Here is a 144,179-nt window from a genome sequence, read left to right as displayed (position 1 = left end):
CTATTCTACAGGGTCTCATGCAAAAAATATGTCACACAAAAAGGAGAAAATCAGTTTGGTTTCATGCTTCCCTACAGCAATATTGAATGCAAGTAGCAAGTAAAGCAATATGCTTGAGTTTAATAGAGAAAACAATCAAGAGTTAACTTCCTGGAAAATTATTTTGACATAAAAGCAAAAAAATTTTTTAAAAAAAGCAATTCCAGAACTTGAAGAACAGCATCCATGCATCAACCCTTCCCAAAGAAATGACTTCTAACTAAAAGTAGAGAGTTCCATTACAAAAGAAAATACAGTAAGACAAGACAAAATAAATGAAACACAATAACAACAGCATCAACTAAAGATAACAGGAGCAGACCCACAGGGAATCCAGACATTAGAGTTATTAAATACAGACTTTAAAACAAGTTTGCTTCATATGCTAAAGAAAATAAGAGAACAGAGTGAAACTGTTAGCCAAAAATCAGAAGCTATAAAAATGATCAAATGCTAATTTTACAACTGGAAAATAAAGTGCTTTTAAGTAAAATTAAAAAATCAGTGAATGAGTTTAAAAACAAGTGAGTCACTAAAGTGAGTTAGTGAATTGTGAATTAAAAGATAATTTGAAGAAAATATTTAGATTGAAGAACAGAGAGAAAAAATTAAGAATAGAAAAAATTCTTAAGAGGCCTAGGGCAGTATGTATAATTACAGTCTGAAAAGGGGAGAAACAAAAAATAAGGTCAAGGTAATATTTAAAGGAACAATTGCTGAAAACTTTGCAGAACTGGTCCAAGAAGCACAAACTCTGAGAACAAAGAAAACCACATCTAGGCAGATCATAGTAAAACTTAGACAAAATCTTTAAAGTATGCAGAGAAATAAAGATATCTTTTAATCTGACTTCTCAACAGAAGCAATGGAGATCAGAACACAGTGCAACAATATCTTCAAGGTGCTGAAAGAAAATAGCTTTCAACCTAGAATTCTATGCCCAGTGAAAATATCACTCAAAAATGAATGTGAACTAAAGATACCCTTAGAAACATCCAAACACACAAATAAGAGAATTAATCAAGTGAAGACCTAGAATAAAATAAATATTAAAAGGAAGAGGAAAATAATCCCTGGTCAAAGTTTAGAAATTTGGTAAGAAAAGAAGACAAGAATAGGTAAATCTATGCAAATTTAAATCAATGTCGACAGTTTAAGAATGTCTTGTGGGGTTTAAAATATATAGTGAATATATGGCAAAGGGAATTAAAGTCCAACTTCTTATCATTTTCTGGGAAGAAGTAAAAGTAATACAAATAGGAGACTTTGGCAATGACTGTGTTGTAATCTTCATGGTAATCATTAAGCAAACAGAGGAAAAGAATGTGTAAGTATCAAACCAATAAAAATGGAAAAGTGGAATAATAAAAATAATTCACAAAAGTCAAGAAACAAACATAAAATGATAGGAAATACAGAAACTAGAAATATGGTAGGTTAAACCCAACTGTATCAATTATTTCACTAATTGAATTAAATGAATAAAATTCTCCAATAAAAAAAAAGAGTTTTAGGTTGAATATAAATAATAAAATGCATACTGCTTACAAGAGACCCACCTTAAGTACAGAGAAATAAACAGTTTAAAAGCAAAAGGATAGAAAGTTATAAAAAGTGTAACCAGAAGGAATGGTACATAGTTATATTAATATCAGACAATGTATACCTTAAGGCATGAAACATTTGTCAAAGAGAAATATTTAATAACAATAAAGGACTTACTAATAAAGGATATGTAATAACTCTAAATATATATATGCTCCTGTTAGAGTAACTTCAAAATATATGGCAAAATAGAATTAAAAAGAAAAATACACAAATGCACAGTATGGTGGGAGACTTTCATGTGCTTCTCTTGATTACCTATAGAATAAGTAGATAGAAGTTCAGTAGGGTTATGAAAGCTATGAACAACAAGATTAAGAAACTTGACCTGATTAATATATAAAAACATTGAACTAACATCTGCAGGGTATACTTGATATTCAAATGAACAGAGCCTATACAAATAATTTGTACGCTGGAGCATAAAGCATGTCTCTATAAATTTCATGGGACTGTGATCATTCAGGGTATGTTCTGTGACAACAGTCAAATAAAGATAGAGAACAATAATAAAATGATAATTAAAAAATTCCCACATATTTGGAAATCAATCAATATACTTCTAAAATAGCCCATCGGAACAAGAAGAAATCATAATAGAAATTAGAGAATATTTTTAAATTAATAATTTTAAATTTACAACATATTAAAACTTGTTGCTTGAAGCTAAAAGTCCACCTAAAGGGGAACTTACAGCCCTAAGTGCATGTATTAGGAAAGAAGAAAGGCTGAAATTCAAAAGCATACATTTCAAGAAACTATTAAAAAATAGGAAATTAAACCTCGAATAAGTGAAAGGCTCAAATATAATTAATATGTTAACAACTAATAAAATAGAAACCATAATATAATAGAAACAATCAACAAAATAAAAGGTTGCTTTAAAAAAAAATTACTAAAGTTGATAAAAACCTGGGTAATATCAAGAAGAAAAGAAAGACAGCCCAAGTAGCCAATATCAGAAATGGAAAAAAAGGAAACTATGGGTTTTAGAAACTTTATGTGCTGAAAACAAAGAGGATCCTTATTTTAAGTATTCATGTAGCATCTACAAAAATTGTCCATATGCTAGACTAGACAAAAAAAGCACTATACCAAATTTTTTGAGTTTTTAAAATCAAACACCACATTCTCCAACCATGATATAATAAAACCAATTTTGAATACTGTCTAGGAAATAGTAAAAATTATATCATGTAGCTGAAGCTGTGCTCAGATAAAAATGTTTAGCTGTTAACACATATTCTTGCTCATAAGCATAGAAAAATAAAGCAAGCGTTCAATTTTGGCAAAGAGAAAAAGATAGCAAAGTTAGCCTTAGAAAAGACAAGACAAGAAATTAAATACAACAAAAGCAAAAGTTGGTGAATTTGATGTCAGAAAATGAGAAATAGAAAATAACCTCAAGAGCTGATATGAAGATATGCATATGCATTCACTCGTAAACTCACATGTGCACACATTACGTGTGTGTACATATGCACATCACAGACACACAATAAAATCAACAGCATAAAAAATGACAACTCAAAATGAGAAAGTGGAAGAAACCATGAATACAGAAAAAAGCCAAAGAATTTCAAATTCAAATTCAAAAGAATGCTTTGCTTAACTTTGTGAAAATACATTTGAAAACTCATATGGACTAGATGACTTTCTGGGAATACATAAACCAATAACATCGATTCCAGAGGATCCAGGAAACCTAAACAGATCAATAACCATGTCAGAAGTTTCAAAATTGTTCAGATTCTCCCAAAGAAGCACCACAGGTGATAGAAAGGCTGTTAACTGGAAGAGGCTGATGTGTGTTACTATAGAAGGAACACCCAGGTGCCTTGTTAAGCTGGAAGGGGCAGGGCACAGAGGTGCATGTCCACATAAAGGGTCTGCTACCACTGGTATAAAACGGTGCATATGCACACAAATACGTGCATCGTTGTATATGTGCACATGTTTTCTGGGCACCTGGGAAACTGTACTAACTCTCCCGGGAATGCTGAGGACTGGCACTCAGGCAGGTGTGGTGGGAAGAAACTAATTTTTTGTCACTCATCCTTTTGATCCATCTGCATCATTTTTACCATACTCTTGTCATTTTTAATGAAAATCATATGGACAAAAAGAGTGTTACGGAAAATACCAAAGTGATCTTCCCATGCCCATTTCTCATAAAACTAGGCGCAAGCTGCGGGAGCGACTTTGCAACGTGAGCCTGCCATGCTGGAGTGCTGCTGGAGGTGCCGTAGCTGCCTGGGCTCCCACTGTGGCCTCAGAGGGAGCAAACGAGCATCCTTTGGATGGAGCTCTCAACCCCTTTTTCACCTTATTGGTAATAATAATAACACTAGCTTTGTGGCCCCATTCTCTTTTTGCCTGCAGCAATTCTAGCCCATTCCTTCACCAAGAAATAATAAAATCAGTCTGGGAGAATGGTTTCTGAAATGAGAACAGTGATTAATACCCACAGCTGTCAGTCTTCAGCAGAAATTTGTCATGTTATTCAAAGAATTAAATTCCTCCTTCATTAAAATCTATGACTAAAAGAATTAATTAATTTTCAGTGTAATAACGTAAGCAAGTCTTGCATAACAATGAGAGTTTCTGAACTTTTAATGAACTGCTTTCTTTAAAATGTTCTAATGAATCCGAATTCAGAAAGCAGATCTCTGATAATAATTGCTAAGATCCAAGACTCCTCCAGTGAGCTACTGGGTGAAATAATTTCCAAAGGAAACTAATCTTCAGATAAGGTCAAAGGAACAAGCACTAGTGTGGAACTGGAGGTAGGATGCTGGGGTAGACTGCTGTACCTGTGGCTCCAATGTACCACACCCCACTGTGTCCTCGCCATTGTGTTGGCCCCTTCCCCACTGACCCTGGGCTTGGCCATGTGACTTGCTCAGGATGGGATATTAGCAAGTGTGAAACAAGCAGCAGAGTCTTCATAAATGTTTGCACATTGGGGTTTGTCTTTTTAGAATGCTCCCTCATGGAAGCCAGCTACCATATAAGAGGCCCAGCCAGCCTTTGGCCACCATGCTGTAGGGAAGTCCAAGCTAGCCAGGTGGTAAGGTCGCAGGGAGAGTGAAGTCACGTGTCTGGTCAGCTCCCAGCTGCTCTAGCTCTCTAGGGAAGCACTGCATATGTCAATATTGAGTGCTCCAACCCTAGCACACACTACCTGGAGCTGAAGAACTGTCCAACTGAGACCCAGCTCAAATTCATTATTGTTGTTTTAGCTGCTAAGTTTTTAAGTATTTTGTTATTCAGCAATAGGTGAATGAAACCAGGTGCTAGGCATCCTAGCTGAGACACACCTTGAAGAACAGGTAGCAGGCACCAGAAAGAAATAGATAAGTAGAGGTAATCATTTCATTTGCAATGGTGTCAGAGCTCTTACTACATGTTATGCAGGATTCCATGGGTAAGGTGTAGCATCAGTCTTCACTACTCAATGTGTGGTTCCTGGACCAGCAGCATGACCATCCCCTGGGGGCACAATAACTTCTAAAGTCTCAGGCTCTTTTCCAGACCCACTGAATCAGATATGCCTTTCCATAAGGTTTCCAGGTGTTTCATATGCACGTTGAAGTTTGAGAAGCACTGGTCTGGGTGAAAGAGCAGATATCTGGGCCTGGGGATTCTGTGTTTGTAAGCCCCCAGGGATGCTTGCACTGCTGGTCCAGGGGCCATGCTTTGAGCAGCAGGAATGGGAGGGTCATGACCCTCTACACACACCACTCTACCTGGAGACGTCTGTGACCTCCTTGAGACCTTTGAAAGGGAGTGATCCATTCATCAAAGGTCTCACTGCCACTTACACATGTATGTATGTGCCTTTTATGTTTCAAGTCTAAAATGGTAAGTTACCACCAGGCCAATGGACCATCCTTAGAAAAAGCCAGTAAACAGAACTCTTTGTTAACTGTCAAAGCAGTGACACATTATTGACTGAGAAAGGCAGGTGAAAACAAAAGTGCCTCTACCTGAGAGGCGACTTGACGAGAGGGGAGGGAAGGGCAGTGGTCAAGGCTTCAGAGGTCTCTGGGCCCCTGGACTCCAGGTACCCAAGAGGCTGGACCAGTGGTTCATTAATACTAATGTGCATAAAACTGGCTGCCTCTCCTAGTCAAAACGCAGGTAGATGCCAGCTTTACCCTTGGAAATTCTACTCCAGGAGGTCTGGGGTGGGACTCTAGAATCCGTATATAATGTCATGCATTTCATGTTCAGTTTTTTAGATATTTGCTTTTTTGCTATTATTGACAATTGACGACTCTAAGGCAATCCAGAGAAAAAGCCTCAGTTACATTTGTATTAAGAGACATGAAATAACAAGGATGAACAGAGCGATCTAAGAGCTATAAGCTGCTGCCTCCTCTCATGTTATAATTGACCATAATCACATCCTAGTTCATTGCCCAGGGCTTCCCACAGGCTACAAGTCCAAGCAAAGATGTCCTTGGAGAAATACAAATTGTTTTAGTTACTATAGCTGCATATCAAACCACCCTAAACCTTAGCAGCTTTAGACAATACTAAACTGCATGTGTGTATCTGTAGGTCAGGCATATGGACCGAGCACAGTGTGACGGCTTTGCTCTGCGATGTCTGGGGCTCCACCTAGAAGGGTTGACCAGTGGCCTTGTGGGCGTCCAGAGCAACATGGTCTCCAGCTTGGCAGTGTCGGGGTGGCCAGACTCCCATGAGGTGGCCCCCGGCCCCAAGAGGCACTGTACTTAGGAGAGAAGCGGCTTTGCCTCAGAGGCCACAGAGTGTCACTCCCACCAGATTTATTGGCTGGAGCAGTTACAAAAGTCCACTAAGGTCAGAAGCCATAGACACCACTCTAACAGAGTCTGGTTGGCATCCCATCACGAGAAGAACACGGGGTTGAACACAGCTTGATGCAGCCGCCTTTAGAGATTCATTGTCCAGACCATCATTTTATGAAGGTGACCTCAGGGGTAGTACAAGCTGTACGACACACAGAGACATACGTACCTGGGCCAGGAGAGTCAGCTGGGATTGAACAGGCCGAGACAGGGGATGGACCCAGGGAACAAAGTTCCCTAAGAAGCTGGCCAGCCCACCATTGCATGGACTTTGTGGAGGGTCCATGGCCCACCTGTGTGCTGTTGGGTAAGGTGGGAGAGCAGGAGGTTCCAGGTAGCAGAGGAAGTAGATGTTGGCAACACATAGCACCATGTTGCTGCAGTCCATCATGTCATTCAGACCAGGAGCCCAGCCAATGGCAGGGGACAAAGAAATATGGGAGGGTCGGGCAACGCCACCAGAATCTTCACCCAGGGTCTGGTTGTCAGGTGTGGTCATGCAGTTGGGCCGGGGCAGGGGCTGAGGTGGCCCTTAGGGAACCTCTTTTGTAGCAAGGGCTTCAGGCGTCCAGCAGTGAGCTGGTTCCAGGTCTCACCCACTGTGGGGATGGGTCCTTGTTGGCCTTTCTGCTCTGGAAAGGGCAGGTCAGGGGCTCTTGGGGAGTAGGTCTCATGAAGGCCGAGACCCATATGTTCTTTCAGTGTCTCTGAGAAGCTGATTATCCATTGGTCTCAACAGATGAAACACAAGGAGCTGAGCCATGAGGACATGTGACTGCCAGCCCCGTACAGCTGGGATAGGGCCTGGGCTCCCCCATGGTGCTGCCGTGGCCTCCTTGACTGGCTGTAAAATGTGGGCAGCAGTCTAGGCCATGCCCAGCAGAACACCGCCACTGCTCTGACCCCATGCCTTCAGGTTCCCCCTCCATTGCCCTTCCTTCTGGAAGGCCTCAGTGACTTTCTACAAAGGGCTCCAGGTCTATTGTCCCCAAGGCGAGTGTGAGAATGGGGCTGGCAGAGGACCCGGCTGGCCCACTTGGCTAAGTTCTGCCAGCACACTCGAGGCACTCCTGTCCACGCCACAGGAGCTTTGACCACCGTGGCCAGCCACCTAGGAGGAAGGCACAGGGCTGTGGCTCTGATCTGAGACTGGGCTGTGAAGGGGGCTGCTTCCCATCCCTAGTCCCCTAGGAAAGTGGCGAGCAGGAGTTTGGGGCAATGAACGGGAAACAGCCCGTCTGAGCAGTTGGCACTTGGCCCTGCTGGCTTGGGGTGGGCTCTCCTGCATCCTCTGGACTCATGGAAATGGGGCTGGCAGGTCGGCAAGGTCTTCAGGAAACGGAAGCACAAGAGTTAGAGCAAGTCACAGTAGGACAAGGCGGGTGCATGGCAGGTGTGGCTCAGGCTCAGAGCAGGATGAACCTCTGTGGGAGAAGCCACGGGGGTGCTGCAGGAAGAGGGGCACAGAGCCCGTTCCTGTTGTGGGGAGCGAGTCCCCCCTGGACAGGGTGCTCCTCCCAGGGGGCTGCTACTCTCAGGGGGCTTGTCTGCTGGGGTCCTGCCCTCCACATCCATTGTCTCCACCAAGAACTGCTCTGCCAGAACCTAGGGGACAGCTTTCCAGGCGAGACCCCACTAAAGAGCCAGAGGTGTTTGCAGGAGAGCCCGACTCGAGCTGGAGAGATCCCCTCCTTCCCGAGTGCCACTTCTGGTCCCCAGTCCCCAGGCTCTGCCTTGGTCCCTGCACGCCCAAGCTCACTGCATTCTCTGGGGGATGCCTCTGGGGCTTGGCTTTTGTTTCAGCCTCCAGGATTCACATGTCCTCCTGTGAGTCAGAGGGACTCTGCCTCTTTGCACATTAGACAATGTTGGTTTGAACAAATTAGTGACTGTTGCTCACAATGACATAAGAGAGGGAAGGTGGCAACTTTGTATGTAAAGCAGACAGGTGGTGTGGACACCGGGTACTGCTGGCTCACGCAGAGGGCTGGGGGCGACATTAATGCAGGTTCGGGAGATTTAGCAGCAGTGCTGGAACCCCGCGCCTGCAGGACCAGCCTCCCAGCTCCCAGCAGCCTTGCCTAAAGCTGAGACAAGGGTGTTGAGAGGTTGGAGAGAGGCGTGTGGAGGCCACGTCCCTGCCTGGACAGAGGAGACGTTTGGACTCTTAATTCATTTAAATGTTCCTTAATCATCCTCCGATGGGACTCATGATGAGGGTTGCCATGGCCACTGGGCTCTGGTGAGCGAGAACGCTGGTTCTCTCATATCAGTTACCCACACCCACGTCTAATTCGCAGCTTGTGCTCTGAGCGCTGGGCGCCCGTAGTAGCCACCGCAAGTTGCATGGCATTCCTTCCTCCTGTAAATCTCGACAGTCACCAGGGGTCTCCATGATTAGGAATTGGTGATGGCGGACCATCTGGCAGCAAATGGTTTGGTAGCCGGCTTCGGTATTTCCTACGTGCCTCACAGCAGCATGAGCAGGGATGGGCAGGGCAGAGGCTACTCCACCACTATGCAGCAGAGAAAATGGGTTCACAGACGACCGATGACTCACACAAGCTCGTTATGACTTGTCCAGGACTGACGACTGGTGAGGACACTGATGACACCAGGCAGTGCTGGGCGGCAGTGTGCATTTTCTCACCCAGTGTCCCAGCAACCTGTGAAGGAGGCATAGCTGAGCTGGGAATGCAGGGCTGCCAGAGCCATGCTCAGGAGCAGAGGCAGGGCCCAGGGTTTGCCTGCTTTTCCTGACGCTGGCCCCATATTCAGAAGTAGCCATAGCAGGGGTATGTGCCCCCCACCCCTCTGCCCACAGTGTTGCAGAGGGCTGTGACACTGGAGCAGGAAGGCAGGGAGAGGAGGTCGCACTGCACTGCAGGCCCGGGTGCAGGCGGGAGCAGGTTTCAGCAAGTCAGAGCACACCCATCAAATATGTCCCCCTTCACAGGGAGCAGGGGGAGGTGTGCAGTAGAGCACCATTCTGGCTTGTGTCGCCACAGAAGGACTTCACAGGAGCCAGCCAGATGTGTGACACTTCCCGTCCTCCACACCAGCTGTGCCTGTGGTGAGGGTGTGCAGGGAGCAGTAAGTGCCTGGTGCTTTCAGGAGGGCACGGACAGCTGGGCCCAGGTCTCCATAATGACTGTTGCTTGTTCTGCCATTCCTGTCGTCTGTGTTTCCCTGCACTTTTTTCAGATATTTTTCCTACAAGGCTAAGTAGGGCTCTTAGCCCTAATCACATTAGACGATTACACTTACACATGGTCATTTATTTTGGGAAGTTTGGTCTTCAGAGCATGGGACCGTTGCTTCGCTGCAATGCCTTTGGGTTCTGGGCTGAACCTGTGCATCTTAAGGAAGAGCCATGAGCCCTGGACTAAGAGCTAGATGCTTGGGGCTTCTTTCCTTGTCTAAGGCTTTTAGTTGGACTCGACCAGCTCTTGGGAACACAGCCCTTTCTTCTTCCCTGAATCCCCTTGCTTTGTTCAGACAGATCTCTCTGATGACACTTGCCTTGTAAGAAGTTCTGCAGATGACTTGCATCTGTCTCTATTGGGGTAATGCTGGCTGCTATAGCAAGGGGACCCAAAAATGTCCAAAGTCTCAAATACAGAAGTTTATTGCTTATTCATTGAAGGGTCTGAATTGTGAGTTCCTGGATGGCAGGTGGCTCCCCCACTCCCTAGAGCCTCATTGTCCATACCTGGATCCAGCCTGCAGAAAGGGAAAGAGCATGAAGGACACACAGACACTTCTTAAAAGCCTGGACTAGGAAATGGCTTGGCCCCCTCCCTCCCATCCTGTTGGCTAGAATTCGCTGGGCTGCACCTACCCGCCAGGGAGGCAGCCATGCGGTATGCTGGGTGCTCAGGAAGAGGTGAGGCTGATGGTGACAAGCTTGATCTCAGCTCTCTGACTTGCTTCTCCTCCTTTCTTCATAAACTGGAAGGTAGGGACTCATATGCCACATATCCGTGGGAGACTGTGAATCTCAGGCAGCTGCCCAAGTAGCAGAGTGGGATTTGAGTAGAGACCTGGATGTAAACTGTCCTCTTTCCAGAACATAGCAGCCTGCAATAGCCAAACCACTTGTCCACTTATTCAACCTAAGACCAAAAGTCTGAATCACCCAAAGTTAATAAAAATCCAGTTTGTTACCTCCTAGTGCCTAAAGAATTCAAAATAAGCAAACCAGGATCCCTCCTGGTGGCCCATCTGGAATCAGTGGGAAGGACCATGAACAGGACATGGAATGTGGGCTCAAGGGCTGGCTCTTCCAGCGCTGGGAACCACGTGGACATGGCTTCTTGCCCGAACCCTTCAGATGCCTCCGCAGAATGTCTTAGTGGAGCCACGAGGCTGTTTGGCAAAGGCCACGTCCATTAACACCTCGTCTTCCTCGTTCAGATTCCGAGCCCTGTCTCAGCTCGTGTGGAGCATGTGTCTGCTCCATGTCGTGTCCCCACCCTCCAGCTGTCCGCACCAGACCATGAATCTCTGGCTCCTGAATACTGTGCCCACTTCGCCATTCCCCGCCCATTAAACGCAGGGCCCCTCGCCTTCCTGGGGTCAAGCACAGAGTCCTTACTTTGCACTCCAGGCCTTCAAAGTCCAGCTACGATTCCTCATCCTACGCTGCTTTATCTCCCATTTCTGGCTGGGTGATTCCATAGTTCTTTCTCCCTGGCATGTGCCCCACCTGGTTCACCCCCCACCCCTCTCCACCAGCTGCTTCCAAACCATCCCTCTCCCCTCCATGAAGCCTGCACCTCCTTCCCTCTTGGAAGTGTTTCCTGGTCCCTTCTAGTACTCTAGAACATCATCCGCTCTCTCTTGGGGCCACTGTCACTTTCCCTGTGCTGACAGTGATCCAGGACTGTCTTCTCCCCAGTGGCATTTGGCTGAATGGACGCCCTGGGCCCATGGCAAGGCCCCAACCCCAACCTGCTCAGCAAATGCAGGAGGCCCAAGACGCAGATTGCAGAATTGAGTTTATGAAGTTTTCATCAAACCTCATCCCAGAGGCTAGGTTCCAGCTACAGGATGTTCAGGAGAGGATGAGGGGTTTGTGGTTAAGGCTGAGCTAGGAGGGCTAGTGTTCTTAGGGCTGGATGCTGTCTCCAGCCTCTGGCCTCTGACCACCCTCTTCTTCCCCTCCTGCTTTGGGCACCTGCGGAGACTTCCTGTCTTTGTGTTGGGGGCTGGTCAGAGCCCTCCTGAAATGCTTTACCATGCAGCGTTCACTGCACAGCTCTTAGGGAAACTACCTGTTCATACCTAGACAGTCATTCGAGTTTGTTTCATCATATATGTTATATAATTCACGTATAACTATGCTGTGCACACATGTTCACACTCACACACACACTCACACACACAACACTTTCCTAGCACAGTGTCTGGGGTGTGGCAGCTGCTCAGTAACATTTGTTGAGTGAATGAATGAGTGAATGCACTTGCCAAGAACTGGTGTGTTTTTAGCTCTGTTTTATTATCCAGTGGAGACTCAGCAATCACAGACATATTTAACTGTTGCATGCTACAGATGATATCAGCATTCCTGTGCTTGGCTTCAGTAGAGTCAAGGGGAAAAATAATGACATCGGCCATCGAGTTGTCATCTGCGCTGAGTTACGCCACAGCCGTCAGGGCACCATTTCTGACAGCATCAGTATCGGCTCTGCAGCCCCAGGAGGTCCCCATGCCAGTTGCTGAGCTGTATCAAGCTGGTTGTTTTTATGGAAACTGGAAGGAGTAGAACAGAGGGAAAGAGAAGTAAGAAAGGCAGTGAGGAGGGAGAAAGTCCTTGAGCAGGGCTCGAACTAACAAAGTCCACTTGCTGTGGCGCTGCCAAGGAAGGGAAAGCTAGTGACTCAGGAGGTGGGAGGGGGCGGGGTGGGGGGACCCAGGGTGACTCAGGAAGCAGCTGCCTGTTGGTGAGCTGGGGAGGCCACAGCCAGTGGTGGTGGCAGAAGGGGAGGGAAGACACTGCTCAGGGCCGGCGTGGATTTACAGCCATCTCTAAGGGAAGCCTGGCTGGGAATCAAAAAGAAAATTATCTTCCGAAATGCTTCATTTCTTTCCATTTATGGCAGCAGTCACTCTGTGGGCTATAACCTTCCTTGCCCGCAGGCTCAGCAGGGGGAGGAGAGGCGTGAAGACTTCTGAGATGCGCCTTGGATGGGGGCAGGACAGTCACTTCTCTCAGGACAACCAGGGCCTGTGCATCTGGCTGGAGTCAGAATCCCAGAGCCTTGGGACTTGTCTTTTCTTCTGGCAATTTCCAAACCCGAATGCTCATCAGAATCACCTTGAGGCTTTAACAGCACAGACTCCTGGGCTCTAGCCCTGGAAATGCTGATTGGTAAGTCCAAGGTGGTACTGGGCATCTGCATTTTGTGACACATTCTGTTGGCCCAACCATCGCAGCCCCAAGGCTCAGGACCACTTGTTCTGCCTCGGGTGATGGAGCAGCTCACACCGGCAAGTGGAGGCTCTGCAAAGTCACAGGGAAGGGGCTGGCATAGTCCAACCTCCGTGCTGTGCTGGTGACTTGAATTCTGACAGCACCCCGACTCCTGGCATGATGCGGGCCACCTCAGCTCTGGGTCCCCCTTCATTAACCAAATATTTGCTAATATAGGCCAAGTGCCCTTTTTGGTGGGTGGGGAGGAGGGTGATGGGATCACCAGGAGCCCTGGCATCAGGAAGCCTGTAGTCCATACTGGTCTCACATGCCAGTTTTTCGAGGACCATGTGGCTGCGTCTACACTGGGGATCTGCTCATGCCACAGGGGAGCCTCCAGGCTTCTGGGTCCAGCAGCTAAGCCTCCCTGGAACACACTGCAGAACAAACTAAGGTCCCATCCAGCAGCTTTTCTCACCATTCTTGGGACTCAGAGCCACTTCGTTGGACAGACGGGACAGCCATCACCTCCTCATGTACCTTCTGCAGCCCCCATGATAAAACAAAGCCCACCGAGCTCCAAATCTCAGAGGAAAGTTTAATCCGACCCCGATGTAATAACAGTTACCATTTTTTAGAGCACATTTCATGCAGTCATGCCAATGCTCAATCTCATTCAGCCCCCTCCCCCTCTACCCTATGAGGAATGTTTTGTCATCATCCCCATTTTATAGCTGGGGACACCAAGGCTTCGGGAGATGGAGTAACTCACCCATGGTCACAAGACGAGGCTGAACCCAGACAGTCTGCCAGGAACCACAGCCCTGACTCCTTGTACCACCCCCCCCGCCGTCAGCTGCCACATCCTGCTGACTGACTCCTGGTAAGAGTCTCAGCAATGTCCCCTCTGCCTGGATTTCAGCCCAGGCTTCACTGCCTGTCCCTTGCAGTAGGCTGCTAAACGGGGGTCTCCTCGCAGGCTCTCTGGGTCTTTATGCTACGCTGCTGCAATCCCGGAGCACAGCTCTTGTCATTCTGTGTTCCTGGGACCTCCCAGACCCCAAGAGAAGACCCGGTCCTTCCACGCTTCCCAATGCCCTTTGCCCCCAGCCCAGGCTGCCTTGTCTTGCTCCTCCTGTCCTGCATGTGCTCTGGTCACACCTGCTCCCCGTGGGTCCCCTGCATACCTGCTTGCACATGGTGAACAGGGGGCTGTTTGATGTCTATACCCGAATGTCCCCCATCACCCCTTGGTACAAATCCATTGGTTCTTTCTGCACCACGAAGCTGGAGGTGCTCCCATGATGTCTCTGCTCTCGCTGGCCACACGTAATTCCCTTATTCAGCCGAGGTCTTCCTCAGCACAGAAAGGGGTTGATTTCTGACCGTTTTGCTGTTTCCATCCAAGGACTGATCTTCCACCCATTCCTCAGCTCTGGCTTCAAGTCCAAAGCCTCTGCTGCGTGCTCCTTGCGTGTTTTTTAAGGAGAGAAGCCTGCGGATTCCTGGGGCTGGGGACTCCTGGGTCCTCCACTCCACACAGGTGTGCACTACAGGTGCCTGGAGCGGGGAGGGGGACGAGTCCCCAGCTGTGCCTCCTCCCACCCTTGAGCCCCTTGTCAGTACCTGAGCTTCTCATCCCCCTCAGCCCTTCTAGACCCAAGGTCCCGCCCGACTCTCAGTCACAGGCTCCACTGGAGCTCACGGTCCGCCCTCCTGATGCATCCCACTGCCTTGGCTGGGAATCTGTCTCAGAGACCTGGGTGCCGGGAGGGGCCTCAGCTAGGATCATTGTAACAAAAGGTCAGAACTTTCCAGGTCCGTCGTCTGCGGACCACCCCCATCGAACCCCCTGGGGAGCTTGTTAAAATACTCATTCCTGGCCCACACCCCAAACCTACTGATTTCAAAATGTCTGGGGTGGGGGTTCAAGAACTGGATTTTAAAAATATAAACATTTTATTTTAAAATAATTTTTGATTTTCAAAAAAGCTGCAAGGATAACACAGAATATTCCCACACGTCCCTCACCCAGTTTGCCCCTCTGTTATCATCTTACATAATGGAGGTGCATTTGTCAAAACCAGAAACCAGCACTGGTGCCCTACAGTTATTAACTTCAGACTTTATTCAGATTTCACCAGCTTTTTTCATTAATATTCTTTTTCTGTTTCAGGTTTCAGTCCAGGATACCAGGAACTAAACTTTCTTCTTTTTAAGGGTTAGAAAGCACCAGCGGGTCTCAAATCCCATAGTAGGGGCACTGGATTTTGAACAAGCACTCCGGGTCAGTCTTGGGTTCACTGGAGTTTGCTCCAAGGCCAGAGAAGGCCAGGGATGTACCCAGGGTGCCCCATGGGAGATGGTGCTGGGGGAGATTTTGGGGTTTCCTCCTTCTCATCACATCAGCTGTCTGTAATCCAATACGGGGTCCCCTGTCTGGCTCCACATTATACACCTTCCTTTCACTCTGGCTCTGAGTCCACCATGGGGATCCACCATGGGGACAGGGACACAGAGTCTATCAATTTTACTTGGCTCTTCTGCCAAGCCTCAGGCAGAGCATGGTCTTGGAGCACCGGCCCATGCACCTGGGGTGACAGGGCAGCTGGCTGGGCTTCTGTGCTGTAACTACAACTAACAGGACAGCATGGAAAGTTTCTGTCATTGAGAAACACCCTCCTTCCTCATTTGTCTGAGCTTGAACTTGTGATTTGAATCTGTACTCAGGAAGCAGTTGGGCTCTGCCCTCTTGTCATAGAGCTCTCCATAAGTGAGCTGTTTCATTGGGAAGTGCTACTTAGAGGGGGAGGCCCACCTGGCTCTAGCTGGCTCGGGTCTGGCCTCCTTGGCCCAGGCCTGGCCCTGTGGGCCACACCCTCCTTCCCAACTTGCACCCGTTCTCCTGCCCTCCAAGTGCCCACCTATCTAGGGCTTTAAAATAGCCCAGCTGGTGTGCAGAGGATGGAGAGAGGCTCCTCTTGACCCTGGGCTTGTCCACGCTGATGAGTGGCTTTCTTACCTGTACAAGCTGCTCCCCCTCGCCGAGATGCCTTTGCCCACACTCCTGTCCACATCTGCACTGTCCCATATTTTACCCACAGCAGCATCTGGCTATTAAAATGAAACATTCCGTTCCTCAGGTGCACTAGCGACACTTTAAATGGTCAATAGCCCCGTGTGGCTGGTGGCTGCTGTGCTGGACTGTGCAGGAGTGGAACATCCAATTATGGCAGAAGCCCTCTTGGAGCATACACTCTAGGCTGAGGTCGTATGCCTGCACATATGAATGAGGCTACAGGGAGGGAGGGTGGGAATGGGCTTCAGGGGCAGCCTTGGGAGGCACGTCTGCTATATTCACACCAGCTAAGCTCTGGGGTCCACTGTGACAACTGGCTCAGCTGATGCAGAAACAACTCCCAGAGGGTCACGTCTCAGCACAAGCCAGAGAACCTGGAGCAGTCCACTCTGTACCCAGGGGACTTGGGTGTCTGTTGAAGTTTCCTAGAGGGCTAGTGACAGGAAGGGAATAGTGGGAGAGGGCCAGATCCAAGCCAAGGCATAAGGTGTTTGTGGTGTGCCACCTGAGGGGTGGTTACTTGGACACCGTGGGAAAATGGATGACAGTGATGACCTGGAGGTGGTAAAACTCTGCACCTGCTGGAAAAGGTCAGTCTGTAAAAATGGGTTTTCCATAAATACAGAAATTGGCAATTTCTGCTGAGGATTATATTTGAGGAAAATAATCTATCTGAATAATGCTGGGAAATAAAAGATACTTGTGTTCCTGCCTGTACCCCTTCCCCCCCCCTTTTTAATGGAATAAGCCAATTTTAGAAAGTGGAGAGGGACAAGATGCAGGTGTCATGAGAGCCTTGATCCCTCTGCCGTGATAGAGAAGGTCTGTATGTTACTATTTTAAAATGCAAAATATCTCTGCATAGAAAACATCTGGGCACGCCTGTGCCCAGATGTTAATGGGATTTATCTTTGAGAGTGAGATTGTGAGGAATCTTCAGATTCTCTAAATTACTAAACTTTTTAAGAGCAAGCATGCATTGTCAAATAAACAAGATTTTTTTTTTTTTAAAAAAGGCATTGCAACTGAGGGATGGGCCAGTCCTTCTCTATTACTTGTCCAGATTCAGTGAGAATTTCTCTGTGCAATGACTGGCCTAGTGCAGACAGCCAGCAGCTGCTAGGGCTCCACAATTCTTCCTCCCGGGAAATCATGAGTCTGGGCTTTGTGTAGGATTTATCTGCTCCTGAGCCCCAGCCACGGCACAGCCTCCTGGCATTCCGTCTTCCCAGGTTCCCACCTTACACAGATGGCCACATGTTGTCTTAGGTGGGGGTCCCTCAAAAGCAGCCCTGAGACAAGGACTTGGGGTGGGGGGTGTCCCAGGAAGCACAAGGGAGGAACTGGGGAAATGGGACAGGGGAAGGACAGAAGTCAGTTAAAAGGGTCTTAATAATCCCACTCCTGGATATTTATCTCAATGAAGTGGAAACTTTGGTTCCCGCAAAAACCCATACATACTTGCTCAGAGCAGCTTTATACATAATCGCCCCAAGCTGGAAACCACCCAACAGTCCTTCAGCTGCTGAGTGGATAACAGACTGTGTGGCAGGCTTTGGGCTTCTGCACTGTTCCTTTGTAAGAACAGGAGCCACCTAGTCTGCTGAGCGGAACCTCCATGTGGCCTCTCTGAGCCTTAGTTTCCCTGCTTGTAAGTTAAAGAAAGTGCCCCATCTGCCTACTTCACACGGGCATTTCTTGAGAGGATCAAATTTAATCAGATTTAATCAGATTCAAATATATATACGTGAGTAACACTTAACTCTGGTTCCAAATATCTAATGCTGAGGGAAAGAAACAAATTCATAAAATAAGATGTCTGAAAAAATTCTAAATACATAAAGTCAGATGTCTCAAAAAATCCTTGAAATACAGGGGGGATTACTGTCGTGTCAACACACTAGACACAGGGCTGTGTTACTGATGGTGATGACAATGGCGACCGTCAACACCATCCCTGGGAACTCTAGCTGAGTCACCACCTGTGACGCCACACTCAGTCCTCAGAGCAGCTCTGTGCCAGGCAACCAGCCCACACTTAGAGATGAGGAAAAGGGGCTCGGAGAGATGTTCAACACCACGCTAGCAAGCGCGGCAGGATTTCCACCCGTGTCCACCAGCCCGGAGCCTGTGACTGAAGCAGCTTCATTACAGCGGAATTAAAGACGTGGAGCCAGCACGTGCTTGAGCACAGGGTCAGGGCTTCTGAATCTTTCTGTTCTTCAAACCCAGCACAGTGTGTGGCACACACTGAATCTACGGCTTTCTTTTTATCCGTGAGCTGAGTCATCATACAAACCATGTGGACAATGTGTCCATCTGCACAGTCTAAGAACCGTAGAAAGCACCGTGCGCTCACCCGTCTGTGACGTGGATGTCGCTGGTGCCCTGTGCACCCCTCCTCCTGCTGCCACTCTTCTTCCTTTTCCTTCCTGGGGAAGAGCCTCTGTCTCGAATCGTGTCTACACGCCCCCGATCTTCATTATCTCTCTTTTTTCTTTTTTTGGCAGCTGGCTTGTATGGGGATCCAAACCCTTGACCTTGGTGTCACCGGCACCAGGCTCTCCTGAATGAGTCACCAGCCAGCCCTCGTTGTCTCTTTGCCACCTGTGTGTGCTTCGTTATAGTTTTTCCTCCTTTGAAACAGATCTAAATGGATCACAGCATGTATCTTCTGTGCCTTGTGCTTTTTGCTCTTGGTCGTGTTTCTGAGATTCGCTCAGTTGAGGCTCCCTTGTTTTCAGTGCTCCAGAGCCCCTCTGGGCAGGGTGGATGGTGGCACTGCAGTAAACGCTGCTGTTACAGCAAACGGATGAAGACCTCGCAGGCCGGGCACTGAGGCAGGACGGAGGAGTTCTGAGCTTGGGGGTAGCCTGGAGGATGACAAGGCTTCAGGAGGGGTCTGCGTGTACCTGGGCCATGGGGGGTGCACACTTCTTATGTATCTGTAGGGAGCATCTGGGGAATGGGGCAGAACAGGGCAGAACACAGCACGCCACAGCTGGGGATCAGCAAGACCAAGGGTGAGGAGGGCGGAGGTGTGGTGAGAGGGGTCTCCTGGGGAGCCGAAGTTAGGGAGCAATGCCACGTGCAGACACTGCCCTAACCCTGCCCTCAAGGAGGCTCCCAGACGCGCACTCCCTCCACAGGGAGCAAGCACAGGTCCTGAGAAACCCCTGAAGCCACACGTTCCCTGCCCGGTGCAGGAGGCCAAGGTGAGCAACTGGCCTCTCCTGGGCCTTGTGCTCCACACACCATGTAAGCCCACAGATGAGCTCTGTGTCTCCAAACCCCAGTGTTTCTGCATGTGCCCCTCAATGTGGTAGTTCACAAAGGATAGTGAGGCACTCCACAGTTGGCCTCCTGCTGTGCACTGACCTCCTCAGCCTGTGCCCGTCCATGCCCATCCCCAGGACATGTCCAACAGACACAGATGGACAGAAGCATGGCATAATGCAGCAAGCCAGGACCTCTTGTCAGCACTAGAGCTTAGAGCCTCTGGAACACAGCCCCCTGGGCCTCTGGGGTGTCTTTGTTTCTCCTGTGGGATGCCTACTGCTTCAGGCCCTGCAAAGAGCTGGAAAACTCAAGAGCCAGTGTGGTGTTTCTGAAGTTAGGGTATATCCCAGAGAAGGCAAGCCATGGGGTAGGCATAGGGGTCAAGGGCATGGGCCTGCCCCTGAGGCTCAGGAGATGAGCTCTGCCCTGCAGGACCTGTGGGAGGCTGTTAAGCAGAACAGTGATAGATAGCCACGTGTGTAATTCTGTTATCAAGTGTGTGTGTGTGTGTGTATGTGTGTGTGTGTGTGTATTTGTGTGTGTGTGTGTGTGCATGCGTGCACTTGAGAGAGAGAAACAGAGAGGATGCCAGTTTGCTTCTAGGCCCTGGGGAAACATCCACTTTTGAGGCATTTATTGATAACATAGAGTTAAAACCCCAAACCAAAGTTAAGGAACAAGCTGGTGGCTCAGTGAGCCGGTTGTAAGTCTGATTGACTCAAGAGCAGGGGAAGAGGTGAGAGCCACTCCCCTGGTCCTCGTGTTCAGGCTTAGCACACACTTGGAGACAGCCAGGCACCCCAGCCCCTGGAGAGCACGAGAGCAGTGGGAAGATGCACTGTGCACTGAGGGGGCACTCCAGGGCTAAGCCTCATCATCACTGGTCTGCCTTCATGTGCACATGCACGAGGTATGACCTGAGACCACCACAGCGGGAAATTCATCTCATCTCATGATGGCCATGTTTCACCCACACTCCTCCACAGTTATATTAAATGCACCGTCCCACCCATGTGTGCACATCAGAAAGAGAGAAGTGCGAGGTGCCCACCTGCAGGGATCCTCACACCGGGCCAGCTTTGGCCAGAGAGCCACCCAGATTGCTGGAGAAGCTGCCCTATGGAGCTGAAATCCCTTCCACACAGTCTTAAAACTTGGAATACATTCATTTTATTTATAACCAGGGGGCTTGGAAGGATCTGAGTCCAAGCTCCGAGAAACCAGGGCTGAAGGCAGGAGCATAAAGTGACCCCAGAATATGGGGCTCCCATCCACACCCAGCATCCTGAATGCAGTAGGCTGGCCTGGGCAGCCCCCTGTCGTCACAGGGAAGGTGGCGAGGGTCACTGAGACATCAGTCTCCGTGATTGATAATCAATGACATTTCACTCGACCCTTCATTCCCCAGCCCCCAGCTCTTACTTACTCCAGATGGGCCTCTCATTTTGGTTTGGACAGGCTTGGCTCATCACTTACCTGGGGAGGACTTTATTTGCATAAAATTGCAAATTCAATTTAATTAAATTCAACATTTAATGAAGGTCTTTCCTCCACATCATTCTAGGCATTACGGCAGAGTTCCATCATGAGGTTATTTAATTGACCTGAGCTCTAGAGGCAGGGCTAGGAGTAGGGACACTATTTAAATAGGTGCCTCAATCCACGAGCATTGATCTAGGGGCAACAAATGCAGTCAAGCCTGAAATAGATAGATGCATTTTAAGCAAACTCATGGAAAGAACGCACAAGTAATTTTGAGTTTTCCTGCCATTGACTGGGGAGATAAAGGGGTTGCTGAGTGGGATGGGCAGCCCCTGTCTGGTGACAGTGATTTCAATATTCTCAAGGAAGAATCAAAGAAGTAACTGGTGGCCCTGCAGAAAGACTGGCTAAGGGACAGTGGGAGACCTGGCGCCCTGTCTCCAGAAGATGAAAGTAATAATGATCAGTAGAAAAAGCCAGCAAGCTGTGACCTTCATGAACTTGCTGCAGGGAGCCTGCTGGGAAACACTGTGAGAACTCCCTTACGGAACGGGGTCTGCTGTGCAATGGTGTAAACCATGCTGTTACTGTGCACAATACTGGAGTGTGTTACCGTGCAGGGTTGTGAACCCCAAATCATGCATACTGGTATTTGATATCAGTTAAAAGAATGCTATTCTTTTACATTACATTCTTCTTTTAAATAGCATTTTTACATTTTACATTACAAAATTTCAAAGCTAATTTTGACCAAATGAGTTTTTTAATTTATGCTCTTTAGAAATTATTTCCTGGTTGAGATGAGACTCCCGGGCATCACCTGAGATCCCATAATGCCCCCTATCACCCTCCTCCTCATCTGCCTCATCACGTACACTGCCAGAGCTGGCGTTCGTCACCCCTCTGCAGTGCCCACATGAATTCGGCCACCGTCCTGGTCATCCTAAGTCCTGATAGCTCGTCTCCATGGCCTCCCACAGCCTCTGCTGATGGATGCAGGAAGAGGGCCGTGAGTTCTGTCTGTGAATGTGTTAGGTGTCAGGGGTGGGCACCCGCCTGGGGCAGAGGCTGTGAGTGCAGCAGAGCTGGCCTCAAGCACACTTGCGTGCTTCCCACCACTGACGGAGGCCGCATGCGCGAGTCGCCACATTCCAGGTCATTTGAGTCAGTGGCACCCGACTTGGCTTCGGGGCATCTGAAGGTCCTCAGATTAACCTTACCTGATCATCTTTGCTTGTCCCCAAGCCCAGCCACGCCCACCCCATCACCACCTTTGCTTCTTCATACCTCCCTTTCTGCGAGGTTACCGTGGGGTTCTCGGCTTATGTGATCCTTGTCTGTCCCAACAAAGCTGTGCCTTGCTCTTGTTGAGCACTGTCACCCCTGAGCATGGAGCAGCATCGAGCACTGAGTAGTTCTGCAACAAACGTGAGTCGGGCGCATAGGGGAGGCGCTATCCCTGCACGCCAGTGTGCCGGGAGTGAGTGACAGGAGGCGCCTAAGTTTACGTGCTCTGGAGTTCAGGCCGGCCATGGTCCCTGTGGGCTGGAGAAGTGGTCAAGGGCTTTCTGGAGAAGGTGGCCTTGGCTATCCTTGAAAAATGGGCAGGGTGTGATAGTGGGCAGCAGATAGTCTGGGAAGGGCTCCAGCAGCATTAAAGGTCAGTGTGCTTGGACCACCACCCACCTCCCAGCTGCCCACCTCCTGTGGGTGCTGTTGGGAGGACTCTGAGTTGACCTTTGACATCACAGGGCAGTGGTGCCCAGGCAGCTCTCCAGGAGTGAAAACCTGTCTAATCAAATATGAGCAGGAGTACAAGATCTCTACTGGAAGTTTGAGTTTGGATGGCTGGGATGGGTACAAAGGAGCTGGCTACAGAGAAAGCCTCAACTCATGGGTTTCAGAGGCGAGGGGAAGGTCACTGTGGCTTTCTGCACCTTGGATGTCTAGACCAGGAGCCAGAAATGCTCTTGGGCTGCTGGAGAGGCGGGAAGCTGCCCCAGAGCCAGGCACCCACTTGCTCAAGCCTTCTCTGCCACGTCTCCAGGAGCTGTGAGGGGAGATTTGACCTGTTCATCTTCCAACAAGTCAGATTTGCTTTCCTAACTTTTTCCTAACTTACAAATGTGTTTATTTTTTGTTTAGGTGCGTAACTCAGAAGCAGCGAGAGTCTTCCCAACTGTGCCACTGTGATACAGCTCTGCTCCTGGAAAACTGAGCCACGTTCTGGCCCAGAAGGAGACTTATTTCACACGAGAGGCAAGTGAAAATGGAGAAAGTTTAATTGTACAGGGAACCGTGGAATGAAACATAGTGTAAACTGCCTTGGCGCTATTCAAATCGTGGCTCTGCAAACATTTATGCTAAACACAAGCTATGCCCTTCCACGGCAGTTCTGCTAATAGGGGCCCTGTGCAAACAAACAAAAGCCTACTCACTTTTGTAGGAGAGAGATGAAAGTTTGCACCGTGCTGGGGGTTCTGAGTAAATTTGCTAAGCCTGTCAAACTTGTCTCCATCAAAATGAGTCAGTGTGGGCAGAAAACAGAAATTGCAGCTGCCAGATAGCAGTGCGCTCAGCTGTCCTTGCCAGTCTCTACAGACACCTTGCAGAGCAGGAGCCTCTTGTATTGTGATATGAGGCAGATAGTGGGTGGGTGATGTAGGAGACAAGTGTCCAGAGGCACAGCCCAGGGCAGGCAAGGGCACCCACGGTGGAGTCCTAGAGCTGGGCACTGGTCTGGAATTCCTGTGGGATCAAAGTGAGGCATGGGATGCATAGCACAAATTGTGAGATGGATTGTTAGTTTTGACAGTGGGAATGTCACATGGGGTTAGTCTGTAGCTGCTCATGAATTCTGGGCATATCTTTTCACCTCTTTGAGCTTCAATTTCCTGAAATACATGTCCTCATTTTCCTAGACTTCACCAATGAAGACTTTTGCGGGCTGGGCTCTCCAGGGAGCGATACTGAGATGGAGAGTGCAAGGCTTTACTGGGGAGTAGACCCTGTGGACGACACATGGAGGAGCCACCAGAACCTGGGAAAACTGGCAGCCTCTTGGGCACTCCCAAGAAAAGGCTGCCAGTGGAGGGGACTTGTGAGGGGCGGGGATGGCCAGGCCCTGTGCCACCGCCTTGCTCAGCCGCTGGCTCCGCAGCCCTGGGAAGAGTGTGGCTGTAGCTCTGATGCTAAAGGCCAAGGGACGGCCGCACCCCACACAATGGGCAGCCAGGCTAAGCAGAGCTGCTGCATGTTGGACACAGGGCCATGGGAACAGCCGCTGAACAGATCTGTTAGCTCATGCCCTCAGGTGAGACTTCATCAGTCTGAAAGTTTCATCTCCCAAGTATTTGTGGCAATTCCTCAAGCACCCCATGTGCTTATGAGCAGATCATTCGGCCAGCACCATCCTTTCCAGTTCTCTTCTCTCTCCCACCTGAGGGCTCTTTGCGTCTGGCCAGGCAGCTTCCATTTGGTCTGAGGTCTGTGTCCTGGTGGGTCCCACCAATCCCACCCAACCCAAAGCTCAGCCACGAGGAGGGGCCTGAGTCCCCCTTTACCACAGACTGCTCATGCCAACCTGGACAAGTACCCCCACATGGAGCTTTGTTGCAACATGTATGAGGGGGCCTCAGAGGATTTCTGGGAGTCCGTGATTGAGAGGACTGGGCAGTTTTCTTCACAAACCCCAAGTCATATCCAGAGTGAGGGGTATGATCATCCTATTGTTCTGGTTCTACTAGAGCTGACACTTGTGTGGGGAAAGGCAGGGCCAGTAGGGGGCTGGGGCTGCTGAAGTGGCATGTGACCCCCCATGAGCTTCTCCCAGGATGTGAAAGAGGTGGTGCCCTCTTCCCCACCCCTGCCTTTTCCTTTCTCTCTTCAGCTCAGCTATGATAGGGCTTTTCAGTGGAGCCCTGTACCTGGTCTGCGGGCAGATTCAAGCTTACCTGGCTGGTTGGCTTTCCACCTGGGTGGGGCCTCATTCAGAACCACTTTTTAAACTGTGAATTTCTGTGCTGCAACTAAGCAAGACAGACAGCAGCGTGTGGGTTTCTCAGCACTGCTGACACTGGGGCTGGCTAGCCTTAACCCATGAGATAGATAGTTGTGACAAGCTCATTGTCTGGGTCTCAGCGAGGCTCAACTAGGGCAGACTACACTGTCTCCTGGGGAGGGCACTGGCCTCGGTGCTCTGTCAATTCCTCACTGGGTGACGTTGAGGAAAACAGCCTCCCCAAGCTCAGTTTCCTCCTCTGAAACTGAGGATAATGACAGGGTGGCACAGGACTGCCGCAAATATGAAATTTGCCCGGTTTGCCATGCAGTCTTCAAATTTAAGGTACATGTTATTTTAAAAAGACCTATTGCTTGAGAATCCATAAAATGCCAGATGGAGAGTTGGTTTGGGACATTCCAACAGCTGGATTTTTCTTTGGGTATAATAATGACGGGAGTTTTGTTTGTGAAGCTTTCACATTTAATTTCTCCTGATTTTTCCATTGTGGACTGAGAGGAAGGGTGGGGAATACCGAAGTGAGTATGATCTCTGTTCAAAGTTAAGACCGTCGCTGGACAGCGAAAGGACCTCTTGAGAGAATGAATGGAAGCCTTGCCTCACTGCTAAGCGGGAGAGATTTTACAGCTCTTTATCAGCCCTTTCACTAATTGAGCCCTTATCAGGTGCATCGCCAGTCTTAGCAGATTCCTTCTACCGAGGAATGTTTCATCAGCCAATTTAAATAGGAAAATAGATTTTGTTTAAAATGTGCTGGGACCACATCCCAGGAATAAAGACTGTCATCAATGGGTGCTGTCATCTGGCCTTCCAAAGTTTTCTCCAAGAGATCTGTCCTACCCCATGGGCTTTCAAAAACAAAACAAAACAAACCCAAACAACAGTAGCAGCAACCACAAAACCCAAAGGAACTAACCCTTGACCTCCCTCCTGGCGCAGAGGCTGGCTTGTCACCATGTTCAGCTCAAGTAAATACAGTTTCCCTCTGAGGCCTGGAGTGGCTGCTCTCACCACTGTCTGGGTTTGCAAAGCCCCGAGCAGCCCAGCCGCTGGGAGCATCTCCGGCCAGTGCTTCTCCCTAGAGACACCCACACTCCGACCCATCACCGCCAGCCACCCTTCCTGCTCTCGCCCTGCTTCTTTTCCACCTGGTGGATGTGGGCACATCTTCAGAGCCCCCAAGGTCTTCCCCTGCCCTGTGAGTCACTCCACCTCCTGGACCCACAGGGGCGCTCTCCCACGTGTCCATACTTGCTGTGTGCCGGCAGCTGCTCTGCCCATTGTCCCTGGAGCCTGTGCCCAAGCCACAGCTGGCTGAGCTCCATCCCTTACTCCTGTTGTGAAGTGCGGCCACCTGCCCTGTGATCCTGAGTCCTGCTGTGCCTTAAGTACGGGACAGCAGTCCTCACCTGCTGAGAGCTTTGACCTCCTCCTGTGGTGCTCAGCAGGCTGAAGAGCTCATTACTCGATTTACATGCTCGTTTGGCAGGGAGCCCGCAGTCTGCAGGCTCCATGTGTCTGTGGGCTTAGCATCCACTATTTGCAAGGATGAGCAGAATCTCCAGATGACAATCTCAGGGGACAACGTGGGGCTCTGCCCCTGGAGCAGCTGAGCTCATCTAAAAACCAAGGAGGAGCCTTTAAGTGGTCATGGGGGTGGGGACATCACAGTCACAGCCCCATACCAGTCTCATCTACAGCATCCGTGGCCAAGGAAAGGCACAGAGTGATCTCTAGACAGGACATGCGACAGCTGCGTGTTCTGAGTGGTCAGCCTTAGCTCGGGTTCTGAACGGATACCTGTTGGTTTATCGGCAAATTGGGTCAACCGATGTCAATACCCATGGCAACTAATGTAGGTGGACTTTGAGCGGGGAAAGTGGGAAACACAAAAATGTCCTCATAGGGGTGGCATTTTAGCCAGACCACTATGGGCCTCTAAGAGACTCTGTCAAACCTCGGGGAGAGGCCTTGCAGCCAGGCCAGGGGCTATGAAAAGGCAGGTGACCGCTTTGCATTATATCCAGGGAGCGGGAGCAGGCATTGGCATAAGGAAAGATTGCTCACCGATCCTTTTACACCAGAGGATGCTGAGTGTGAGGTGGCCTCCAGCATCTGCAGAGGGCCAGGGCAACTGGTCCCAGCTTAGGACAGGCTGGTCCTGCTGTCAGTGGGGCCTTGTCCCTAGGAAGCTATGTGCCTGTATGAGGCATCTCAGGCAGCCACCAACAGTACAGTGACCGATGGATGTGGCCTCCCCCCAGGTTCTCCTCTAGACCCACCGTAGCTCTCTGGGGATAGCTGGGGCACCTGGACAAGTGGAGACACCCGGCCAAGTAAGTTGGGAGACCTGCTGAAATTGGGAGCACCTGGTAAGGTGGGGGACACCTGAGGAAATGAGAATACCGGGTGAAGTCTAGAGACCTGATGGAGTGGGGATACCTGCTGGGATGGGGACACATAGTGTGGTGGGGAAATGTATTGAGGTGAGGACACCTGGTGTGGTGAGGATACCTGGGGAAATAAGAGTACCTGGTGAAGTCTAGAGACCTGACGCAGTGGGGACACCTGCTGGGATGGGGACACCTGGTGTCGTGAGGAAATGTATTAGGGTGGGGACATCTGGTAAGGTGGGACACCTGGTATGGTGGGGACACCTGGTGGCGTGGGAATATGTATTGAGGTGGGACACCTGGTGTTGTGGGGACACCTGGTATGGTGGGGATATGTGTTGATGTGGGGAAACCTGGAATGGTGGGACACCTGGTGAGGGGGGGACATCTGCTGTGGTGGGACACCTGGTGAGGTGGGGACATGTGGTGAGGTGGGGATACCTACTGTGGTGGGGACACCTGGTGAGGCGGGGACACTGAAGGAGGGACAGGAAGAAGACTTGAAGGAGGTGGAGACAGGTACACCACGGACATCTCTAAGGATTCAGGAGGGCGACCCTTCGTACAGGAGTGAGATGCACCTGAAGCTCCTTTGCCAAGATGTCATCTTCCGTGGATGTTACCTCAGGCCTCTTCACCCTTCTCCCCAAATTGCTCCCCCCACCTGCTGCCAAAGACAGGGTGCAAAATATAAACCAAAGTTCCTTTCAAGTCCCTAAGAAACCTGAACCACCAACAATGTGATCTGGGCCAAAATTTATTTTTTCTTGCTTCATAAAGAAACAGCTGAGGTGACAGTGTAATGGGAAGTCGAGGTGGTTAGGATCTCAACTTCACCATTGCCTGGGTGCAGGACTCGGGGAAGACTCCTGTGTGCTCTGCTCTCGGTCTGTGTGTCAATAACATGGTGGTAGGAAGGGGTTTTGTAAGGGTTAAAAGAGCTAGTGCAGAAGAGGAGCAAGGACGTAGGCCCCACTAGTGGCACCGTGATACCTGATGAGGGGGTAGGCAGGGTCCCCACAGACATGGCTTCTGCCACCGCCTGCATCTGGCTGCTTGCGTGGTGCTCGGCGAATTGCTTTCTCTGAACTTCATTTTTCTCTACTCCCTGCTGGGGTTCTGGGAGGGTTACTTGAGAGGCTGCGTGCCAAGCACCGGTGCAGGGCCTGTGCATGGCAGTACCTGGTCAACAGTGGGTCTAGCATCACTTGCAGTGCAGGTCTGGGAGGTGCATGTCACCCTGACACCCTTAGAGGATTGCCCTGCTGCACAGCAGTCACAACAGAGCCACTAAAGATGGCATTCAGCCATCAGCCACCCCCCTGCCCCCCCGTCACCAGCCAGGCCAGTCACAAGCTGGTCATGCACTGTGTCTGTCTATATCACGTGAGCTGCTAGGCCAAATGGCTTCATCCAGCCAGCCCTGACGCTTTGCACCTGGGACCATTCACACCAACATGGCGCCCTGTGTGGTCTTGGTGCCTGATCCTAGAAAAAGACTCAGCAGAGCTTGAGAAATTACCAGGAGGGCTGAACCCCTATAGACTGGGGCTCTTCCATCTGGAAAGGGAGAAGCTGGAATAAGGGGGGCAGTTGGTCCTAGCAGGAGATAAAGACAGAGCCCCTGGCCGAGGGCAACTGTGATGGTGCTGATGGAGATAGTGGGCGAAGAGTTACAGACTGATTCAGCTTCTTCACCAAACCCAAAGACATGCAGCTTTGGTCACCCTGCGCACTTAGGATGGACAACTCAGGACAGAGAAAAGAAGCCTGTTTTACACGATGGCTCATGATACATAAAGTCTCAGAGATGAAAGGGCTGAAAGATGAAAAGATACACCTTGAGAGAGACGTGACCTTGGGTTGGCCTGACAAGGACACCAATGGTAACCACGACCACCCCATCTGTGCTGTGCCTCGTGCATTCCCCAGCAATCCTACAGAGTGGGCCTGCTGATTATCCTCTCCTAGAGACAAGGCTCAGAGAGGTGTAGATATTTTCCCAAGATCACACAGCTAGAAAGTAGCACAACTGGATTAAATCCAGGTTGGTTTGACCCAAACCCCATGCTTTCTATAGCCAGGTGATTGACTCTCACAGGGATGAGAGGGGCATGTCTCATGCACTGGTGGTTTCTTCCATATTTCTCCTTAGAGTTAAGGGCTTAGAGTATGTTTTCGGACAAATGCTAGATGGATCTTCGATTTGGCCCAAGAAGATAGTGTTAATAACTTTCAGAATACTAAATATTCAAGGTCAAGGGGGAGAGTGGCGGGGTGGTGGTGGGGGAGAGATCAAACCCGTGGATCTTATTCTAGGACAGCAGTTCTCAACCTTGGCTGCACATTGGAATCTCCAAGCTGCCTCCCCCACCAATCAAGTTGGGGCACTTCTGGGGATGGGACCTAGGCATCAGGAATCTTTCAAGCACTATGGTCGAAACACTGTCCTAGAGAGAGGGGCTCTGTGTCCACTGAGGGGATGAGATGATGACGTTTGTTAACGGTGTGCAAGGTGGAAATTTAGGCAGCCAGGGATGTGATTCTCGTCTTAGGAGGCCTCCTACTGTGTGAGCATCTCAGTCCTAGGTGGCTCTGCAGTTATTTAAACAAGTAAAAAGTATAAATGAAACCCAATGATGGCTACTAATCAGAAAGAAAAGTCTTAAGCATAAAAGCTAAAAGATAAATTTTAAGTAATGAACACTCGTAAAACAGCAATGAAATGGTATTAAAATGTCTGTGATCACTTATTTCTCAGCATTCGTCTGATAATTTAAGCAGCATGAAGCAAGGGTTGCACTTTAAAAAAATGACAAGAAAATAGCTATTCATTTAGTCGACAGAGTAAGGCCCATCTCGTTTCTGGGATCACTAGCATCATTGTTATGACCAGGTTGGGCATCTGTGGGGGCAGGTATTTGAGAAGCACCCCCCTGTGACTTCATGGCTCCATTGCCTCAGTTCCTGGAGAAATGTTGGGCTCATTCTTGAGGAGTCTCGGGAGGGGCTGGGGCCTGCCTGCCCATCCTAATCAAAGAGGTCTCGGATTACGTATTGTTGCAGGGTAGCTACTGAGTTTGGACACATTCTGAGAAGCGTGAAGGAATGAAGCGTGGCTTGGGGACAGACCCCCCACTCTTCTGGCTCTGCTTCTCAGGGCTGGACCCATCTGCAACCAGGGACAGCTGGGGGGTCCCTCCAGCAGTTGTTCTCTCTGCCTTCTCAGCCCACTCTCTTCTTGCAGGGAAGGTGTATAGATTGGGAGATACAAGGAGCCAAGCAGGGCCACAGAGAGAGTGACGTGTCCCTTGCCTCTGCCGATTGCATCGTATTCCATAAAAAATAAACACTTTGTACTGTTTGTATATTGCTAATGCAGTGGCATTCTGCACAGAGAGCTGCATCGTCATTAATCCACCAGAATCCATGCAGAGACAGCTTCGTGGGTCTGGATCTTTGGGGCTCCCCTTTGGAAGGATTAGCCATGCCCATCTGTCCGGTGCTCTACACAGTGCTGTGAAAATGAAATTAAAGGGTAAAAACAAAAGAAATCCATGGGTAGAAAATTCCAGGGCTTCATGGAGTGGCTTGGCGGTCGTTTGTACTGTACAGCGTCATGCAGCCGTGCCTGCCCCGGCCAGCCCTCCTGCTCCACGCCTCCACGGACGGACGAGACCTGGCCCCGGGCTCCTCCCTGCCGCCACCAGGAGCTCATAGGTGGTTGTTCTTGGAGAGGTAGGCGATGAGGGCAACGGCCACGCCCACGTAGATGCCGGTTCCGATGGTGATGGACAGCACAGCCAGGAACAGGGCCCGCCGGGAGCTGGTGCTGGCCTGGTGGAAGTCCCCCTTGGCCACCGCTTTGTTCGTCTGCAGAGTTGGAGAAGAAAAAGGAAGTCAAGGTGAGCAAATCGGATCAACAGCAAATGAAGGGCTAGTCTATGGCTCCTGACTCCACCGAGAGGACCGGCCCACATGGGACACCGGCCTGCCCCCCCTCTGGGACCTGGACGTTCCCTAGCTGGCAAGGGAAGAGGGCGAGGCTGGTGCTGATTGCTGCTCCCCCGCACTGCAAGGCAGGCCAAGCCTTGCTTCTGTTTGGCCCCAATGGAATAAGCAAGGCTGGGAGCAGCTGATACCATCAAGGTGGGTCCCCAGCACCAGTACTCAGGGGATGGGTCAGATATTACACCTTCATTGCCACTCTTTCTACCAAGAATGGCATTCTTTTTCTTTTTTTTTTTTTAATTTGAATAACACCTAATTTTCTAAAACATGTCCACACTTACTTTGTTAAATCTCTGTGACCCAGTGAGAATTATAGTTCTCAATTCCCACAGAGGAAACTGGCATAAGATGATTAAATCAATTGTGGGATCCTTGAGACTTTACTCTTCAGCTGGCTGGCCATCAGAGGGCCACTGGATCATTCATTTCCTGACTGTCTCCAGTTCTGCCATAGCTGGAGTTGGTAAATTCATCCATCAATAAAATAATTTGTTATAAGACCAATCCCTTTATTTCTGAGTGCTTGATGACATGATGAGGTGTTGCTTTAATGAGGCTCATGTGTCTTGGAGTCATGAAGTGGATAGGAACGTGGAATTTTGGATGTTGGATCCAGTTTGGTGTTTTGAGACAGTCTCCACATACCCATCCCCAACCCCTTCCTCCATTGTCTGTCTCCACAACTGAGGTTAGAAATGTTGCATCTTCCCACCTCCCCTGTAGCTGGGCACAGCACGAGGCATGGGGAGATCTCAGTGGACATCTCCTGGGGGATTCTGTGAAGGCTTTTGTTCTCCTGATAAGACCCGGGATGCCTAGGTATGGCACAGCCCTGCTCCTCTGTCTTGCCTGGGGCCCTGGGGAAGCTGATAGAAGAGCTTGGAAGCCGGTGCTAATCCTGCAGAACCTCTGACCCTACAACAGAGTCTTCCCATCCTAGGTTTGCTGTGTGAGGAATATAAGCGCTTATCCGTCAGGCCACAGGCTGTTGAGTGGGTGGCTCCTTGCTGTCACATACATCCTTCATGCTGGGAGTGGGGACTGCTGTGCGATCCAGCCATAACCATCATAGGGGGATGCCTGAATAAAATGGCTCAATTGAGGTGGGTTGGGATGCAGCAAGTGCGTGATGCTGAGACAGCAAATTCCAGGCCAGCCGGGGGCTCCCTGTGGTCAGGGCAGAGCCTGCTTCTTCTGCAGAATGTCCTAACTTGCTCTCACAGGCCACCTTCAGGACACCAGAATGTCCTAACCTGAGTCTCACATGAGCCTATGTCCACATGTCATCAGTTATATTTCTATGTTTTAGAGGCAGCTATGGGAGTCAGCATGGGATTCACTCAAACTGAAAACCACCAGCTCCAAGACAGCTCCTGGAATGAACATTCCTTTCCCACAGCCTCCCAGCCCTGGTTTAATGAGATCTGGAGACCCGCGATGTGTCGAGAAGGACTGCGGTCTGCTGCTCAGCCTCCTTTCACCACTGTCTCTGGATCTGGAAGGCTAATTTTTATTTTTTCATCCTTCAAGTTTCCGTCTTGGAACTGAGCTTGGGAGTGCATCAGAGACAGTTTTTGATAAAGCAGAGCTAAGGGAATGCAAAATGAGGCGCCTCCTAGGATAGCAGTAGTTAATTGTCATAATTAGCTGAGCTTCATTTCATCCAGCAGCACCCTCAGCCTTACGTCCTATAACATAATTTACTGTAATTGCCCCTCTTAGTGTCAACTCCAATAGCCATCGTCCATTAGAATCGTGGCTCTGCTGCTGTCACTGCCACCAGCACCATCCTCAGTGCCATCTGCATGTGCTGCGTGGGAGGAGCAGAGGGAAGCGGGGAGGAAGGCGGAGGCCACTGTGGTTGGCCTGATCAACAGTTGCTGTCTCTGCTCTGTTGTGAGTTCCACGGGGCAGAGCACACATCTTCCTTGTCCACTGTGGCCTCCCTGCAGCCTGGGCTCGCACCCTGAGGGGATGGCAGAAACTCACTCACTATTTAACGAATGGCCTAGCGAGTCAGCTCTGCAAGATCACCTCCCTTCCATGCCCCCAGCGATGCCAGCCCTCAATGCTGGTTTCTTGATGGCATTTGGGAGTGGCACCAGGCTGGTCTGTGGCCTGTGCTTTGGCCCAGCTCTGCAGGTTCTGAGCACACACAGTGCCAGAACTCTCATGCTCAAAGCCCAAGTGTCTACTTGAGAATCACAGTGGCTCCTTTATTCTCACCCACGCTGTGGGAGCTCAGTCTGCATTGTTATGTTTGGTTCTAGGACAACTGTTCCAGGGAGAGACCCAGGGAACGTTTTATGGTAGGGGCACTATCAGCTGAGATATGTCAAAAACGGAAAGCAGATAAAGCCTTCTCAAGCCGGCTGCTTTTCAGCAGTGCTACTCGGCAACTGCATCTCATAGAAGCAGGGAGTTCCCGGGGTTCGGGCTCCATGAGGCAGAGATGCCCCTGACAATATACAACATAGATGCCGTGATTTAACGAAGGTGACTCTCTGACATGAGCCGTTGCTTCCAGAAAACGCACAGCCGTGGCTGCATATAACAGTGTGCTCTTCCCTTTGAGAGGTGCCGACTGGAAAAAGGGTTCCATCCTGACAACTTCCAGACTGAAGCTTCAGGCTCTGTGACAAGGCTTTTCGCTATGCATGAGGGCAGGGGGGTTCTGGACATGGGTACACGGGTCTCTGAACCCCTTAACCTGAGGGCCAGCCTTTATGTGTAAGTGTTTTTATGAGAGGGCCAGTCAGCCAAGCTCACTGGGATCCCAAAGGAGTCCACCACATTCCCAGCTGCTCCTGCCAGCTGCATGAGGGGAGGTGTATTAGTCCCTTTCTGTTATATAATGGGATATCTGAAACTGGGAAATTTATAAAGACACAAAATCCATTTCTTATACTTTTGGAGGCTGGGAAGTCCGTGGTCCAGAAGGCATCTGGTGAGGGCCTTCTCCTGGGTGCAAACTCTCTGCAGAGTCCTGTGGCAATGCAGGGTATCACATGGCAAGGATGGCAAGAACTCTCTTGTGCTCCATATAAAGCCACCAGTGCATGCCCGTGACAACCCATTACTCCACGAATGGATTAATCCATTCACGAGGGCACAGTCCTCACATCGAGTCACTTCTCAAAGGCCCCGCCTTTCAACACTGCATCATCTGATTTCCCACCCTCTGAACACTGTTACACTGGGGATCCAGCTGCCAACACATGAACTTTTGGGGGACAAGTTTGACCCATGGCAGGAGGGAAAGGAGGAGAAAAGGCACAGACGAACAGAACCAACTGGCAGCTGCTCAGGACAGGGGGACACCACAGGGGCTTCCCGGCTGGAAGATGCAGATATCATTTGCTTGCCCTAGTCAGGAACCTAGACTCGTCTGCATCCTGGTCCTTCTGTGCAACTCAGGAGCACAAGTGAGTGTTTAGTGGCATGCTGAGAAGCCCGTCCTGGGTGCCCAGGTGCCCCGTGGCATGATCAGCACCACCTGCCTATCTCAGACGGCTTTGCAGCAGGGGTTGTTAAACCTGGGAGCACACTGGAATCACTTGGGGGGCTCTGAAACTGACGCTGGGTCACCTCCTCCTAGGTAGTTCCAATGTGCAGGCAAGGTTGAGACATGGCTGGCCAAATGCTTGGGTTTGTCCAAGACTGGTCAGGCCACCCTGCAGTGCCCCAACAGGTCCTCTCAAAGACTGCCCTGGTCAGGCCACTCCACAGTATCCTGACAGGTCCTCCCAAAGCCCACCCTGGTCACACCACCCTGCAGTGCCCTAAAAGTCCTCCCAAGGCCCACCCTGGTCTCACCACCCTGCAGGGACAGCTGTGGTTCCCATCTTCTGTAGTATGGCACTTCCAGCCATCTGACCCTGAGCCCTATACCTGCCCAGCCTCATCTCCAAGCCCCTCCATCACCGGGTCACAGCAGGCCCAGCTGAGGCTTTCCAGGTGGGGCTGTGTGAGACTTTACTTCATGAACACTCTGCTACAGCACAAGGATGGCAGGCATTGGGGACTGCTGGGACGAGGGCATCTGAGTCCACTAGGGCCCATTCTAGGTGCTTGTGCCATGAAGTGAGTCCTCATGAAGCCCTCAGTACCATGCTGGGCAGGAGCAAGCCTCAGCCACCACGGCCCTGCACTGCTACCTGCTGTTTGCCATCCAGACCCACATTCCTCCTGCCTCCACCTGCCCGTGGCCTGGGAGGCTGGTCCGGACTCTGTGGACTGGCTCTGTACCATTGCCCTTGAGTGCTGCCTGGGTGGCCCTGGTGGAGATTGGAGGAGGGGGTTGGGGGTGGGTCTTCAGCCTCTGGCTCACCACCTGGGAGGGCCCCTAGGCCTAACCGTCTCCCAACTGGAGGCTCTTCTCAAGCCACCTTCTCCACGCAACCCAGTCCTTCGTTCTCATAGACTCCAACCTGCTCCTTCCTGGCCTCGGGAGGGATCAGCTCAGAGGCTTCTATCCCCTAGCCACTGCACTGTCCCTCGGAGCTCCTGCATCATCACTGCAAATAAACCTCCTCAAATGACCTGTCTGAAGCCAGCCAACCATCTCCTGGCTGAGCGGCCATAATTCTGGCTGATACAGATGCTTGCACCCTGTGAGAACTGGCCACCTTCCTGCAGCAGGGTCCTGAGGACCTAGTGCCCAGGCACCCCTGGGGCCACCTGACCTGCAGGCTGTCTGTTGCCTGGGAAAGGCCCGCAGGGATCCAGCCCCAACCTGGACAGCCTCCTCCTCACTTCACACATGCGATGTGATGTGTTCACAGTCTGCTGCTGACGCCATCCCCAACTTTGTGGCTGAGGACAAGAACACTCACCATGTCTCACAGCTTCTGAGACTCAGGGATCCGGAAGCACTTGGGGGATGGCTCTGACCTGGAGTCTGGGCTGGGCAACCTCAAGGTCCACAGGCTGACATCTGCCACATGGGCTGGGGACTCACAGGGGGGCGCCTTACATCTCTCTCTCCCTGCCTGCCTGGGTCCTTCCATGTGCTTGCTCCTCACACTGCCTTGGGGCTCCAGGGCACAGGTGCCACCTGCCAACCACGTCCCTGTCCACCTCTTTCTCTTGGCCCTGCTGGCCTCCAAGGATGCCAGAGCCTACCAGACAGATCGCCTGTTCTTACTGTGTCTCGGGATCTGCTCTGGGAGGCCCAAAGCCAAGGGCTGCCCCCCAGACAACTGCCCAGTGGCCCCTGGGAAAAGTGCTAAGACCCACATGTTCACCAGAGATGACTGCAAGAATGTTCACAGCAATATTATTCCTAAAGTTCCAGCTGGAAACCAGCCAAACACCAACAACAAAAAGGATTAGATAATCATGGCACCTGATAATGGTAATGGACTATATGTCAGAAACATAGTGTGGACAGAAGAAGCCAGACACACGTGATTCCACTTATAGAAAGTGCAAATAGGCCAAAGGCACCTACATTGTTGGCACAGAGTGAGGTTAGCGATACCTTTGGGAGGATCAGTAACTGGAAAAAAGCATAGTTTAAAAAAATCTACCTCTTGCCCCCCAAGGTAATTTTAGAAATAAATTCTATCAAGAATTGAACGAGTAGATAAGAATTATCGATACAGGACAGAGAAACTCACTTTATGAAACTAGTAAAGTCTTGATAGCAAAACCAGAGAAGGAAAGTAAGAGAAAAGTAAACCAGATGCTAATTTCACTTCTAAACCACATACAAATATTTGTCAGGGAGGGTGTGGCCGGGCTCCCTCCCCAGCCTTCTCCTGGGCCCTTCTCTGGTCCTTCCTTCACTCCGGGTGTATTCGCACTGACTTCTCCATCACTCATCACTGTTTTAACTCCTCTTTATGCTTTCAGCCTTAGCACATCTATCTTACCTCCCAGGGAAACTTGCCTGTTGCCGGGGAGGGGAGAGCTAGCTCTGGGGCCCCAAGGTCTCCGTCCCAGTGTTGGCCATGTGGTGTGGTTCCTCGTGACACTGGGTACCCCATCCATACAGGAGCTGCATGTGTCATGCCTGTATCCTGCACACCTGGCAGGTGCCCGATTGTGGGCTCAGTGAACAAATGGCAAAGAACAGCAGGACGGCTGTCAGCTGTTCCCCACGTGGTTCCCAATGGCAACACGTTCTGGTCAGAAACATTCCCACTACGGACAGGAACCCTTTGGAGGCATGCAGCTTGGCTGATAATCATTGGTCTTATACAGAGTGTGCAAGCTAATAACAAAGGTATAAACCAGGTGTATCTGGAAGGAAATAGATATATTTCTGCGCCTTTCTGTGGATGGCAGCACCTGCTAAAGAGCAGTCCCATCGACTCTGCTGAGCACCCACAAGGACTTGGCTACTGAGTCTGGCAGGTGCAATGCTCTGCGTGATGGGGCAGGGGCCTGCAATTCCTCAGGTAACCAGGGAAGGAGTGGGCAGAGGGTCTAGGGAAATGGGAAAGAGCTGAAGAGGGAATGCCCATGTCAGTGCCAGGCAGAACTTTCTGGACGATGGTTGCTTCACATTTGTGCTGTGCACCTATGGCTGTGGAGCACTTGGAATGTAGCTAGTGTGATGGTGGAACTTTATTTTAATACTATTTAATTTTAGTTAATTTAATGTAAATAATAGCCACCGTGGCCAGGGCTGCCATATTGCATGGCATAGGTCCGGGAGAAAAAATGGCAGAGGACCCCACAGGGAGGAGAACCCAAGTGCTGGGATGAGCCAAAAGAAGGCGAAAATGTCTAAAAATGGATGTTTGCAGTGTTGGCTAAGCTGTGCCCTGCGGGGACATTCCCGGGCCCCTGGGAAACTGGCTCTATACACACATGCCTGGTGTGAATTTATTTTACATTCAGTGAGTCAAACAGAGGGACCATGCCCTGCTAGTTCAGTGCCACCGTGGAGATAATGAAACACCTGTAAGGTGAAGGAAGTGGGGGTGACCCTTGAGATATGCGGGTGACTTGTCTTTGGCCTTCACAGGGTGTGGTCCGAGCTCATCTGTGCCTCAGGGGTCCACAGGCCTGCAGCTCATGTTTAGAATCTGTCACAGAGAGGTGCCCTAACTGCAGGGACCTTGTTCTCAGTGACACCGTGGAAGAGTCCCTGCACTGAGTTCCATTCCCCTGCTATGTGACTACCTCTCCCTTCCTGAGACGACCCGGAGGTATTCCAAAGTGCCTGGACCCTGGTCCCTCTCAGACAGGTCAGAAACCACAGGCCAACATTTCTTCTGGCTCTAAATTGAGTTTCCGACAAGCAAAACCTTCATCTCCTTTGGCTGGAAAATACCCTCTGTGGTTTGAGGTTTTGGAAAAATCACAATTTTTTCTGGGGCTATTAATGCTGCTTTTTTCTTCCTATAGTCACTATTTTTAGTGCTAAAAGCCAGAAAGTTCGGATGTTTCCACATTCCATGGACGCATCGGCTCCATTCGTGTTGAGCCGCCAGGGCCAGGCAAGCTGGGAGGAGCAGGTGGTAAATGCCATGGCTGGACACCTGCCTCCTGAGATCTGCGATGGGTTTCTGAAAGATACTGGCTGCCTCCTGAACCATCTCTCTGAAATTTATAGCACTGTGGATACTTTATGGCTCATTTTTCCTCTAGTACCAATATCTGTCTGGCTCGATTATGTTTCTTTGCATTATTGTAAAAGTTATTTCCATTATTTATTACCATCTGGTATTCACCATGCACTGACAAGGCACTGAGATCTGAGCTCGAAAAAGAGCCATAGTATTCTGAATGAGAACAGCACGATAGTCTAACACAGCCACAGAACAGAAGGCTTCTTAGAGGCGACCAGTCTCAAGCTCAAACCTCAATACACATGCTCCTCTCCTGCATGCATCTAGTTCCAGGTCTATTTTATGACACTAGTCGCCCCCCCCGCCGCCCCCCGTACCCTCTTAGCAACTCTTCTGTTTTAAGCCATTAAAAAAATAAATCTGTTAGTTAGTTCTAAATGTTAGAAAGTTATAAAACCACAGGTACCAAGTGTGTTTGGTTAAAGCTCAACTCCAAAGCCAGTTGGCCGCTCCATTGTACGGGCACTGGCGCCGAGCCTGGGTCTTTGCTTCATCCCTGTCCTCAGGGTCAGTCCCTTCTGTGGCTCTCCATTCACAGAGAACACATCAATGAAAAGGTAAACCTCAACAGGGACAGCAGCCTCTGTGCCCGGTCACTGCGGGACAGGGGAGCTTCCATTATCATCTCCATTCTCCGCAGGGGACAGAGAGGCCACCAACCCTGCGGGGTCTTCCCCCATGGCCCTGCCCACACTCCTGCCACTTGCAGTGGTCTCAGCAGGTCTGGTCATCCTTTTATCCACCCACCTGTTTCTTCTGTCTGGAAGCTTTTAGGAAACTTTTTTATCCCTCATTTTCTAAAGTGTTGCTTTGAAAGACCTTGACATTCAGTCTCTGAATAAATCTTCCACTGTCCCCCTTCCATGTGCTATTGCCCACGTCTTGCCTGCGGTCACACCTTATGGGAGATCTCCTCAACTGCTCTCCAAGCCTTGTACGGAATTTTATTTAGGGGACTATATTATCTAATTTCCAAACTCCTTTTGTTCTATCACTGTTGTTTTTTCACAACTTTCTGTTTTTGTTTCAGAAAGTTAATTTTATTTCTTATCTCTCTGAAAATTTTTTTGGAACATACTTTTCTACTTCCCGCACTCTCTCTCTATCCAAGCCTGTGACCCTCATGCACTTGTTCAGACCTTGTTTTTTCAGGTTAGAGGCTTTCTCAGCTGTCAGGCAATTGCTGGCTATTATTTGACATTTCGGAGCATCCAAAGGCCAATCTGAGGCTCTGTGTGCACAGATGGGGCTGACCGATTGGTGAGATTTCCATAGTATTGATTAGGCAGCAAGCTGGCTTTTCTGTGTTTTTGGTTTCTGCACAATGGCATCTATTAGTCTTTACTTTGGGGACTATTATCAGCTGAACTGTGTTTCAAAAATGTATATGTTGAAACCCTAACCTCCAGTACCTCAGTGTAACTATTTGAAGACAGAGATTATGGTGGGCCCTAATCCAATGATTTGTGTCCTTAGAAAAGGAGATTAGGACGCAGACACCCACAGAGGGAAGACCACGTGGAGACAGGGAGAAGACGGCCGTCTGCAAGCCGAGGAGAGAGGCCTCAGGAGATACCAACCCTGCTGATGACTTGATCTTGAATTTCCAGCCTCCAGAATCATGAGAATATAAAGTCTTGTTGTGTAAGTCACCCAGTCTGGCAGCTCTTGGAAACTAATACGGGGACATTCAGTTTCTTCAGGGACAAATCCTCCAACCTCCCACCTGGGCAGTAAGATCCTGGTGGGGAAGGGTGCTCTGGGACCTGGACAGTGGAGAGGCCAGGGGCTCCCTGCTCCTCAAGCTGTGGTTTTCAGTCTGGTGTCTCCCCCTGCCCCCACCTTGTGTCTGATGTCATCAAGGCTGGAGGCATTCTGACCGAATTTCTTTGGAGTGCACTCCTGGTCTGCTGCTAAACTGTGGTATGGAGGTGGGAGACAGGGCAGATGTCCTTTACTGATTACAGGAACTTTTAAAAATTCACTGTTTTCAGGTTGATGCCTTCTCTGCATCTCATGTGGTGCCTGGAGACTCTGAGCACCGCATGCTCATGGTGATGACAGGTAGACTGGCTGCCTCCTGCTGGCACTGCCCTTGGAGGCTCCAGATTCAGCTGCCCAGCACGGAATGCTCACCTCTCCTCTAGCTTCAACATCTTCCAACATGTGCCGACGTCGTTGTTTTCTGTTGCTCTATGTCCATTCTTTTTCCTTCACGGCTCTTTATTCTTTTACCGTAATTTCAATAAAGTTTAGGAAGGAGCTAAGGTAATGTGTGTGTTCAGCTGCCACGTGTCACTGGGAATCTATGACTTTGTTCTTAATGTCATTCCAGCTTAGGCTATGTCCCCCGGAGCTGACCCTGAGACCAGGAAACTAGGAAGACTGCTTACTGGGAGGCGGTTCCATGAAGTGGCATTAAGAAGGTGGAGAGGTGAGATAGGCATGCGGAGGAGTCAAGCAGGATGGGCTACTGAGCAGCAACTGTGCGCCATCCCACTGTGGCCATCCTGAGGAGTGCTGTGAGTTACCCAAGGGGCAAGGAACTGGGGTATTGGGCCCCAGTTCTCTCCACCACTGCTGGAGGCTGCTCCCATGCACCGTTAATGTCCCTATGTGTCTGGCCTTCCCTGACACATGGCCGGGCATGCTGCTGTGAGCAGAGGAAGCCTCGTAACAGTACCAGGAGCTGATGATAAGACCTGCGCGTGCCCGGGGTGCATGTGTGTGGCACTGCCGTCCTCTGCCTGTGTCTAGACAAATTGCTCTGTAACGTTTCCACCATTTCCCACAACCCAGTCAGCTCACTGATCAATCGCATCAGTCACATGAGATCACCAAAGACACTGCTAGACTTCCTAGACTTAGAGCTAACCACGAGCTAGTTGGGGGCTGGACCGGGCCCAGGGTAGGACGCAGTCAGAAACCTCTCCTGATGTCCCTTCTGATGTAGTTACCACAGTGACAGGAGGGGTCAGAGCTGGCAGTGCATGAAGGAGCTCACAGTTTTGTGAATGTCCCTGAGGAAGGCAGCCTAGGAGGTGTGAATCTTGATGGCTGAAAACAAAATGTCAGAGGATTCCAGGCAGGAGAAGGTAATTCTGAGCAGAAGCTAGGCATGGGGCGTCTCTTCGATCTCCCCACTCACCTTACTTGAGGGGGGAGACCCAAGTTGTGAATCCTTTCCTCTCCTGGGACCCCTCCTGGCGTTTCCATCTCCCAGCTGTTTCTTGTATGCAGCCTGAGGGCTGGGTCACCTCCCTGTGCTTTGTCTTCAGTGAGCCATGACGGTTGAAGTTATCTACCGCTGTGTGACAAACTAGTCCAAAGCTTAGTGGTTTGAATGAAAACCTCTTTACTGTATTTCACTATTTGTGGGTCAAGAATTCAGATCGGACCAGCCAGGTGATGCTTCTACTCCCGGGCACTAACTGGGGACACTGGGTGTTTAGCTGGTGGCTAGGCTGCACTGGAGGGGCCGAGATGGCCTCCTGCGCACCTGGCATCTTGCCTCTACGGCATAGTGGCCACTGGTAGGTGGACTCTCGTGGGGCAGCTCGGGGCTCTGGTGAGAACTCCAAGACACCCCGGTGGAGCTGCCACAGAAACCTCAGACCATCCTTCTGCTGTGTCCTAGTGATTGCAGTGAGTCACCGGGGCCAGCCCACATTCAGGTAGGAGGCATGTCAAGGAACGTGGGGCCACCTTTAACCTAGTGTGGTGACAGCAGCTCTCCTCCAGTGGCCCCTTTCACCTGGATGGCCCAGCAGGAGGGAGGCTTTGTCTGTGAAGAAGTGTCCCAAATTCTTCGCTCCTTAGACTTGTAATTTGTGCAGCCAAGTACATTTCCTTTGCTCTAAACACACGTCAAAGTGACTCCACTGTGTGCCATTTCTGATCTCACCCTGGGCTTGGCTCGCACATGCTCATGTCCCTCCTCTGCTGCTGCTGCAGTGGGGCTGCCTGTTCGCAATGTTAGGACATTCAGATGTGCCCCGGGTGGGCAAGTTTATACACATCAACCCACAATCTCTTGCCCCGCCACTTGGTCTTTCTGACCAAGAGTGACATATGTGACATTTTTGTGGCCTTCACCTGCAGTTAGAGCTGCCTGTGGCCGTGGTCCCAACATGGTATGTGGCCACTGGAGGAGAGCGGCTGTCACTGCACTAGGTTAAGGGTGGCCCCACATTGAGGCCTGGTGGGCATCGATGCCTACAGCTGGCCTCTCTGCAGGGAAGCAAAATGGGTAAATTCAAGAGTCAGCCTTTTCAGTAAACACATATGAACAAATACAAAGAAGCTAAAGTAATAAGGAGACACTAATAAAAACAATAAAGTATAAATTAAAAGGATAAGAACTAAAGAGTCATTTTGTGGTACAACAGCAAGTCACACAGCTCAGGACCTTGGGGTGGGAAGTGAGCTTCAAGAGTACAAGACGTGTTCCAGTTTTGAGGAACGCGTATTTGCTTTTATATTACGAAGCAGCCAATTTAAACGTGGTCTGAAAATGATCACAGCTGACAATAGCATCCTAAGGGGGACGCTCACCCTGCTGGGAAGGCGGGGCCACATTTCAAGTTCTGGGACCCAACAACGCTCCAGCTGAGGAGCAGGACTTTTTCCTCCCCTGGGGAATCTGTACAACATACAAGGTCGAATCTTTTATAATTCAAGTAAAAAGAGGTAATCAAAGGGTGAAAACAACGTGGTCCCTGACCATTTGTTTCACCTGGCTCCACAGGCTGTCCACAGGCATAATGAAGCCAATGACAATGTACGTAGCCCTGAATGACACCCACATGCAGGAGACTGTAGTGCAGATACACTGTTAGACACAGTCCTTTGTGGATGGAGGGTGGACAGTCAGATGAGCCAGAGCAACTCAGCACAGATTGGGTAAGCCATTTATTTCCAGTGCAGGTGACAAACTCGCATCTTTCTAATTATAAATGTGGTGTAACCTGGAAGGTGGACACAGCATTGTGCAAATGCTGCTTTCTAGCTGGTTCACTTTCTATGAGACCACTTTCACAATAGCCTTGGAGGTTGAACAGGATGACACACCATAGATGTAAAAACAGAGGCTGGGAAAGTGTAAGTAGGAGATGCATGATCAGAGAGTTGGCAAAGGTCTGGGGGTGGAACTTGCTTTTCTGAGTCCTGTCTAGTGCTCCTGGTGTTACATGTGCTACCCCCATCTAGTGGGTGACGGTGATCTCAAGGCCTGGCTAACACAGGGGGCTGTGTTTGGTGTCCCTTCCATGCCCGTTAGGTCCCCAACTACTATCCGTCTGTTGCACAGAATCTACCAAAGATAAGTACAGGCCACAGGGAAGAATGGCCAGCTGCTTTTGAATTAGTTTCATTTGCATTTTCTATTCTGATCTTTTTCTGTTTTAAAGAAAGTCTTTAACCTTTGCTGCTGTCACTGGTGTTGACACATGGAAGGTGATACATCCTGCATTCCAGCAAGGGACTTGGGATGTCCCTCCCACTGGGAAGACACAGAAACCATGCAGCTTCCAGAAGACAGGTTGAGGGGCTATGGCTGGGTTTCTAATGCTTTGAGGGGAGAGAGGGCATGGTGTCTGACAGGGGAAAACCCAGGCATAAATCTCATGTCATCGAAGAATGTCCTTTCCATGAAAGAGGGATAGTAACTTCTCCCCTAGGCTTGAGAAACCAGGGGGTGAGCTGTGTGTCTGTCCTGGACCTTCAGTGAGCAATCAGACCTCAGGCCAGGCTGATCATAGGTGTGGGCCCTGAGTTTATATACGCATGGTGCAAGAGCCCTGCTGAAAAATTAAGGTATACATGGATTCAGCACTCAGGTCAAAGAAGAAAAAAAAGATAGTCTCTAATTTCACAAGGTAGAGCTCATGGGTTTCCAGCAGGGCCAAAAAAGAAAAAAAAAAAAAAAAATCCTAGATCTAGATGGAATCACAATAGTAAATTATAAACTGCATGAGAGGGGATAAAAACACAAGAGTGTGGTCAGCTGATAGTCTACACAAAACAGAACTACAGATTGTTGCAGAATTCTTTGTGGAGTTCTACAATAATCTCAAAGAGATTAAAATAATTGAAATAATTTAAGTGATTAAGAAGGAATAGAAATCCACAGTGAATCCATAGTTCACAAGAGACCACATTAAAAAATGAAAAAAAACAAAAAAAACCCTCCAGACTTGCAAAATCCACATGTAGAATTTATAGAATTGAAAAGTATAGAGTACTTGTAATAAATACTCAATTTATGGTTTACACAGCAGACTGACTAGGTGCACCTGAAGAGAGTAATTACATGCTGGAAGATAGACTAAGGGAGTCAACCAGGTAAGCACAGAAAGATGCAGAGATGGAAAACACGAAGGAGATATAGCACATGGAGAGAGAAGACCCAGGCTGCAACCAATAGAAATCCTGGAAGAAGAACATGGAATGAGGTAGGTGGAGGCACATTCAAAGTGGTAATGGCTGGGGGTGGCCCAGACTGAAGACAGGCACGAGTCTTCAGATTGAAGGAGTTCATTGAGGCCTGAACAGCATAAGTAAAACCAGGTACGAGAAAAGACACAGCACAGTGGAACTGCAGAGCACGGGCTGCAAGCATCAGCAGAAGGCTTAGCTCCAGGCCCCTGTGTTCCCATTTTACCATGTTTACCCCTGGCCATCTCGCCAACACCCATAGCTTCAACTACCACCTGTACATGGTGAACTTCTGGTTTTATAACTGCCACCCAGAGTGTATGTACAACTGGTGTCTTTCCTTGGATATCTCAAAGGTAACCTCAAATCCAGCCCCTGAGACTAAACTTGCCATCACCCCTTCTGGCCACTGCCCCCACCAACCACCATCCCTGAAGCCCGTCTTCCTCATTACCCTTTTATCCAGTGGTCTTTCAGGGTGGTGAGTTTTGCCTAAAAGCCCTAAATCTATACTTCCCTTCATTTCACTGATACAGATTTGAGTAAGCCAGTCCTCTATCTGTCTCCCACCCATTACTCTGGCTAGTTTGGAAGAGGAAAGGAGCACATTTAAAAACACACACCACATGACCTCCCACCCACACTCCTGCCCCCATCCTTAAAACGCCCCTCAGAAGCTTCCCATCCTTAAGTGGCCCTCTGAGACCCACGGGGTCTGCTCTCATCTGCCTCTCTGTCCTTGTTCTTTCCTCGTGTCTCCCTGTGCCTTAGCTGCAGCCTGCAGTGCCCCCTGCCTGCCTCTTCAACAGGACATCTTCTGATCTGAGCACATGTACCGAGTCCCCAGGGAAGGCTTCCCTGAACTATGCTCTCATAGAGCTGTAACCGTTTCTCTTCTGCCATTTACTGAATTAATGTTATCCCCACTAGACCACAACCTTCAGGGGACAGAGGTGGCCTTTTTTATTTTTTAATTTAGTTTATTTTGTTTTATTTATGGTTTACTGGTTGAATATTCATGGAATACAAAGCCGACTGTCACCACTTGTGCCCAAGATGTGAAGACCAGATCCATACCGGCAGCATGCGCATTACCACAAATTGTGATTATACCCCATGTCCCCCACCCAATTAATCCCCTTTCTATCTCTTCTTGGTTCAGTCTGGGTAGTTTGTCTGTGTCCAGAAACTTATCCATATCTTCCAGGTTTTCATATTTGTTGTCATAGAGTTGTTTATAATAGCCTCTAATGATTCTTCGTATTTCTGTGGTATTAGTTGCAATGTCTCCCTTTTCATTTCTGATTTTTGTTATTTGGGGCTTCTCTCTTCTTTTTTTTTTTTTTTTTTTGTTACCCTAGCTAATGGTTTGTCTATTTTATCTATCTTTTCAAAAAAACAACTTTTTGTTTCATTGATCTTTTGTATTTTTGTTTTGTTTTGTTTTTGGATCTCTATTTCATTTAGCTCTGCTCTGGTCTTAATTATTTCGTTCCATCTATTGCCTTTAGGACTGGATTGTTGTTGTTGTTCTAGTTCTTTGAGGCATAGTGTGAAGTTGTTTATTTGAAGTCTTTACTTTCTTTTGATGTAAGTGTTCATTGCAATAAACTTCCCTCTTAGTACTGCTTTTGCAGTATCCCACAGGTTTTGGTATGATGTAACTTTATTTTCATTAGTTTCAAGAATTTTTTTTGATTTCCTGTTGAATTTCTTCTTGGACCCATAGGTTATTCAGGAGCCTATTGTTTAGTTTCTGTGTATTTGTATAGTTTCCAGTGGTTTGCTTATTATTAATTTAAGTTTTAGTTCATTGTAGTCTGAAAATATACTTGGAATGATTTCAATTTTTAAAAATTTGCTGAGACTAGGTTTGTGACCTCATATGTGGTCTCTCCTGGAGAATGTTCCATGTGCTGATGAGAAGGAAGTATATTCTTGGGCCGAGCCCGTGGCGCACTCGGAAAAGTGCGGCGCTGGGAGCGCAGCGACGCTCCCGCCGCGGGTTCGGATCCTATATAGGAATGGCCAGTGCGCTCACTGGCTGACTGCCGGTCACAAAAAAGACAAAAAAAAAAAAAAAAAAGAAGGAAGTATATTCTTTAGTTGTTGGGTGAAATGTTCTGTATATATCTGCCAGGTCCAGTTGGTCTAAGATGTAGTTTAAATCCTATGTCTCTTTGTTGATTTGTTGCCTGGAAGATCTGTCCCCAATTGAGAGAAGGATGTTCAGGTTACCACTATTAATGTATTAGGGCCTATTTCTTTCCTTAGGTTTAACAGTGTTTGCTTTATATCTGGGTGCTCCTGTATTGGGTGCATACATATTTATGATTGCTATGTCTTCTAGCTGCACAGATCTCTTTATCACTATATAGTGGCCTTCTTTGTCTCTTTTTATGTTTTTCAAAGTCTATTTTATCCAATATAAGAATAGCTACTCCAGCTCATTTTTGGTTTTCATTTGCATGGTATATCTTTTTCCATCCCTTCATTTTTAGTCTATGTGTGTCTTTACAGGCGAGGTGGGTCTCTTGAAGACAGCATATACTTGGGTCTAGCTTTTTAATTCAATCAGTCCGTCCTTGTCTTTTGAATCAGGAGTTTAATCCATTCACTTTTAGGGTAGTTATTGACAGGTATTGTTTAGCTCCTGTCATTTAATTGCTTTTTGTTTAGATGTTTTAAATATCTTTTGATCATTACTTCCCCTTTTATTTCTCTTCTTCAATGTTAGTTTGAAATCTGAGGTGGCATGATTTAACTTCTTTCTCTTTCTCACTGGCATTTTTATTTTAACAGTGGGTTTTGCTCTTTCTTGTGTATCTGTGAGAGTGAACATTGTTATTCAGATTCCAGATGAAGGACCCCCTTGAGAATTTCTTGCAGGGCTGGTCGTTTGGTGGTGAACTCCCACAATTTTTGTTTGGCTGGGAAATACACTATTTCTCCCTCGTTTCTGATGGAGAGGCTTGCTGGGTATAGAATTCTTGGCTGGCAATTTTTTTTCTTTTAGTATTTTGAATATATCATTCCACTTTCTTCTGGGTTTCAGTTGAGAAGTCTAATGTTAGTCTGATGGGGGTTCCCTTAGAGGTGACTTGATGCTTTTGCTGCTTTTAGAATTCTCTCTTTGTCTCTGAGCTTTGAAATTTTGACTATAATGTGTCTTGGAGAGGATCTTTTTGGATTGAATCTGGGGACCTTTGAGCTTCTTGGATCTAAAGGTCTGCATCTCTCCCTATACCCGGGAAGTTTTCTGTTATTATTTGCTTGAATAGGTTTTCAATGCCTTTTCCTTTCTCCTCCCCTTCTGGAATACCCACAATCCCAGTGTTAGAGTGCTTGAGGTTGTCTGCTATCTCTCTTAGATTTTCTTCATTATTTTTAATTCTTTTTTTTTTTTTTTTTTGTCTGACTGGGTTATTTCAAAAAGACCGTCTTTGAGATCTGAAATTCTTTCTTCTGCTTGCTCTTGCCTGCCACTTAAGCTCTTTGTTGTGTTTTTTATTTCACTGAGTGAATCCTTCATTTCTAGAAGTTCTGCTACACTGTTTGTTACATTATTAATCTCTTTGTAAATTTCCTCCTTCATATTTTGAATATTTTTTCTTGTTTCATTATGTTCTCTAATTGGATCTTCTCTTATCTCTCTGAGTTTTCTTAAGATCATTGCTCAGAATTCCTTTTCAGATATTTTAAGGATTCCCTGTTCTATGGGGTCTGGTATTTGAGCATTACTGTATTCCTTCAGTGGTTTCATATCTTCTTGTTTGTAGTTCTAGTATTTTTTTGTTGATGTTTGGTCATCTGGTAGAGGACTTGCTTCTTATATTACTCTGTGGTGAGCTATGAGGATAAAGATTTCCTCCTCTATTTGCAGCTCTACTGGTGACTCTTCTTATATCGATATAGTTGACTGAACGGCAGGTTGCCTGTCGAGTGGCCCTGGCTGCTACTGTGGTGGTGAACTGTCCTTGAGGTGACAGTAGGTGTGGCAGTGGCTATATTACACCACCTTGGCTCCTGTTCCAGCTTTCCACAGGCTGCCTTTTTGCTCATCTTTTTGTCTCAAATACTTAACACAGTACTTTGCACATGAATGACACAAACACTGTTCCTTTAATGAGTAAAGGATTTTCACAGGTCCTTATTTGCAGTTATATCCCAAACACTGGAGTGAGTCAGTAACTTTTCTGACATGAATTCAAACAGTGTGTTGATCACATGAATATGCAAGGATGCTCTCTGCAGATGCTGGCCTCCACCAGGTGTTAGCATCATGGTATTGACGAGGAAGTGGAGCCTGGCCCTAGTGGCTTGGCTTTGCACTGGTGCACTCGGCTTGGGTACTCATTTCAAACATTCTGCTCTCCCTCTCATGATGGCTTGCTTTGCAGAGTTGGATCTGAACTTCTCAAAATCATTCTGCCTCTGCAGCTAGGAAGTAGCTCATGCTACCCCTGGCCCACCTGGCTTCTTCCAGAGTCACTCTGTCCTCTGGCTTGCAGCAGAGTCTGCCAGCTGGGGGTCTGTTCCTCCCAGTTCCACTCCTTCAGAGTCTGACTTTTGTTTTATTTTCCTGCTGCATGAGTTCCTGACCTGAACGAACCCCAAGTGTGTGATGACAGAGTAGAAAGAGGGATCAGGCCTCAGAATTTATTTTGCAGTCAAGTGAAGTGAAGGTGACATCACTGGGAAGGTACCAGTGTTATGTGTGCCCTCAGATCTTTGGCAACACCTGGACACACCCTGTGGGGCAACAGCTGCAAACCACACAGCTCCACAAACCTCCTCTCCCAACTAGAAAAGTGCCCCTTCAAGAGATGGGCTTCAGTCAGGTTGATTTTTCTTCTTTGTCCTCTGGAGGCATGTCTATGAGCCAAACTGCTATGGACTGCATGCATGTGACCCCTAGATTCACATGCGGAGGCCATAATCCCCAATGTTGTGATATCAAGAGGTGAGGCCTTTGAGAGGTGATTGGGTTTGGATGAGGTCATGAGGATGGGTTTCCACGATGGGACCAGTGCCCTTATAAGAAGAGGAGAAGATACATGTGCTCTCTCTTCTTCATGTGAGGACAGAGTGGGGAGGTGGCCACCTGCAGCCCCGAAGAGGGCCCTCGCCACAACCCAACCATGCTAGCACCCTGACCTTGGACTTCCAGCCTCCAAAATTGTGAGAAACAGATGTCTGTTGTTTAAGCCACCCAGTCTATAGTGTCTTGTGATATAGCCTGATCTGACTAACACACATTTCTCAGTTTGTCCCCAAATTCTCACAGGCCTCCCTTGCATGCTCCTGACATACTCAGTATAAAACACAGCTTTCCCAGCTTTTTAATCCCTAATGAAAGGGCACTTCCATTCGTAAACCAGGCTTTACTGGCCACCTTAACTGGGATTACTTTCTGAAAAGCATCAGGAAGGCTCCTGCCCCCCAACCAAAATCCCTTGACTCCTTGAGAGCTGCTGTTTGAGGAGCATACCGATATCTCAGCCCTGGACAGACAAATGCCTCTTCTTTCCCATAGATGCCTGGAACACATCCCCTGGGCCAGGCTTTTGGGCATATACCATTACCCTTCCCAAAGAAAGCATTTGGCTCCAAGAGGATGTGCCTATCATACTGCTTTTCCTTTCCCCATTGAGAGAAATCTTGCCTCTGAGACATAACGATGACATGTGTATGCAAAACAGATTCCCCTTGATTGTGCCACACGCGAGGCCTGTTTCAGCTCAAGTGAATGGATTTTGAGCCATCGAGAAAGCACTGGCACAGCTCTGCTGGTGCGTGCACAGACTCCTCCCCTACTTCCCCCTGGGTTTCCTGATTGGGAGCAGAATGCAAAATCACGAGGATGCCTACACTGACTTCTTTATTAGACCTGCTAATGAAGTGCTGATTGTCAGATGCAAGCTAACGGGAAGCTGCTTGTTTGGAATGCATTCAAAAGCAAAGACTGAAAATCTTTTACTGGACTCAAAAGAAAAAGATTTAAAAAAAATAAGATTCAAAATAATAAGTTAGGGGTCCCTTAGCTAACCCTGAAGCAGGAACTGCAAAACCACTGGTGTGGAAAAGTGGGTCTGCTCAGTGGCTCACTGGAGCATGTCCATGTTCCACGATCTGTCCATGGGCCCTCCTCGCATCAGAGGGGCATGCACAGTTTCCTGAGAATTGCATATGAACATACATTTGGGGTGTCAAAATGAGGTGCTGGATTTGAAAGGGTAGCTCTCTCCATCATGTCTGGCTGGAGAGGAGTCAGATGTGTACACGAGAGCTCCCTGGGGCAGTGCAGGCTCCTGCTCCCTCCTCTCCAGGTGGATGGAAATAGCTCCAAGCAAGACAAGGTTACATATTAGGAGCCCAGGTGAGCCACAAACTTGGCTTCTATGCAGGGGAGAGAAGGTGCCTGCATTTCTGCAAGCCCTTGTTGGAGCTGGTCAGTTCCAGGAGCTCTCACTACAACCCACCAGGTTAGGAAAAGGAGAACCAAGATCTGAATATTTTGGTTCTCAGAACTATTGCGATGATAACACATGAGGATTTGCTGACCATTTTCAGCTCTGTGAATACAAGGTAAATTAAACAGTATCCATACACACTGGTAGTATGAAGTTCTCCCTCACTCGGCCTCAGTCTCTCTCGGCCCAGGTGTAGTCCTGCAGCTTGTGAGGGGAAGGGGCAGCAGGATCACCCACTAGCCCAGAGACCTCAAGGCTCAGAGCTCACCACACACACTGGGGTGGCCTTTCTCCTCCTGCTTCCTTCCCTCCCTGCTCCATCTCCCTCTCTTCCTCCTTGTCTCTGAGCCCTGTGGTGGTTCTCCTTGCTGAGCTATTTCAGCAGGGCCTGTAGCCACAGGACCAGGTAATGCCGATCCAGCCGTGAGCATACTGACCAGCAGCCTGGGCCTCGGCTAACAGCTGCAAAGCCAGTTATTTGGTCTGCTCATCTTGTGGTTTGGCTAAACAGGCTGCCATTCCTGTTCAGATGATCTACATCCAACACGGTGCAGATGCTTTCAACTGAAGTAATTATTATAAAAGTAATTAACAAGGTGTTTTACCTGGAAATGTGGCAAGATCCTTCAAAATATATATATATTTTTTTAAAATTTTATTTTATTATTTTTTCACATTCTATGATGTTGTTGCAGAGCAGTAGGGAGGGAGGGGGAGACGGGAAAGAGGAAGGAAATGTGATGGAAGGAGGAAGGAGGAGGGGTGGGATTAAGGCCTGTGGCACCCTCTGCATTCCCACAGGGGAGACTGGGGGGCTTCCAGCAGTGGCTTGGTCATTGCCGGGCTGGGTGCAGATTTCAGGGGGTTGTGGCAAAAGCCCTGGCCTCCCACTAATCCAGCTTGGCGACCTGGAGCCCTTCTTGCTGCAGCTTGGTGGTCATTGCTGGGCTGGTTGTGCATGTTGCGGGGCCATGGCTGAGTCCCTCGGCCCTCCACTGCCCTGGCTCAGGAGAGCCTGGGGCGCTTCCTGCGCTGTTTAGTGGTCGTCTCTGGGCTGGTTGCTCATGTTGGCGGGGGCGTGACTGAGGCTTGAGGGCCCCCACCACCCTGGCTTGGGAGAGCCTGGGGTGCTTCCTGTGGTGGCTCAGTGGTCATCACTGGGGTGGCTGTACTTGTCGGGAGTGTGTGGCCAAGGTCCTTGGCCCCTACCCTTCAGGTTGGTTGTGGGTGTTGGGGGGGCATGGCTAAGGCTCCTGGCACTTCTGTCTTTCTGTTTTGGTAGCCCAGGGGGCTTCTGGTCCTTCTAGGTATTATAGATGTTCTTTGGTGAAATGAGACCTTTACTAGTTAATATCAAACTTTGTCTCTGGTTGTGGGTACTTTGTTTTTTCCTTCAGTTCTGTGTTTGATTATTTGCTGTTCCCACCACTCAAGCTCTGCACTGGAACTAATTGATTGTCCTTTGCTTACTTCTAAAATGGGGGAACTTCCTGCAAGGACCAGTACTTGAGCTCTGTGGTTAAGCTAACTTGCTGCTTTGCTGCTGATTCCCTAGGGAAGGATTTTTGTGCATCTCAGGTTTTAATAGTTGACTTTATAGGTACTTCTGGTTCTAGTGAAATCCAGCGCACCTGGGTTGTATAGAAACACTGGTCTGGCCCTGAGTCTTTTCATCAAACTGCCCCCCATGCCGTTCTGCATTCCTAACCAGTCTCCTCTGAGTGTTCCTATGCTGACTGGGGGGCAGATCAGCTGTCCATACTGTGTCCCAGTGTTCCCCCAGTGGGCCCGTCTCCCCCACCACCCATGCTGCAAACTCTTCCCTTGGGAGGGTCCATGCACAGATCCCTTGCAATGACTCACCAGCCTCTGAGTGGTTCCTTTTTTTCAGCTGTTGTGGCTCCTCGGTCCTATGTGGGTCCACAGGAACCCTATTAGTGGTATTGCTGGCCTGGGGACCACCAAGGCTCTCCTCTCCCCTGCTGCCTCCAAGCAACTTCATCTGAAGGGCACAGCTGTGGCTTTCACCAGTTCTTGCTCCATGTACTTAGCAGTTCTAGCCTGGAAGCGGCTGGGGCTCAAAATGCTCAGAGCAGTTTTTTCTTTCTCTCATCTTGGCTTCTCCCACCTTCATGCACTCCGTAGCTCTCTCCTCCTCTTCCCCTGAGCTCTAGCAGCCCCAGCTTGGCTGTTGCTTTTTTATAGTTGTAAATTGGTTGATTTCTGGGAGAGAGTGATGCTGGGGGCCATCTATTCCACCATCTTGACCAGAAGCCCCCATTTAAAGACATTTTGTTTGGCTTCCCTACTCTAGCAGGAGGCTCAATTTGCCAACCAGGGGAGCACAGGGATGGTACACAACACCATCTGGCTGCAGTTTGATCCCAGGAGGCATGGGGGATAATTTTAATTTCTCTAACATTTTCTTCCCAAAGTGTCCCCCAGACATTTTCAAGAGGCAGCATGGCCTGGCATAAGAGCATTTCTCCAGAGCCAGACTGACAGGCTTCAAGTCCATTGCTTAGCAGTGTGTGACTTTCAAGAAGTTTCTTTCCCTCTCTATGCTTCAGTTTCCTCATCTGTAAACGAAGGATGAGCCACTATGTCATGGGGTCTTTGAAAGTATTTAAGTGTTAACACCATCTTTAGGACGGTGCCTAGGACACAGCAGTAAGTGTTCTGGTGAGCTCTCACACTATGCCTAAGTACCCCCGTGGCTTAAGACAACAACCACTGGATGCTCATGGATCAGGAATTCAGGCAGGACTCAGCTGAGGATTCTTGTGCTCCTTATTGGTATGTGGCTGCAGGATGGACTGGTCTGGAGGTCCAATTTGGCTTCTTGGATATTGGTGCCTGGGCTGAGATGACTCAGAGTCTAAGACTGTTGACCAAAGCACCTATACATGGTTTCTCCATCTGGCCTGGGCTCCTTCCCAGCATGGAGGTCGCAGGGAGAGGGACATCTGTATGGCAGCTTAAGACTCTCAGTGAGCAGCCCAGCAAGCATGGAAGAAGTGGCACTGCCTGCATGAGCCCAGCCTCGGAGGTCACATGGGACCCTTCTGCATTCTGCCAGCGACAAGCAAGACACTAAGTGCACCCCAGAGTCAGAAGAGAATTAAACTCCACTGCTTGATTGAGCAGGGGAGGGTCACGCCAGGGAGAGCACGTGTGATGGGGAGTGTTGTCGTGGCATCTTTGGAAGCACAATTGCCACAGAGAGCAAAATATCTGACTGTCATTTCAATATACCTCTGTCTTATCATCTCTGTGAGCCCCAGAGGGTTGAGGATTAACAGTGCCCTTGCTTAACAGATGAGCACGTGGAGGCTCAGCAGAGTGGGTTAGTCTGCTCATAATCCTGCACCTAGATCAGAGTGTGTAGAAACAGAGGTGTCCTGAGTCCTGAGCCACCTGCTGGTCTCCCTGCTGAGGTCTCTGGGAGTAATGTCTAAGTGTCGGAGGTAGCTAGTCTATAGGATGCTCCTCTCTTCTTTGGCACAAAAAGTCCACTTTTTGCATTTCAAAATATATAAAACTGCAAGGGTTAATCACCACTAGAACTCAATTTTCTATTCCTGGTGACATGTCTGTTTTTCTGTTGATAAATCAAGGAAGAATTGTCGACAAAAGAGAAAGGTCAGCACCCACAAATGGGTTGAAAAGCACATTTTATAGGACTCTTTCCACAAAGGCATATTGCTTCTTGTTGCTGAAAGCCAGAGCATCTGTGAAACTACTGTGTACTGTGCTGTTGTGGTACGTATATGCACTGTGCATTTGTCAGAACTTATGGAACTTTACAACAGAGTGAGCCTTAATGTATACGAATAAAAGAAGTTGGCTAGGATGTCAGAGGATGCCGGAATGGAATGAAGACTACGACGAAAGACTCTAACGATATTACGCATTTATGAAGGGGGTGGGAGGAAAATGAGGTGATCTAAATAACTCTGGAAATGAGCAAAGACTACAGGACTAAAGGCAAAAGAACTGCAGATGACGCCCTCCAGTGGGCAAAGTTACTTCCCGTGAGGACACAGGGTAACAATTTTGAAAGCACCATACATTTATTTATATCAGAACAATTAGGTAAGTGGATAGGAGAAGTTGGAGCCAGGTTTCTCATTGTTGAGGTTCTAGAGAAACAGGGTAGGAGGCTACAAAATGTGTGATAATAGGTTAGAGTTGCAGACATAAGTATGAACTTGTGTTTAGCTTAGTACAGATACAGATAGATCCATATAAAAATAATTATACACATAGAAATATATGTACTTTTATCTATAAAACTAACAACATGGGTTAATGTATACACACGTATTTTCCAGCTCTGTCACTGAGAGAGCCTAGAACCAATGCACCCAGTAACAGCGAGCACACCCAGAGCCTTGACGCTGGTTTCTAACACCTTTCTCCAGTAGAAGGAACTAGGGCTCCTTGTGGAAATGGCTGATTCTAGGACTTGGGCAGGAAATATACAAGATGAGCCTGGAGCAGTATCTTTTAGTACAGAAGAGTAAGGAAGTGTTCCAAAAACAAAAGGATGTTGTCTGAGAGTCCACTTTGTGTTGCCTATGACAGAATACCTGAGGCTGGGTAGTTAATATGGAAAAGATTTTTGTTTGGCTCATGGTTCTGGAGGCTGGGAAGTCCAAGAAGCATGGTGCTGCATCTGTGTGGCTCTGGTCAGGGCCCTGTGCTGAGTCACAATGTGGCAGAAGGCCAGAGGGGATGCAGACCTATGACAAGGGGCAAAACAGGAAGGGTGTCTCTGCCTTATAACAACCCACTCTCGCAGGAACAAATCCAAATCTCATGAGAGCTAGAACTTACTCACAACCTTGAGAACAGCACCAAACTACCCACGATGGAGCTCTCATGACCCTAAAGCCTCCCATTTGGCTCCTCTTCTTAAAGGTACCACCTCCTGTCACTGCCGCCTTGGGGACAGAGCTTCAACATGTGTTTTGGTGGGAACAAACCATATTTAAACCGTAGCAGATGTTAAGAAGACACAAGAGCCAATTTGAAAGAGCCCCCAATGGCCAAAGCAACAAAATAAATAACGTGGTTTTGAATTATAAGCCAAAGAATCAAATAAATATCTAAGGGTCCATACTGATATAAATAAATGACTGCATGAATCAATTAATGGGGAAAACAGATGAACCTCCCATACAGATGAATCCAAATCCTTCGTGTAAGTTCTGCACCCCCAAGCAGGTAAAGAATAGCTCCCATTCGCGAGTGTGGGCTGTGCGGTGGCTTCCTGTGACAAAGGACAGAGTGGAGAAGAGAGGGGGATAAATTTCAGTGGAGAAACCTCAGCCTGGAGATCAAGCTTAATATCCACAGTGATGAGTTAGGGTGACAGCAAGCATAATTGATAGGACGTGATGCAATGGCATTGTACTTCTGTGGTCTCCCTCCCCCAAATCTATAACCCCATACTAATCACAATGAGACAAATCCAAGTAGAGGGGCATCCTGCAATATAATCACCAGTGCTCCTCAACACTGTCAAGGCCATTAGAAATAAGTTTGAGAAACTGTCACAGCCAAGAGGAGCTTAGGGAGACATGATGACCACATGCGACATAGTACCCTGGGTGCAACCCTGGAGCAGAAAGAGTGCTAGGTAAGAGTGGAGGCCGCCTGCATATGCACGGACTCTAGTTCATGGGAATACGTCAATACTGGCTCCTCAGTTGTGACCATGTGCCACAGCATAAGGTGTTCACAGAACAGAAACCTGGTAAGGGATGCAGGGAACTCTGTGTACTGTGTAAATTTTCTGTTAATCTTAAACTACTCTGAAGTAAAAAGTTTATGTAAAAAAAGTCAGGGTGTGGAATGGGACAAGGTGAGAGACCAGGCACTGGGACCCTCTGTTGTGGCTCCACATTCCTGGGCTCTGTCCTCAAGTACCTGGAGGGCAGGTGGAGGGCCAGAGCTTGGGGAAAGGCCCACCCGGCTCAAGCCTGGCACTGATGTGAACTAGTTCAGCCCCCGTTACTATTTTTTTTTTTTTTGAGTATCTAATTTATTTTTCTAAGGTAGATTGGTAACACCTGTCTAGTGGGTTGTTGTGACAAGTATTAGCAGCAATGACAAACTGACTTACAGCTTTACCTCAGATGCTGACACTTTACCTGCCTCCTCTCATATTCTCCTTCCCACAACACCATGAAGCATGTACCATTATGACTACTGTTTTCCCCAGCAATGCGTTGTGAGAACATTCAAGCATACAGAAAAGTGAAAAGAACCGACAGCGAACTCCCGTATACTCTCCACCTTGGTTTACCTTCAGCACTTTGCTGTATCTATGATACTAGGTATCTGTTCTTCTGTCCAGCTCCAACTCGCTATCCATCCCAATCCATCTTTGTTTTAATGCATTGTCCCTAAACATGTCTGCATGTGAAACCATTAATGCCACTTTAAAACTGTGGAATTAGGGCTCTGTGAGGTGACCTGTATCCAAGATCACACAGCTGGTGCATAACTGTTTCTGACTCCTCGGCTGTACTAGGTGCTTGCAAATGGACATGACTGTCATCATTCCTGCTCTCTAGGAAAAAGTCTTAATTTCCTGGAAATAAATGTGGAGGAGATTTAAGATATTAAGAGCCAGGAGAGGAAGAGCATATCTTTCTCTTTAAATACTTAAATGAATGGGCAGTGTGGAATGATCGGCTGTGTGTGTGTGGGCTGGCCACGTCTGTCCACACGTGTGGCTGCTTCTACTGTGTGTGGTGGCCATTTTGTGCCAGTGAAAATCTATCAGGGTGCTAGTTCATGCCTCTACAGAATTTGTGGGTCCACCCCATGTTGTCTGCAGAAGCGACTAGTAGTTGAGTTGGTTTTTGTATGCAACAGACTTTCTCAAGTTTGCTGTATTATGGATGAGACGTTAGTCCTTTTGTTTTCATCTGAAATCTCTTCCTTCCAGTCCATTTCACCAAACACCAATCACATAGTAAAACAAAATACATTTGTTTTAAAATGTCTTTTCACTGCAGGGGTCACTAGATAACCATTAATTATATTGTTTTAATTATTTTAAGAAAAATTATTTTGTTTTGTAAGAAACAAGAGTAAAGACTAGTCGATTTAAGCACAAAAATGAAAAACTAGTGTTATATATTGGATCAGAAAGTTGGGGGAAAAATCAAACTCTTTAGAAAGTGAATAGTTAAATAATCATGTTGTATCTTGTATCCATATGGTAAGATATTACATAACCACAGCAAATTATGCTTATGAGGCATTGCTAATTACATGAAAAATGCTCATGATATTGGATACAGAAAGACAGGTTTTAAAACCTAACCTCACCTGTATAGAGAAGAATGCATAGAAAAAAGGAGTGGAAGGAATAGGCTGAGCTCTTAAACGTAGCTGCTTCTGGACTTTTTTCCCTGTTTACTGCACTGTCCAAACTTCCAATGGTGGTAAGCAGAAAAAACCCACGTGGACACTGTAGGTGTCTTTTTGTCCTAGGCAACATCAGGCTGATGGCTCAGTTTATTTCTCAGGTGTGAGCAGCCCAAGCAGTGATTGTCTCCCTGTCACTCGGACGAGGGGGCTGAAGTACAGGGACACCAAACCCTTTCCCGAGCCCTGGAGACACTGTGATGCCTTTTAGAATTCCGAGCTCTGCTCTCTGAGCATTTGTGTACAGAGAACATGCCTTAATTTTATTGTCCTCATTGGGCTTTTATCTGCAGCACAGGGACTGCTGTCTTGGCAGGCCGATAAACCGTCACCATCACTGTCATATGTAAAGCAGCCAGTGGCATTCCAGCTGGAGGGTGCACATGCCTGGTTTGTGCCTCTGCTGGAATGCACATCCCTCCCTGGCAGACTTGTTCTGAGCCTGGTCACACTCTCCCTGGCCACCTCTTACCTCATTCACAGAGGTATTTCCTGCTGCCCTGTGCAAATCTTTCCTGTCTCCATGTTTCAGATGCTCAGGACGCTCTGTGCTATAATTACACACATGGCCTTTGTTGGCCTTACGTGGGGATGGCACCTCATAACCTCTAGTTCCCAGGCCCCCTGTCTTTCACCCTCCAGTGACATCAGCTGCACCCACTGCCCTGGCAGAGAGGACCAGCAGAGCTGCCTTCCAGGCCTGTGCTGCAGCATTTTAGCAGAAGTCCTAAGAGCCCCAACCTCTCACTCTGACACTCCTGGGCTGCCCCTGGGCATGTTTCATAATAATACAGTGTGTGCACTCTGAGCTGAACACAGAAACCCTCCTGCTGGAGCAGGCAGGGTGTCACGGAGAGCTTTTGTACCGGGGCCCAAGCCTCTGGATCCACATTCAATATGTTCAATCTGCCACTAATCCTGACAAGTGCCAATCCTTTCTTCTGTTTTGCTGGCTTGTTTGTTTCTGGTAGCAATCACATTGCAGAGATTCATCCAGTGGCACATTTAAAAACACAAATTCTATTTTTACCTCCCACCATATTGCTGTTCCTAACATATCTGTACTCTTGTCAGTCATAGTCCCTTCTTTTAAAAGTCCAATTTCATGGCTGCAGCATCTTTCTCAGTTTTTGTGTGGTTTCTGTCCTTCTCAGCCATGCACCGTCACTGAGGCATGTGGCTTTGGCACTGGTCGGCAGTGCTGGCTGGTGCTAGCTGCTTTTCTCCTGTGAGTGAGGGATGGGCAGTGCCCGCTTGGCATGGATGGCCCAGTAACATCCCCTTTTAGGATTACGTGAGGCGACATGATGTGATATCTGAAAGGAGCACACTCCCTGACACTTGGATAGCTGGATGTTAGTCCCAGCTTGGCTACTAACTAGCTGTGGCCTCGCTCAAAGCATTTAACCTTCTGGGTCTCAGCAGTTTCTAAGATGTTTCTGTGGTCATGCTGGATTACATCCAAGGAGTCCTGACTACAAGAGTCTACAGGGAGCCAAGAGGTGTTTCAGGGATGGGGAGTCTCACAGCAAACCAGGGTGGTCTACACCAGCCAACTTGGTGGGCAGAGAGCTGTAGCCCACTGCCTCACCCCTGTTCCAGCACCCACTGCTCCTGGTGACACCCACACACCTTCTGATGCTGGACCTTTGCATGGTGCCTGATGGGGGAGCATCTATTCTGCTCTTTCCCTATTTGCTCTGTTTCTGGAACATCTTCCCTCTCCTTTCCTTGATTTGAAATTTAGGACTTTAATGACTCAATATGTATCATATCTAGGGATGTCAGCACTTGAGAAGGCGCTCCCCTGTGGCACGTTTGGGGAGCCCATATTTTGCTGGAGTTTCCTAGGTTAGCAAGAGGCTTCATGAAGAAGATCTGGTGGCCAAGTGGGGCCTCCGAGGCCAGACCTCTCTGAATTGGAGGGTTGTCTGTGCAGACCCATTTTCCCCATCTCTCCAACATCATTCCTTTTCACAGGGGAGAGGTTGTTACAGTGAAGGGAAGGGAGCAGGGGAAGGGACTTGAGAACATGGCTGTTCCAGCTGGAAGTCATTTTGAATTACTGCACATGACACATGCACATAATGTGTGTTGTCACTTTCTCTACTTTCACTTGTCTGCTCACTGTGCACTTGGTGGCACCTATGCTACATGTAGTGGATCCTGTAGCAGCTGTGCTCACACCCTTCTTCTAGGGGTCCCCTCTCCAATGTCCCTTCCCCAGCTACAGAGAGGATGTGCTGCTGACAGCCACAGTGGCCTCCATCATGGGACACTGCCTTGGCTGCGGGAACTGCCTCCAGAGGAAGGCCAACCAGTGAACGCTGGTGGAGAGGGGGACATTCTCAAGAGTCCCCTGTGGGATCTGCTGAGGCCACAATCATAACTGATGATTTGCTACTGCATGCCAGGGTTCATTTTTACGATCCATATAGGTTTCCTCCTATAGTGCCAGATTAAAATCACTTTCAAAATATGTATGATAAAAAGGCGTTAAATTATTTCACAAAAATGAAAGTGTGCTATTTGCAGTCTCGTCTTACATACCAAAAACTTTCACCAAGAACTACATTTGATTGAAATAATGCTCATAAACCACCCCCCAAAACCCAGACAACAGCAAACGCCCTGTGATGGAAGGCTGGCTGAATAAATTACAGTCACGTCTATGTGGATTATTTCATGAATGCTAATAATAGGAATATGAGGTAACTACGAAATTTCATGAGTATTAGGATGTATCATTGATGAAAACATCCAGATGCAGAAAGGGGGCCTGATCTTGTGAACATAAAATGGTGACGGGACCCCACAGCGGCAGGTGTGAGTCATGCAGAGATGCTAGACGCATGTGTGCACACGAGGGCACTTCAGAAAGCTTGAGGAAAACTAGAAATAAAAGATAATACAAATCTTTCCATGGACTTTTTGAAGCCCCCTCGTATCGATAGCCATTGACTCAGAAGAACCGGGAAGGGCGGTTAAGGTGGTGAACGCAGGTTCCCAGAGAGAGCACTAATGTGGGGCAGGGGACCCAGGCATGCCACAGAGGGCCAGAAAAGAGTGCACCCGAAATAAAGGCACATGTGAAAATTGCATTTGAGCAACTGTGCAAAATTATGTGTGTGTTGTATGAATACGGTAAAAAAAAAAAAAAAAAAGTTTATAAGCAGGTCTCCTTCAGATGGCCTCCTCATCAATATGTATTTCCAATTTAGAAACTTAAGTTTTAACAGGAAAAGAGAACTGGGGGAAGACTCACAGCACAGAGATAACACATTCACTGTCCCTTTGGGAAGAGGGGCAATGTCCCCGTGTCTCCCGCTGGTCCTTATCCTACCGATGGCTTCCATTCCTTAGCAGCCCGAGTGGGAAATTATACAAGACTACCAGGGTATGAAGAGGCTGCTCAGAAAAACAGAACGTCACATAATCCAGGAATGAGAACACAGAGCTTCGGGAGGAGGGGGCTCTGTGCGGCACGAGGGGGCGGACGCAGGGACAAAGCCGGGCAGTGGATGCGGTGTCAGGATGGCGGGGCTCTTCACTGCATGCTTTGCTGCTTCTGCAGGAAGACGGCACACCCGCTTCCCCATGTGCTTGTGAATCACACACGGGAAGCCAGCGCCCGGCCCACAGCTCAGCATTAAACAAGGAGGGGGGTCATCACTGCCTTCCTTTCCTGTATTTTGGAGGGATTCGTGCTCGCAGGGAGAGCACAGTTAGAAGCCCAGGCTTTCCTCCCATTGGGGACCCGTCAGGAGCGGGGAGGAATGGAAGGCTGCTGAGTCACGCAGCCGGGGCACTCCCAAGGCTGCCTAGTTAGGGCTGTTCTTGCACATGGTGTCTGGGACACAACAGTATAGGCTTCTGCTTTCTGCTAAGTTGCCATGACGTGCTGCACAATCAAATCATGTCAGCTATAAGGAATTGGACCCTGGTGCTCTCTAAGTTTCCTCTCTAATAATCACCGAAATGACTCTAGGCCTCCTCCGTATGGCAAAGTCACCACTGACAGACAAGTCCACCAGGAGAAGATGTTTGTGATAAAGCTCATCAACAACAGGCTGATAGCTATAATATAAAAGGGACATCTACAAATCAGTAAAAGGTAAAAGCCCAATAAAAAATAGGTTAGAGGTATGAACTAGCAATTTATAGAGGAAATAATAAAACTAGAGAATAAAAACCGGACATATGTAAAGATGTTTAACATTATAGTGACCAAAGAAATGTAAATTGAAAAATGATAAGATCTTTATTTTTATCTGTCAAGTTGTTGAAAATTGAACACCAAGCCCAGGTGGGGAAGATAGGCATTCACATTTTGTGAGTGGGAATAAAAATTGGTACAAATTTCTGGAGGATATTTATTGTATGTAACTAAACTTACATGTGAGTGGTCTTTGGTTCAGTGGAATTTCACTTGTGAATATACTTGCAAAAGGAGAAGCTGAAAACAATTTATATGTCCAGTTTTAGGGAAAAGATTAATTATTGTACATTCATACACCTGAATGCTACAACATCATTAAAAATATTGATGCTGACATCTATGTACTGACATCAAAAGTATCTGCAGAAATTGAAACAGCAAGCTGCCATGCATTTCAATGCTCTTTTATTTGTTTATCAAAACAGCACTCACACACATACACGCATGTACATGCACAGAAGGAGGTGGTCCCCTCGGAGGGGCAGCTTTGAGGAAGCGGCATGGACGGGAAGGCTCACTTTTTATCCTTTCTTTCTCCATTCTTCTCCTTCTGTCTACTGTGGGAGTGCACAACTCACAGAATTTGAAAAGGCACTGAATGAAGCAGTAGAGATGTGTGTCTGTGTGCTCCACTGATAAATAAAGGAATAGGAGGCAGAGTGTGGGGATGCGGCGGGGGGAGGGGTCTGGAAAGTTCCAGTGGTGACAAGAACCCTCAAAAGACACAGGGCGGGGCACCTTGTGCAGAGCGCCCTGCACTCTCCCTGTAACCCCCTCAACAACGCTGAACCATGTCCTCGCCAGGTACCATCAGGAAAAGACTGGTGTCCGCACACTTCGGTCCAGTGGGTCTCATATATGAGCTGCATCAGCACCCTCTGAGGGTGTCCACACACAGGTCACCAGGCCCTGCCTGGAGAGTTCCTGCTTCAGCGGGCCTGGGTTGGGGCCCAGGAATGTGCATTTCTACAGTTTCTCAGGTGGTGCTGATGCTACTGGTCCAGAGAAGCACATTCTGAGAACCACCATTGCACCTAGTAAAACAGGAATATCCTGATGAGTTTCACTTAGGATGATAAACCAGAATTAAAAGGGGACCAACTGCATTACCTGGAACACTCACCCCTGCGGACATTAACTCTCTGGTGATTAGTCGATAGTGATTCATGTTTATTTTTTAGCTCCCCTCAGAGCCCGCTTCTGTGCTGAGTGCTGGGGACCCTGCGGGCGCTGACAAACCAGGTGGGGAAAAAGGCAGGTTCCAGGAGGGTGGCAGAGCGTGGGGTTAGTTAGATCAGGTGCTAAGTCCAGGTAGCAAACGATTCCACATGATGGGGGTTTTCAGTGAACTGATTTCTGAGATCCTCACTGACCTCCCCTCCCACCCCTGGCTAATAGCCCCTCTCCAACAGTACGGTATATGGGAAAGGAAGAATATTCTGGTCTGGTCTCAGGGCCACTGACTGAAGACAGGAGCAGAGGACAGGACAACAGGAACAGGCTTAACTGGATAGTTGTGCCCCTGCGCCCACAGTTCTCAGAGTCCTGGTTGATGTCACTAGAAGCAACTTAAACTTGTATCGAAATGTTGGGTCCCTGGTTCCAGAAATCATCAGCACTGCCAGTCATCCATCCCCGCTGCAATGGTGCTTTAAAATGATCGGGCAAAACTGCGTCGTATTCACGTCTCTGCGCTGGCAGTGTGCGTGGTTAGCTTTCTAAACCGCTTTCAGTTTTGATGCCTCGGCGCTTTACAAGGACGTGAAAAAGCCCCAAGTTATGTGTGTTCCTACAGCACAGCATGGCAGGGACAGTGGTGAGCTCCCTGTCCCTGGCATCCTTATCTGGCATTGACATGACAAAGCTGCTGAAAGCTGGGGGAGCCATGGTGAATGTCTCTGCCTCTCTCTGTGGTCTTCATCTTCCTTCCCGTCTTGTTTTCTCTTTGGTAAACATTATTGCAAAAGTTACCATCACTTTGACAGGCCTTGATGTCAAAGGCATTGTTTTCGATTCTCTTGCCCAAGAATTTCCACGGAGAACCTTCTCCATCCCAGGACACTGCTGAGGAGGTCTCACCACAGAAGGAGCAGGAGCCACCAAGGGACACTTACGTCACTCTTGGAGGCCTCCCTGGTACCTAGTGCAGTGCAAACGTGCACATCTGTGTGGCATAGGGCTGAACTGGCTCCGCACCTGCCCTCAGTGGCTCACGTGCTGTGGGTGAAGCTGCTCTTTGCCACCCACAGGCTCTACAGGCAGAATCTCGGATTCCTAAACAGTGACATTCCAGCCTTCCTTTGGTGCCTGCACTGCTTCCATTTCAGGTGGGTCCTCATGGATCACTTCCTGCCAGCCTGTCCCATGGCCTGTCGCCTGGTGTCTGAAGCTCTCTGAGAATGAGTAACAGAGGCTGAGCAGAGTCTCTCTGGTCACGTAGACTTGGGTGAGTCACTAACGTCACCAGGCTCAGTCTCTCCACCCCATTTCAAGGTCTCTGTGTAGTGGGCCCTGGACACCAAGAGCTCTCGTGAGGTGAAGAACAGTGGCTGCCTTTCTCCTAAGGACCACCTTGCCCTCAAGTTCATCATCTTCCTGCCTTTCTGGGTCCAGATCTTAAAATATTCATGGGGGCTCTGAACGGTGTATGACCCAGACTCTACCACTCTCCTGCCTAAGCTCTGAAGCACTGGAGGCCGGAAAGCCCAGGCTGGTTTTCACTCTCTGGTCATGGAGGACCAAGGACGGGTGGGGATTTAGCTTTAGAGAACTGGATGGAGCTGTGGAGAGGCGCCTTCAGCAGAATGAAGAGGGTGGAGTTGCTGCATGGGCTTCATGAGGACAGCCACCTCGGTGCAGTCAGAGTCCCCTGCCTGATGGTTCCACTGTCCTGCTGCCTGTGACACCTGTGCCCTCCTGCTGCTCACATCTGCATTTGCATGTGGTAGGGAACAGAAAATATAAAAGCACTAACTCTCAAGCTCTAAAAGATCATCTCTCAGGAACAATGTATATCATTATACATTTTATAGGCCTTTTCTGAAGTGGAAAGTCTACTCAGGGTCTACCCTGCCCGTGTCTCCTTCCTCCAGTAAGTAGCAAAGACCTTTCTTCCCTTGGAAACCTTTTCATTTTCTCTGCTATACAGCCATGAGCCCTGAGTGAGGCAGCCCCAACAGACCACATGCTGTTAAATGAATTCATCACGGGCCAAGCAAGTGGAGTATTTGGCAGGATGGGAGAGCACAGAGCTGCAAAGGCAACGTGCCGGCCTCCAAGGGCCATGCAGCAGTGCTCACTCCAGACTCCCAAGTTCGTGGAGCTCCCCCGTGTTTGCTTCAGAAGAGGGTCAAATTAATGACATGCAGCCCTGAAGTGCCAGAAAGCTTCAACATGCCTTCTGGTGTCAGCTACTAATTCTTTTTCTTCCCAGCAAATTTCTTCATAAGGTAGCGGGGGGCGGAGCAGGCTGAGTGTGCCCCAGGGACAATCGGTGCTGACAGCTCTCCAGTACCACTGCCCTCCACGTGGTCCCTCCCTCATAGCTGGGGACCATTCCGCTCTCATCTAAGTGCCATAAGTACAAATGATCAAGAATGATTGAACATCCACGCTGTGTGCCAAGGACGTGAATGAAAGATTTAAAGATACTGCCACAGCCGAGAGAGCTTCCTCTTCAGTTTTTGATCACCGCCCTGCTCTCCAGGCCCAGCCGTGTCTGCCAAGCCACTGTGAACACGTGATTGCAAAATGCCATGTTCACAACATCAGGAACAGGCCTAGCTCCTGGGACAGCGTTACAAAGGGCCGAAGAGATGGCCCCTTCTTTCAGGGTTTCTTCACCTCTGTTCTCCAGGTGGTAAGAGCCGGTGACATCAAACACAGGCTCACAAAAGCGTTCCCTCTATGTGGGTGGCAAAGCGTCTTATTATTGTTGAGGATCAATTGCCATTTCTGACTGGGGATCAAACCAGGGTCAGTCCCAGTCACAGGAATTGGGGAAGGCTTCAGCCTGTTTAGCTATTAAAAGATACACTCAGTGGAAGTCTTAAGTGTAGGGAAAATCCCACCTTGCTCGACGGCCATCAGAATGTGGAGAACGCAGCCTCATCCACCTGGCTGTGCCTCAGAATCGGGTGGGGGGTTCTAAAACCTGACTGCCTGGGCTCCTGGCCAATCCCACAAAATCACGAGGAGTGGTGTTCAGTAGTCTTTAAAGTTTGTTCCACATGCAGACAAGACTGAGAAGGACTGCTTTCATAGGCACAGGGCAATTCAGGCTGTCCATGGCTCCATGAGTAAGTTTTGGCAGTCTGTCCATTGGAGGAAGTGGCCCATGTCCTACATGTTATGAGTTCAAGGGCACGGGGCTGCCCGCAGAATTCTCTACTCTCCTTCCGGTGTCCCAGGCTTGGAAGGGGTCACCCCTCCTTCGCTGCTTATGTTGATCATTTGTCCTTTCTCTTTATCTCATTAGCTGGGCTAGAGGTTTATTCATTGCATTGACCTTTTTAAAACTTTGTTGATTTTTCTTCTTAAATCTTTTCAAAGAAATTACATTTGGTTTTTTTCTCTATTCTTTTTCTGTTTTCAAGGTTGCCGATTTCTTCTCTAATTTTAGTTATCTCCTTCATTTTGTTTACTTTTATTTCTTCTTATTCCTCTAATTTCCTAAGATGGAAACTTAGGTTTATAAAGTTTAGATCTTTCTCTTTTTTTCTAAAATAAGCATTTAATGCATAAATCTCCCTATAAACACTGCTTTAACCACATCCAACAAATTTTGTTAAATTATATTTTCATTTTCATTTAGTTCAAAATATTTAAAAATTTCCCTTGAAGGGCCGACCCCATGGCTCACTCGGGAGAGCGCAGTGCTGGGAGCGCAGCAGCGCTCCCGCCGCGGGTTCGGATCCTAAATAGGGATGGCCGGTTCACTCACTGGCTGAGCGCGGTCACAAAAAAAAAAAAAAAAAAAAAAAAAAAAAAAAAAATTCCCTTGAGATTTATTCTTTGACCCAGGGGTTGTAGACAAGTGTACTTTTTGTCTCAAATATTTGAGAAATTTCCAGGTATCTTTCTGTTACTGATTTCTATTTTAATTCTCTGTGGTCTGTCGTGTACTTTTTATTTTTCCTATTCTTTTTTTTTTTAAGGATTGTTTTGTAACCCAGAATGTGGTCTCTCTTGGTGACTGTTTTATGTGCACTTAAGAAGAATGTGTATTTTACAGTTGATGGATGAAATATTCTTTTAATGTCACTTAGGCCCAGTTGATTGCTAATGCTGTTCAGATCATCCATATATTTACAAATTTTCTGTCTGTTTGCTCTATCAATTACTGACAGAAGGGTGTGGAAGTCTCTAACTACAATAGTGTCTACTTCTCTTTTCAGTTCTATCAGTTTTGACTCATATTTTACTCTGGTTAGGTGCTTATATGCTAAGGATTTTTATGTCTTCTTGGAGAATTGAGCCGTTTACCAGTATGCCATGGTGCTCTCTAGTCCTGGGAATCTTCCGTGTTCTGTAATTAGCTTTGTCTGAAGTTAATGTAACTACTCCAGCTTTATTTTGGTTAGTGTTAGCATCACATATGTTTTTCCATCTCTTTACTTTTCATCTGTCTTTATATTTGGAGTTAGTTTCTTGTAAACAGCATATAGCTGGGTCTCTCTCTCTCTCTCTCTTTTTTTTTTTTGTAATCCAGTCTAACAATCTGCCTTTTAACTGGTATGTTTAGACCACTCACATTTAAGTGATTATTGATATAGTCAGATTAACAGTTATTACATTCGTATATTTGTTGTATTTGTTCTGTTTCTTTTTCCCTCTTTTTCCCCTTTCTCTGGTTTTAATTGAGCATTTTATATAGTTCCATTTTATCTCTTCTATTGACATAATTTATACTTCCTTTTTTATATATAGTTTAGTGATTACCCCAGGGTTTACAGCATACATTTTAAATGAACCTAAGTCTACCTTCAAATAACAGCACACATTTTATGTATCATATGTACCTTACAACAAAGTATCTCCAAAGTATCTCCAGCCCCTCCTGCCTTGTAACACTGTTGCTTTTTACCTGTGCTGTGCCCACCTGATGCAGCACTGCTATTGGGCGGCGCTGCTGTTATGTTTCAAGCAGTCATCTTTTAGATAAATTAAGAAATATAACAAATCATATTTCACTTTTATCTATAACTTTTTTACTGTTCTTCCCTTCTATGGGTTGTTCAACATTTCTACCTGTATCCTTTTCCTCCTGCCTGAAGAATATCTTTAACATCTCTTATAAACTCAAGTCTGCTGGCAATGAATTCCCTCAGTTGTCTGTCTGAGATAGTTTTTATCTTTGGTTTTTGAACAATATTCTCACTGGATATATGCCCCTAGGTTGGCAGACTTTTTGTTTGTTTGCTTTGTTTTGTTTGTTCCTTCAACTCTTTAAAGATAGCACTCAACTGTATTCTTAGTTGCATGGTTTCTGATGAGAAGTTTGCTGTAATTTTTATCCTTATTTCTCTATAGGCAAAGTATTCCTCACCCCTCCTCGACCCCCAAAGACATCTGTCTTCAAGATTTTCTTTTTGTTTTCAGTTTTCTGCAGTTTAATGTGCTAGATCGAGCTCGTTTGTTTTTGTGTTTTGTTCTGTCTCTGCTTGATGTTCTCCCAGCTTCTCAGAAGAGTGGTCTGATGTCTGTCACTAATATTGGAAAACTCTTGGCCATTATTTCTTCAAATATGTCTTCTGTTTCCTCTTCCAATATTCCAGTGACCCCACAGTTTGACTTTTTGTTCTGTTTTCTTTTCCATTCTTCTTCGTGTTTCTTTTACCTATCTTCAAATTCGCCAATTCTTTCCTCAGCTGCGGCAAGCCTAACTATAAGCCCAACAAAAATGTGTTCACTTCTGTTACTGTTTTTTATTTCTAACATTTCATTTTATGGTTTTCATCTGTCTGCCGATGTTACTCATGTGCTTGCATGATGTGTACTTTTTTCATTCGTGTCTTTAACATATTTATAGTTGTTTGAAATTCCCTGCCTGATAATTCCAACATCTGAGTTATGTTTGAGTTTGGTGCTTTGTCTCTTTGGTGTTTTCTTAACTTTTGGAATGCCTTGTAAGATTATGTTAAAAGACAGACATCTGGTATAGGGTAGTAGATACTGAGGTAAATAAGATATTGAGGTCAACAAATACGGGAATTTATGTTAGGTTGGCCAGGAGTTGAAGCATATTTGATATTTGTTGTAGATTTAGATTCCAAAAGCTTCTAATTCCTCTAATAGCCTTATTTTTGCTTTCCCCTGCCCCCCTACCCCCACCCCCAGCTTTGGGGCTTCACTGTGTACTATTCCCCCCAAATAGTATATGCTCTGCTGCTTTCCCAGCTCAAATCCACAGTTATTCTACTGGAGGCTCATTCACATGGTGGTAGGGTGTGGGGGAAGGGGCTGTTTTCTGATGTTCTGATCAAGTCTCATTCTTTAGAGTGCACAGTGGGCCTGGGATGAACTCCAGAAAGAGGTATGACTTCAAAATCTTTTTGTCCCATCTCCACGGTAGAGTTTTCCCCTATCAAAAGCATGCCAGAGACCAACCTGCTTCAGATATAAATACAGAGGAAGCAATACCAGCAGACACATCAACAAGGGGACTTGGACCAACTGGAAAATAAATAATTTAAAAATATAAATAAATAGAGAGTGGACTTACAAATATACTATTTCAGCAAATCTGAGATGACATGTTTTGTAAATGGCCACTTATCAAGAGAGTATGCCAGGTTGGTGTTAACAAGGTTCCAAAACAGCCAACTCAAACCTTCGAAGTACAATGCACTTATGATGCAACAAAACATTTACTCTAGTGGCAAAAAGTACGATAGGCTTCCCCAGTACTTTGCACTTAGAATAACAAATGAGATGCATGTTGAAGATTAGCAAATACTTTAAGGAGCTTGCTTTTGCTGAGACATTTTGTATTCCTTTCCTGCACACACACATAGCATGAGGCTGTTGATATTTGAAGGAATACGCTAACTTAGCTTATTTTTTAAATCACATAAAACACTTAATGTTCTCATTTAGCCTTACCATCATAATGCTGTTTACCTTGCTGATTGAGGATTCACAGGTTCTCACTCCTTCTGTCTTCATCAGGCAATGTGTTTGTCATAATTGTTATGCATGCCAGTGTGCATTTGATAACTATAACAGCTTTTGAGTAAAAAAATGTCCTTTACCTCTTGCTGTAATAATGCCATAACTCATAGCATAGAATGCATTTTAGGTCTCAGAGGTTTTGTTAACTTGATATATTCTCTATGAATAAAGTGTTTAGGAAATTGTCCTGTCATTATTCATTTTCCTATGGACCTAATAACACAAATATTTTGTGTGTATAATTTCTTCCCATCATTAGAAAAGCAGTGGTGGTAGATTATCTATTTCCAAAGGGCTGCTGCAGTACCCATCCTTCACACTCATCTAGAGCCTTGACACCTATGTCCCTTCTCATGAATGGCTCAGCCAGTAGATTCCAGCAGAAGTGATGTTGCATGGCTTTAGAGACCGGATTATAAACAGGTCTAGTGCTCCACCTTGATAACTTGAGACACTCGCTCTTGGAACCTAGCCACCACACTGTGAGAAAGCTTAAATTAGCCTACGTGGAGAGCCCACATGGAGAGCCCACACGGAAAAGCACTGGAATGAGTACTCCTGCGGACAGCTGTTCAAAGTCTCAGCTGACAGCCATCCCTGATAACAAATCTGGGAGTGAAGACATCTCCAGATGTTTCCAGCCTCCAGCTGTCAAGTCACCTCCAGCCTTCAGTCTTCCCAGTTGTGGTCACAGATATCATGGAGCAGAGACAAACCCTCCCCCTGGATTGCCTCCCAAACTCCCAGCCATCACGAGCAAAATGAAAAGGTTGCTTTATGATATTATGCTTTATGATATGGGATGGTGTATTTTGCAGCAATAACTGGATCAGTGTCCTAAATAGAATTTTGAGGTTTACCAGAAAACTGGGAGCAAGTGCTACATGTAGAACACTTTCCCTGTAAAACCAATAAGAATTACACAGGTTGTGGCTGGAAGTTTGCAAGAAATGATACAATGTCTATTAGTCCGTTTTCTGTTGCTTATAACAGAATATCTGAAACTGGGTAATTTATTTTTTTTTAAAATTGTTTCTTATAGTTTTGGAGGCTTGGAAGTCCAAGGTCTAGGGATGCCTCTTGGGAGGGTCTTCTTCTGGGTAAGCATTCTCTGCAAAGTCCCAGGGTGGCAAGAACATCCTAATGTTCTCTCTTCTTCTCCTTTTAAAGCTACCAGCCTGTACCCATGATAACCCATTAATCCATTAATCTATGAATTAACCCATTAATCTATGAATCCTTGTGACAACACGAAGTTACTTTGAAGTAGAATTCACCTCCTCCTGCAGAGACTTAGAGAAGCTCTTCGTGGAGACCAGGGTTTTGAACATGTTATTAGTTGGTGTACTTTGGGGTCCATACTTAAACTCTCAGTGTCTTAGTTTCCTCTACGCAATCTTGACAATGTACCTTGCCTCATGCAGAGTCTGAACTAAACTCTGAAGGTTTAGTTTCACCCCTTCTTCTCTCTTTGATGTCACTCAACTGGAAGATACTGACCTCTGACATTACACAGGAACGACAGGCTGGGTCATGACACATGGGGCCTGGGATAGGGCATATTCCAGTCACTAACTAGGCTATGACCTTTATTTTATCTCTGGAATTTCTAGTCTAATAAGATATGAAAATAGTGTAGTCAGGAGGGGGTACACTATTACATAGTGGCAACACTACATTATCTGAATTATAACCATGAAAAATAAATACAATGTTGGACAAGGTTCTTGAATTACGTGTGAAGAGTGAATGCAGATGCACGCTCCCACTTGTGCCATGTGAGAACCAGCTTCCACGAGGATCGCCTGTGAGCAGGCACAGGAGGGCAGCAGGTGAGGGGAGGCAGCAGAGGAGGCAGTTAGACTTCTATATTTGTAAGTATTTGGGGTCCATCAAGCTTCCTCTTTGTTTTTACTTTTACTGTGTGGCTGCCCCTTTCATAAGCCTCAACATTCTTGCCAGCCTCTTCTCCACTGTAAGAAACAACCAAAATCTCTGGAAGAAAAGTAACTTCCAGCTAGGGAATTAGTAACAACAGAACATTCTGAACTGCATCCCACCCCTTACAGAAAATTCCTTTTGGTGAATTCCTCTTTGCATCAAGTATAAACAGGCCAACCCCTGTCCTGTTTGTCTTATCACTTCCTAAATGCTGAGGAATAAAAGAAGACTTGATTACTGCTGAACAAGTGCTTTCCTGCCTCCTGGTTCCCTTCACAACACTAACATTTAAAGAGAACAGATGTAACCATGACAGTGACAGCTGGGCAGGAGGCAGAAAGAGCCTGGGTCGCCCGCTGCTCAGAGCAGGTGCAGTAAGGCTGCAGGAGCTCATGCAGACACACAGCACAGACAGCCCAGATCTTTCCTATATAGCCCCATGAAAGGATCTTTGGGACCTAAATGGTCAAGTTTGGCTGAGAGTTCCAGGCTTAACAGTCTTTTTCACTTTTCCAACATTAAAACAACATGATAAACCCCAAGACCTCAGCCTCCCTTTTTGGCAGGTCTAAATGGCAGGAGGCTTCAAATGAAAGCCCCCATCTGGGAGTGAACTGTGCCTCACAGCTACTCCCAAAGATTTCAGTCTTCTAATCTAAGCATCAGATTTTGCAGAGGCCACGACTGGAGGAAATAAACAAGTAAATGTTTCCCTCCATACTATTTGATGATTTTGTTGTTGTTGTTTCAATTAAGGAAATAGCAATCTTGGGAGATGTCCTGGTTACTTTGTTATAGGAGTTTGATACATGAAATGCCAAAAAAAAAAAAAAAAAAGAAAAAAAGAAAGAAAAAGAAAAAGAAAAACCAAGGTGGGGAGAAGGAGTGAGGGAAAAAATAAGAGACTCTTCTAAAAAGAACAAAAGGTCACTGCGGCTATTTTCAGCACGTAAAATAGTCCATTCGCTTTATTATGTGTAGGACATTAGCATTATACACAATGGGAAACAACATTTTAATACAGAACATCTTTTCCAGCTTCAAAAGATGAAAGTAAAATATAAAGGTGATGGAACTGCAGCTGGGACGATGTCTTTTTCTCCTTTTGGCTTGATGGGTTGGCAGAGGAACAGGTACGTAGGAACATAATTTGCCTGGTGAAAATGACCCCGGAAGAGAAGAGAGGAAGGCCCAGCCCCATGGCGCCCATGAGGCCTGGTGCTCCAACTCTCAGAGACGTTTCAGGACCACTTTTCCGGTGGCTTCCCTCTGTACCACCCTTCCTGGGGCATCTCTCAGCTCCTCCTCGGTTTTGCTTCACCAGCAGAGGAGCTGAGACAGTTCTGGGTTTTCCTGACCTGTTCAGATGCTTCATCCTTGCAAATCCCACATGGCGAAATGGACCAAATGGCTTTGCTGGGTAAGGCCCAGGGACTCTGACTCTCTCTGGTTCTCTTCAGGTAAAATGGGTCTTCACTATGAGCTGGGGCCTTTTGGAGGAAGGTGGCAGTCATTACAGGGCTGATTCCTCATGGCACCAGGCACTGTCAGCTCAGTAAATGGCCTGTCTCGCAGAGGCTGTTGCTGCTCCACTTCCCAGAGCACAAGCACACCTGAGGACTGTGACACTGGTCCATGATGACCCCATGAACTCACAGCAGCTGTGTGTCCCCATTTGATTGACAGGGGAAGTAAAAGGAGGGCAGCCTTCCTCTGATGGAGGATGTAACCTCTTCTTCAGGACCTGGGCACAGAGGCTCCTCCAGGCTCCACGGAGGCGATCCCAGAATCTGGGTCTCACCTTCACTGCAGCTCAGTGGGGGACAGTTAAGGCTGCAATGGCAGGAGGCAGTGGGAAAGGACGTGGGCATCCAGATGGGAGTAGTGAGCTAGGAGAAGCATCAAGGTTCTGACGGGGACAGCTTCAGGGTGAGAAGTTCCACCAGGAGACAGCACGTGGGGTGGGCTGCAGACTCCATGCTATGGGGAAGTGCTGCAGGGGTCTGAGTGGCATCGCCCACCTCCTGTCCACTCCTCATACCGGTTGTATTGTGTGTGTATCTCATGTAAACCTCAAGCTGGCGGTTTGGTCAGGAGCTGGACACAGGGGCCATCCCCTGCTGTGGAAGTGAACAGCCCGCCCTGACTGGTGAGGGCAGGAAAAAGCCCTGGGGGTCTGAGCAGAAGAGAAGGAGGCAGAGGCCTGAGAGGCAGGGACTCACAGAGGGAAGTCGATGGAGGGCAGTTATCTCCAGATGCCACCTTCTCCACCACACTGAGGGTCAGCAGCCCTCAGGCTGGTGCAGTATGTAAATTCCCGCAAGTGCAGTGTCCCCAATGCCTGGCGTCATGCCTGGCACACAGTAGGTGTTCAGTTAAGATTTCTCAAGTGCACACTTTACAGAGAAAGAGCAGGGGATGAGCTGACAACAGCGAACAGAGAAGCTGTGAAGTGAGTTTCTCTCCTACAAGCTGCAGCTTGTGGCTGTCAGAGTTTGAAGGCCGTGAGGCCTGAGCTGCCAGCTGCCCCTATACCTCCCCCGCACGCTGCTTGTTCTTTTCAGCAAGGCCACGCCACTCCATCTCCCCCGAAGCTGCTGCTGGTCCCCACAGATCAGCTCTGGCACTTATCCTTCTGCTGAACCCAGAAGCCAGAGTCCGGGGTCACTGGGAGTGCAGAGGGCTGGCCCCTGGCTGTGGGGAGGAGCGGTGGGGCCTGGCTGTGCACTTGCAGGGGGACCTCAGTCCTGTCCCAAACGAGGAGCTTCCCCTTCCTCAAAGGCAGAGCTGGAGGATACACATGGAAGAGGTTAGCCCCAGGAACAGCCTGTAGAAGCCGAGAGCCGGTGGGACTGAGAGGGTAGGAGGTGCCGCTGGGTGAATAAGCATGTCATAATGGCCAGCAGGGGCCCGCACCCTTCTAGTGCCACAGATCCTGTCTCAGAATAGCAATTTTACCCGTATAAAATAAAACTCAGAGGCTTAAAATAGAACCAAGTAATTAAATAGAGCTTGAAAATATTAAACTATCACAACAGATATATTAATATGTGTCTACTTTATTAAGGCACTAAATATTAACTAGCATTTGGTTTGGGTTTTCAAAATAGTGATGAACATAAACAGCATTTTAAGAGGCCCTTATCAGCTGTCATGGTTCATGAAGACATCTGTGGTTTCTACTGGTGACAAAGTCACAACAGACTCTGTGGTTTACAGCCTACGTTCGCAAATGGAGCAAATGCAGAAATTCAGTCAGAGGATGATGAAAAGAATGGAGCGATTCACTCCCGTCTAAACTCGTGGGTGTTCTACATCATCTCCATGGGCCTCTCAGGGGTCAAGGACCTTCCTCTGGAGAAGGGAGGGGGGCGGGGGGAGGGGAAGGAAGAGCATCCCCGCCATTCTCTAGGCAGAAGGATGCTCAGGACTCTGGGGAGACACACGCTGGGAGGAAGGTGACAGACAAAGGCCGCTGACCCTCAGTTGTGGGCCTGTTTCAGGGACAGCAGTGGTGGGGGTAAACTGAGGACCTGTGTCCCCTCTGCAAATGTGCCTATGAGAAAAAGCCACCTGCAGAGGAACTGGAATGTCTTCTGGACTAGGAATGAAGCCTGCTTAGCACTGGTCCATGGGGAGGATGAGGTGGGGGTGACATGGGTTTCATGAGCCCCACTGTCCCCACAGAGTTGTCAGGCATTAGGGAGAAGTGGCCTTGCACTGGGGTAGGGGCTGCAGTAGGAGGAACAGCGAGAAGGCAGAAGACCCAGCTTAGGTGTTTTTGGTGGGTGTTTCCCTGGCTCTCTGCGCCCCTGTCTCCTGCAGCCCTGGAGCGACACCCCTGCCTGGGCTCCTTTTAGGTGGTGTTAGGTGTCAGGAGCTTTGGAGGAGCATCGCCCAGGAGAGGTGGGATGTCAGGCTGATAAAAAGCTGTGTGGACCAATGCCACAGCTGTTCAGATATGAGCAAGGAAACCGCCTGACCTAATTCAGAGACTCGCGTCTTCAGGAATTTTGATAAACATGGACAAATTGGTTGTTAATTTCAACTGTTAGTTTTCATTCATTGAGGAAGGCCACTGAAAAACAAAAATTACACTTGAAATGTAAGCCAGTTAATTTCAAGGTAATGGGAGTACTTGAAAGCAATAATGCTGCATTAAAAAATATTGCCAATTCAGATTCTGTAGAACTTTCCCCCACACCTGGTTCAGACTGTAAGGTATTAAGTTCTGTTCATTTCATTCTCCAACTCACCAATTACATTAATGTATGCGTAATAAATATTCTAAATATACTCTGAGCATTTAAATAGTCAAAGCAGGACTTCTCCTTGACAATGATTTGTCAGTGATTAGTACTTTAGTCTGATTTGTCTTATTTATACCCTGGCAATTTCCCAGGAGGTGATGAGCAGAGGCTTAGCTCATTTCTCCACATAAATGACCCTCTTTTTTTTTTTTTATTATATTTTCCTAGTTGCACATTCTAAGGTCTAATTTAATATATTGCCTTGGTCACTCCAGAATCTTAAACTGGGAACTTCAGTTCCCTTAGATTGCCTCTTTCAACCAATGAGATTGGAACATTTTGGGAAAGGTTTTTTTTGTTGTTGTTGTTTTTTAATTTAATTTTATCAATATACAATGTAGTTGATTGTCGTGTCTTACAGGCGGGTTCTGTTCTTGGCTGCGGCCCCTCCTTCACTCTTTACACCAACCTAATCAGATCAGATAAACCCAAGTGTGTGAGGGGACTGTGGAAAGTCCCTGGAAAAAGAGAATTGAAAGACAATACGAGTCTTTCCCTCAACTTTCTGAAGTACCTCATATTTATTAAATTCCTTTCCCAAGCCACAAATCACAGGAATACTGAAGAGCCTAACAACACACACTGAGCCTTCAGAGTGACCCACTGTGATCAGCGTTCTCCTTCTGACCCTCAGCGGGCACTTGTGAGCCTCTTGAGCGCACCTGGGAGGTGGCAGGTCCTCCCCGTGCTGGTTTCCCCACAGCCCTGGACTCTGTTCACCGGCCATTTACATCCTTGTCCTTTGGCAGAAGCGCTGTTCCCTGAGGTCCCCTCCCCGTGACTGCAGAGGAGCTGACTGGGCACAGGTGCAGGGCATGCAGGGAGGTGCTAGTGCAGAGGAGGGCATCCAGGAGGGAGGCGGCCTGTGCAGTTGAGGAGGGGTTCCTGGCACAGGGCGGGAGGGCAATGCAGAGGGACAGCCTCTGTGGGGACGCAGGATGGGGCTTTGGTGGCTGCGGTGGGTGAGACATGAGGCAGGGGTGTAGCAAGGCTTGACGGGCAGGTCGAAGGCAAGTCTCCACCTAGTCAGGATTCTTTCCTGGGGGCCACAGGCAGTTCTGTGTCATAGGAAGCTCACTGTGGGCCAGCAAGATCACACTGGACTGGGGACTGCGACTCTGTTCAGGGAGACAGATGAGGACATGGAGAGATTGTCCGGGTGCAAGATGACTCGCTGTCATCCAGCACACACTGCAGCATTGTGGTGTCTAAGACAGCAACATCAGCCTGATTGCATATTGTCTTATCTTGGAGGACCAGGGACGGTGAGTAATGACCAGGCTCACACAGCTGAGAGCAGATGTCACTACGATGTCTCCAAATTCTCACCCCCAAGAACATAGCTCCTTTATGTGAGTAACTAGGAGATATAGTACCTTCTGGTGTGCTTTGCAGGGAGGCAGTTTAGCGAAGTATTGAGAGGGTACGCTCTGAAGCCAGGTCTCCAGCCCAGCTTTGCATACTTTATGGCTGTGGGCCATCTCCCTGAGACTCAGTTTCCTCGTCTGTAAAGCATTCCTCCCCACCTGACCTCAGAGTTGTGGAAAGACATGTGCAATGAAATTTGTGAACACTCAGCACAGTGCCTGGCATGTGTAAGTGCTCAGGAGACAATGGGCTGTGGCCAAGGTGGGCACCTGGATGTGTCGCATTGCTAGAGTGGACTCCTTCTGGGTGATGTGTCCTTGCCTCTGAGTGGCCAACAGTGATGTGTCTAGATCAGGGAGCCTCCCCAGACCCAGAGTTCTTGATTGTTACAATCATCTGCTCATGGACTACCAAGAGCTGAAACCCTTAAAACATTCTTTTTGATGATGAAGAAGTATTATGACAATTCTGTTTTGGGAGCCATGGGGGAATATTTCTGAGTTAGGATATATTTAGAAACCTATCTCAGGTTGATTCGGCTTTAATCCTTTTCTCCTAGGTTTTGAATTCTGTTAAGTTACTGGGGAATAAAATTAATCCCTTTACAGGTTAATAAAAGGTTGTGCCAAGAACAGTTTTAAGTCCTGCTGCAGAGCCATTCTTTAGTTTCATGGCTCAGGACGCCACGTGTCTTTAGTAATGTGTGCACATGTCTTTCTTCTCCTGCTTTGAGACAAAGACACCAGGATGTTATGTTAGCAGGGCCTGTCACAACATTCCCAGTTAGACACGGGGGGGGGGCATCTAATTTCTGTCCTGGCACCAAAGGGTTAAGTCCTCTCCAAAAATTAAAGACACCACCTTCCCATACTCTTCAGCTAGGGTCAGACTGTTCTTATCTAATGAAAAAGAGGAATTATTTGGAGAAAAGACCACTCTCTGGTGAAGTCTACAAGGTCACTTTGTGGCCTCTGTGCTTTTAAAGTGGTGATGAGGATTAATAAAGAGTTTTTGGAAAGAATTGGCATTGCTCATGAAAGGCTCTTAAGCAAAAAATGGAGGCAGGTTGAATTGTCTGCATTTAACTGAGCACACACTTACAGAATCTGATAGATAAATTAATGCAGTATTCACTGGGGCAATATTTTTCTTGCTGTTGCCATCCAGTGGTGATGTATCTGTTAGCACAGTTATGCTGTTGAACTGGAGACATCAAGAATGCTCTCATTAAGATGTGTGGTTACAAGATAGCTGTGCAGGCTTTGTATGTTCCCTGCGTTCTATTTTAGAACACCTGAATTTCAGGATTATTCCATTCTTAGGGATCACATCTGACACTGACAGGAAGATGGGTCTGACCAGAATCCCTGTGATTTCTGAGCCAAGAGATGCTCTTGGCACATGTATGAGATCAGCACTGCAGGATGGAACGGAACAAAGGAGCAGGTATTTCCCTCAAGGGGGCCACATCACATGAGCAGCAAGGGCCTGGATCTCAGAGGAAGGGGATGGGAGAGAGGTTCTTGTGGATAAAGTGGAAGCTGGCAGGGTGGGAGGCCTCCAGAGAGGCTAAGGAAGGGCTCCTGGAGATTTGTCAGAGGGGCTGAGGCCATGGGACACGCAGAGTGGCAAGGGCACACCAGAGGCACCAGTGGCATACAGGAGAGTGTGTTTATACCTGGACCCCACAAGCAGGGCAGTCAGGCTGTGGGAAGGAGGGGCTGCTAGATGCTTACAGTCCCCTCTGCAGGCCCTTGGCCTCCAGCAAATGTGCTCTGAGTGTCCTGCAGACCAGCAGGAGCCGCTGAAGTCTGTGCATTGGGGACTGGCACAAACTGATCTGCCTCAGCAGTGTTAACTTGGGGATTTTGGGAGACGCCTCAGAAACAGGAGGTGCTACTCCTCCCACACCGGGCACACTACCAGCACCACAGGGCCCACCTGGGGTCCTGGGGCATGGATCCGGGGACCAGGACCCCCCCTCCCACAACCAGGCACACTGCCATTGCCACCACCAACTAGGTAAGGAACATGCCAAAAACATCACCTCCATGTGGGTGGCCCACCACAGCCACCACAATAACCACGGCTGCTGCAAAAGTGGCTAGATGCCACAACCACGATACAGATGGTCTGCCAGCCACTGGAGTGCATTGACACAAGGAGAGTCACCAGCAGACACCAAAGAAGAGGATGTGTCTCTCCACAAAGCTCATTCCAGAGTGACAGAAGAAGTATCTGCTCTATGATAATATTGGGGGACCTGATCACGCCTCTCAGCATTGGACAGATCATTTAGGCAACAAATCAGAGTAACCATTACTCTTTCAGAATGAGAGAAGAAATCTAGGGTAATTAGAGGGGGGAGGGAGTGGGGATAGGAAGAGATTGAATAAGGGGCATAAAGAATAAGTATGATTTGTAACGATACATATGCCAGTAATATTGATTTGATCAACATATGTCGATGCTGAACCCCAAAAATATGTATAATAAAGTATGATTCAATAAAAATTAAAAATAAAAAAAAAAAGAAACAGGAGGTGCTGGAAACTGGGTCATGAACTGGAAGAGTCATTTAATGGTTCTGAAAAAAGGTTGATCATGAGGACCTAGATAGAGCAAAGGCACTGGAGAGAGAAAGGGGGTGACAAGAACTATGTGGAAGAGGACCTTGATATTCATGATCTAGAGAAGCAGGCAGAGGTAGAGGGAGTCCTGGCCATGGGGCAGTGGTTTGGAGCCTTGTGTGTGGGCAAAAGGGTAGTTCTGTCAACAGGAATAAGGGGCACACTCTTGGGCAGCACTTAGAATGACCTGAGCATCATGAGGTTCAGGTATGGGAGCAGGTCTCAGTCGGTCCTCCAGCAATCACGCCTGGGTGCCCACCTGGACAAAAAGTGCCCCTCTGACTAAAGAAAGGAGACACCAGTTTAACCTGTCTCTTGTTATTGCAGCAGGGCAGGGGGAACCTCCAGGAGGACCCTCGCACCTTCTCCAGAAGGCAAATGCCTACTGTGGCTCGGCTTCATCCCGTGGGCACGTCTCCCTATCCTTGGGAAGCAACAAGCAAAACTCTCGGCAGAAAACACCCACGTGCACCCAGGCAAATATGCAGTGCCCAGCCTAGGCTGGAGGAAGTCAAGTGGCTCCACGAAGGGCTCGGCTTTCTCCAGACTCACCCACTGGTCAGCATACCCGCTGATTTGGGGCAATTCACTATCTCATGATTCAACAGTCATGCATAATAAATCATGCCCTGCTGTGTTACTTGCAAGATAGCTCTCCAATTACCTAAAAACCAGCTTAAGAACCACAGCAATCAGGCGACACATAAATCTAAGCTTCTTTGGTGGGCGGTGTGCATGACTCAGGAGGCCTGCTGTGGACTTGGATGGGGCATTGCACGCGGTCTGCTGATGAACACTGGCTCCCTTATGTGCAATGCTACATGCATAAGCATGCTCTAAGCACCCATGGCGGGGGGTCCTGAATCATTACGGGGACCCAAATGGCTCTGGAACGAAGATTTATCACTTACTAGATTCATTCTGCTTTTTAAATTCTGCATGATGTTTCCAAAGGAACACAAAGCACTTTATACACTTAAAATGACCAGGCCAAAATTATTCAAATTTATCTTAGGAATGCTGAGAATTGTTTTTATCAGCACCGCACTCTCCCGAGTGAGCCACCGGCCGGCCCTGAGAATTGTTTTTAAAATGAGCTTAGTGATAGAGTCTCAAGATACCCTGTCTCTCCACCCATCAGTGTCAATTTAAGATGAACAGGGTAAAAATTGTGATTCCCACTTCACTTGCATTTAGGGTTCCTAGAATGACCACAAAGCATTGCTAGTCTGTTCTTAGTATTTTCTGTGCCTGGAAATCATCCCAGGACAGTCTGGAAATTTCTATGGCTTCTTTGATGACCAAGAAGAGATTACCAGAGACCCCATGTGGGGGTGGTGGGCAGTGGTGGGTGTGGGGTGGGGCATTGGTAGATAGCAAGTCACAGGAAGCTGCAGGGTAATGGCAGAATAGGGGTGCTGAGGAAGCCTGGGGTTCAGGCTTGTCAGGAAAATGCAGACTCAGTTTGGATGGCATGCGCAGCGCCAGGTGCTGGGGGGTGGCCCTGTCCACATGGAGGCTGGACCTTGGAGGGTGAACTGAGATATGAATGCTCCAGGAGCCCAAACCATGGTGCTTCCTGGAGAACCACAACTGGGCTGGGCCAGAGGCGAGGAAGGACCGAGGCATGGCTTAAGGAGCTGACTGGCCTCAGGAGCAGCTGGCTTATGCTCATAAGTTCACCCTTTCATGCTATCAGACCCCAGCACAGGGCCAGGTCTAACAGACACCTCTCTCTGCCTGGGTATTTTGCTGTTTCCAAGTGTCCTGAGCAGCCTGCAGCCATGCCACTTTCTCATTTACCTTTGAGTGAATCTTGGCGCCTCTGTCCCCATGGCTCTCATCCACATGTTCCCATGCTGAGTGCCAGGCTCCCTGTCCTCTCTGCTCCTGTGTGTGCTTGAACGTTGCCCCAACGCAGAGCTTAGATGCATGGAGATATAGAACAGTGCAAACATGCTCCGCAGCTGTGCTTCAGAGACACTTTGCTACTTCATATGTAATCTAGACAGACTAGAAATAGAGTGCCCTGTCTAAAGGGGAGAAGGTAAAATCAAAGCAAGGAGCACAGCACACACACTCTCCATGTCATGGCACAAGCTCAGGGTAGCTTTTTCAGCTCTAAGTTTGGAATTTTCTACGTTCTGTGTCTGGGATTCATACAACTCCCAAAGAGCCAGAAAATGCTAACGCTAAGCCAGGAGGCAAGAAAAGGGCATGGCCAAGAGCAGCCACCTGCAGAGTCGTGGAGCTGGGTCCTGTCCTCTTGCTGTGCCATCTTTCATGGCAGAGGTGCAGATGGTCACGATATAAGCACCCTCAAGACGCCACATACACTGGCCCAATGGGTCAGGCAGACCAGTAAGGGGACCTTTGACAGGGAGAGAGATGTGGTTATCTTCTACTGACATCAAAACCAAAATATCAGAGACATACCTAAAGGGGCCCTAGATTCCCATGAGAGTCTATAATGTGCTGGTCAACCCATGCCTCAGCCACCCCACCCTTGTTGAATTTGTATGTTTGGCTTGAGCCGACATCTGTGTGAATCAAGACACATGAAACGCCCTCCCCAGTGCAAAGCAGTAATGTGTGCTATTTTTCTGAACATTATCTCATCCTAGCTTTAATTCAAGGATGCAGGAGTCAGAGGGTGAAGAGAATGGGGCTCCTACTATCAATGTCCTTCCCACTGTAGGCCCCACCAGTCCTCCTCCCAGCCCCGTCTTTCCCAACAGTCAGCTGCCTTATGTGTGGCTGAAAGCTTTTCCTTACCACCTGGAAAAATGGTTTCTACCGCCTTTTAATTACTATCTCATCCATGAGGTCAGCACATGAAATCTCCTGTATTTTCCGTCCAGTTATCTTCCCATGTGCACGTTTTATCCTCCCAAGATCTGGTGGGAAGGGTCCTGTGGTTTTAGCAACTAGCAAAGTGCTTTTGCCTAAAGTGGATCATGTGGTGATAGATGAACTGCCACTGTCAGGATTTTATTCAGAAGATAATGTGGCCAAATTTTAAAATAGCTTCTGCATTATTTCTGATAGGTTTATGTTTGAGAAAACATCAATAGATCATATCTTTATAATTACATTATTTTTATTATTTATGCACCTGAAAGGAAACACTAAAATTCAACAACTGAGGCTAGAGGGATTAGCTGCCCAAGATGTTTTAAAAGTGCACTGAACCTTGTTTCATAAAAAGAACTCACCCTCAAGAATTGTCTAAACTAGACTTGTGTATAAACCTATATTTTAAATATAAAATAAATTTGCAGGGCATTATGTTAATACACTAACATTATGTTAAGATGCCAATAAAAAAGCCCTTGATTTACCCATCATAAATATTTGGATTATTATTTTTTTAAATCTTTGGATATTCTTCAAATGGGGCATATTTGAAAAATTCTACAAAAAGGGAAGGAGGTAATTAATTAATCAGAGGTTCTCCGACTGTGGCCAATCCTGGAGCCCCGGTGTGTCACTGAGACAGCAGTTGGTTTCAGTGTCCCTGTACTTCCCTGTGCATCTCAGCCCTTGAAGCAGCGAGAAGGGTGGAGCCAGGGGCTTCTCCATGGCTGGTGAACGTGGTCCACTGTGATCTCCCCAGGAGGAGGAATGGACATTTAGTCATCCAGCCTCAGTGTCCACTCCAACAGCCCCAGTGGATCCAGGTATCAGCCTCACCTCTGGCCAGATGACAGGACCATGGAGCCATGCTGGAGCTCAGCTTGGACTCTCTAGCTGAGGCAAGGTAGAGCTTTCAAAAGATCTTCCAGCAGGCATGCAACGGCAAATAAACCCAAAAGAATGGAAAGAAGTAAATGCACGGAACATGTAACTCTTGCAAACTCCACATTTCAAACCCCGTTGATAGCACTACCTCGACTGCCCAGAGGTGGTTCAGTGTGAAAACCACCCTGATGAGTCCTGCTTCTTCTGCTCGTCCCCGTCCACTTTCCGAGTCGGGATCCAGCAGTAATCATCCCTCCAGCTCTCCAGGTCTCTGACAGATGCACGCACACATGCCCTTCAACTGGCCCAAATCCTCCTCCTTTCCAGGTCCCCCGCCCCACCTGTCCCGTAGGCTCTCTCCCAAATGTCCCCAGGAATGGGCTTCCAAAAACAGCTGGGGCAAGTGTCACTCTTTGAGCATGTCGAGCACAAACTCCTGATCTCTATTTCCATAAAATCCTTATAGTAAGGAGTACATAGACTAAAGTAAGTTTCCTAAATCTGTTCAAATTATCATCCGTATATATGTTTCTAATTATTTTCAGATTTGTTCTCTTTTTACTTAGAAAACATTTATTAATTTATAATAATTTTAATACTCACCAATATAATATTCAGTAATATAATAGCATAAGGTTTTAACTTAAGATGGAATGCCTGCTTTTAATATTATAGCATGAAGTCAACAGAACCTAAGGTTTTGTGACAAAACGCCTTCTGGGCTAATTATCTGGTACATATCTGTTGGAATTCGGTGAAGTAAAGTTTCCCAGAGAGAACCATTCTTGAGTCGTCACTCAGGGAAAGATGGATAAGTCCCCTTTTCACCCCCCGCTTGGGACAGGGACGTCCTACTCACCCCATGTCACAGCACATGGAGCCCTGTGCCCTGAGACCCAGCTTGAGGCTATCTCAGGCTGGCACCAGCTCCCCACATGGCTGTGCCAGAGACACTTGGCAATGATGTTTTGGTGCCTCTGTGATCAACCACGGCATTCCTGGCTGAGTGTATGTCCCAGGCTATGGCTGGGTTGGACTCAATAGTCACAGAAGTGGCCATGGGTAGTGACCAGAGGCCAAGCACCACAGCACAAAATCAGGAGCTCCAGGCTCTGTACTTTGTGGAGCCACAGGACCCACATGGAGGGCCTCAATCTTAAGAAAGATGCAAAAGAAACATGGGCCCAGCTCTGCTCTTAGAGGTATGCTTTATCCTAAAATCTCTAGTTACATCACTAGAGAAAAAAGACCACATGTTGGAAATGTAATCAGAGGTGAGCTATGAGACCAGAGGGAAGAGTGTGTAACTTAGTACCTTGTGATTTCAACCCTGGATCCCAAAAGTTGCAGGTGCTGTGTGGACTCTGCCCTTGGACAAGCAACATGTGTGCTTTCTCTGCTACAGACAATCACAAAATCAAGATACTAATTACTAAGGCAATGCATCACAAATAACTGAATAAAATCCATCTAACACACTGCAGGTAACAAAACAGACAAGATGTATTTGTTCATTTACACACCGAGTTAAAGTCAGCAACTTAACTGCAGCATGGATTCCAGTGGGAAAAAAAACAGATAAGAAATCTGATTTGTCTTGGCTGCACCAGATCATTAATATTTATATGGAACTGTTTAAATCCAGAAGTTGCAAAACAGCTTTCAGAAGGTACAATCAGCATATCAAATATGCATATGGAGACAGATAGAGATGGGGGAAGAGGGAGGGAGACAGGAAGAGAGAGAGAAAGAGATCAGCTTGGTGACTATGGAGCTGTCACTGCATGTTTTCCTGACGAGATGAAATATGCCCACCTGGTATATCAGGGCCCCCCTCTAGCAGTGTTTCCTAATCCACCTGTCTGCGACCGGCTGGGGTCCTGCACCCCAGCAGTTCCCTCACTATAACCTCACGTCTGTGTCACTCACCTTGGGAGGCTGGGATAGGCCTGCTCCACTCCTCCCCTCCCACTCGGTTCCTGGGTAGTATTTTCCTTCCTAGGTAGTCCTGTCACTCCAGCTTGGCTGGGACGTCCTTCCCAAGAATTTTCCCCCGACTACAGCACAGAGAACCCCCAACTACCTGACTATTACCTTGGGTGAGCTGTGACTCTCAAGTGAAAAGTTAGACCTTGAGCTAATTCTGAGTCTGCTAGTGCCTAACGGATGCATTCATTGCATGGGACTTAATTTGCTATAAATCCAGGGAGATTTGGGAATGATGAACTTGAGGACAAAAGAGGGAGGTGGTGGGTGCGTAGAACATCACCTCTAAGTCTTGTGGATGCTGAGGAGCACCCACATCCAGTGTGCAGACTACTCAGGGCTTCGGGTTTACATAATGCACGCGTTCTAAGCACACAACTTCAGGAAAAAGGAATAACGAAAACGTCAAATGTCTGTCTTTGTGACAAGGCTTAGAGAGGAGAACATGAAAATGCTGGTTTGTTTTGAAGAAATAAATGATTAGAAAGATGGACAGGCGATAGCGTCTGGAAACACCCAGGCATGTTCCTTTAGGCATCTGGGAAGGTTCCAGTTCAATGCTCATGTCAGTTAAAGGTTTGCTGTCACCAGGCTCCTGGCTGGGGGCCGAGGGGATGACCTGCTTTAGGTCTTCCTCCTTCTTCCCTCTCGCCCTCTACCTCCAGTGAGCTCACAGGTGTACAGCAGATATCCAGTGACCCCCAGTGCCCAACGAATGGGTCTGCCCATTCCCTAGTGAGAAAGAGCCTCCGGTCTAAGGATAAGTCCACGGTAGAGCACGCTGCTGCTGCACACACTGCTTTCTGACCGCTCGCCTTGATGCTCCACTTACAGCACGACACGCCCTGGATCGAGATGCCCTGACTGCTGACCGGAGGATTGCAGTTTGCTTTCAGGGCTCTCTGGCCCTTCTCTGTCTCCCAGTCCTATATCCACCTTCTGCCACATAAAGTTTAAGTCAGTTCCTCCCTGACGCAGTGCCCCATGCAGGTCACCTTCATCTTTACTGTTTCCACCTATGACACAGGAACAAGCCAGAGAGGCCAAAGAGCCCACCCCTCTTGCCAGCAGCCTCCAGCTCCACTGGAAGCCTCCCCCACTCCCCCTGCCTCGGTGAGAGAGCTTGGAGGACGGAAAAGGCAAAGAAGGAGCTTACGTGAAGGAAGGTGGCCTCACCCTAATTTCCAAAATATTACTATGAATACTTTTTCAAAAACAATGACCAGCATGCAGTCAACACTGAGAACAAAATACAGACTCACAAGGAGCCCAGATATTGTGATGGTTGGGCACAGACTATAGAACACCTCTGCTTACTGTGTTCAAGGAAACAAAAACAAAGCTTGAAAATCTTGGCAAATGGTTAGAACATATAAAAGGGTTATAGCAGATCTGAAAAAAAAGAAAGAAAGAAACAGAAATTGTAGAACAGATAACTAAAAAAAAAATTTTTAAGAAACCCAATACTATAACTCAGTGAATGGATTTGGAAGTTTAGACACAACTGAAGGGAGAACTATCAACCACAATTCTACACCCAGTGAACACACCTGCAGGGATAAAAGTGACAAAACGACCTTTCCAATGACACAAGATGGAGAGAAGTTACCACCAGCAGACCCATAGTAAAAGAAATTTTAAAGGATGTCCTTTAGAATGGCAGAAGGGGATTATTCCAGCTGGAAGGTGAAAGATGCAGGAAGGAGTGAGAAGAAAAAATGAGGGGAACACATGGGTCTATAAAATAGATATGAAACAACAGAAACACTGTTTTTTCTGGAGGTGTCTATGTCTGTTTGTCTGTCTGTCCATCCATCCACCCATTCATCCATCCACACATCTATATCCAAAAAAGATGAGAAAGGCCTGAATTCATACTTTGAATAAAGTTGATCATTTGGATGAAGCTGTCAAATCCTAGAAAACATAACTTGCCAAAACTGACATGAGATGTGATAGAAAACCTAGTTAGACTTATCAGTAATAAAGAAATTAAGTTACTAACTAGAAATCTTCCTATGAAGAAAGCTCCAGGCTCAGATAGCTCAAAGATTTAAAAATAATTTCAGTATTAAATAAACTTTCAGAGAACAGGAAAAAGGGAACTCTTCACAACTATAATAAAATTGATACCAAAATTTCATGAAAAGGGGCCGGCCCCATGGCTCACTTGGGAGAGTGCGGCGCTGGTAGCGCCGAGGCCGCGGGTTCAGATCCTATATAGGGATGGCCGGTGCGTTCACTGGCTGAGCATGGTGCGGGCCACACTGTGCCAAGGGTTGCGATCCCCTTACTGGTCAAAAAAAAAAATTTCATGAAAAGGATGATAATATAGATCAATTTTTCTCACGAACAGAAAAGCAAAAATCCCAAACAAAACTAATTCAGCAGCTATAGAAATTATGACCAATTAGAGGTTATTCTACGAATGCAAGATTAGTTTAACATTTTTAAATTAGTCAACACAATTTACCATACCAGTAGATTAAAGGAAAACACTCATATAATCTCTTAATTTGCACAAAAAAGCTTTTGATAAATCCAGTGTCCTTTTATGATTTAAAAATAAGGTATCTAAAGATTCTACTTAACAGTGAAATGTTGGAAATTTTCCCTTAGAGACCTGAGACAAGATAAAAATGTCATTTATATTCAACATGGCTTTCGCAAGTGCAGGTAGGAAAGATAAAGAAATGAAGGGTTAGGGATGCAGACCTAGGTGAAAAATAACAAAGATATGAAAGGAAGTTTGTCCTGTAGAGGTCACTTGGTGGTCACCTGGTGGGGGACAGGGTTCTGGTAAGGGGAAAGGATGGAAAGTAGGAGCTAATTCTTCCATCCGGGAGATCTGGGGATGTTCTTGATGGTTACTTGACTGTTTGCTCTAAAACAACTTGTTAAACTGTACAGTTATGTTTGTGTATGTTCAAACTAGGAAAGGCTTAGAAATCCCCTTCCCATTAATGTGTTAAAACAAGCAAGCACAGGAACACAAAGACACATATAGAAAAGAGGAGAAAACTGCCCACTGCCTCTCTTTGGGGTGATTTTCTTCCAGTCTTTTTTCCTTTTTTCTAACTTTCAGTAATGTACAATAACATATCTCATATGCCTGCAGAGTTCCACATTTCTTAAATGAACACGTGAAAAAAAGTCATTGACTGATTCTTCCATCAAACAATTAGACACTGTAGCATAAGTTTTGAAGCAACAAAACTGACCCTTTGTTGGAAAGATAAATGGGGAACAGCTAACAAAAAATGATTAACTTAAAAACATGGGAAACTATTTTTTTTATTATTTTTATTAAGTATTTTAAACCAAACTGTATTAAGTTGAAAAGAAAATATATGGCCATGAGTAAGACTGGGCTAGAATCTCTGGAGCCGAGCGTGAGCACGGCAGAGGGCACCTCTCGGTTTCCTTATGACCTCTCCCCTGGGGCCCAGCGAACCTGCTGTGTGATCCTGAATAAGTTAAACAACATTGCTGGGTGTTGCTATCCCCACTTGCCAGGCCTGGTAGCACCTGCCTCTTCCAGAGGTCCTCGTGAGGATGAAATAAAACCTGCTGTAGACTTATTCTGAAACAGTGGCTCTGGGTGTATTTGGGGGATTTAAAAACAGCAAAGACCCTGATTTGTACAAACCTAGGTTAAAAAGTGTAAATTTATCCTATGTAAAATGGTGATGATTAATACTAGCACCGGTTTCACAGGACTGTGGTGGAAATGAAGTGTGTTGTGTGTGTGAGCAATCTGTGCATTGCTGAGCTCGTGTTCAGGGCAACACTGCTCATTCTCTGTCATTCTCATTTCACAGACATGTGAGGTGCGCCCTTTGTGCCACACTGTCTGCTGCCCGTCTGTAGCAGCACAGCCCTGGCTCAGCAGCCTTTCATGAGAGCCAGGGCCAGGGGGCTTACTGCCCATGCCCCAGCAGGATCCTGCCATGCTCAGGACAGGGCTGCCCTGGTAAGAATTTCCCTCTCCACCGTGGGCTCCTGTGTGGCTATCACATGCTACATTATGAACAAAGGCTGAACATCAGCTATGACATCACGAAATGGTTTTACATGGTGCCTGATGTAAGGTCTGGTCTGGACCAGAACGAGTTTCTATGCTGTGGTTTTAGCCCTCCAAAGTCCTAGGACAAGGGGCAGTCATCCAGGCTTCCAGACTGGGCATTGAGGCTCTCAACGGTCAAGGGGCTGCCCCAGTCATTGGGTGCCAAACTGACTCTCAGTCAGTGTGTTCACTCCTGTGACTCGGTGTCCCTTGGCCGTCTCTCGAGCTCGTGACTGCTTGCTCTGCCCAGTCTCTCCTCAATGACCAGCTCCATGCAGGTCACCTCAGGCTACCATCTGGGGTCTCTGTCTCTTCCCACCAGTCCCAACTCCTAGGAGCACCATGCCCGAGGATGTGGCTTCTGTCCTCCACAGCAGCTCTGGAGGAGTCAGGGGCCACAAATCCAAGTGTGGGAGAGTCGATTCCTTGTGGGGCATCCTTTGATGGTGGGGTGCTGGGAGTTGGACTATCAGTGCCTCTCCGCTGTCTCAGTAGAGCTGTCCAGAGAGGGGCCAGCTCTGCCTGGAAAGTGGTGGCCAGCATGGGAAGTCTCCATCCTGTCTACTTTCCCTCCTTCCATGTCTCCCTTCCATTTGCTCTCTCTTTTGTTGGCCTGGGATTGCACCTCCAGATAAAGCATTAGTGCTGCAAGGTTGCTGTGTTCTGTGTTCCCGGGAGCCCGCCCAAGTCAGGGAGACTCACAGACCTTTCTGCCCAGGGCTGGGCCCATGGAGGCATCCCATGGCTGCAGTGGTAGGGATCTCTCAGAGCCCCCAAGAAGAGAGATGGCCTGGCCTCCAGCCCTGACTGGCCGAGGACTGGTTCAGGGACTCTGCGGTAAATGCACCCCCTGCCCCCCCGCAACCTCAGCATCCCCTTCAGAACATGGCTAAAATGAATACTTTGGGGGAAAAAAATGGAAGAAGTGCAATATTCTCTAATAACTGTAGTTCTTTGAGAATCAGACATATGAGGCAATGAGGCAGCCCCTGGGAAGCAAACGATGTCCTGAACACTAGAACAGGAGCAAGGAGAAACTCGCGCAGCCCTTTCCATAACACGAAGCCAGAATCTCTTCTGCGCCCACTATTTCTTCCCTCCCAAACGCTACTCTGCGTGCAGACAAATGCACCGTGGGCACGCATCATCTGTCTCCCGTGGAGTGCTTCAGGACTGCTCCTCCAGACGCACTCTGCAAGAGGAGCACAGAGAGGGAGGCGGGTGAGGGGATGGGGGTTAGGAAGGAGGAGGAGGAAATGCGGAGATCTCTCCCTGGTCGCCTGTGGTGGAGAGGGTCGCTGGCCTTCCGTCCACGATGCATAGGAGCCACAGCCCTAATAATCACCATGGACTCACATCGTCCCTCCTCTTCTGCCTTGCAAACTCCAATTATGAACGCATCCGCAGCTGAACTATAATCCTAGCCCGTGGCCTACAAACGCTTCTCCCTCTGATAGCGACATGATGGCTAGGAGCCTCCCTGACACACCTAGGCCTCCCACCAACCATCAACCTGATCAGAGAACTATTTGTAACAATGGCATCGTTTTCACGATCGAACATTACAATTGTCCTCACAGGACTCAACATGCTAATCACAGCCCTCTACACCCTCTTTATACTAATCACAACACAACGAGGAGCCTTCGCACACCACAGCAACAGCATTAAACCATTCCTCACACAAGAAAACTCCCTAATGCTCATACACATCATACCACTTCTACTTCTGTCCCTCCAGAACACCTGAGCTCTCTGCATCCCAGCAGCAAGGGTGTGCACAGGCTGCAGTCTGCTGGGCATGGAGGGTGCCTGGCGCCCAGGGACATCCTGCTGAGTCTGCACAGAGACTAAGTGTGTCAACATGGCAGATATCCAGTCAGCAGCCATGAATCAACCTGAAAGGGGGCTGGGGGGTAGATTGAGGACCCAGAAATTGCACATCCAGGCTGTGAGTGCAGAACCATTCTGAAGGCGGGCAGAAGGTGGGGGTGGGGCGAGCAGAGTGAGGATGAAGAACCACATGTAGGTAAAACACTCCAAGAAAAGGATTAGAAGGATCTGCGTTTAATTATCTTTCAAAGGAGATCTTGGCAAAATAAACACATAAATGAACATAACAAGTATCCTAGCTGTAGGAGGTCAGAGGTCTGGGCAGCAAACAGAAGCCTCCAGTGATTTCCTGCTCCCTATTTTCAAATTATCTTACTGACCTCACATTTTTCCAAGGGTGAATCACTTGTTCTTTTCATATTAGAGAACTAAAAGGTGGGGCAAACCATCCAAATCCTGATGGCCCTGTTGACTAGGTCACCAACTGGCTCAAGAACACAGCTGAAAGCACATCCAACAAACGGCATTACTTGGTCCTCTAGAAGGACCCACGCTCCCCTCTCTCCGAGCAATGTCTTGGTGACTGTTCCAGGAAAGTTTGATGCTTCCTGGGAAACGGGCTGAAAACACTGACAAGAATCCCACAAACCAGCCATAAAGAATCAGGATTGACATCCAGGGTAAAGACTGAGAAGGGGAATCTCTAATTCCCTTTGGAACTACCATGATGCCCTCATGTTCTACCAGGGCTTATCTGAGTGACAGGCTCTCACACTCAAATCTCATAATTGTTTCCCTCCACCTTTGCAGAATTGGCAGAGCCTCTTATTTAGAAGGGAGAGGGACAGCTGTACTTCTATGTCTCCTGTGCTGGAGAACAAGAAATTCAGGAGAAATAAGAAGCACCTGCAGTATATATCATTACTCAGGATCACCTGGTTCTCTCCCATAATGTAACGTGATCCAGTCCTGCTGGAGTCAGGTGGGAAAGGACGGACATACCGCTGGGACCTACAACCAGGGCTGTTACTTCACCGAAACAAGAGGAAAGGATTTGAGACTTACATAGTTTTTCCACATATGAGGACTGGTAATGTCTAAAGCAAGACCTGTGATTTCTTCTAACGCCTGGGTACCATTAGGTGGAACCAGCCACTGCGTACAGCAATCGCTGAGCACCAGCATGCAGGTGGGCAGGGATCCTGGGACCAGCCACTCGACTTCTCCTGGCCTGCCCCTGCCCGGCCGCAAGAAGTGAGTAAGGGGACGTGTGCGCAAGGTGCTCGGTGCAGGGGGCTGTTGGCTGCTCCTGCTGTGCTCATATCCTCCCTTCCCTTCATATTTCGTCCAGGCTCCAAGCCCCATCCTTGTAGTGCTCCTTTGCTTGGCCACCAAGTCCCTGTATCTTGTGCTCTGTGGTTATCTTCAGGCAAATTCACAGCCTTGGCAAATCCTGCACCCAAGAATGCAGCTGGGAAATCTGAAGCCTGCGCAAAGCCTGGCCTCAGTGCACCCGGAGCCCCATGCCCTCCCTGGCCCAGGCCCAGCCCCTGGCTCCTCCTTCCTCCTCAAATTCCCCTGACCCAAAGAGGGCTCTGGGTTCCCAGGCACACGACCCGCAGCACCCAGTCTCCTGCCACTCAGGATAAGCTTGCAGGAAGGCGACCCCCTGCTCTGCCCACTCCGCTCCCCTGCTCAAGGCCACCTCCCCGGGAACTCTCTCCCTCCATCCCCTGCACCATGACATCGACATTTCGCTCTCAGTCAGGCTGTTCTCATCACATACGGATATGCTGTAATCTCTCCACTTAAAAACAAACAAAACTCACTCCTGATAACACCTCATCAAATACCACCCCATTTCTCTTTCTGTTTATAGCACAACTCTTCAAAAGAGATAACCACGGTGGGCATATCCAACCACTCTCTTCCCACGGCCTTTGCAAACTTTTTCATCAAAGTGTTCCACACTTACAGAAAAGCACAGTCACAGCGTGATGCTCGGTGAGCTGTCATGGTGTACAGCCAGTACCGAGACCAAGAAAGGAAGTACCCAACCCCTCGTGCCCCCCACAGGCCTGCCTGTCCATGTCCAGCAGCATGGCCCCTGTAGCTGGACTGCTATCCCCAGAGCCCACTCCGTGGGGCTCATCTGTGCTCCCACCCCCTCTTCATGGCTACCAAATGTGGGGAAGGCTCAGCTCATCTTACACCACACCCTCAGCCCAGACCACTCCCCTGGACCCCAAACATGCACATCCAGCAGCCTGCTCTCATCCTCCATTCACCGGGTCCGAGCCAAGCTGCCCTGCTCCTGCCTCGCACGGTGCCTTCAGCTGTGGCAAGCCCATCTTCCCACGCACCCTTCCCATCTTTCCTCCTCTTACGCCACGAGCAAACCTGCTGGTCATTCTTCCAAAAGACATACTGCCTCTCTCCACTTCTTACTAAGTCCCCCGTGTGACTGGGTCCAGACTGCCACCACCTCTCTCCAGATGATCACAGCAGCCTGCAGCACATGGTGGCTGCTCCTGCCTGCCCTCCACAGGCCCTGACAGACGGCAGCCTTGGCTCAAACACCTCAGCATCTGCTCAGCCTAAAATAAAAGCCTGGCTCATTGTCACAGCCTGAATGTTCCCGTGGGGTCTGCCCCACCACCCCTGCATGTCACCCAGTGGCCACTCTGCCTCAGTCACGCTGGCCTCCACGTTGCTCCTGATAGAGCCAGGCATGTTCCTATCTCAGGGACTTTGCAACAGCTCTGCCTCTGCCTGGAAAGCTCTTCCTCGAGAGATCCTCCTGGCTTAGCAAGTCCTTCCATGACCAGCCTATTTAAAATGTCACTCCCCAGCTCCACTCTCCCCATCTCCATTTCCAACTTTATTTTTCTCCTTTGCATATAGCACTGTTGGGCATTCTGTAATTGTATTTATTTGCCACCTGCCTCTCTTCACTAGCACGTCAGCTCTGTGAGGGGGAGTCAGGTCTGTTCTGTCGGCTGCTGCATCCTGGACACCCAGAGCAGGGCCTGGCATGGGGTAAGTGTTCCATGAATAACAGACATCAAGAAACACTGTTGTTGGCTAGGTTGGACCCTTGCTCTTCTGGATTTCCAGTACCACAAAGAGATTCCTTTTTCCCTCTGATTTGCCCAATTCCCTTTTCTGGTGCTATTCATAAAATTCATAATCTGGCTCTTAAAACCCTTTTCTCATTTAATTATTGTTATAATGTTGCAGTTAGTAAAGGAAAGAAACATTTTATGAAATGAAATGAAATCAAGCCATAACACACACTCGAATGAAGAAGACGTCTGCCAGCAGGCCCAGCCCTTCTTAGCCCAGGCCGTGGCCTTCCTCAGGGGAGGGTCTCCAGCTCCAGGCTCCAGTTGCCATCTGTCATATGTGACTATGTAAAGGGTGATGAGGGCAGACACCACGTCATGTCTGGGCTCCCTTCCTCTTGCCACACTTTCTATGTGGGGCAGCCATGGAACTGGAAGCAAGTGCGGTGGTTCCATTTTTAGTTGTGAACAGACAAAAGTCCAGGTTACATTGCAGAAAATTTGGTTTTAATGGTGAGAAATATTTATATTTGCCTCACGTACCCATACTTACTACCTCTGTGATTTCCATAAATTATTTAATCCCTTGAAACTTCTGTTATTTTCATCTAGAAAATGGAGATGATAATTTTCCACCTTTGAGATTCATTGCAAAGATTAAATAAAGTGTGTGCATTAGCTAGCTCACAGCAGTCACTCAGCAAATTATGGGTTTCATTCCCGCCCTCAACATCTCTCAGAAGCATCTGTCCTAGACACATCCACACCACCAAAACTGCACACACTCACACCCTCCTCTCCTGAAGTTGCTTTACAACACTTGGCTGCATCAAACAATTAACACTGCTGGGGCAAAATGAAGTTGGGGACGACATGCTACACTCTTCTGTCCCACCCTGCCCATGTTGAATCCTTTATCACAGCTCAGGGCCAAACCCACTGCCTCGCCAGAGCCAGACCATCCCAGTAGCCCCAGGCCACCACTGACCACTCTGGCCTCAGCATGTCACTCAACCTCCCTGAGTCCCAATTCCATCACCACAAAGTGAGTGTGATCACTGTGCCTGGGTCACGAGTTCCTACAAGACCATGAGGTACAACAGCACTGCTCAAAATGAAGAGGCATCAGAATCAGCTGGAAGACTCCTTAAGTGCAGATTCCTGGGCCTCACCACAGAGACTCTGATTGAGCAGGTCTGCAGTGGGGCCAGATAACATGCATTTCATGCTGCTGGTGCAGGGTCATGCCCCAGAAGTAAGGCCACGTGGTATTTAACACCCACCTTACTGACACTTTTACTACTTCTGTTACTACTACTTAACAGCACCTTTTTAGAACTAGTGAAGTGTGCTGGAGGACAGCTTGTCTGTCTCCTTGCAGGCATCCATTGTCCCTCTGCCCCTGGTCTCCAGCAGAGCACTGTCAGCCGCTGCTGTCCCAAAACCTGCTGCGGGTCCCTGTGCTCACTTCTCTAACCTTTGGCCAGCTCCACACAGTTCAAGTTATTTTAATACCATTGTGTGGATCAGGAAACTGAGCCTGGAGGAGTTGTCCACAGAATGGGATCTGACTAGAAGAGGACAGAACAAAGAATACCCAGGGGTTCACAAGCCAGGGATGCCATTAATTCTTTTCATCACTGTCTGATTTAACCAAAGCACCATGATTCATTTTGTTTTGTTCTCCAGGAACAGCCTAGCATGTTCTTTTGACTTCCGTGAGTAGTTTTTTACAATGAGTAACTGAGATAGGATCTGTGATGAAGGGAGAAACCCCACGCCACACTCAGATGCCTGGGCTTATTTGTGTGGCACTGGGTCGGGGCCCTGGCTTCACACCTGGGCTCTTTGCTGCAGTTGCAACCTCCCTCCCCACCCCCTGAACCCCAGAGCAGCAGGAGCACTGGAGCTGTGAAAGCCCTGCTGCTGCGGGGGCTCTGGGCTGCTCTCTCCAGTACCAGCTTAGCACTCCTGGCTGGCCTGGCCTAGGAAAGCACTGATTTAATTTCGTGCAGTGGCTCTCAGAGAGCGTCTGCTCTGCTCCATCACATACACCATCCAATCCCAGCTGCCTGCCCCCACTGGCCTGCTGGAGACTTTGCATCTACAGGTTGGGCTTTAGAGGCATAAACAATGCACAGCAGCCTCATGGCCCAGCTGAAGCCTGGGTGCAGGGGCAGTCGCCTCTGGAGCTGCAGCAAAGCCCAGAACGCCACAGCTGCAGACTGCAGAGGGAGTGCTGCATGGGAACAGGATTCTGCATGGGAACTCCTACTGGAAGGGATTAGGATACAAGCCCTGTGAAGGGACTTACCTCCAGAGATTTCCTTATAAAACTGTTAGTGTCTCTTCTCCGTCATGGGTCCACTGAACGGAAATCCACTCTCAAGCACAATGAAGAGGGAGGCTGAGGGAGGTGGGTCCCAGGAGCCCCTCTTACTCCAGCAGAGAAAGTAACCACTACACTCTGCAAACATGCTTGAACTTCACCTCAAAAAACGTGAGCGGAAGCCTCTACAGAAACTGCATTTACTATTTGCCGATAAACAAATAGCAACCCTCTCTGCCATCTAAGACATTACACGTCATGAGCCATCAGACACAGGCCTAAGAAGCCCTTACCGTGTTAAGAATATAATTACTTTCTGAGAAAGAGGCTCTGAGCACCAGTCTCTGCACTTCAGCCTTGACTTTCATAATCACAGTCTTTCGGACAGAGATGCTGTCCACAGCTTGCCCTGCTCCAGAGGCCTCAGCTTCACCCCAGGAATTGTGGAGCAGGAGAGACCACAGCATGGCACAGGTCACAGGTCAGCAGCATGTTGATGACAAAGGCCTCGCCTCTCACTGTACCCCCTGCTGCTTATCCAGGGCTCATCCAGCACCCTGCTGGCACGTTTACACAGCATCTCTGTTCTCACCTCTGTGAACAGGTAACACCTTTCTCCATGGAGTCCAAGATGAAAATAGAATCCTGTTCTAAAACCTGGCAATAAACAAACGGCTCCAACATTGAAGGTGTGCCCTGCCAAGGGTGGGAAAAGCTGTCTCCGTGCTGGGCCCCAGGAAGGCAGGTGTGCCCCTGTCCTTCTCCATTGGAGATGATGCAGGCTGGGGTGCATGGAGAGACTTTGGGGTACACTGGATGTCCCCTGTTCAGGTCCTGGGAAAAGTCCTCAGTGCATTGCTATGTGAGGAGCTAGCTAGCTCAGCTGTGTTGACCTGACCCCTTTTCACAGCGAGACCGCTCTTGCCTGCATGCAGCATCCTAACCCAGGCTTTGGGGTGCACTTTTCACAGGCAGAGGCAGGCTCTGCAGTCCTTCTCCAGACCCCGTGTGCCTTCCAACATGCAGTGCCTACGGCACCTGCTGCCTCACCTCGGAGTCCAGCTTCAGCCAGCCCACCTCTACCACACAGCCACCTGGGCCCTACAGACCCAGGAATGTGGCTTTCCACCCTGTGTCTGTGCCACCGGGAGGGAGTCTGTGGCATTTGGGGGTCAAATCCACAAAAGAGAAGCTCAGAAAGACCCTTGAGGCCAAAGCTGGGCCTGGAGCGAGTGTCACCCAACCCTGGCAGTGTAGGATCCCCCATGATGTGGCCACTGTTCCAGAGCCACCACCAGAGCAGCACAGTGCAGCACTCCCTGTGTCCCTGCTGAGAAGCACCTGGCCTCAGGGTCCATACCTGTCACTCCCCCACTCCCCCTGGAAAGAACCCACATCAGGGCAGGGCAGGCTGTCCTCTCACCAGACAAACAGACCCAGTCAGGACAGAAACCAGTGAGAAGCCACTGCTGGAGTCAGTCAGGGAATCTATTTTCAAGCCAAGAGAAAAATCTATTTCAAACAAAGGACCTCCACCCGCCATCAGCCATTGGCAACCCCAGCCCCAGAACCCCAGAAGCTGGAGAGGGAACCAGAGCACCTCAGGGATCTTCTGCCTGTCCCCAGCACCCCATGGGCCGTCGGGGGTCACCTGCCCTGTGCCGGCTGTGATGACAGCAGTGAGGTCAGAGATGCTTCAGTCTCATGCTTTAATTGGCAAGTACACATGTCTGTCTTTGACTACTAAGAATATGAATATAGGTGATTTCTGAAGAGGGCTCTTTATTTGCTAGAGAAAAATCTTTCAAACCTCTTCAGAACCTGGGTTCCATGAGGGAACAACACAGAGGATGCTTTGTAGTGAACAGGGCTGGAGACCACCGCCTTCAGATGACTCGTGTTGGAGGGAAGGGCACAGTCACTCACTAGGACATGCCTTCCCACCAGCAGAGCATGCACTGCGGACAGGCGCACTGGGGCTGTGGACCTGGAATCAGTTTTACATGAACGAGCCTTTAACAAGAAACACAAAACCCTCCTTTCTTGCTCTCTCATTACATTCTTGATGGCTCCTCCGCTGGGCATGGCGCTTCCTGGCACTGGGTTGCCCTGCCAGTGTGACCCAGGCCCTAAATGAAGGTCAGTTCCCCAAGGACGTCTGCCTTCTGACAAGTGGATGGCTGCTCTCAGAAGGCAGTCCCACCACGGCACGCTGCACAGCCCTGCCCCGTGCCCTGGTGCCCCTGGTCTCCTCCAGCTGCATAAGTGCAGACCCCCTGGAAGCAGGAGCTGAGGGGCTTCCTCGGCTCTCCAACTCCTCCCTGGCCTGGGCCCTGCATGCGACCAGCCGACAGAGGCCTTACCTCATGAGACAAGTAGAAGGCCGCGATGCCTAGAGGCCAGAAGCAGCAGAGCATGGAGAAGACGCTGAGACCCAGGTGGTCACGTGGGGGCATCATAAGGAAGTTGTCCTCGCTCTCTGTGTCACTGGAGTAGTCGCTCTGCAGGAGAGAAGTGGGCGGGGCGGGAGAGGAGAAGGAAGATTAATGGTGACACCCAGGACGTGGGCAATGCACCTGGTGGAGCAGGCCCGCCCAGGAGGGCAGCTGCTGTGGCTGATAGTGACAGTGCTCGTGTTATCCTCACTGCCTGCTGGTGTACAGCCTCAAGGGAAAGATGCTCAGCTCAGGAAACTCTTACCAAGAACAGAAAGGAAAAATCTCAAGTACAGGGCTTTGGGTTGTTCAGTAGTAGATAAAATCCTACAAAAAGCAGTTATTTTGGAGATCTCTGGGATCTGAGTGCCCAGGTGGTGAGGATGAAGGTGTGTCTGCCAGCAGATGGGACTGGGGACTTTCAGAGGGCTACCCCATGTGGATTTGCTTTTGCTTCTGAGACTTCTCACTAGTTTACAGGACAGGGCAGGGCTGGTGTGGACAGAAGGAGGACATCATCCCCTTCAAGTGTCCCTAGACTCTGAACTGAGTCAGGATGTAGGTGTGGCTTGATTTCCACCCAGAATGTGCAGGCTCCTTCCTGAGGAGCTGATGGTGCCTAGCAGGAAAGCTGCTCCAAATGCCGCTCTGGCTACCCTGTGGTCCGGTTACACAGCGGTTCTCTGATCTACTAGGGATTCTGACATAGCAGGTGGGGAAGGAGATGGGGTACAGGAATTTTTAAGCAGTTCAGATGATTCCCACATGAACCTAGCACTGAGACCCACTGCCCAAACCTCCCCTTTATGGGAGCACATCTGTGCTTCTGGAATGCCAAATGCCTGGGGTCCTGCAAACGCTCTCCCGCCCAGGCGCCTGTGCATAGAAGATGCTTGTTTTCTAAATGGTTTTCCACTTGCTGGGCCCCTGTTGTGAATTTTCCATTCCCATCAAAACATGGTACACTCATGCTGATTCATCACAAAACCTGGCTCATTCTCTGTACGTATTTATTTTATGCAAATATAGAGTTGTATCTTATACCAGATATTGTTTCCTAAAAAAGAAATGGTGCATTTCTTTTTGGAAGAGAGTCATTAGCTTCCCAGCTCCCTTGGCCAGCTACCAGAGGTTGTTAAACATGAGGCCTCACGCCTGGGAGCTGGAGACCTCAGTACACACCAGCAGTGCATGGCAAGGCAGCCCTTTCCTCAGGTAGCTTCGAAGAGAGGCTGTCACCTGTGGCATTAAGCAGAAGTGTACATGGACAGCTGTGTGATGTGCCCTGCCCCCAGCCGCCATCAGCACCCCGATGCCCCCCAGACGTTCCTACTCACAAACACACGCTGAGGAGGCCCACAGCAAGGACTGCGTCCTTTCCTGCTTTTGTTAATTAAGTGAACATAAAACTCCAGATAAGAGCCCATAATCATCGCGCAGACAGCTGTGGTGCTGTAGTGAGATGATAAAGGCTTCCTGCTAGGACTTTGTTTTTGTCTAGTCAACTGACAGAAAATAGGCAAGTTTTGATGGGTTCACCCAAGTAATAAACAAGGACTTCTCCAGGTGGCCCTGACATGGAAGCTGGTGACTGTCCACACAGTACCCGTTCTCCCCACCATGCACAGAGAACTGCAGGTCAGGGATCGGAGGCATCATTTCACAGAGGGGGAGGTGACTGCTCGCCTGCCACATCTCCTTCCTGACAGGCACTAGTGTGGCGTCTGCTCTACGTGCCTGGGCCATGTAGCACCCCCTCCGCAGAATCGTGTCTGTGAAATTCTGCTCTCTTTACTCTGCACACTGTCTCCCAGGGGGTCTCCAGAATGGTGAGGAAAAATGAAAATTACCGTTATTATGGCTCTCAGAGAAGGAACATGAAATGGCCCACGGGGACGTGTAATTCATTGAGGGGGTGCAAGGACCACAGGCCGCTGGGGGAGGTGCACGACTCCCAGCCCAGGGCAGCTCCTCACTTTGATGAAGCACGTGCAGGGAAGAGTCTGAATGTCTTCGTGTTGCGCCCTTCGCTCACGGACAGCCCCATCACCTCCCTCTGAAAACAAGCGTCTGTAGGGGGTGAGGGCTGGTGCTGGGCTGCTGAGCTGCACCACAGAAGGGGCACCTCTGCACAAGGTGCTCGGAAAGTCTAGCCGGTGACAAACCCATCCAGGTCCAAAGACCTAGTGCAGAGAGGCAGAAAGACTGATGGACAACCACTCCTAGTTCCCAACCCAGCCCCTGGCCTTGAAGAGCTTCCCACCGATGGGTCACCATACTGGGATAGATGTCCTCAGTCCTCAGCAACAGATCTGTGTGCATTGTTCAGTTGTTCAAGTTTGTTTGTTTTGTTTTTTTAAGTTTACAAAGAGTTTTTTTTTATATATATCTGAGCTCATTGGATTCTTGCAGCAACTCTGGAAATTAGTGTTATTACTATTTTTATTGTCATTTCCATTTTACAAAGAACAAAGGTTAAAACACTCCCCAAATCACAGAGCTGCCCAGGTGGTGGCCAGGGTGTCTTGACTCTGCTGCCTGCTCCTCCCAGGGCTCTGTGCCATGAGCTGGGTCTAGACGCAGATGGTCTGCTGGACACAAAGCCCACGCTGCTCAACTGCTCTAGTTCAAAGATGAAGAGTCTTCCTCCCCCTCTCCTCAGATTCTGATGACTTTGCTTCTCAATTCACCTGTTTCCTGGTGGCCACAGGAGACCAGCAGAACAGTGGTCAGCTAGAGCCCTGTGAACTAGTGCCCAGACCCTTCAGGGTGCTGGAAACATCCACTTCAGTCTTTGGAAATGGCCTTAGAATCACACAGTTCCCAAGAAGCAAAGAATGAGGTTTCAGGGCACTCCCCCAAATCTTCACAGACGTGGCACTGAAATAATGAGTCATTCTTTATTAAAATAGGTTCTTAAAACTCATATAATAACCAGGCAGACAAAACTGCGGCTCTTTCACTTGCTCACTGCGACAGCAGCGGGTGCTCTGTGGGTGTGAGTGGCCATGGACATCGTGCCACCAAGTGGAGGGGAGAGGACATGAGGCCAGATCCGGAGATGCCGCATAGATTCCAATTCACCAAGTGGAGAAAACACTCACCACCTCAACAGCCAGAAGATGCACCGCGCTGACAGCAGCTGTTTCTGAAAACCCTCTCCGTGTCACTCACTGGGACATCTGCAGGCAGCTGAGAGTATTCCGGAGGAGTCAACCTTCCTGCAGAGGTGCCACCTTGTGCGCTAAGGATGGGAGGAGGCAAAGGCAGTGGAGGGCAGCAGAGGGCTGGGCTCCTGGGCCCCTCAGACAGTCCCATCCCCTCCACTTAGAGAGATGACTCTCAGCCCCCTCAGGTTTTCTTCCTTGGGGTATTTTAATAGAATAAACATTACACCAGGAACGATGTCTTGCACCATGACATCCCACATTCACTACAGCTCCATGGGCAAGGCAGCGAGGTGCCCGTGTTAGGGGTGTGCAGTTGGGCTCAGCCATGTCACCTGGCCTCACACAAGGTCTCCCCTGCAGCCTCTAGACCCCGTGCTGCCCCAATTCCCCCTGGTCTTCCCCTTGCTCACTAATCCTGGTGAGCCTCTCACCGCATGGTCCCAGGGGAGGCAGCCGTGGTGACCACAGCCACGTTGAGCTCAGCAGTCACTGGCCACACAGAGGTGCTGAAGCTCAAGTTACTCAAAACACAACTAACAACTGGTTCCTCAGACACACTAGAACACTCCACATGCTCAGTAGCCCCAGGTGTCTAGTGCCCGTCACATGGCACAGTACAGAGGACATTTCCATCATCTCAGAAAGTACTACTGGACTACACCGTCCTACGGGACCTGACTCCTACTCGCTCTTTCTCTCCTTGCTCTGCCATTCCTCCAGTGTGCTGGGCATGCCGCAGCTAGCCTCGGGGCCTCTGCACTTGTGTCCCCTCAGCCTGCAGCTCTTCCCCGGATACACACAGGACCAGTTTCTGCACCTCATTCAGGGATTTTGCTCAAATGTCACTTCGAATTAGAGACTTCCTTGCATACCTGCAAGACTGCCACTGCTTCTCCCAACACCTCTACCCGCTAGCTTGCTCAGGGCTTATCCTCTGCACCCCAGGTAGTACTGGTGTATTTACTGTGTGACCCCTGCCTCCAAACGCCAGGCAGGCAGAAATCTGCACGTTTCATTCACAGCTGAATTCTAAGTACCCAGAACAATGTATGGCACACAGTGGCCCTCGGTGCACATTTGTTGAATGAATAAGGAGTTCTCCTGTGCCTTCACCAATGTGAACAATGCTAATTAAAGTGGCAAAGCCCCAGAATTTGCGCAGTCACTGGAGTAACCAGTGGATTTTATCAATGCCCGTGAATCCACTGCACTCAGCCCTGCTGCTGACCTCTGCTCCTCCAATCCCCCTGAAAAGCCTTCCTGTGCTCTTTAGGACATATGAGGACTCTGTGTTGAGGGTGGTGAGAATGACGACTGGGCCAGGGTCAGGGCTGTCTTATGTAGGTGACTCCAGAGAAGCTGATGAACAGAACTAAGAAGGCTTGTATGTGGATGCAGCTCCCCACGCCTCCTGCATCTGTCAGGAAGTAGTACACTGAGGTACTCTGGCCTTGGCAGTGGGCATGGAGCGAGACATCTTCTGTCCACATCGGGGGAGTGCAGTGGCATGGCCAGGCACTTCTGCCACACAGAAGAAAGCATCTCACAGTGAGCCACACTGGCAAGGCCAATGTCTGGGTTTTGAGCCACGAAGTCCTGGCAGGGCCAGCGCTGGGCCATGTGCCTTCACCTGCACCGTTGGGGTGGACACCAGGGGCCACTGTGTCCACATAAGGATTGTCTGTGGGTTGCCTAGCTGTGGAAGACCCAAGCCCTGCAGTTCGGCAAACCACCCTGTCTACACCAACCAGGGTCCCAACACCCTGAGGCTTCTCCTTCACCCATAATTGGATCACGTAAAAACCATGGCTTAGAGATCTGGGGCCCAATACTGGGAAGCTCTATTTCAGTGTCTGAACACACATCTCCCTAAATGATTCACTAATCATCTTGGATGTACACTTTTAGTTCCTTCTATTTCATAGACTGGTGTGCTGGAAGCAATAGCGAGCCCACGAGGCTCATCTACTTCAACACTGACCGCCTCCTTTTAAGGAGCCTGTCTGCTGAGCATGTTGTCACATTTCTGGGGGTTGGGGGAAAACAGGGAAGGGGCTGGGAGGAGCTCCATGGCTTTCCCAAAAGCAGTGAGGATCGGGGATCCCTAGGAAGATCTGTGCAGGAGGCAGGAAGACAGATGGGGCAGGGAGCAGGAGAAAGGGGCCAGGGAGCCATCAGGGCTGCACCACTGTGGGGGCTGAGCAGCCCGTACCCAGGCTGCAGCAGGCTGGAGAAGTTCTAGGGACAGGCCAATTACTATTCTTCACCATGTGGGTAGAGCCAATGCCAGAAAGGATCCCAGGTTCATGTCTTTTTCTCCCTTCCTGTGTGCACTCAGCACTCAGTGAGGAATGTTTGGGTTCAGAACTCAGGAGTCAGCGTGGCAAGGAGCAAAGCACATTAGGAGCCAGCCCCAGTCTCTTCCCAGTGTGTGATGCTGGGGCTTGTGCTCCAGAGCAACAGCCCAAAGGGATACAGCCAGATCCCCACAGAAACACCCAGGCATCGTCACCCCAGACTGAGCTCTGAATCATCGTAGGAAGATGAAATTATGTGCAGTGTTAGCAAAACGTCAGATGCATTTCACTCTCTATTCTAATTCCTAAAATCTGGGAATTCAGTTACTCTTTGTTAATCAACTCTCCATTAACCAGGCAATTCAACTAACAGAAACACCAGATTTCATAATAAATGCGTATTTCTAACTGCAACATGTTTGATTTTGCTCTAGTAACAATGATCTATGAATCCCCCTCCTGTATTCCTGAAAGTGGGGAAAATCCCCCCTCGGCTGTCAGTGGTGGGTCTGGTCTGACCGGCTGGTCTCCATTTGCTTTTCTGGGGGACACCACAGAGCACACGCCAATGCAGGTGGTCACCTGATGGGAGGAACTTCCTCAGTGCAGTCAGCACTCTTAGTCTCCAAACTTTCCTGGCCCCCCAAACAGCTCAGTCTTCTCTTGTTTTGCATGTTGGGTTCTGAGACAAACTTTTATAAAACAAATTGTTTGTATCTTTAAAAAAATATTAATAATAATAATGTTTGAAAATGAGTGAGTTAATGCACTCAGAAGTAAACATTTCTTTCCCCTCCTGGTAGTATCTAGTCCAATATTCCTAAGTTGATTTATATTCTTTGAGGAGGGAGGTATTTTTAGAAGACAATAATCCAAATAAGAGCATAAAATATGAAACTTTTCTGAACATAGAGTAAAAAGTAAAATTAACCAGAAGGGAAATCAAAGAAAACAGGAGTGTCTTACATGTCCTAAAATGAATGAGATAAAGGTCCCACTGTCCCCAATTTGGGGCATGTGTAGTAGATAAGGCACATGCAGTTCTGTAACCTCAGCGGTGATGACCGACCTTGCCCTTCTCTTTTGAAGGCTCCCAATTTGTGAATCGATTGGATTATAATTGAATATAGATAGATTGATATCATTTCTTGGTAGAAAAATGTATGCATATATGTATACACACATGTTATTATAGAGATATGTTTATGCACATATAAGCACCCATACATTTTGCAGCTCAGTCTGCTGAGAGGACCTAGAAACAGTGACCCCCAAGTCAGCCATGAGCACACCCAGCACCCAGATCTTGTTTTCTAAATACCATTCTCCAATGAAAGGAACCAAGGCTCTTTGGAGAAATGCCTGATTTCAGGGCTGGGGCTGGCAACATATAACACTCACCTGAAACAGCTTGTTAGACCAGAAAATGATAATAAAAAATGTTTAAAGAATGATGAGCTACGTCAAAAGACGCAGAAGCCAGCTTGAAGGGACTCCCGCAGTCAAATCTGGAACAAAGTGAGCATCATAATAAATACACAATGAATACTGACAGTAACCCATTGAATAAATATAAGGACTGATGGTCCAACCTGAAATACAGTAACAAATAGGTAAAAAAATATAAATGTGGGAGAAGGGAGAACTCTTCCCCATAGTGGAATGCCAACTAATAAACATAGAAGGAACTGTGGATTAGACATTGGTCAAAGAATGCTAAGACTAGTAGGTGACTGACCAATGAAAACCAGGATTTTTACATAGGCTCACAGCACCTCCCTACAAGATACTTACTAATCACAAAGCAACACTGTCATTTGGCCAGTGAGACACCTGGCAGACACCACCTTAAACAAATCATCCTCAGTAATTGTGCAAATAGATGCCACGGGCCTCCAGACAGGATGCACCGCAAGGCAGAGCATCACGCCTGTGGCGTTTCTGTCAGAAATGCAGTAACCTGACCCCAATCATAAGGAATCATCAGACAAAACCCAAAATGACAGATGATCTATAAAATAACTGACCTATGCTCTGCAAATGTCAAGTTCAGGAAAGACCGTTTAAAGAAGACTAAAGAGGCGTGACAAGAAGGCATAATGTGGGATCCTGAAATGGATCCTGGACCTGAATTTCTTTTCCTTTTGCTAGAACAGACAATATTGAAAGAACTGGAAAAATTTGAGTAAGGTCTATAGATCAGATAATAGTATCATAACAATGTATATTCCTGACTTTTATAATTGAACTTGTTTTTAGAAAATACACATGGTTCACTTAGGGGTAAAGGCATATCATGTCTGTAACTTACTTGCAAATAGCTCAGAAAAAACTGTATAGAGGGAAGAGAAAGCAGCTATGGTAAACTGTTAAGACTGCAGAAACTGGAGACAAATGTGTAGGAATTCTCTGTACTATTCCTGCAAGTTTTCTGTAAATCTGAAATGATTTCAAAAATTAAAAGTCAAGAATCCCCTCAAAAGTGTGCCATTTTAGCAGGAAAAATTATACTTTAAATTGAATTTTTTTTTTCCATTGGGGGTTAAGCATCACATACATCTTTTTCTTTTTTCAATTGTGCTTTAATGGAAATACTGAAAGCATTACTGGAAAAAATGAAAAAATATTGAATTCTCATTTTTTATGAGACATGAATAATTCATTTAACATTACAATTTGGTGTTTCATCACGTTTGTCCTTTTCATGTTTTCACAGAGAAGCTATGCAGTGGCATTTGGTACCCACACATCTGCCCCAGGAACACAGCCTATCAAACTCTTCAAAGGGATGCACTTGAGCCAAACCAGCCGAAGGCAGCTTCCAGCCTCTGCCCCTGAAAATGGGGATCCTGTGCAGTCAGAGGCAACTTCTCAAAGGACCAGGCAACCAAGAGCCCACTGCCAGGGGCCCTGAGCAAACGGCTCCTGAGTGGGTCTGGCAGAGGACATGCATTTGTGCCACAGTGATGCTGCCCATAGAGTTCCCGGCCTAGGAGCCGAGACCCACTGCCACCAGCTGCCAGGAACGCATGGCACAACAACAGACAAATTTCAGAATGACAGTGTGAGGAGGGGTGGGCTTGGAATGGGAGCTTGTGAGAATGTCAATTGTCCCAGGAATGAAGGGCAAGTTTGGAGGTACCTGACATCTGTCTTTCCATACTACCATCTACCCAACAAATAGTCTCTGAGCCCCTAGTAAGTGCCAGGATTATTCCAGATGCTGTGGGAGAGGCTTAGATGAACACCACAGTGTCCCTTCCTTTAAGAGACCAGCCCAACCCTGTCCTCTATGCTTGGGCACCAGAAGCCTCTTTATCTTGAGTGAGAACCACATTTGTCTTGCTCCAGAGTGGGTAGGGTAGGATATGGATTCCCCCCACCTACACCTGACCAATCAGATGTCTCCTCCGCCCTCTCAAGGTCCAGGCACAGGCCAGAGCCACCAGCCTTGTGTACTACAACAGCCTCAAATCTACATCTTACATCTCTGCAACAAGGAGAAGAGCCAACCGACCAAGACACGGGAGCAGGAGAGTCTGTGTCCAGGTGGTTCTAGAAACCACCTACTCAGTCCCTCAGCCCCTTGTTGCTGACCTGGGAGCCACAGCTCCCCCCACAGGAAGTCATTGTGGACTAGGGGGCTATGTGCTTAGTAAGAATTATTTTCCAATGCAAAGTTTGCCTCTGTGCATCAACCAATTACGGTTAACCTCTGGTTATTTATCAAGGGACAGGCTGGGGTGTTCTAGGTAATCAAATGTCAGCCATTTTTAAAAATCACTAATTTACTCTCTCTTCATTGTTCTAAAATGTTCTGCTTTACTGAAAGAAAAGCATGTATTTAAGTTGTATTTTTAGTTACAGTTTGAGGACTACAGAAAGGAAAATTAAAATTCATAAAGGATGAATATATACAATATATATGTATATATACATACATTTTTCTTATACATTATATATGTATGTATACATGTGTGTATACACACATTATTTCAGTGTGTGTGTATATACATACTTTGAAATACTACATATACATACATACACTTTAAAATAATTTTAGAATCACATAAAAATTTCAAAAATAGACCAAAGTTCCTGTAGAAATTGCAAAGATAGAACAGAGTTCCCACGCACCCTCGCCTCCATCTTACATAACCACAAGACAATGATCAAAGCTAGGAGAGTGACACCGGTATACTTGTGACTAAACTGCAGACCTTAATCAGATTTCACCAGCTTATCCACACCTCACTCTCATGTGTTTGTTTGTGGTGTACGGCTCTATGGATTTTGTTACTTATATAGTCAATGCAACCACTACAACAATCAGTATACGGAAAGGTTTCTTCACTTCCAAAATACTCCCTCATCTGTCTCTTCATAGTCACACCCTTCCCCCAATCTTAACACCTGGCAACCACTGAACTGTTGTCAGTCGTGACCTTGTCTCTTTGAGAATGTCACACAAATGGAAACATGCAGGATGTAACCTTCTGAGGCTGACCATTCCTACTCAATGTAATACCCTAGAGATGCTTCCAAGTTGCCAGCTGTAGCAAGAGTTCGTTCCTTTTTTTATCTGTTCATCCACTGAAGAACATTTGCTTTGTTTCTCGCTTCTGTGATTACAAACAAATGCTGTGGACACACATGTCTATGTTCTTATGTGAACGTAGGCTTTATTTCCTTAAATAGCTAAGAATGGGATTACTAGGTCACATGGTATGTTTAACTTTTTAAAAAACTGGCAAACTGTTTTCCAGAATGGCTGTACTATTCCACATTCCCATCAGCAATATCCAAGAGTCCTGGTTGCTCTGCATCCTTGTCAACACTTGGTATTGCCAGTTTTTTTGGACTTTAGCCATCCTAAGAGGTGTGTAGTATTTAATCATTGTGTTAGCCTGCATTTCCCTGATGTCTAATGATTTCAAACATCTTTTTTGTGTGCTTATTTACCATCTGTATATCCACTTTGGTGAAGTATCTGTTCAAATCTTTTGCCCATTTTTAAATCGGATTGATCTCTTGCATTTGAATTTAGAGAGTTTTGTGTTTTTTTAATAGTTCCTGGATACAGAATCTTTATCAGATAGGTGATTTACAAATATTTTTTCTCCCAATCTGTAGCTTGTCTTTACATCATTTTAATACTGTCTTTTTCACAGCAAAAGTTTCAATTTTGATGTAGCCAAATTTATGTATTCTTTCTTTCATGGATTGTGCATCTGATGTCATATCTATAAACTCTTCACCTAACCCTAGGTTACAGAGATATTCAAAGTTTTCTTCTAAAAGTTTTACAGTTATGTACTTTACATTTAAATGTGATGACCCATTTCTTTTTCAGAGCAGTGTGGTTACACATTTCTTCAGTAAATCAACATTGCTAGAATACTTTTCCCTGTGAAATACAACACTGAAATTGGTGTATGATAATTCTGAGTGAATTAAAAACAAATTAGCCAATAGATGGTGCAGAGACAACAATTATTTTTTTTATTTCTAGCACCAATATGCATTTCAAGTAGCTAAAACACACAGCTCAGTTACGAGAATTACACAATGAATGCACGTGTCCATCACTGAGATTCCACCACTGGCATCTTTACTGCTCTCACTTCATCGTTACTAACTCTTCTGTTTGTCCATCTCTCCATCCCTCACTTCATCTTATTTTTTTTTTTGGATGCATTTCAAAGTGAGTTGCAGATATCAGTACACTCCCCTGAACACCTCAGCGTGTGCATCACTTACTGGGGTTCAATAATTGCTTGCAAGTTTTATTTTCTGGAGTAAAATTTACAAAAATTGATTTTTAATAGAAAGCTGGGGTTTCTAGTTCTGATTTAGATCCTCTGGATCAACATGATCTTAAGATACAGGATAGTCATTATGGTAGAATAGGAAAAGCATAGGATTTGGAGTTGAAATTTGGTGTGTCTCTTCCTAGCTGTGAGATGCTTGGCAAGTCACCAATGTCCTCAGGATGGGCTGTCCCTGGGGGCTCAGTTAGGGGCTTCAGGACTCTTGATTCTTGGTTCTTATAAGTGATTTTACATGTGATTATAAGTTTTACATGATTTGTAACATGCAAGTAAGATGGAAAACCACTGGCTGGAACCTCCACTTAGTCATCTGTGAAGCAGGGATGCCAACACCTTTGAGCTAGTTAAAGCCTTAGACATGAGCTCTCCTCCTGTCACACTCCGCCTCAATGTTGGCTATTCTCTTCTTGCATTTCTGCTTCACATAGAAATTCTCCTTATGGGTTGAGTCATAGCTATGGGTAGGGAGGGGGCTAGTTGTCAGCTTGCAGAAATTCCAGCACCCCCCTAATAAGAATTTACCTGGTTTATATGTCTGACACCAATAGTGCTCTGTCACTTTCAACAGGTTGGCTCTTTCAGAACATGTGTACTTTCTGTCTCCTGACAGAGGGTGAGGTCATTTCCACAAGTAGGTTTGTAAGTTCTGCCAGCCCCCCAAAGTCTCTCAGGTCTTCAGTTAGTCATGAACTTGTGCTGTCTCAGAGAACTCCGGGTCATCAAGTAGTGCAGGTGGTGCCTTGGGACGTTGCTAAGGAAGAAAAGTGAACAGGGGGTAGAGGACCACCTTCTGTCCAGTGTACACACTGACGCTGCAGCAAATCTTCTGGAAGAGGACTGCAAGTAAAGGCTGCCCGCTGTCTTTTTTCTGCCCCATTGTACACCAGATACTATGACAATCTCTTGCCTTTGGCCTCTGATGGCACATGCTGAGTGTTTACAAGATACATTTATCATGCTATAAAACCCCTCTCTGCTGCTTCCAGTGCATGGAGATTATCAGGACAACATGAGCCTCTCCTAAGTTGGGCAGCTGCTCTTTCAGAACTCTCCTCAAAGTCCATACATCTGCATCTGAGGTTCTGGCCTCCCAAATACTGAAGTCCTGCATGGCCAGAAGTGACTCCAAGTGTCGAAAAAGGGAATCAAAAGAGAACTAGAAGAGATGGCTCCTGAGGCCACCAGCCCCAGATCCTGATATTCACACACACAGAAACACATGGTCCATGCTGAGGACAGACGGGAGGGGCTGCTACACAGGGACAATGCCACTGAATCAAAATGGCCTGATCTGCTAACCCAGGAAAGAAAGCCATGTGAGTCCCTTCAGTGAGCACATTTATTTCTTCCAGGTCATTGCCTGAGGCAAAAATAAAGCACGAGGCTCCAGCAGCTGCCATGCAAGCATCTCATCTACTTCCTCCATGAAAGAGGACCAGCTGCTGCGTCTCCAGAAGCACATGGACACAGCACAGAGTGGAAGGTTCTGCCCCGTTACAGCCAACGTGCAACCTGAGGCTGAGCACGAAGCACTGGGGAAGAAGGCTGGGGAGAGGGAGCGGGGCAGGCGGATGCCGCCGATGGGCCCAAGGCTGAGATCCACAGGAGGGTCCAGAAAGGACGAGGCAGGTGGCCCCACTCACTTCCACAGGCCAGAGCACTTCTGGCTCGTCCATTTCTTGGCTCATTTCAAGAAGGAACCAGATGACTAGGACATGAAGAGTGCAGATGCTGGCAGTGAGTCCTCCAGAGCATGCACCCTCAGGAAGGATGTGCAGTGACACTTGTCTTAACCTGTAATAAGGGGCACCCTTAGAAGAGGGCGGGTGCGGATCCCTGGGCTTTCACAAGGGGCTGTAAGAGCAGGGCCACGTTGCTAGAGGACAATGCTCCCAGTAAAGGCTGGCCTTATACCTCCTCTGTCCCTGAATGGATGTGGGGGAAGACCTATGTCCTCACTGCTCAGGGTGTGATCTTCCAGCTGGCAGCACTGCCCCTGCCCCCTGGGAGCTGAGAGACATGCAGACACTCACCTGCACCTGGACCTGCCCTTCAGCAAGACCCCAGGTGATTCAGACACACACTGATGCTTGACAGACTAGGAGAGGTGACTGGATGAGGTGTCACTCAGGGTGCCTCCTCAACTCTAAGGTTCTCCCCACCACGGTGCATCAGGAACTGTCCCCTTACCTTATGCCACACCTCCACATCAGCAAACAAGGACAGCATGGACAAATCATCTGCCACCTCCTTTGTCCTATGTTCCTAGCTCAGACTCCATCCTTCTCCCAGGTGGCACCAGTGCTGGGATCACCAGCTGCCCTCAAGCTCCACGAGGTTCCCCAAAACAGGATGGTCCTGTCCATGTGACAGTGGCTTCCTGAGCTTGTCCATATGTTCTGGCTTCATTCCTGTGAGGAGGCTTCTTCAGAGGCGCTGGCATGGCTGTCACCAGTGCCTGGCTCCCTCCTCCCCATCTAGCATTGAGCCAACTGGCTTGGGCACAACGAGGCCAGCAGTGTTTCCCACAGTTCAGGAAGTCAAAATAAATAGAATTTTGAAAACACAAAGCTTCAGAGTCAAATCGATCCAGGAGTCACTGAGTTAAAGTCAAACAGGTGAGTTCTGTCTGGCTTTCCCCTGGGGACCTGTGGGGCTGTGCCTAGTGAGCACCGAGAGATTCCAAGAGGGGGCAGGTACGAAGTGTTCCCAAACCTTTTTCTTTCCACAGGATGAGCATTCTGTGGAACACCCTTTAGGGAACCTGGGCAAGGGTTAGTGACTGCATCCAGCTTATTCAGAACAGGCCCAGCACTTCATACAATAAGATGACTCATAAGATAAGATGCTCTTGATCAAGACCACAGCACATACAAATGCCCAAGGCCAGTGGTTCTTAAATTAGCATCACTTACAGGGCTTTAAGAAAAATACAGACTCTAGAGATTTTGATGTATTTGGTTTAGGGCGAGCCTTCTAAATCAATGTGTTTAACAAGGAGAGCCAGGGCGGATGTGGATGCCAGGCTGAGGGCACGGGCTCTGGGCTGAGGGCAGGCCCAGGGAGGGAGCAGATGTGCCCAGCCTCCCGCTGCCACCGGCTGCTCCAGCTGCTTCCTCCTTTGCGGCTCACAAACTGAGCTCTATCTGGCTAAAATGAATGGAATTTCTTTTTTTAATCATATACCAGGGGCGTGTCATTCATAATATTCTCCATGTCATACTTCCTTTTTATTCCTTATTAGGAGTCTGTCTTTGTTTTGTGGATTGTGAAAAACACAGTCTTCCCCTGTGTTTCAACATGGTGCTGAACGCTGCTTGGGAGCAACTTAAAATGTGTTGCTAACCGTGGAATACCCGAGACAAGAAGATTTGCAACACCACTGCAAAGGCCCAGAAGCCAACTTTGTGCCAGGGCCTGAGCTCCATTTCTGCCTCTTGCATTTGACCTAAAGTGACTTTTTAAAGCACTTTACTAAACAAAGTCAAGGTCACCTAAGATTCTCACTGAGAAGACTCTCAAGGTGCTCGGGTACTCACACAGAGTTTGGATTCATTTCTATTAAAAAAAAATAAAAACTTTAAAAATCTACCTTGGTGTTCTCCTCTGATAGTTGTATTTCTTTGTTAATATATGAATCAGCACAAATATTGATTGCATGCCTCCTTTGTGTTGAGTTCTAAGCTAAGAACTAGAGACGTATCTAGCAGCCTATGTCTCTGCTCCTCACAGGGAGTCTGTTTCCCTCACGGTAGCAGTGGTCCCTAGACCGTCATGGCCACAGCTTAAGCTCCAGAGTTCCCTGCGGGATCAGGCTGAGGTAGCTCTGGTGGCACTTGGCCTGAAACCCTCATTCCCGCCTCTCTTCCTCCTCTTTGCCTGCCTCCCCCAGGCTGGCTGGCCTTCCCTGGAGACTTTCTTAGCAAATCACTTGCTCATGAGTCCTCACCTCAGTGTCTGCTTCTGAGGACCTCAACCTGTTGTTGGCTGTGCCACACAAGGCAGAAAATAAACAAGTAAACCCACACGCACATGCATGCTGGTATCTGACCTGAAGCCCGGTGCTGATGAGAAGCCAGCCAAGTGAGGGGCAAGGGCTGCCAGGGCCCCGAGGTGGGAGAGCCGTGTGGCTGTGATGCCGAGGGAAGCACTGGACCCAGGGGGCATTCGGGATGCAGCGGGAGACAGAGCAGCTCCAGCGTTCCTCAGAGGTTGCCACAGGGAGTGGGGTTTTATCGAACCATTTGGTGATCTGCTAACTAATGATACTTTAAAAGAATAAAAACAAAAGCACCATAAGAGGAGCCTCAACCATTGACTAATCTGTCCAAATGGCCAGCCTTTTCCTCCATTTTCTAGAAGAAACAGGATGTTTCCACCAGGCGGAAACACATCCAGATTCCACTGGGCCTGACCTGCAGAGCAGGGGATGATTTTCTGGAAGGATGGCTGTCATCTGTGATCTGACCTAAGGTACAGATGGCCCATCCCACCTGGGCCCCACACTCCCACCACCAGATATCCTTGAAACACCAGGCTTATCTCGGCTGAACCATTCTTGAATCTATTTTACAGTCTAGGCCTCTGTGGGCAATGTCTTAGGTATTCTGTTTCTAAATATACCTCCCTCATCTCTGAGGCACGTTCCCTAACTTCACATATTCTCTTTGTTTTACAGCTGCACAGACTTCCACCATATCCCCTGGTAGTTCTCACCTTTCAGAAATGAGGTTTCTAATTATGTGTCCTGTAACACATGGCACCACTGTCAGTTGGCTTACTTTTTGCCTACAAGTGAGTTTGAGGTACCGTGTGAAAACTTACTGAAGATTCAGATCGACAGTACCGAGGGGATGCTTTTCCATTAACACCTCCGAACGACAGCATGCACCTCTTGTTCTGTGGGTTTGTTTTTTAAACTGGACAGAGGCCATCTTTCCTAACACAATCTAGCATTCCTCTGGTGACTGGTACATGGGACATGATGCGGTTTTCATTATCTAGGAGGAAATATATTTTCTTCTGGGATCTTCAGCCAGCTCCAACTTCCAGGACAGCCAAGGCAGCCGCTGTCCCCCTCCTGCACTTGTGTGTGCGGACACATCCCCCAGTGACGACGAGCCCAGACACGACTCCCTCAGCACGCCGTTCACGCTGAGGGCCTCCCTCTCACATTCTTCCATCTCTGCCTCTCTCTTCCAAATATGTAGCAGCACTGGCCACATGTACACCAGCCAGTTTCCACCGAAGACCCCGTGCTTGTTCTTTATCCGTGAGGGCAGAGTCTCCCTCACTCTTCTCGTGATCTTAACAGCTGCAGCTTCTCGCACAAACACAATGCCTCTTTTTATTACTTAGGAAATCTAACGTTTAAAAAGACAGCGCTCTGAGAGTCATTAGATCTGCACTATGTACTGCCTATTACAGCTGCCTTCTACATATGAGAGTTCATGATGTGTCCCAAACTGTCTATGTTTCAGATATGGATTTTTCCCTTATGTTTTTAGGAAATACTGAAAAATGATTTGCTAGAGAAAAAGTGAAGAATGTGGGTTAAACTAAAATTTGGGCTCATCTTTAGATTTTAATGATGCTTCTTCTGTCCCCAGCAGCATGACCATCAGGTGTGTGAACCGAACTGTAATGTGAAGACTGTGTTCTCTTTACCCCTGTAAACCAACTCGTTTTCATCAACAGTGTGTTGAGCCCAAATAGTGTGTTTCTTTTATTTAGTTTAATGTTAATCATCACTTTTTTCTACTAATATTATAATAGGTAGAAGATGATGAAAGTATCAACATTGGTCAAGTTTTATGGTCTTCCCAGGGTTTCACGGCTAATGACTAAAGAAATCTGTTTCATACACATATTAGATAGTTACTAATATGCTGGACATAGTGCAGACCTATGAAGGGCAACGTTTTAATAACCCACTGAGCAAATATTATATAGGTCTGTATCATACAGGACTCCAAATGATCCTTTTGATTTGTACTTGATTTTGTTTGAATGAATATTCCTTGAGACAAGAAGACCTTCAGCCAAGTTTGGGGAAACATTATTAAACTACAGTTTCATTTAAGATCAAAATTTTAGTAGCATTTGTTCAAAACTGAGTATGGAGGAGATTCATCAAAGTCATGGGCTTTCTCTCCATTGCTGTTCAGACTGCACCTGTCACAGTTACCCGTGTTGGAGAGCAGTTAGCTCACAGCCACACGCAGATACGGAGAAGCTGGATTTCAATAAAATATGTATAGTCTTACGATGACCAAAGAGTCCAGCTCTCTGGTTTCCCTTGATTAAGGTAGCTACAGAGAAGTGGGTCTCTTCTCACTGACAATTCTGACTCGTGGCATCGAAGCCACAATCAAGAGTCCTGATCAGAACAAGTCTGAAAAATTAAAAAGGCTTTTCTTTTCTCTGCATACACATTTGTTTTGATGCTCCCACCTCTGTATTTATTGATGTGTCTCGGATGTGAACCGCGCCATTTTGCACACAATAAGAACAAAATAGTTGCCAGCCCCTCCCTTTGTAAGGAACCTCATGATTTCTGAGAAACGGAAACCCTTCTGCTTCCAAAAGGGTGCAATTCTCCACCCTGGTCGCATAGCTTCAGCATTAGCATAATGCCCCTCCTTAACTGTATCAGCCCAGCCCTTGGCACCCTATATAAGCTCTACACCCCCACACCTGGTGTTGCCCTCCACTTTGAGTGCAGCCTGGCAGATTCCTTTCCTTTAATAAAGCTTGATCAGTACCCAGCGTTTTGGCTCACTTTCTTTCACTTATCAAAAATTGTTTCAGAGGACTGTGGAGAACAATCCCCTTGTATTATTATGACAGATGGATTTATTATCTGAGAGATTTTCTCCTTCTCATAAAATGACTGTATACACACTTCAGTGCCTCTTATTGACACATATGAGAATACATAAGATAATGTAAAGATATTGATTTTTATTTTTTAAGAAACGTCTTGAATTGCACATTTAAATGCGTTTTACTTTACACAGAAAAATAAAACATTGGGTACCATACTACTCTTCCAATGATGCTTATATTTCACAAAATATTTTTGAATTTTTCTTGGAAAATTGTGTTTGGCATGTCCTCAATGGTGGCAAATACTTGTTTCATAAGAATAAGTTTAATTTTTAGATGAGCTGGAGTTGCCGTGCAGTGTCTCTTCACAGTGTAAGGTGCTGCTGCAGTCTGGGAAACATGAAATGAAATGTGACTGTGAGGAGTGCAGTAGGCTGCATGTCCCCCAAGCTCCCTGAAGTTTGAACTGTGTCCCCCAAGGTTTATGTATTAGAAACTTGGTCCCTACTGTGACTGTTAAGAGGGTGGGAAATCCTATTATGATAATTGAAAGGTGGAGGCTTGAAGAAGTGATTGGATTGTAGGACTGTGCAGTAGTGAATGGATTAAAATTGGTGGTCGGGGGGTGTTTCTGAGGGCTTCAAAAGAAGAGAGAAGTCTGTCTCTCTCTGCTCTCTCTCTGCTCTCTCTGCTTCCACCATCTTGCAATGTAAGACCCCTGAGTCACTGAAGTCACCACCAGGGCCCTCACCAGATATGTGCCCTGGACTTTGGATGACACAGTCTCAGAAACTGTAAGCATTAAATTTCGTTTTCTGGGCCGAGCCCGTGGCGCACTCGGTAGAGTGCTGCGCTGGGAGCACAGCGACGCTCCCGCCGCGGGTTCGGATCCTATATAGGAATGACCGGTGCACTCACTGGCTGAGTGCCGGTCACGGAAAAAAAAAAAAAAAAAAACTTAAATTTCGTTTTCTTACAAAGTACCCAGTTCTGTGAGTTTTGTTATAAGCAACAGAAATGGACTAATACAGGAGGTTAAACTGATACCTATGTGTGAGCGATCCACACACAGATCCCAAAGACGCTGAATACCTAAATGTACCTCTCTCAATATATACCATTTCAAGGTAGGAAAATGAGAAATTTAACTTTCTAAGCCACTAGCAAATCTATGTCATATTATTTAAAGAAAATTAACTTGATTAAAATTCCTCACCTAGCCACTGCCCTCTGTGGGCACATGAGCACATTCTCTGTCCGTATCTCCAGTGCATGCTGGAAAATGCATATCCAGCATAACAGGAGACATTTTTGCAAGACTTCTGGTATGGCAGTCAGGAGGCAGGCAAATCCTGTCCCTAAGAAACTACTGGGAAAACAACTGTCAAAAACAGCCATATCAGGGCTCTCCAAGTGACCCAGAGGCAATAATACATTGAAAAGTGTTTATGAAGCACTGCTGAACTTCAAGTAAGAACAATGGGAGTCTGTATTATACTTGTTCTGGGCTGTTCCACCAGTGTCATCCATTGAATACTTCTGCTATAATGGGGCTTGCTGTGGAAACCAGGAGCTGCTGCATTGGTTGGGAGAACAGGGTGGAGATCCCATACCCAGCTACGAATGGAAGAAGCTCGCAGCTCACAGTTCTCCTTGCCTGAGGCTGGTTGAGTCAAAGTTGCAGGATACCCAATCAGCATACAAAAATCAGTTGTGGGCAAAGGGCAGAAAGAAATATCCCAATTTGTAAGAATGAATATGCTAATAACAAATAAAAATTTAAAACAAAAAAAAATGAGTTGCATTAAAGTAAAAAATGGCATCCTGGAGGATAACCCAGAAATATAAGAGTGTACTCCTGAAATAAGCAGCCCATAGAGGGCTTGGTGAGCTCTCCTCACATCCTGGCTGACCTGGGGCAGCGTCAATGCACAGAGGAAGCAGGAGAAAGCCAGATGAGCAGTAAACACAGAGCAGACTAGAAAACTGCCTGAACCTTGAAGGCATCCCCCAAACCACTCACATCTGTTGCAGAGGGTAGAAATCTTATCTGCATGAGGTATTTGACCTGAACCAATAATTAACTGGTTGACCCCTAACCTATGCAGACCCAGGGGTGAATCCCAGGAAGCCAGGTTTAACAATAAAAATACGAGTTAAAAAACAAAAGAAGCCGAAATTGAGAACAGGCATCAGTGGCAGAATGCGACAGAGAAGAAAGATTCTGCAGATTTAGTCCAGACAAATCACTACAAAAACTAAACAAAACAAAATAACAATGATAATAATAATAAAAAGACTGAGTAATAATCATAAAACCTCAGGGAAAAAGTCAGAATCCTAAGTTGTTTCAATATATTATTCAAAATGTCTAGTCTTGTTTTCAACCACAACAAAAAAATATAGCCAAGTAAAGTGTGACCCATACACAGAAAAAGAAAAAAAACGATCAACAGAGACTATCTCTGAGCAGGCACACATGTTGGATACAGAAGAAGGAGACTTCAACACAGCTATTATAAATATGTTCATAGACTGAAAAAAACCATATTTAAGAGTAAAAGGAAAACATGATGACAGTGATTCAACATTTCAATAAAGGGTTAGAAGCCATAAAAAGTAACCAGACGAAATTATGGATTTGAAAGTGCGATCTAATAGGAAATTCACAAGAGGGGCTTAACAGCAGATTTCCCATGACAGAAGAATGAAGGCAGAGAAAAAAATGTTACAGGAAAATGAAGAGAGCCCCAAAGACAACACCAAGCATTTCAGCATATTTGCAATAGGAGTTTGAGAAGAAGAGAGAAAAGGCAGAAAAAATATTGAAGAAATAATGGCCAAAAGATTCCCAAATATGGGGAAAAAATTAATCTGCAGGTTCAAGGAGCTCAGAGAAGCATAAATAGGAAAAATGCAAAAAATCCCACCCCAGTCAAATTGTTGGAAGACGAAGGAAATCTGGAAAGCAACAAGAGAAAAATGACAAAAGACCCATCCTGCCCAGGGAAATATCAGTACAACTGATGTCTGATTTTTCCTATGAACCAATGGAGGCTGGCAGGTGACAGAGGGACACACTCAAAGTGAAAAACAACTGCCAAATAAGAATCATTATGTCTAACAAAACCATCCCTCAGAAATGAAGGTGAAATACAGACATTGTCAGGCAAATATGGACAGAATTTGTTCCTAGTAGACCCATCTTACAAGAATAGTAATGAAGGTCTGCAGAGTGAAAGTAAATGACATCAGATGGTCACCTGAGTGCACAGAACAGACAGAGAACCCTGGAACAGTGAACATGAATGAGGGCAACTACATAATGTGAAAAAATATTTCTCTTTTCCTCTCGTAATTCTTTAAATGACATAACTGTATAAATCAATAGTGATAACAGCACTGTTCGGTTTATAACACAAATATAGTCTATATATGACAATATGAGAAAAAAGAGGTGGGAAAACGGAGCTGTACTGGACCATGGTTTCTATACTTACTGAAATAAAGTTAGTGTTAATTTGAAGTAAACTGAACAAATTAAGATGCTTATTGTGATCTGCAGAGAAACTAGGAAAATAACTCTAAAATACAGTTAAAATACCAGAGAAATTAAAATGGTGCCCTAAACATATTTAACAAATATAAAAAAGGCAGTAAGAAAACAGAAAATAACAACAAAACCAAGATACACGTAGAAGACAAAAATCAAAGTGGCAACATATAAGTAATTCCAACCAAATAAAAAAATTACATTTAATGCAAATGGACTAAATACTCCAAGCAAGACAAATTGGAAGACTGAATCAACAAAATAAGATCCAACTATGAGCTTTCTACGAGAGGCACACTTTACATTCAAAGACAAACATAAATTCTAAGCAAATGGATACAAAGAGATAATCATACAAATAATAATAATGAGGAAGCTGGAATGGCTGTATTAATATCAGACAAAATTGACCTCAAGATAAGAAATATTATTAGACACAAAGAGGAATACTTCATTATAAAACGGTCAATATTTCAGTAAGATATGACAATTATAAATGTACATGCCCAGCAACAGAACCCCAATCACGTGGAGCAAGATCTGACAACAGTGAAAGAAGAAGTAGAGAGTTCCACAGAGTAAGTGAATACTTCCAATTCGTTCTCAAGTGGCACAACAAGGCAGATAAGCAGCGAGGATAGAAGACATGGCAGAGATTAACCAACTCCACCTAAGAAACATTTACAGAACACTCACATGACAGAAGTCTACTCATCCTTTCCAAGAAGAGCATGAAGTACAGCTCCAAAGCACATCACATGTTAGGCCACGTATCAAGTCTCAACCAACTGAAAAGAGAAACTATACAAACCACGTTCTTCAACCCTACTAGAATTTAATTAGAAATAAATAATAGAAAAAAATGTGGAACATCCCTGAATATTTGGAAATTAAACAACATGTTTATAAATAACTCATTAGTAAAATAAAAACTCACAGTAGATATAGAAAATATTTTGAACTACATGAAAATGAAAACACAACATATCAAAATTTATAGATTGCAGTAAAAACAGTGTTTGAAAGTTATACCTTTGAATGCATATATTATAAAAGAATCAAATCTCAAATAAATAATTCCAGCTCCCACCTAAAGAAATTAGATAAAGAAGAACAAACTTAAGCCAAAGGAAACAAAGTGAAGGATATCATAAGTATGCTAATAAAACAGAAAACCGAAAAACAAGACAGAAAAATCAATGGAACCATAAGTTGGCTACTTGAAAAGATCAACAAAATTTCTAAACTTTTAGCTAGACTGACCAAGGAAAAGACAGAAAAAAATCAGATTACCAAAATTAGATATGAAAGAAGAGACATTACTACCAGCCCTAGAGAAAGTAAAAAGATTTAAATGAGATATTATGAACAACTTTAAGCCAATAAATTAGATAAGTTAATAAGATGGATCCAAAACTAAAACTGAGTAATAAGAAAGAAAAATCTTCAGACTTAAAACAATGAAGAAATACAATCACATCAGCAATTGAAAATCTTCCCACAAAGGAGATCCCAGGCCCTGCTGGTGTCACTGGTGACTTCTAACAACTGTTTCATAAGGAACCACACCAAAACCACACAGCATCTGTCAGAAGATACAAGAGGCAGCTATTCTCAACTCACTCTGTGATGCCAGTATTGCCCTGATATGAAAGCCAGGAAAAGATATCACAAGAAAAGAAAATACAGACCGATATCCTTCATAGACATAGACATAAAAGTCCTTAACAAATTAGTAGAAAATTGAATCCAGCAACACTTAAAGAGAATTATATATTGTGAGAAAGTAGAATTTACCCCCAAATGCAAAGATGGTTTAATATCTGCAAATCAGTTAATGTAATACACCATATCAATAAAGGACAAAAAATATATATATCACACATCATAACCTAAACAGAAATAGAGAAAAGCACCTGACAAATTGAACATCCTTTTTTTTTTAAATCAGTAACAAACTGTTCAACAAAGTAGTGACAGAAGGGAACAACCTGCACCTAAGAGTATCTACAACAACCTACAGCTAACATCATCTCTAGTCATGAAAGCCTGATTCTTCCCCCCTGAGAGCAGGAGCCAGGCAAGGGTGTTCCCTCCCACTACTTGCATTCAACACTGCATTTGAGATTCTAGCCAGTGCAATGAATAAACAAACAAATAAAAAACCAAAACCCTCCCCCCAAATCAGTCTCTTGAGTCTCTCTGGGGATACTAAAAATAATTTTCTAAATGTCTATTATTTTCTGAATTCTCATTTCCTCTGGGTCAGTTGTTCTATTTGTTGGTGTTGGTCTGCCTCATTCATGGTTTGGGGTTTTCTTCAAATGTCTGTTGAGCCCTCTCCCTTTTGTCATATTTACAAATGAGGCACAGGTAAGGGCCCCATGGCAGCTGTAAAGGTTCCAAGGGGCTAAATGGGAAGACAGACTCACAGGTCTTGAGAGCACCAGCTGGGGGTTCATGGAAGTGAGGACGTAGCCTGGGCCTACCCCAGCTCTGTCTCCCTGTGCTTCTTTGGGGACCCTGGCATGACACCAAAATGCAACTTCAGTGTAATACACACTTTCCCCCAGTGTGAGAATAGCATCATCGCTGGGAGATGGAGTCTGCAGTCAGCAGCTCTGTCTCAGACCTAAGGGCTGCTGGATACGCCAACTGTGTGGTCTTGGAAACACCTCGAGCACCAGTCTCCCCGTGCAGAGGATGGGGATAGTAGTGTCACCTGTCCCCAGTGCTGAAGACAGACAGCAGGATGCACAGCAAGTGTCTAGTACAGAGATGGTGCCCATCCACACGTGTCCCCTCCCCCTTTCCTCCTTCAGGGAGGAAAAGTCTCCTCCCTCACAGGCACTAAGTGACGACAGTCCACTTGCTATAGGGTCTGAAAGCTTTTGCACTGTCACAAGTACGTGGGCAGTAATTTGCCTTTTGACACCAGTCAGCGCCTCTGACAGCCAGAGGGCTGGCGGACCTCTCCAGCCACAGCCTGCAGCCACTTCGGCTCATAGCTTCAAACTCATACTGTGTGTTTTGTAGAACCGCATTATTATTTGCCCCTGAAATCTCTCTGTTTGCATTTATTTGTGTGAAAAGGTGAAGTGGTTTCCCGCTGTTGGTGTACCTGAAGGCTGCAGTTTTTAGCTACTGTCTGGAATTGGATAAAGCAGCAGTCACAGACCAGGGGAAGGCCTTGGGCTGTGGGATGCCAGGGTCAATTATTACCAGCCAGGATTCCTGGGGCACCCACTGCCATGCCTGTCTGGTCATACTGAGTGTAGCAGCATACCCAAAACCCCTCAGAGGCCCCCGCCATCTCTTCTGTCTGACATCAAGCCACCAACCCCATGGTGACCAACAGCATACCTCTCTTCAGGTAGAGTAGGATGGATCATGAACACTTACTGAATAGTTGAGGACCTTCCACAGATATTCTCTAAATTAGCTACATAGCCCACTCATGTTATTACCACAGCTGTGGAAACAGACTGAAAACTCCACATGCTCTTGCAAAAATGTGTATTGGTGAGCAAACCTCTCTAGACCCAGGGAGTACCCTTTATAAATGCAGGGATGAGTTGCTCCCAGCAGTGCAGCATGACAAGGTACCTGGCAGAGCTGTGCACTGAGCATGGGAGCTCCAGCCACAGGGCCCGGCTCCTAACTAGGGCACTTCTGGAAAATGGTACCGATTCACTATAGACCAAGTGAGGCTACAGAATGCCAAAGAAGTTAAAATTACAGTTTTTTGTCTTGTCTCTGACATACAGCTGTCTTCTGGAAAGACCTCAGATCAATACTGACTGTGGGTTTTTTTTGTTTCGGTCATAATATAACCATGCCTGCTGTCAATCTGACCTTAAAAAAAAAACGATGCCAAATTGTCTACATTGTTTTGCTCTATGTTTGTGGTATTACCATCTAATTTGTTGTCACGTTCCTGTATTGTGACTCTAAGTAGCCCTCCCACACAGATTCTTGGTATGGCCAATTGACCTGCTTTGGCCAACAAGACAACAGGCAAAGACCTGAAAAGTCCTTGCGCACTGGGACACATCCCCTCCGGCTGCTCCTGGCATTCCTGCCATGGCTGCCATGGGATGAAGCCCGGGGCAGCCTGCTGGGTGATGAGAGAAGTGTGGCCCATCACCTCTGTCCCTGAAGCAAACAGCCAGCCAACATTCTCAACCACAGCTGCCAAGCCAATTGGCAATTAACTGTAGACTACTGAGTGAACCCACGTGAGACCAGCAGAACAACCATCCAGCTGAACCCAACTCAAGCTGTTGAACTTCAGAATCATAAGCTAAATACATAGTTGTTGTTTAAGCTACAAAGTTTTAGGGTGATTTGTTATGCAGCACATGCTAACTGACACATGCCCCATTATTTCATGCAATGGAAAAAAGCGTGAACCACAGAACAGTTCCTACACATATGATGGCACTTCTAACGCCATTAATTTCTCCTTATTTGCCAAAAAATGGAATAAAAAGCATCATGGCTATTCTGTACTGTAAAGATGGTTCTGAGAAAATATCTCTTCATAGAATTCTTAAAGGACCAAACTAACCACTATGGGTGACTACTGAGGTCCTCCAACAGCATCCTAAACAGCATTTGGGGGAGCCACAGTAGTCACAGCATGCCTCAATTTCTTCCCTTCAGAGCCCATGTGAGGGGCCATTTCTTGCTCTGGGTGAGCTCCACGGACGTCAATCAGAAAGTCTTACTAAATGCCTGTGAAGAACCCCAGTTTTTAAACAACCTGCTCTTCTATCAATGTTATAGGAAGTACCTTTTCTGGCCAACATGCTCCATCTTAACATTACAATCAAAAATCGCTATGAAAATATTAATACAGAGTAGGCGCCATTATTATGACTAAAGGTTTCTGTCGCTGTGTTATTAAAAGAATTATTTCTGGTGGGCTGCCACTACTGTGGCTATGACAGAGGGACGCGATCAGGAGGTGAGTCTCCCTGCCCCAGAAGCCTGCACCTCTTGTCAAAGCCTTGGACCTACCAGATAGACAAGTCTGTCTCTTCCTCCACCCACCTTCTAACTTTTAATATAAGAGATTGTCTCTGAGTAGATGTCAGACCTTTGCAGTGTTCCAAAACCCACATTTTCTGGCTGAGGTCATTGCATGAAAAATCCTTGCAATAAAATGGATTCATTCATTGCCAAAAATCTGGATGGAGATGTACAATGAATACAAAAAATCTGCATTTAAATACTGGCTCTTTTTATATGCAAGCTCAATCAGAAGCCCATGCAAGTCATAAAGAAAGGGGAAGAATTCTTTTGAGTATAGACTATTGTGAAGCAATAGGAGGGAAGTTAACTGAGGATTAAGAAGATATGCTGATCACCCATTCATCTCCCACTGACCTTGACACTGTGGTTACTCAAGAAAAGTATAAGGGTGTAATGGGAAGGAGGGGGAAAAACCCACACGAATGACAAAGGATAACAGAGACATTCAGAAATCTCTTTTACACTGTCAGCCCAATGACCTTCCCAAGCCTTCTGTTGCTGGGCATATTATACATTGGAGCTGATTTTCCAAAAATTCACAGCGAAGCTGGAAATTCTCTGCTGGCCAGTTTGGCCACCTTAGGACTTGGGGACATTTCTGCCATGGGAGAGTCCTGACTCCTTCCCGCCCACCCTTTTCTCCCCATCTCCAGCCAATGACAAGTTCACTTTTTAAGTATTTCTTCACCACTTCTGATGCTGGCCTGATTTTCTCACTATCCCCTGTGACAGGCCCCAGTGGGGCTCCTGGCCCCTGCCCCCTGCCCACTCGCCTCATCTTCCCCACAGCCGGGTCCCACTGTGCAGCCAGAGCAGCTTCCAAAACCTAGATCTGACCATGGCCCTCCTGCTGAAACCCTCCTATGGGTCTCCAGGGCTGGCCCACACATCCAGGCCTGCTGCCCACAGCTCCCACAATGCCCTGCTCACTTTGGGTTGTCTCGGGAATGACGTGTTGGGGCATTCTGACTCTGAACAGTTCCCTCAGGATGCCTGGCAGCAAGGCCTGGGAGGTGTGGCAGCGGCAGCTGGGGCTGCTGGGCTGACGGCGAGACAGGGTGGGGCTGTCCGGGTCCTTCAGCCCTCGGGCTCCTTCTTGCCTCTCTCGCTGTCCCTCCTGTCTTGTGGGCATTTGCGTTTGTGACCCTGCCTAAATCCAGTCTCCCTTAGATGGCCCACAAGGTCTTCAGTGCTGGGGCCCCATCCGCCTCTCTGATCCACATGTCTAACCAGCTGCTGTTCCCTGCAAAGCTCCGGGGCTAGCTGCCTCTGAGGCTTCTCTGCTCCCCATGTCCCTTGGCACTGGGATTCTCCCACCACTGCCCCTCAGGCCTCCTCAGACTCATTCTTGAGACAACCTGACCTCCCACACTGAGTTCAAGCCCCAGCCCCTCCTTTGGATGCTTTCAGAACAGACTGGGCATTCCATGTCCTAAGTCCATATTGAGCAGGAAGTGCACTTTTATGGCTCTGCTCCCCTAACCTCATGCAGGTTGGGCACCATGGATGCTTTTGCTTCCAGCAGGAGCCTCAGACCCTGGAAATGGCAGACGCTGAACAGAGGCCAAATCGCTCTCCTGCCCTTCCCACAGCTCAGAAAGAGCTCCTGCCCTTCCAGCCCCTGCACAGCTGTCACCAGAGGATGAAGTCTCCTTGGTGTCACATGTCATGGGCCCCCCACCCCAACAACCTCGCTCCACTCTGCCAACTGGCTGTATGGGCTCCAGCCACTGGGACTGCTCCAGTGGCCAGTTCTATCTCTCTCTCCCCTTCTGAATTTCCTCAACAGAAGGCACCTCTCCAGCCACTTCTGGTTCTGCTGGCATCTCCAGGCCCACCCTCCTCATGACTTCATTGGCCTTTCTATCCAATCTAGGGCCCCAAACCTCTGTCCTCTTGCTTTCTCCTGCCTCTTCCATCCTACAGGCAGGAAGTCCTGCATCCACCCTGCCAAGAGAGCCTCGCCTGCCAACAAAGGACAGCCACGTGTTGCAGGAGGTCATGGAGCCCTGGGTGGAACCAAATCATCACATGGGCTCACCCTACAGCTTGGCACTTTCTTCAGGAGACTCTTCTAGAACGGTCCCTTCCTCCAAGTCACTGCTGTCCAAGCTCCTCACACCCCTAAAGCTCCCTTGGCTGTGCTGTGTGCTAACCCTCAGCCAACAGGGACCCTTCACTTTCCTCCTCTTCTCTCCCCTCCCCCACCCTCCCCTTTCCCTCAGACCAGCAGCATGCTGCAACTCCCCACAGGCTAGTCCCCTGCACACACGTGCCTCCCCAGAAGGCGCCCAGCAGCCAGCCCTGATCCTGAGCCCTCTGCCCTGAACACTTCCCCTCTTCCATTCACACAAATGTTCTCTCCTTCCTTAGCCAGAAACAACCATCCTTCCCTTTGACCACATGCTGCCTCCTGCAGGGCAGACCCACCCGCAGTTCATTCCCCAGTGCACTGATGGAAGTCTGGCCCTTCTCTCCCACCCTCCACCCCTTGCAGTGGCACAACTGCTCCAGATCAGGGAGCAGCCTCCCACAGAGGCCCCTCTCACTGCCAGGCTTTGGGGATCTGCTGCACCACCATGACCACTGACCGTGTCTCACCACACCTGATGGGCACGCATCTGTGTGTGTAACTCAAATGCCCTCAGCTGACCGCCAGCCTACAAAGAAATGATCCCTCTAATGATTCAACCTATCCTCCCTTTAGGCTACTGAATTCTATTCTTTCTTTCAGCAAGTTTCAGCTATACCCACTACTTTTTAGCAGAAACTTTGAAATGCCAAATTAAGGAACATGTGACAGCAATCACACCTTCTCAACTGTCCCCCACACGTGCACACCAGCCTCATGTCCCTCTCTCATCTTGCTCACATTTGCCAATGACCTCTCTCTCATGGGTGTTAGACGGCAGGATCTCCAACTAACCCACCAGGCTGGTATCTGTAGCCCCATCCTGACTGATGGTCATTGCCTCGGGTCACCTCGGCCCAGAGCTGCTGTGCAGCTCCCACTGAGCCCTGTCCACCTGGTCTTTCTGCACTCCTTCCACCCCACAAACACCAGAAGTGAAGGGCCGCCGAAAGTGTCTTAGGTCTCTGCATTTTTGCACACTAAATTCATTCCCTCACTTTCGTCAGGCACTCATGCCCCCCCACTTCCCCTTTCCTAGAACACCCCTGACCAAAGCATCCTCTGACCTCCAGCTCCTGGAATTCTTCCTCCTCCTCCACATCATAGGACAGGGTGTGGATTTTGATGTCATCTGTGGAGAGGTCAATGAACTTCCCATCAGGGTACTCCAGGCTGTCTTTGGTGGGGGACCGGTCCTCAATGAAGGTGGTCTCACAGCAGTCGGTGGCCATGCCATCGCCCCAGGAGCGCAGCACACCCTCCGAGTACAGGATGATGTTGGGACGGTAGTGGGACTCCACTGACTGCTGCAGGGTGTTGGGGTCCAGCAGCTGCTGCACTGGTTCATTCCTATTGCCATCCACGACAGCTGGCATGGTGCTGGCCACCACCCGGTGGCTCTGGTACTGGGGTGCCGGGTAAACAGACACCAGCCCATCTCTGCTCTCGGCCATGAAGTTTCTGGTGTTAATTAAGCCATTCCTCTTGCCAGCGTCACAGATTTTACTGTGCACCAGCACACTCTTCTGTTCAATCACGCCATCCATGGTACTCTCCCTCCTGGCCGGGCCTCAGGCTGGTGGGCTGGACTCAGAGGTCACACTTGCTTCAAGGGATCCATTTCTCCTGGAAGAGGGGGAAACAGATGAGACAAGAACAAGCTAATCACCCAGACCCAACTGTTTCAGATTGTGCTAGTCCCGATCTACATAGTTGCTGTGAGAGTCCTACCTATTCCATGAATTTTAAAAAAGCTCTATCAGGGCAGCCAGCCGGAGCAAGTCAGAAATTGATTACCTGCATCTGTACAGTCTCCAAATGAATGAGATTCTGCAGGAATTGGATACATTGCAGCTCTAGAGAAACCTCTAATTGCTAGCAGACATCCTGGAACCCATAGGTAAATCCAATCACATTAGCATCTGACTAGTCTGCAGGGAAACGGACTGCAAATCTGTAATTGGGATTGACTCTTCCCAGGTACATGGCTGTTCATTCAAGTGGTAAAGTATGTGATTAGAACAACCCCTATGGAGTGATGATCTCCTTGAACTGTACAAGTCCCAAACGTGACCCTGATATGAAGGCATCTTGAGAGAGGCACAGCTTAGGTGACTTAGGTGCCCCCTGGAGTTTGCCACTCAAAGTGCCGCTGAGAACCAGCAGCAGCAGCTCCACCTGGGAGCTTGTTAGAAATGCAGACTCTTGAGTACCACTTGAACCTGCCAAATCAGAACCTGCATCTTTATATAATCCCAGCTGATTAGTCTGCCTGCTAAAGCTTGAGGGGCACTGTCCTACAGTGTAAAATGAAAGTTTTGGCCTCCTGATTAAGTTGGCTTGACTTTACAATTGATTATCTACTATCTTTAAGTATTCAAATAAATATACCAAACTATTCATATTCTTAAGAAATAATTTTTCTTACTGAAGTAAATGTTTCCAACTTTGAGTCTCATAAACTATAATTAACTATCAATGAAAGGGGGTTGAATTAGGGGAATTATAATTTTGTCATTGCAGCATCCTTCAATATCTCTTTCAACACAGTTTGGCTTGTCATATAGGAGTATCGTCTTTAACTTTATAATTCCTATTGGCCCATTTCCTTCCATGTCTCTTTCTACCCATTCCTACCTGCTAAGGCCTTCCCTAAAGACTGAGTTTGAAACAGTCTAAAACTAGCTGAAACTGTTTTTAATTTCCCCAGCTCAAGTTGCTTTATAAGTTATCTTGCAGGGTGTAAGCTGAGCATGTGCAGAGAGAAGGATCCTGCCCTCGGGATGACTTCAGGCCCCACTAGAACCTGGAAAATCCTCCACCAAAGGACTGGATTCAGGCTCAACTAGTCAGCCTTTGTCTTCATCATATGACCTGATTCAGGCCCAGCCAATCACCCTTTGCCTTGTCACATGGCCTGAATGGGAGCCAGTCCCTGATTCTTACTGATCCTTTAAAAACCTATCCAGCCCCTGGTTCGAGGAGAAAGATTTGAGAGTTTGCCTCCTGTCTCCTTGCAATAAAGCCTTTTGTTTGCCCCCAAACCAGTGCCATTGTATTTAGCTTCTATGCATATCGTGCAGCAAGTCCTTGATTAGAAACAAGTTCATCAACTCAGAGATAAAGCTGAGAGAGAATGCTCAAGGACCCTGTCCTGTACGATGACCCACCTGGCTTTGCAAATGCATTGTGCAGTCTTACCCCAGAACAGTCTTGCTGTTTTTCCGATGCCTTTTATAATAGATACTTTTGTTTGTTTTGTATTTTTTTCCTTCAGTCCATGATATTCAGAACCAGTGGCTACAAGGAAGAGAACCTCTTGCTTGAGCCTTTCTTTCTGTTTAAACAGTCTCTGCTATGTCTAGGACGCTGCCTTCTTTTGACAAAACTCTTTCTGGGCTGCATCAACTGCTGAGCTCCCAGTGTCATGCTCTTGGTGAGACCCAAGAGTCTGTTTTTTGAATGTGGCAGAGGAAGCTGGTTGAAGTGTATCACTGGCCCATCACAATCATAAATGATCTATATTTACGATGGAAGACGAGGAAGGAGACAGGATGAAGAGAGGTCTCCATTTCAGTCCCCCGTTACTCATCCTTGCCTAGTTCTCAGTCTCTTTTTGTATTATTGCTCTAAAAACCCTTCTGGTGAGTAAATAACACACACACCTACCCATGAGCTTGGGTGAATACCAGCTGGATAAGAAAACTAACATGGACTGTGAAAGAAAAAAAAGATAAAGTAGATACACAACATCTTCTGTGAAAATTTTATATTATATATAAACAGATTTTTATTTACTTGGAAACTGCTATCAAATAAACAGCACTATACTAAGAATACGGAGGCCATGGATTTAGCTCTAGTTTTGCTAGTAAATGTCTGTGATTGCTGGCAAGTTGCTTATGAGAGTGGAATTATTAATAGAACAGTTGAGCAGGAAAAGCTTTAAAGTTTTCAGCTGTATGATTTGTACCTCTTGGCCCAGAAGTCTTGGAGTTTTATTGAATTAGATATGGCTTTTCCCCAAAATGGCTTTACTGGTGAATTCTACCACTTAAAGAAGAGCTAATACCAATCCTTCTCAACCTTTTCTAAAATATTGAAGAGAAAGGGACACTTCCTGACTCATTCTATAAAACAAGCACTACCTTGGCACCAAAACTAGCCAAGGACACTAGAGGAAAAGAAAAGTACAGTCCAATATCCCTTATAAATATTGATGCAAAAATATTCAGCAAAATACTAGTAAATTGAATTCAGGCACATATTAAAAGTACTATACACCACGATCAAGTGGGATTTATTTCTGGAATGAAGGAATGGCTCAATGTATGAAAGCCAATCACTGTAATACACGACATTAATACAACAAAGAACAAAAACCACATGATCATCTCAATTGATGCAGAAAAAGCATTTGAAAAAATTTAACCTTTTCATGATAAAAACACTCCACAAATTAGGAACAGAAGAAAATACCTCAACATAATAATAGCCATAAATGAAAAACCCATAGCAAACATCATAATCAATGGCGAAAGGTTAAAAGCTTTCCCTGTAAGATAAAAAACAAAGCAAAGATTCCCTCTTTTTGCTGCTTCTGTTTAATACTTTACTGGAAGTTCTAGCCAGAGCAATTTGGCAAGTAACAAAAAGTAAAAGACACCCAATTTAGAAAGAAAAAAGTAAAAGTATCTCTGTATACAGGTGATGTGATCTCATACATAGAAAATCCTAAAGATTTCACAAACACACAGAGTTAGAGTTAATAAATTAATTCAGCAATGTAGCATGATACAAAGTCAACACAAAAAAATAAGTAGCATTTCTACATACTAACAGTGCGCAATATGAAAAGGAAATTACAAATGCAATCCCATTTACAATAACCACCAAAAAGAACAAAATACTAAGGAATTAATTTAACCAAGGAGGTGAAACAATTGTAAAATAAAAACTAGGAAACACTGCTGAAAGAAATTAAAGAAATAAATAAATGAAAAGACATCCCATGTTCATGGATTGGGGGCTTTAGTATTGTTAAGATGTCAATACTACCCAAAGCTATCTACAGATTCAATGCAATTCCTATCAAATTTCCAATGACGTTTCTTGCAGAAAGAGAAAAACCCATCCTAACATTCATATGACTCTCAGGGAACCCCGGATAGCCAAAATAATCTTGAAAAAAAAAAGAACAAAGCTGGAGGATTCACACTCCCTGATTTCAAAACTTACTACACAACTACAGTAATGAAAACAGTGTAGTAGTGATATAAAGACAGACATACAGACCAATGAAACAGAATAGAGAGCCCAGAAATAAACACTTGCATATATGTCAAATGATTTTTGACAAGAGTGCCAAAACCATTCAATGCGGAAAAGACAGCCAACAAACGGTGCTGGGAAAACTGGCTATCCATATGCAAAATAATAAAGTTGGACTATTACCTAAAACCATATTCAAAAAATCAACTCAAAATGGTGCCAACACCTAAATGTAAGACCTAAAACCATAAAATTCTTACAATAAAACATAGGGCAAAAGCTTCATGACACTGGATTTGTCAATGATTTCTTTAATGTAACACCAAAGGCACAGGCAACAAAAGAAAAAAAAAGACAATTAAACTTCATGAAAATTTGAAGTTGTGCCTCAAAAGACACTATCAACAAAGTAAAATGGAAACTCATAGTATGGGAGAATATATTTGCAAATCATATACCTGATAAGAGATTAATAGCCAGGATATATACAGAACTCCTAAAACTCAACAACAAAAAAACCAAACAACATAATTCAAAAATGGGCAGAGGACTTGAATAGACATTTCTCTGAAGACGATATATAAATGGTGAATAAGCACATGAAAAGGTGCTCAACGTCACTAATCATTAGGGAAATGCAAATCTAACCTACAATAAGTTACTACCCAATATGTGTTAGGATGGGTACTATAAAAAAAAAATAATAATAACAGAAAATAAGTGTTGGTGAGGATGTGAAAAAATTGGAACCCTTGTGTTGGAAATATAAAATGGTACAGCTGCTGTGGGAAACTGTATGGTAGTTCCCCAAATAATTAGCAATAGAATCACCACATGATCCAGCAATTCCACTCCTGGATATATACCCATAGGAGCTGAAAACAGGATCTTGAAAGTATATTTGCATGCCCATGTTCATAGCAGAATTATTCATAATAGTTAAAATATGAAAGCATCCCAAGTGTCCATCTATGAATGAATGGGTAAGCAAAATGTGATATACACATACAATGAAATACTACTCAGCCCTAAAAAGGAAGGAAGTTCTAACATATGCCACACCATGAGTAAACCTTGAGGACGTTATGCTAAGTGAAATAAGCCAGTCACAAAAAGACAAATACTGTATGATTCCACCAATACGAGGTACCTAGACTAGTCAAATTCATAGAGAAAGACAGTAGAATAGTGGTTTTCAGGGTCTGGGGAGAGAGAAAAATGGGGAGTCATTGTTTAATGGGCATGGAATTTCAGTTTTACAAGATGAAAAGAGTTATAGAGATAGATGGTGATAGTTACACGATATTATGAATGTATTTAATACCACTGAGCTGTACTGTTTTAGATGGTTAAGATGGTAAATTTTATGTGTATTTTAACACAGTAAAAAACTGGGAAATAAACTAAGCTAAAATAAAACATAAACAAGAAGAGCTATCTACTTTTTAGATATTTATACAGATGAAATAAGTGATAGGATGTCTGGGAGTTGTTTAAAAATCATCTGCATAGGGAGGAGGAGTGGGTAGCGTACAGAGAATACAAGACTGGCCACCTGCTGATGGTCAGTGAGGCTGGTGGATGAGCACATGTGGCCCATTATACAATTCTCTCCACTTTCATGCATGTCTGGCATTTTCTATAATAAAGAGTTTTAGATCAGCAGGTGAAGACATGTAAGAAGACTTTGCAGCAGAGGGTGGGGCATTACGTAAGGGCACGGAGGCAGGGGATGTGCAGCAGGTGGAGCTGGGGAGGCAGCATGGGGGGATAGAGCGGGGGGGGGGGGGGGGCGCTTGTCTGGAGGCTCTTGAATCCCACTGCCGAGATGAAACACTTGCTTCCATAAGCAGCGGGCATGCTGAAGGCAGGCATTTGCGTGGGCTGTGACAATCACAGAGGCAGTTTAGGCAGATGGACCCATGAGCAGTGCAGGGAATGGGCACGAGGAAAAGCACATTTACTGGTGCTCTGGTGCTCAACAAATATTACAGTCCTCTACTTTTAGCTGGCTTTAGGGCAGCGAGAAGGGCCTGATGCCCTGGAGGAACCTTTGCGGCGGCATGACCAGAGAGCCCCAATTATGGTGCCTGTGTTGTGTGTGTTTCATTTGTTTGAGATTGGTCACAAAGAGTCAAGTTGTGTGGCTTTGTCCAGTGGCTGGAGAATGCCACAACCAGCTGCTATGACAGCAGATGACAGAGTCCTCTCTGGGGGACACATGTGCCTGGAGAGGCTAAGGCAAGCACGGCTCAGTACTGTCAGTCCTTCAGTGTCGCGGAGGTGCTCCCGGATGCGGGGCTTCCGGAGGTGTAGGGCCCAGGCGCACTGTCGCTCTCACTGGCTCATTTCAGGTGCAACCTTTCCTCCAGGCTGTGTTCAGAACACTGTGCTCAGCTCAGCTCATGGGACAGCAGGTCTTGCCAGAGGATGATTATGAAGGGCAGACAGGGAGGTAGCTGTGTGGTCTGAGGCTCTCTCCAAACACTCAGGGAGAGCTCCCAGCCTGGCCCCCGGGAGTGGGCGGCACTGAGAGTCTCAGTCAGGGACTTCATGCTTGGGGCACCTCTGAGGAAAGCAAGCTGTGAGCTAACCAGTGCACAAGTTCAGAGGCAGAGCCTGGGATCATCGAGAAGGGATTGAAAGCTAAGGCTGCCCCTGACTGCAGTTGCTGCTTAGGGCAGAGGCAAGAGTGTGTTTACCTGAAACTGTTTCTAAAGAACACATCCAAAAATAGAAGCCATCTTCAAAAAGTTTGTGTAAAATGCACATTATGAAAAAACTAAGAACACATTTCAAAGATTTGTTGCACCAAAATAAACTCTTATTGTTATAACATGTCTGAACAGGATCTAGTTTGAGGCACTAAGAAAGATAAGACGTCAGTTGAAAAAGAGCCCCTATCAGAGCAACATGAAATCTACTTTTTTTTTCATATTCAATTAAATCAAGGCTTATGGCTAAGCCCTCTTATACTTACGTCCTCATAGATTATTTTATTTATTTTTTATTGAAGCAAATTGATTACACATATTTTGGGAGTACAGTATTGACTATCATTATTTGTATATTATATGTGATGATCAAATCAATATTATTAGCCTATTCATTATTATAAATCATAATTATTCTTTGTGTCCTTTACCCAATTTCTCCCTAAACCTCCTCTACCTCCCCCTTTCCCACTTCTAGTAACCATAGATTTGTTCTCTCCTTCTGAAAGACCACGTATCATTGTGGTCTGTCTTTCCTTCCTTTCTACCTTCTTTCCTTCTTTCTTAGCACCCACTATGAATGGTATTTCTCTTTCTGTGTCTGGCCTATTTCACTTAACATAATTTTCTCCAAGGTCATCTATGTTGCTGCAAATGGCAGAATTTCACTTTTTTATGGCTGAGTAGTATTCTGTTATGTATATATACACCACATTTTCCTTATCCAGTTGTCTGTCAATGGACATTTAGATTGGTTCCATATCTTGGCTATTGTAAATAGAGCTGTGATGAACATGTGAGTGCAGGTATCCATTCAACATGATGATTTCCATTCCTTTGGGTATATACCCAGTAGTGGGATTGCTGGATCATATGGCAGTTCTATCTGTGGTTATTTGAGGAAGGTCCATACTGCTTTCCATATTGGCTGTGTTAATTTACAGTCTCATGAACAATGTAGGAGTGCTTCCTCTTCCCCACATCCTCATCAGCATTTGTCATTAGCTGTCTTTTCAATAATGGCCATTCTAACTGGGGTGAGATGATATCCAATGTGGTTTTGATGTACATTCCCTGATGATTAGTGATGTTGGGCATTTTTTCATGTACCTGTTGGCCAACAGAAATCTACTAAAATTGAAGCAAGAACAAACATCAAATCTGTGGTAAAGCTTGGGTGGAAAAATAGTGACATGATTGATGCTTAACAAAAAGTGTATGGGGACAATGCCCCCATAAATATCACTTATAAGTGGGTGCCAAGAAAGAAGGAAAGAAGGAAGGAAGGAAAGACAGACTATGCCCCAAAGATCAGCAGTTTACAAATGGACAGCTCATTTTAAGAAGGGACAAGACAATATCAAAGACAAAGCCTACAGCAGCAGACGATCCACATCAATTTGCATGCAAAAAAATTAATCTTGTCTGTGCCCTAATTGAAGAGGACCCATAATTAAAAGCAGAAGCGATGGCCAACACCATAGACATCTCAATTGGTTCAGCTCACACAATTCTGACTGAAAAATTACAGTTTAGCAAACTTTCCACTTCATGGTGCCAAATCTATTGCACCCAGATCAGCTGCAGACAAGAGCAGAACTTTCAATGGAAATGTTAAACAAGTGGGATCAAGATGCTGTAGCATTTCTTCAAAGAATTGTAAAAGGAGATGAAACATGACTTTACCAGTATGATCCTGAAGACAAGGCACAATCAAAGCCATGGCTACCAAGAGGTGGAAGTGGTCCAGTCAAAGAAAAAGTGGACAGGTCAAGAGCAGAGGTCATGGCAGCAGTTTTGGGGGGATGCTAAAGACATTTTGTTTGTTGACTTTCTGGAGGACCACAGAATGATAACTTCTGCTTATTATGAGGGTGCTTTGAGAAAGTTATCCAAAGCTTTAGCAGAAAAACACCTGGGAGAGCCTCACCAGAGAGCCCTTCTCCACCATGACAGTGACCTGCTCACTCCTCTCCTCACAAAGGCATTTTCTCAAGAGTTTCAATGAGAAATCATTAGACATCCACCTCACAGTCCTAATTTGGCTCCTTCTGACTTCTTTTTGTTTTGTAATCTTAAAAAGTCTTTACAGGGCACCCATCTTTCTTCAGTTAATGATGTGAAAAAGAATGAACTGACCCTCCAATTCCCAGGACCCCCAGTTTTTTAGGGATGGACTAAATGGCTGCTATCATCACTTACAAAGGTGTCTTGAACTTGTTGGAGCTTATATTAAGAAGTTTCTTTTTTTTTTTACTTTTGTCTTTTAATTCCATTTCTTTGACGAATTTTTGAAGTCTCCTCATAGTTATGAACAGCCTCCAGGGCAGAGAAGACACACAAAGAAGAGAAAACTGCAAAATAAATACTAAGGGAGAGTGAAGGGAGAGTTGGAGCAGGGCTAAGGGTGGAGGTGTTGGCACCTGTCCCCTACACACACACACACACACACACACACACACACACACACACACACACACACACACACGTTGTTTCGTGCTGTTCTTGGTGTGTCTGGCTTTTGACTCTCGATGCTTCTGTTGCCACTAAACCTAGATCCAAGAATGCTCTCCACCTGGCTTATCGGTTTGATCACCCAAGTTCAAGAAGCCCCGCCCACCTTTACTTCCCCTCCCACCCATGCCACCTAGTCACAAGCCCTGTCCTCTTGTTTATTCTCAGGGATGCTGCTTGAATTCAGAAAGCCACCCTCTGCTGGCCACACCATGGGTCTTTGGTGCCAGTGGCCCTCCTGAAATGTCCCTTGTGAAGGCCCACATGAGCCCATCATCCACACTCAGGACTTAGGTGGGGCTACAAGCCCCAAGTCTGCTCCTGATTCCCCAGTCTGACCTCACCTTCCACTCGCCTCAGCCTCACATGCACAGAGACTCAGGGTGCCAAGTGCTCACTTTCCCTGGAGACTAATGTCGGTTTTGAACTGGCCTTTGAGTGTGCTGACCCCCAAGAGGATCTGTCCTTCCTCTGCCCTCTCCCCCTTTGCTGCCTGGTGATTTCACACATGGCTATGCTAACATCATCTCTCTTTGGAGCAGAGTGGATGGTCTGGGCTCCCACTGTGTCCAGCTCAGGCCCTTAGGATTCACTGCCACACTCGTCTGGTCCACCTGCCACATGGCATTCCTCAGCTGAACCACAATGCCCCGGGTCAGGGACACTTTCTCAGCCACCTCTGCAGTCCTGATGATGGCCTGCACATCCATCTGTTCCACAGTGTTTGATGAATAACTAAGTGATGTTTTGTCAAGTGATGTTTTGACAGGCCACGACTGACTCCTAAAATACATGTCAAGAACTTCACTGATGGGGGCCGGCCCCGTGGCTCACTCGGGAGAGTGCGGCGCTGGGAGCACCGAGGCCGCGGGTTCGCATCCTATATAGGGATGGCCGGTGCGCTTGCTGGCTGAGCGCGGTGCAGACCATACTGTGCCGAGGGTTGCATTATTCTCCATCCATGAAGAAAACTAACCAAGGGAGATATGAAATTTAGATCACCGATCTTAGACTAAGTTACCGAACACTAGTAGCTTTTCTTGAGGTGTAAATGAACGTTTCATTTAGGAAGAAGCTATCCCAGATGAAAATTCTGTATTATTTAGGGGGAAAGCACACTGCTATACTTTTAGTGACAAAGGTTAGATTTTCATCAAGCAATTTTCTAGAACTTCCCTTTGGCACAAAGACCTAACATTCTGTTCTCATTTTGTTTTCAGCCAGCAGAAAACACCAGCAAACTAGTGAGATCCTGCTCATAAACAGGTAGTGATTCCCATCTCATCCTTGCTTCAATTAAAGATAATAATGTCTGAAGATAATGGGTGAATTGCTTCTTATGAGTCTGGATGTTGGAGGCACTCTAAACCTGAACCAGCAAACACCACCCCTCACCCCCACGTGACAATCATCTCTCAGTGCAAGTGAAAACCACCCTGGGCTGGAGACAAGAGCCTCCTGATGAACAAATGCCAGCTCTTCAAAGCAGAAGTGACCTCAACTCCCAATGCAATGTCACCTCTAAAAGTCTCGATGCCAGTGAAGGAGGATGGCGGTATAGGTTAAGCACCCAGCACATCACTAGCACGTGGCAGGCACTTCCGTGCATCCGCCTGACAAGCATTTAGTCATCTATGACTGAGAGCGGGCAGTGTGCCAAGCGTGGAGGTGGCGAGGGGGACCAGACAAGCACCTGCCGGGATGCTGCACACGGCACGAGAGAAAGACGGTCTTTGAACAAGCACTAAAGTGCGACAAGTGTTTATGGCCAAGGAAAAGCCTTGAGAGATGAACACAGGCACAGTGACCTGGTTTGGGGATTCAGGATGAGCCTCCTGCAGAGATGTCCTTGCAGGTAGCACTGAAGGGTGGCATGCATTAGCCATGTCAGGACCAAGAAGAAGAGTTCCAGGCTGAGGAAAGAGACTGCCAAGTGGCTGAACAGAGCAAAGGCCAGCAGAGGTGCACGGAGCACAGGCTCAAGAGGGGCAGGGGTGAGAATGGGGCAGGAGCCCTGGAGCCTGGAACAACCTCAGGAGTCCAGAAAGGCACTGGGAGGTGGGCTTCACAGGCCTGGGCGTTTCCTTGAGTGTGTGCCATGAAGGGGAGGGTGGGGACCTGAGTTTGAAGCACTCTGCTCCCAGCTCAGGCCTCTGGCGGGGATGACAATGAGCTCACATACACCAGGTAAGCTGAGGGCACCACATCCCAAGTCCTGGCTCCCACCTTCCCAGAAGCTGGCAGCGCCATCTTGGCTCACACCCTGGCAGGCCAGAGGGTGAAGGCACCTGTGACAGATGAGCAGCTGAAGGATAAAGGTTCCGCACCTCTGACCTGGGTGGGCCAGCCCTGAGGCTGGTGCTCTACGTCTCCCACAGGCCCTGGGAGGACTGTGCCCGGATCCACAGAGGCCAGCTTGTGGGACAACTGACCCTATGTGCACTGCCTCCCTTCTCTGTCTCTGCCCACTGCTCCTGGTGCCTCCTGGGACCCCCTCCCAAATTGTTTTCTCAGGCCTTGCTTCTTGGGGAACAAACCCAAGGCATCAGACTATTGTCCAACAGCCTGTGAGGTGTTAGCACAACTTACATATGGACAAGAAAGATGAGCGAGTCAATTGGTGTATCTATCAGCTCACAACTCTGCAAACATTACAAGAGTGCAGCTGGTTTCTGTGGTCAGAAGTGGGAGCAGGGGTGACTATGTGCCTTCACATATCCAAACAGAAGCCACCTTAAAGCAACGGAAGGCCTCCAGCCTGTAAGATGGACATGCTTGCACGGATGAACACACCTTACAACTAAAATTAGAAACAGGCCTCCAAGATAGTTAAATCTTTCTGCAAATGCATAGGCTGCCTGATTACAGCGGAAGGGTGTTTGGGGTCACACAGTCTTTGCATGCTCATTCCCCCAAGAGAATAATTCCTCATTGCTAATTAATAAATGGGCATTCTGGTTCCATAGAGCAGTCTCAGAAATGGGGGTAATTTAAGCCTGCTCCTTAAAAGATGAATTCTCTCACAGCACGTTGGAAACAGGTTTCCTGGTCTCTAAGGCACAGGAGAACACCCAGACTCACCAACTCTTCCCTGAGGTAAAGAATGTCCCTGCGGCCTCTGGGATCAGCCTGGCATCATGGCCCTGGTGGTGTCTTTTAGATTCTACAAAGTCCTAAATCATAACAGTGCTTGATCTAAATGCAAACATAAGATACTCCAGCCAGGAAGAGGAGTCAGTGGGATTTGAACCCAGGCATTTCTGACTTCACCAAGCTGAAGACTCCAGGTCTCCACTGAAAAGTTGGAGAAATGTCTCAGACTTCGGGTCATTGCCATCAGCTCTCACAACTGAAAGCGTGAGGGATCGTGGGTAAGTCCCAACTCTACTGCTTTCTTTGCTTGTAGTTAGAAATTTCATTCATTTTTAAAATAATAGCTATATTGAGATATATAATTCATGTACCATAAAATTTGCCTACCTTTTAAAGTGCATAGTTAAGTGGGATGTAGTGTATGCGTGTTCACAGAGTAGTGCAACCCTTACCACGATTTAATTCCAGAATATTTCATCACCCCATACCCAGGAAGCAGTCCCCACTCTTCCCTCCCCTCCCCCAGCCCCTGGCAACCACTAATCT

At 47.2% G+C, this 144,179-nt stretch overlaps 1 protein-coding gene across 1 annotated transcript; it reads right to left on the bottom strand.

Annotated features, from left to right (window-relative positions):
* Positions 1 to 30,865: 30,865 nt before the first annotated feature.
* Positions 30,866 to 131,588, bottom strand: SYNDIG1 (synapse differentiation inducing 1). The gene is made up of 3 exons (XM_063109187.1): positions 131,109 to 131,588; positions 101,123 to 101,260; positions 30,866 to 31,024 (listed from the first exon to the last, which is right to left on the bottom strand). The coding sequence occupies exons 1-3, from the start codon at positions 131,586 to 131,588 to the stop codon at positions 30,866 to 30,868; spliced, it is 777 nt and encodes a 258-aa protein (XP_062965257.1).
* Between the last annotated feature and the right edge of the window lie 12,591 nt (positions 131,589 to 144,179).

The sequence above is a fragment of the Cynocephalus volans genome, chromosome 1, assembly GCF_027409185.1.
Source record: "Cynocephalus volans isolate mCynVol1 chromosome 1, mCynVol1.pri, whole genome shotgun sequence".
NCBI classification, from domain to species: Eukaryota; Metazoa; Chordata; class Mammalia; order Dermoptera; family Cynocephalidae; genus Cynocephalus; species Cynocephalus volans.
This window is presented reverse-complemented; position numbering and strand designations above follow the sequence as displayed.

Bases quoted from the DNA above. Each gene is read 5' to 3' on its own strand.
- SYNDIG1 (XM_063109187.1), bottom strand. From the start codon at position 131,588: ATGGATGGCGTGATTGAACAGAAGAGTGTGCTGGTGCACAGTAAAATC. The intron at 101,261-131,108 runs GTCAGAGGATGC...TCTCTCCTGCAG, and splicing joins AAGAATTCCAGGAGCTGGAG to AGCGACTACTCCAGTGACAC. The intron at 31,025-101,122 runs GTAAGGCCTCTG...CCAACTCTGCAG, and splicing joins CCTTCTACTTGTCTCATGAG to ACGAACAAAGCGGTGGCCAA.